The sequence below is a fragment of the Phodopus roborovskii genome, unplaced genomic scaffold (genome assembly GCF_943737965.1).
Source record: "Phodopus roborovskii unplaced genomic scaffold, PHOROB, whole genome shotgun sequence".
In the NCBI taxonomy this organism is placed as follows: Eukaryota; Metazoa; Chordata; class Mammalia; order Rodentia; family Cricetidae; genus Phodopus; species Phodopus roborovskii.
In genome coordinates, this window is record NW_026126480.1 from 52,767,771 (window position 1) to 52,911,949 (window position 144,179).

Below are 144,179 nucleotides of genomic sequence, written 5' to 3' on the forward strand. Positions count from 1 at the left end.
GACTGGACTTTGCCTATCTTTGGACCTTCAAGACACTTCACGAGTTACACACCCTCCTTATATTCCATGCCACAACTTACTTCATGACCTGTCACAGACAGGAGACCCCTCCCCAGTTCAGGGACCAGGCCCCTCTCTGTTCTTCAGCGCTGCCTACATGAACATGTAGACAGACCTCAGACTCTCAGATGCCTCTGAGAGCAAAAAGCACTGTCTAAGATGTAACCAGAACAACTACATTCCAACAGAGTAAAGCTCCCTTACAGATCCATCCAATGGGGTCTACACAAATGGCAAGGTCAGATGGGTCACCCTGGCCTCGGGTCCTCATGATTGGCACCAGGATGAGCCAGCAAGCCAGCACAGCTTGAAGCTCATGAACACAGCATGCAGGATCCACTACAAAACAGGAACTGCCTGAGATTTTGAGTGGAATGTGTTATGATCACTGTACCGGTCAGTTCACCACACCGGCTCCATCTATGTACTGGCCTCCTGGTCTGTCTCTCCCTTAGGGCCTTGACAGAGGGAAGCCCATGCACAGGAGGACCTACACAGCAGGCACACACAGCTATCTAGTGGGGGGGAATTCATTCCTTGGGAACCGGGCACTCAAATATTCACAGGGCACAAAAGAATGGCAGTTATGTTTTAAAAAATTAACTTTATAAATATTTTCTCCACTGTACAAAGTTTTCCCAGCCCTGCCCACCCCCATCACTGTTCACATTTCTCACTTTTTAAAAATCCCAATTATATTTATTTTTTAAATCATAAAATATATTTTTCCTTTGTTCATATTTAAAAATATTTACAGGGAGGCAGCGAGGCCGGGGTGGGCGGCCGAGGTCAGGATGAGTCCGTGCAAGGGGACGGAGGGGGCGGGAAGAGGTGGCAGTAGCTTCTTTCAGTGACAGGCGAGGGTGGGCAGCTGTCTTCTGCAGACAGGTACTGGCTGTGGGGTGTGGGTGGTGGTGGGTAGGGGTCTGAGTCCGAATTCAAGTCCAGGTAGTATTTGCTAGTCTTCCAGCGACTGGTGCTGTAGTCGCTGTCACACACATCTGTGCTGCAAGGTGTCGTTGGGGGCGCCATGCCTCGGATAATGTAGGGCCTAGAGGAAACAAAGAGAAGGTTGATAGGTGTGCCTTTTATTGCTTGTCCTCAGCAAGTTTTCAGGGGGAAAATGTGCTGGGTAGCATAACCTGGACCTCACTTTTACTCTCTCCCTCTGCCTCCACAGCCAGAGCTCAGTAAGAACTAGGTCCCTGATCCATTTCCAGACAACAGGTCAGCAGAACTTGTTGGCTGACTTTGGGAAGAGCTCACTTAACCTCCAAACTTCTGTTTCTCAAAAGGAAACACCCATGCTTTGGGTATGCTTGTGCATATTCATATGTAAGCGTGAGGGTGCATGTACACAGGTATATGGAGATCAGAGTCTCCCTCCATCTCTCATCACTTTATCCTTTGAGGCAGGGGCTCTCATTGAACCTGGAGCTCACCAAGTTAGCTAGATTAGCTGGCCAGCAAGTGGCCCAGGATCCTGTCTCTGCCTCCCTGGCTCTGGGATTTAGGAGTTCTCTGCCATGTGTGGCTTTTTACTCCATTCCTAATGCTTGCATGACAAATCATCTCCCCAGCCTTATTTCTTAAAAGGTTTGTAAGGATGAGGTAAGATTCTATGTGGGACATGCTAGAAGCATTAAGTGCCTATAGGAGAAAGTATTTAATAGCTACTGAACACAATGCTCTTTTCTCTAACTGTTGAGGATATGTGGTTCTGGAACAGTTGTGACTTAAGTTAAAGCACCTTGACCTTGGAGATATCTCCCAGCCTCCCTGTGGCTGCCTGCATCCATCAGTGGCCCAGAAACTCTGTGTCAGGCCCTTGTGTTCTAAATGCACCAAAGTAGATATCAGGGTATCTTTTCAGAGCTTGGACCCACCATGCTGGAGTCACCATGAACAGGAACAGGAGGCTGAAATATTGGTAACACACACCTATGAAACTCAGCTTCAGCAAGGTCAAGCTATGGGAAGGACAATGCCTTGGAATAGGACCAAGAGCAAAGGCAGATAGGATGGGAGACCCAAGGAACTGGCTTTGCAGACATGGATATTTCTAGTCTGGGGACAGTGGCAGACAGGGCTGCAGGGTTAGTGACAACCCCAGATTGGCAGTGTAGGCTGCATGTTATACTTTGTCACTAGGAAGCCATTGCAGGCCCTTGAGCAGCAATACAGAAGAAGGGGCTGCAAGCCTGGGACAAGTCCAGTGCAAGACTTCTCAGAAATGGCTGCTAGATGGCAGGCAGGGCCACCCCGGAAGGCCCAGTAGGCCAGGTACCCAGGCCCTCAAGGAAAGTAGCTCCCCTGGGGCTAAGGCCCAGAATACCAAGAGGATACTATTAGTTTACCCATCCTTGCATACTTGGCTCTGATTATTTACTGAAACCACAGCAGTGTCCCTGGAACCTAGTTCTCTTGTATATTCTGTGGCCACTCTGTAGAATGTGGATTCTCTGAGCAATATGGCCAGCTGTTTTCATCAGAGCAGGTGTGTCCCTTATGGGGACCTATCATCGGTGGTCCTGCTGACCACCGATATTTCCTCATAGGAAAGGGGCTGGGCTGGACAGGATCACTGGACCCTCACCCATGGTTCCCTCTGAACCTCCCAGCCATTTATTTGCAATTCTGCTCTAATTGTGTTTTGGCCTGGGGTCTCAGGAAGGTTTTCTGAAGGGAAATTCTATCTATGCCACTGTCATCCATGCCAGGTGAAGACTTTCCTGTGTGGCACCTTTTGGGGGGGCTCACAATATTTTTCTAAGAAAAACCAATAAATTCACTGGTTCGCTGGTGTGAATATTGTTGGAATTATTTAGTTTATCACTGGGACCTTCTGAAGAGGGGTAGGGTATTATTTACATCAAGCCAAAATTAAAAATGCTTGTAACAGCACACTCCCTCATGGGACTTGCTCTGAGACCCCCAATATAAGTAACTTGTGGGTCAGGGTCAGGCTGAGATAGACCACTGTTTTGAGAAAGGAGCAAGAACCATCACCATCCCTTGGGCTGGGAAGATGACTGAGTGGTTAAGAACATGAATTGCTCTTGCAGAGGACCCAAGTTTGATTCCCAGTACTCACATCAGGCAGCTCACAACGGCCTATAACTCCAGTTGCAAGGGATGCTCCTAACCCCCTCACACATACACACAATTACAAAAATCATGCTAACAGATGTTACCCTTGTCAGACTCTGACCAGGGTCCATAGCCGGACTGGAACTAGCAAGGACTAGAGCTGGAGACCTGGGGCCTAAGCACTGTTTTTCTCACAATGAGAGTGACTACTCTGCTGGATTCCTTCAAGGCCATGCTCCAGGTATCCGAGTGACAGCAAAACCCATTAAGAAGATGTATTCACTTGGTGTCTGAACAACACTCAGCCTGCACTGAGCTCACACAGAAGCAGCACCAAGGACCCAGAGAGTAGAACAAAATGGTAGATAGAACCCATGAGACACATCCTATGGACAATGAAGATGAGGCCCTCTTCCCTACATACGGAAGACAGGGATGGACTCCTACCTGTATGGTCTGGCGGTAGCAGGGATGTTTGAAGAGTAAAACATGTCCATGTTGTACAGGGAGGGATCCGTGGCTGGGGATGGTGGTGGGTTCAGGATCTAAGGAAAGCAAGCAGAGGTTACTCTAGGCCTCCTTGCTGAACCATTCCTCCTTCAGCTTGCCAGCCTGGGGTCTGGGGCTGTGTTCTTAGCCCATGGTCCCACATCCTTCTAGAGCTACCAAACTTAAGAGAGCAGAAGGCAAACGTCAGCCATCTTCCCTGAAGGTGATGGTGGTCAGAGGCACAGGGACAGAGAACTTTCAAGCCAGCTGTCCTTGTCCCCCTCAGGCATTACTTTGCTGGTCAATAGAGACCCCTTAGGACCATGGCCAGATGTTTGGCCATGAGCACTAAGGAGGGGATGTCAGTAAGAGCCCTGGTCGCCTGCACCAGCATCGCTGTTGGTATCTCTGCAGATCCAGTGTATCTACCTGCCCCTGTGTGCATCTCTCTGCTTCCTCAGGAACCTCATGCTGATCGCACATGACTTCCACTCCTGCATCTCCTGACATTGCCTGTGACCTAGCGCCTACTCAGGATGCCCCAAGTCCCTGCAGGAGCTCTTCCCGACACAGAGGTTGGATGATGAAGGAGTGGCTCCACCCCGTTCTCGAGGGGCTTTGCTTTCACCCCAGCTGTGATAAGAAGAAAACAAACTGGACTGTGAGAGTGATCCTTGCTGGGAACTGGTGGCAGGCATGTCTCAGGATGACCCTGAATAGATCCTGAGTGCTGTGGCCCAATCGATGGATCAATCCCTAGATGAAAAGTAACAGGGCTGGGTGATGGTGGCATATGGTCTTAATCCTAGCACTCAGGAGGCAGAAGCAGGCAGATCTCTGTGAGTTTGAGACCAGCCTGGTCTATAGAGTAAGATCTAGGACAGCCAGAGCTGCAAAGAAACCCTGACTCAAAAACCCAAGGGGGAAAAAAAAGGAAAAATAATATGAAAGCAAAAAGGTATAAAAGAGGGCTTACTTGGAAGAAGTTTGTCCCTGGGGGAAGCACCGCATCCCAGCCCCTTGTACCCCTTTCTCTCTCTTCCTATTCATGAAATACTCTGCTAACTTCTCTCACAACCATGATGGCTGGCCCAAGAGCACAGGGTCAAGGAATTCTAGGCTGAAGTCTATGAACCCCTGAACCCATGAGGCAAAATAAACCATTCCTCCCTTCAAGTTGTTTGTGTCAAATATTTCCTCAGGGAACTTCAATCCTGCATTTAGACTAGTGGAGTGTTGACAGCAAGTCTTGCAAGTGTGGCCCTCTGCTGGCAGGAAGGGGAATTGTCCTCTGTAGCAACAGAGGTCAAAATGAGAGACTAAGGCACCCAAACAGGGGGCCAGACTCAGTCATCGAGATTGGGACAGCTCCTAGGGACCCCACCTGTGACATAGAAGGAACAGTGCCAGGGAATCTCATCTGCACCCACTGAGGAATGTGCCAGGCTGTGGCTACCAGGCATACTCTTCCTAGGGATGCACACAGGATATACTGAGCACAAGCCACAGGGGGGGCTAGGTAAACACTGCTACCAGCAAAAGGCCAGGCTCAGCGGGAACTCTTCAGGAGATCTTATTTCACTTTACTTAATTCTATTTATTTATGTATTTGTTTTTGGTTTTTGGTTTTTTTTTTTTTTTTTTTTTGAGACAGTAGCCCCGTCTCACCACATACACCTGGCTTGGCCTGGAATTCTCACTTTGTAAACTTGGGCTAGCCTGGAACTCAATATGTGGGACCAGATTAGCTTCAAAGTCACAGATACCCATCTGTCTCTGCCTCTCAAGTACTGGCTGGATTAAAGGTGTATATAGGCTTGCTGAATTTTATTTTGAAGACAGGCTCTAACAATTTAGCCCAGGATAGCCTCATACAAATGGCAATACTCATACTCTGCCACTCACATGCGGGGATTATAGACATGAGCCATAATGAGCTGCTAAAACTGTCCTGGCAACTAACCTCAAAATACTATACTTTGTATGTGTGGTACTAGAGACTGAATCTAGAGCTTAAAGTGTCGATCTACCACTGAGCCACAGCCACAGCCTGCCAGTGAGGTTTCATAAGCCTTTTGGGTTTATAAAAACACAGATATAAATTGGTAAAAATCCATGTTCAAAGGATTGAGTCTGTGCCCTGATTATACTAGACTGCTGTTACAGAACTTCTTACCATGTGAGAAACTGGGGGTGGGAGGTATTATCCCCTAGAGTTGAATATAAATCTACAATGACCAAAAACTAGGGAGAAAAAACCCACTTCGTCTTGACAGAGAAAATTAAGTTCATACCTTAAAAACACATGAACTATCACTCAGAACACACACAAAAAGCCTCCTACAAAAGTTAGGAGTGGTGGTGCATGCTGGTAATCTCAGGCACTTGGGACACTACAGCAAATACAGTTCAAGACCGAAGTGGGCCACACAGCAAATACAGTAACAAGGCCAAGAGAACCCACAAGGTGTGCCTCAGGGAGCTCTGTTTGGCCTGGGGCTCCTTTGTGGCAACTTTCTCCTGTGGTCCTGATTACCGTGAGAGTGCCGTGATGCAGGCTGAGGTAGCTACTTCTGCAGAGCCGGCTGTGGCCTGTCCTGAGGAACCCACTGAGAAGAGCAGGGCTGCAAGAGACTGTAGCGCCCTGCTGTCTCTGCCCACCAAATGGCTATGTGAGGCTGCAGAGAGATGCTGACCTCTAAAAATAGGCTCTGGGGCTTTAAGAATACTCAGCTCCTGTCCTGTCACCCAGAGATAACACTGTCCTCAGCCCCATCTGACCAGGACGAGGGGAGGCATGCACGATAAGGAGAAGAAAACACACACACCACGAAAGGGAGGGGTGAGCCCTTGGCGATGCAGGCTCCCTAGGGAGACCCTGGAAGGAGCACAAGGGGCTGTCCTGGCCCTGTGGAAGTCGTCATAACTGGGTTGGGTGAAGCAAAGCACTTATGGAACACACAGTCAAGCACCATGGTGTCCAAGGACACTGCTACTACAGCTCCCTCACTGTGGCTTTGCCCTCTAGGATTTGATACCACAGCCAACCTAGGCCTGAAAATACTAATATCTGTCCATACTCTAATCCACCTGCCTGTGCCTCCCAAGTGCTGGAATTAAGGGTGTGAGCCCCCAGAAACTCATAAAAAAATTATTGTATCGATTTCTACATTGGGGGCAGGCACACGTGCCCTACCTAGCATGTGTGGAGGTCAGAGAACAACCTGAGAGAATTGGTTTTCTCTTTCTGTCATGTGCATTACAGAACTGACCTCACAACAGCAGGTTTGGTGGCAAGCACCTTCCCCCGTTGAACCATCCTGTCAGCCTGGTAATAACTGACTAGAGGATATTATTATGATTATTCAGGCTTATTAGTAAGCTACAGACATCTTCCTGTTTCTAATATATATTAGACTTGACCACAGGTCTATGAGCACAGGAAAAAGGCAGTGTGTGAATGTCTGACACTATCCACGGTTATGAGTGTCTGTGGAGTGGGGGGAGGTGGAGAATGTGATGCTGGCGTGTGCCCCACAGATAAGGGAGAAGTACTGCATACAAACTCACACAGTGCAGCAAGCCACCCCGAGCTGCACTCTTAGAAACAGGGTTCTTCCTCAGCTTGCCTTAGGGACAGGCATACCCTCATGGGAATGGGCTGGTCAGTCACTCTCTGCAATCCCTTCCCCACTACTCAGATGAAAGCTGCAGAGAATATTTTAGCCACAAAAACCATCCTGTCTAGCTGTCTGTCTTAAAGTGATAATAATCTGTTTTCAAGGAATTGAGGCCATACATAATGTGGACCACAGATATTCCTGGTAGGGACAGTGAGGGGGGGTTCGCTTGGACTACACGGGCCCAGCAAGGCTGGACCATGATGCAAGGTGAGAACACAACCTGGATGCCAGAAAGTCCTAGGGGTAACTGTGGAATGGGAGATGAGGGTTCTGCTTCTTTATTTCTTTTATACTTTAATTTTGAATTTTTGTTTGTTTAGACAATGTCTTCTTATATAGACAAGGCAGGCCTTGAACTCATAGAGATCATCCTGCTTCTGCTTTTCAAGTGCTGGGATTAAAAGTGCACACTGCCATACATTTTGGTGACTGAGACAGAAGATAAGCATCTCAGACTGTCTTCAAACTCCTTATATACACAAGGATGACCTTGGTTCCTCATTCTTCTGCCTCTACCTCTATACCCACCACGCCCAGTCTGCGCTGAACTAGGAACAGAGCCCAGAGCTTTGTACATGCACTCTACAACCTGAGCCACATCTCTTTTTGTATATGTATATACAGACCATCTAGATAGCCATTCTTTTATATACAGAAAACAGTGAAAATAAACAAAGGTGGGCGGGAAGGGGGGGGATCATATACCACTGTTCTCTGAGGCACTGGAAGAATTACTAGCTCTAGAAAGATCTTCCACCCAGGAAGTCTCCAGAGCTAGCACTGATGAGAGTCTCCCACTGTTACCCACCGCCTGATTTACTCACCGGTGGATATAGTGTGGCCTTTGTGCTGGACGAGCTGCTAGATGAGGCCCCAGTGACATGATTCCGATCATAGAGGGGCACGCTGCCCCGCCCCCCCACCAGGCTCATGGAACTCATCATGGATTTGCTGCATGGGATGCCTGTGGGGAAGCCAAAACAGGTCAGAATGGGCAAACTCCCACCTTGGGTTCTGATGCTATAAAACTCCTATTCAGGTCATTGTGCCCCAACTGACACTGTCTCTCCCTCATGCAGGTATTTGGCTACACCAGGGCAAGCTATTCAGGTCTCTATAAAACATGCAGACTCATAGTAACTCTTGGGAAGCCTGCAGAAGGGAACCCTTTAGGGGCTGAGTACAGAGCATACCACACAGACAGAGAGAGCCCAGCAATCTTGAGAATGCTGAGATGGTGATACAGTTGCAGCCCCTGGCAAGCCCTGCCCTCCACCCACAAGATGATCCAGGTCATATCAACCTCTGGATACCATAGTCCAAGGACTCTGGCTTAGTGAGGAAACAGAACAGGCCAGGAGAGAGGAAGCCAAGGCTCTGTAGGTTAGGGCAGTTTCCATGGTGGCCTGAGAGTGAACAGGCAATTTCAGCCATCATGAGGCCCAGAGATGGGCACACCACTCTACTGATAGGATCTGAGGCAGAAAGTGTTGCCCCTGGGCACCTGTGGACACAAACTGTACTTCTGTGGGTGGCTCTTCCCAGACAACTTAAACAGATCACATCCATCATAGAGAACGCTTCAGGCTCCTTACCTGGGAAGGGACCGTGCTGAGAACCGCCTGGGGCTATGAAGTTGAGAGGCACGTGAGGGGTTCCACTGACATACTCATGGGGAAAGGGCCCACTGGCCCCCGTGTAGCGCTGGCACATCACTCTCTGGCAGACAAAGTAGACCCCACCCATGACAAAGAGGGAGAGGATGATGCCAATGACAGGGCCGATGGCACTGCTGTGGGCTGGGATGTCATCTGAGGGTGGCTTGTTGATTTCTGTTGGACAGATCACTCACATTAACCCCAAAGTGATGGCTTCCCACAGGGAACATGCTGTGAACCCTAGAGGGGCTGCTTTGCCCAAACCCCAGGACCTGCAGGAAGGAGCAGGTGAGCTGGGGTCATGAGATATGGCTCACTTTGGGACCACGCCTGCTGCTCCTGGGCCTGCCAGAGGGCTCACCCCTTTTCCTGCCTCCTTTCCAATGGCCTAAACTGTGGCCCCCAATGCTTTGGCAGCAACATGCTTGGTGGAGGCTGGCAGCAAATATTCCTGACTTAGCCCATGTCATGTATAAGAGAGTTGGATGGGGTGATCTGGAGTTGGGTGTGAAAAGCTGGGTATCAGTCACAAGGGTATACTGGGGGCAGAGCAGCTCTTATATCATCCCAATTGCAAGGCTACCAAAGTATGAAAGATGTGTCCCTGTTTCAGCTAGCAAAAGTGTGTTTATCTTGGGACCCAACATTCCCAAGGACATCAACTCCATTCCTTCTTAACTGCCCACAACATGAAAGAGCTCGGGAAAATTTTTTGTTGTTGTTTTCCCCTGATGTCCTTGAACCAGCTCTTTAGACCAGGCTGGCCTTGAACTCACAGAGGTTCACCTGCATCTGCTTCCTAACTGCTGGGATTAAAGGTGTGTGCCACCATTACCCGACAGAAAAAGCTGTTGTCTCAGAAGATGGAACCTGAGTGTGAGTGTCAGCAAATACATCAGGCCTATGGTAGCCCATGAACAGACCTTATCAGATGGGGCACCTGCCCAGCAGAAGAAAGAGGGCATCAGCAACTCTGACTTTGCCACCTAAGCCAGGACACTCAAGAGTTAGCGACCAAAGCATCTAAGCTGTGAGGTTTTCTGAGTACACTAGGAAACTTCCTTCTCACAATATGCCCTCTTCTCCAGCAGCAAGGGTCTAAGCTCTGGGTCCCAATGTGGTAGAAGATGGAGTAGCCCCAGACAAAAAAGCATTACACCCTTTTTGGAATTCCAGTTCCTTCCTGTCTAATTGATAGTGTTTAGGAAGACTTCCCTGACTGCCCTGACCACGTACTATCTAGCACTAACACTTACATCCTAAGGTATTAGTCCATGTTACTGAAGGGTTATGTATGGTATATACATATATGTACATGTATGTATATGTAATTTATATAAAATGTGTACACTTTTCTTGGGCCACATGCAAGCTCAGGGTTCCTGGTTGTGGGGCAGATGGTACCAAGTAAAGTCAGAGGCGCAAAAAATATGGCTGCTCCTGAGGCACAACAAACAGCTCAGTGAGACAGACTGCCTAGTGGGTCTATCTCTGCCTCTGGCCTTGCCAGGACTCCATCCCCAGTTAGGACACTCCACAGCTCAGCTTCTGTTTCTATCTGTTGTCTCTCTCTGATGGTTAAGTGTTGTCAACTTGATACAATCTAGGATCACCTGGGAAAGTCTCAGAGAGGGACAGTATAGAACAAGTTGGCCTGTGGGTACATCTATAGGAAACTGCTTTGATTACATTAACTGATGTGAAAAGATCCAAAGTACTGGGGGACCGCCAGGAAGCACTCACCACACATGAGCTCGTCAGATCCATCAGCACAGTCAGGGAAGGAGTCACACTGCTGCTTGATGAGGACACACTGGCCACTGGCGCACCGGAACTGATTGGGCAGACAGACAGCTGTGGGGGGAGAAAGGGCTGGTACTCAGAGGGGCTGGAGGGCAGCAGCTGTGCCCAGTCCCAACCCCAAAGGTCTGATTCGAAATTTGGAGTCAGCATGAATGTTTTCTAGGACCCATCGAGGAAAGATCATGGAAAAATCTGTCTCACCCCAGCACAACCTCTGTTCCAAAATCTGTTCAATGCTGGAGTTAACAAGGATGTGAGCCTGACAGTAAGGAAGAGACCTTGATGCCAGTCTCCCCACAGAAGGCATGTAGCCTGAGTCAGAGACAGCAAAGAGCAAAACCAAACAGCCTCAGGTCCAATACCAAGCAGGTGGGGCTGGAAATGGAGTTGGCAGGGATGTCATTTCTTCAGGAGAGGTGGGCTGGGGGAGTAAAGCCCAGAAGTCCATGAAGCTAGAAGTCACACTTGTGGGAACAAAGGCTATCTCTTGTATTATGCGAGAGGAGGGTGGGCAGGGAAGCCTGATGAGTTACAGCACCTTGAGGAACACCTGGGTGCTTGGGCACTCTCTCCCACACCCTCATCTGGACCCTCTCCTGACATGCCCATGCCCCAGGTGCCTGACCTGGGAGAAGAGACAAGGGCACGTTGTCCTTCCTGGAAGTGGGGGCCAGCACCTACGATTAGTGATCTGTCTCACACCAGGAAGAGTGTGGTCAAGTGAGAGGGATAAGGGAAGGATAGATTCTAATCTGGTTGCATATGACAATCTGAACTAGAAGCAGGCACTATCCTGGCTCTGCAACCAACTGTGCTGTTCCCCTGTCTAGCACGAGAATGTCCACATGTACAGGAGTAACTGGGCCAGGCATGCCAATGGATCCTTATTTATAGACATAAGCAGCAAGCTGGGTTTGGCACAAGTCCTACCATCTGCCAACCCCTGGTTCATGGCCTCCACCAGACCCCTCAGAACACTGGTGAGACGCAAAGCCATCATCACAGCCACATAGAGAAACCCGCCAAGGTCACTCCAGGCCTCATGCCCTGAAGAACATCTGTTCACACTGAATGAGGGTGGAGGACAGTGGCAGATAGCTCATGAGTCATCAACAACATCATCCAACAGCTTCGGGCAGAGACAGTAAGAGTGACCGACAGGAACAGCGACAGATCTGTGCCTATGGTGCTGAAAACATGTGGCAGATGACCAAGGACAGTGCAGGTCATATATTAGAGGGACATGAATTGCAAGAGCAAAAGAGATATTTCATTGGAAAAAGCTAAAGGAGGCTCAGTGAGGGATGTCTGCAGTTAGGAGCACTGGCTGTTCCTCCAGAAGACCTGGGTTTAATTCCTAACAACAAAATAATTTTATGGTTGGGGGCCACCACAACATGAGGAACTGTATTAAAGGGTTGTAGCATTAGGAAGGTTAAAAACTACTGCCATACTAGATGAAGACGCTTAGAGCCAAGCATGATGACCTGATACCTGGGACCCACACGGTAGAAGGAGAAAACTGGCTTCTGTAAGATGCTGCCCTCACCTTCACAAATACAACGTGGTGCTCAAGCACATGAGCACACACAGACATGTCCTAAAGAAAAGGCTGAGAACATAGCTCAGTTGATACACTGCTACCATAATATGCAGAAAGTCCTGGGTTTGATCGTAAACAAAGCATAGAAGACTTGTGGTGCCTATAATCCTACCATTCAAGAGGTAGAGACAGAAAACTCAGGAGTTTAAGGCCAGCCAGCAGTAGTGGTGGTACACACCTTTAATCCCAGCACTTTGGAGGCAGAGGCAGGTGGATCTCTGAATTTGAGTCCAGCCAGGTCTACACAGCAAGTTTCAGGACAGCCAGGGCCACCCAATAAACCTGTCTCAAAAAACAAAACAACAAAAAGTTTAAAGCTACCTTTAGCTACATAACACACTTAAGGTTAGCCTGGCCGACACTAGAACCTGTCTCAGAAGAAGAAAAAAGATGTCTTTATGAAGCTCTTGCTGATCAAAGTGGCCCAGGTGGCCAGCATTGTCCCACAGATGGCACAAAGCTGCACAATACTGCCTTTGAAGATGAGACTGTAACAGGGTGAGAGCCATGGCAATACCTAGCTGACTACTGGATTTACCTTGAGTTTCTGTAGGAATCACTACCAAATGTGGAAATGTGAGTCTCAGCCTGTCTTTAAGTCAACTACCAGTAGGATGCAGCATTTCTTCAGGGTGTGCCTAAAACTCACTTCCTTTATTTCTATCAAGCAGACCTTCCTATTAGCTGTTTCTAGCACCCCTACTTGAGAAGGGCAAGATGGAGCCTCATGTTTGGTGTACAAGAGGGAAGGACAAATGGCTTTGGCAGGGCCTTACCATCACAGTTAGCTTCATCAGAGCGATCCTGGCAGTCGGCCTCGCCATCGCAGCGCAGACGCAGGTCCACACACTGGCCTCGGGCGCAGGGGAACTGGGAGGAAGAGCACACTGGGCAGCCTTCCTCATCGCTCTGGTCGGCACACTCGGGGAAGCCATCACAGCGCCAGGCTCCAGGGATGCAGTCAATCTCACCAGTGGCACATGCAAACTGATCAGGGGAGCAGGTAGGAGGCTCTGGAGGAGGGAAGGAGACCACAGTCATACATGCACAACCCAGAGAACCAACCACACAACTGCAGGAAGCTTTGGGACAGGCTTTCTTGTATTAGGTTGAACTTCTGATCCTCTTGCCTTTACCTCCTGAGTACTGGGGTTACAGGTATGCACCATGCACTATGCTACAGACTGAACCCAGGCCCTTGTGCATGTGCTCTACCAACTGAGCTATATCCTCAAGGCATTTTCTTTTTCTTTGTGTGTGTGTGGTGCATGCGCCTATGCAGACATGATAGCTTCCTTCTAAACCACTCTCCACCTTATTCCTTTGTGAGTCATCATATGGTTGCTGGGAATTAAACTCAGAACGTCCGGAAGAGCCTCCAATGCTCTTAACCACTGAACCATCTCTCTAGCCCTTCACTTTATTCCTTTGAAACAAGGTCTCTCACTGAACCTTGAGCTAGGCTGGCAAACAGAAACTCTAGTGATACTTCTCTCCTCATAGCACTAGGGTTACAGGTGCCACACATGTTTTGAAATGGCTGCTGGTGATGAACTCAGGGATTCTTGCTTGCAGAACAAGGGTTCTTACCCACTGAGCCCCCACATATCTTTTCTATGATAAAGTTCATCGACTAACTAGGAATTTTGATTTAGATAACTAAGGCATCCAACACAGTAAAACAGGGTGGGAGACCCTAGAAGTTTCTTCCTTCTAGAAGCCTCTATCTCCTCCTCTCTACACCCACGTGCCACATGCCAGGGCCATGGGGAAGAGAAGGCACATGGCTAGGGCAGCCCACACAGGGAGTAATGGGCTGTGCTACTGCTGAAACCATGAAGCATTTTAGGGCCCGCCCTGCCTGCCTGACTCTTGTGAGCCACAGGGCTCACATTTGAGAATCTCAGCAAACCCTGCATTCTGTGATCAGACAAGTGGCCACAGAAGATTGCAAAGTGCCTGTGTAGAAGACACACATCAGTCAAGCTGAGTGTAAAGGCATGTGCCTATAATCATAGCCCTTGGGAGATGGAAAAGGATCTGGAGTTCAAGGTTAACTTTGACTACATCGAAAGCTCAAAGACAATATGGACTGTGGGAGAGAGACACTGTCTCTAAAAAACAAACCAGAAGAAGGGATTTGAAGTCTTATAGTGGGTTAGTGACAGAGGGGCACATGCTCCCAAGTGGAGAGTCAGGCCTGGGTACATTGCCACTGCCCTAGGCAGGGAGGCTCAGGTATCCACGGGAGCCACACAGCAACATTTTCAGAACACAAGTCTGTGTAAGTCACCAGAAGAGAGTGGACAAACACAAAATGTCTCTCTGCTCTTGGCCAAACTCTAGGGTTTGGCTTGTCAGGCAGTGTAAGAGATGCCAGGCCGTTCCCTGAGCTCCTGGGGCCACAGTCAGTCTGCCAGGTGCAAGACGAGCCATTAAGAGTCTATGTGCTCAGCCAAAGCCCACAGTGTACAAGGTGAGATTGTGGCCAAGGATGAAGCCTGACCCCCACCCCCCAAAAGCTCACGGAGGACAATCACAGTTGAATGCAGCCCTGACCATCTGGGGTTCCCAGGTCATAGAAGAGAGGAAGGAAACCCCAGAGGCAGGATTCATCATGGTGACATTGAAGACTACCACTTTTTTATTATTCTCCACAAGTCATCTATTACTTAAAGCAATCAAGCCTGCCAGGAAGATGCTCTCAGTCTCACAGAAGGGGAAATAGAGGCTCCAGAAGGTAAGTGTCCATCTGAAGGTCATTCATCTTAGAAGTCAGAGTCCAAGATTTGAACCCAGGTTTTCCTTGACTTGATTCTTGATGACATGCCACCATCACAACCACATAGCCCCAGGGGAATAAAGAGAGGGGAAGGAGAAAGGCCAGAAGCACAGATCTGTTACTAGAGAGGCTTTAGGAACAGTTCAAGGCTCTAGCTGCTTTTGCAGAAGAACTGGTTCAGTTCCCGACACCCATCTGGAAGCTCACAACTGCTTGTAACTCCAGGACCGTGGGATATGATAACCTCTTCTGGCCCCCATGGACACTGTAGGTATTTGGTACATAGACATAAATGCAGGTGAACACTTATGTACAGAAAATATATTTAAAAATCAGTCATAAGAGCCAACAATCACTGGGCGGGGGTAGCACATGTCTTTGGTCTTAAACCCACTTACAACCCCCCAACCCCCGGGAGCGGGGACAGAGGTAGGCGAAACTCTGTGAATTTGAAGCCAGCCTGGTCTACACAGTGAGTTTCAGGACAGCTAGGGTTGTTATACAGAGAAACACTTTCTTGAAAAAAAAAAAAAAAAAAAAAAAAAAAAATCCTGTCAGTAACTGACAGTGAACTAGGGTGGTCAGAAAGGATGCAGATAACTGACTAGTACTATCAATCAACTGGAGCTAATATATCTTTCTAGAAGATTCCACCTGACAACAGCAGAATACCCATTCTCCTCAAGGGCACATAAAACACCAAGACAAAGCCCAGAAAATTTGATGGCCATAAAGGACACTTCAATACATTTAAAGAACAGAAACCCCACAAGGAAAGCTCTTGTACCCCAGTGCAATTAGAGTAGAAATTAAAGCAGAGATAGCTGAGACATTCCTAACTATCTAGAGACCAAACAAATCCTTCCGGCAAGAATACTTACCATTGAGCCAACACCTCACAACTTTTAAACAACACATGGCCAAAGAAGTTGCCTCTCAAGATTTTTAAAAAATATTTCAGCTACTGGAGTGGAGATCAATACACACCACACAAGCCTGAGACCTGAGTTCAATTCTAGCTAGCACCCAGCGTAAAAAAGCAGGTACAATGGCACAAGCCACCCAGTGCTGGAGATGCAGAAAGTGGAGGGCCTCTGGGGTGACTGGACAGGCAAGGTGGGAATAATAGCTCAGATCAACCCTTGGCTCCACAGTACATGTTCACACACAGAGATAAACACCCACACACCTGGACTATCTGAAAACTAAAATACAATGCATTAATATCTATGAGATGCAGGAAAAGCACACCTAAAAATGTTAAAAGGTGGGGGACTCTAAGTAAAGACATGACTGCTTTGGAGATTAGATGCCATAGGGAATGTCATCTTAAAGCATGCAGGGCAGTGAAGTGGTTCCCTATTTAAAGTCCCAACAGAAGGCATCAAGGTCTCACTCACCACCACAGGTCAGCAAGTTCTGCAGGAGCACGAGGTGGACTGGGCACGAGCAACGAGGTGTTCCATCACCCTTGGCGATGCAGATGTGAGAGCAGCCACCATTGTCTCGAGCACACGGATGGGCTGCTGTACAGACAAAGCAGAATGGAGTAAGGTCAGGTACTCCCTTCCTGCTCAGAGTTCATCATGTGCAGAAGGTGAAAGCTAGACTCCTACTGAAGACTATCTCACTGATGCCTTCAGGAGCCCAGCTGATCAATACTCACATGGAAACTGATATAAAAACCGAGTCTCAGGGCTGGAGAGATAGCTTAGTGGTTAAGAGCACTGCTGCTATTCCATAGGACACAGGGTTCAATTCCCAGCACCCACATGGTAGCTCACTACTGGCTATAACTCCAGTTCAAGGAGGCCCAACACCCTCACACAGATAGGCACACATGCAGGCAAAATGTCAATGCACAGAAAATAAAAACTACTTTTTTTCTTAAATAAATGGAGTCTGGCAGCAGTATTATACTATGAACACACAGCTGTCATGTTGCCAGCACTGAGATCAACCCAGTTGCAGACTTTGAACAACAGTATACCCAGACTGTCTACCTAGACCTACACCAGCTCCATTCCCACCATGGCTCTACACTGTCTGCTATTACAGTGGATGTGTCCATGTCCTGACCCCTATGACCCATAAGCATGAACTTAACTGAAAGCAGAGCCTTTGAAAAGATGTAACAGGTAAGAAATCTCAGGAGAAGGTCATTGTGGTGATAGAGTGCTTTAAACCCAACGACAGAAGAAGGGTTGGTGCAGAACTCTGGGATTGAATTCAGAACTTCGTGTATCCTGGGCACCCTTTACCAACTGAGCTATAGCCCCATCCCTAGCTCAGAGCTTAGGTTTTTGCTTTGTTTCATGTGTGTGGTGTGTGTGCATGTGTAGGGGGGATTTACATATCTGTACAAACACAGAAACACACATATACACAAACACACACACACACAGGCCAACAAAAGGATGCTGGCTGCCCCATCATTTTCTGCCTCATTTCCTTGAAGCACAGTCTCTCACTGAACCTGGAGCTAGGCTGACCCCTACAATACTCCATGACCCCCTCTCCCAGAGAGCTGAGGCTATAGATCATACTGAGATTTTTTATGTAGTGCTAAGGGGATTTGAACTCAGAACCTCATGCTTGCACAGCAAGTGCTCTTACATAGTAATTATCTCTCTAGTCTCCCCATTCCCCTTTCTCTTAAAAAGGTCTTACTATATATCCCAGGCTGGGCACTAATTCTAGCTTCTCCTGCCTCAGCATCCTGAGGACCAAGATTGCAGGCATGTGCCTCTAGATGCCAGGCCAGGACAGTGCAATTATAAAACTGAGACAGTCTCAGTTTACAGCAGAGGTCAGCAAGCCTACTTTATTAAATACCACAAAGCAAATAATTTTCACTTCCCCAGGCAGCCTGTTTCCTGTAGCTAGCTACTCCATTCTGTCAGTCTTCACTCTGTGGCTTTGCTCCAGGGCTCAGACATGATTTTGGCCATAGAATCTCATAAGAAATCATGTTGGGTGGTCCGCACCCATGAAGGAGAGCTCACCTGAAAATTCCTTGCCCTCCTTACCTGAGACACCCCATGCTAAGTCTCCACAAGGACATCCTCAGTCCTTACCCTGGCTCGCTAAAGGTACCTGGTTCTTCTGTCCCCTCAGCTATATGGAGCTATGGCCAGTACCTGGCTGTCACCATTCCAACTACACCATGGTCATTCTGAAGGCCCATGACATCTAGGAGCCTATGACTTTTCAAGAAGCAAGGAGAATGAAGGTATCCTGTTGGCTTTATTTATGGAGACAGGATCTCGCTATGTATCCCTGGCTAGCCTGGAGGAACTCAATATCTAAACTAGGTTGACCTCAAAATTGCTTCAATCCTCCTGCCTTAGCCTCCTGAGTGCTGGGCTTATAAGTATGCACCAGTGCGCCTGGCGAGACTACAGATGTTCTTCCATATATCTTCAGATACACAGACTGGGCAGCAGCAATTTACCCAGAGCTCACTTCTCCAGGACCCCAATGACCCAGAGGGCAGAAAATCTGCTGATAGCCAAGGCAGGTGGATAATTCCCTGCTTCAGAGCTCAATGAAGCTTTGAACAAATTGCTTAACTGCCCCACTCCCCAAAGCACCTGTATTCCATATTTTATTCTACACATTCTGGTTATGGACTCTCAACCTATAGGGTTGAGCAACAGAAACGACAGATGACCAAGTCAAGGGCTCTGGCCTCAACCCAAGCTGCATGAGAGGGGCAAATGAACATGGTCAATAGGCCACTCTCCTCCTCACACAGTAGAAATACTGTGAGCTAGCACATGAGATGTGCTGCCATGCCATGCCTGCATCGAGGGCTAACTATCAATGTCACCCAACACACACCAGAAACTTACTTAAATGTCTGTTTAAAAAAATTTTATTATGTGTACAATATTCTGTCTCCATGTATGCCTGCACTCTAGAAGAGGGCATCAGATCTCATTACATATGACTGTTGAGCCACCATGTAGTTGCTGGGAATTGAACTCATAACCTCTGGAAGAACAACCAGTGCTCTCAACCTCTGAGCCATCTCTCCGGCCCTTAAAAAAATCTTGATAGGCCAGAGAGATGGCCCCAAGGTGAAGGAACTAGCTGTTCAAGCTTGGTGACCTGAGTCCAACTCTTGGAACCCCCTGTGCTGGCTAGCTTTTTGTCAATTTGACAAAACCCAGAGTCATTTGAAGAGGGAAGGGACCTCAGTTAAGAACTGCTTCTAACAGATTAGCCTGTGGGCACGTCTCAGGGGGTACTTTCTTGATTACTGAATGATACAGGAAGGCCCATCCTGGGCAGTGGGTCCTAGATGGTATAAGAAAGCAGGCTAAGCAAGCCATGGGAACAAGCCACTAAGTAGTGCGCCTCCATGCATCTGCCTCAGTATCTGCCTTGAGTTCCTCCCTGATGTCCTTCAATGAGGGACTGGGACCTGTCAGGCAAACACACCCTTTTCTTCTCTAGGTGCTTTTAGTCATGGTGTTTATCACAGCAACAGGAAAAGAATCTAGGCTGCCCACATAAGGGAGGAAAGAGAGACTCAACTCCACAAAGTTGTTCTCTGACCAGCACATGCTCCATGGCAGGCATGTTTCCATTCCTACACAAACCATACATACATAGAATAAAACAAAATTTTATGGACAGGGATGACCAGGAGATTGGAAGGGCTCCAGGTACAGACCTGCTTAGCACCAAGGGCCTGAATCACATTGAGGAACAGCAACATGGAGGGGCAGCCCCAGGTCTGAACCCGAGAAAGCAAAGTGTGCTCCTGGGGGAAAATGGGAAATCAGGGATTTGAACAGCTGATAAGAGCTGCAATGTTTGGATAAGCACCTCACAAAGGCCTTGTGCCAGTCTGTGGAGCAGCCAGAAGGCTCCTTTCTCTTCTTGTCTTTAATTGGAACCCAGGGACTTGTGCTTCCTAAGAGAGGTAGACTCCTGCCATGGAGGCAAGTACTGAGAGGCAGCAAAACCTTTAAAGAGTGGGACCTAGCCAGAGATGTAGCTCAAGGGTAGAACACTTGAGCAGCATGCATGAGAGACCTGAATTTAATCCCAAGGACGAAAAACAACACAGCTGCAACCTAGTGGGGGATCTTTGGGTCACTGGGAGTATGTCTTCAAAGGAGACAGTGGGAAGTCATCTCTCCCTCCGTTTGCATTCCAAGCTTCATCACACAATTATTGCCATGATGCCCACTGCCTCACCACAGGCCCAAGAGCAACACAGCCAAATGCACGCATGCATATGCACACACAAACACAGCTCAGAGAATCCCAACACTTAGGAGGTTGTGGCTGGAGGACTGTCAAGAATTCCAGGCTAGCCTGGGGTACCTGTAGAGACTCTATCTTAAAAGTAAATAGATAGACGATAGATATAGACAGATGATGATAGATGGATAGGATGGGATTGCCAGGTAGGTAGATGTTAGATAGACAGACAGAAGAATTAAACAAACAAACAAAAAAAGAGCTTGGACTTCTGTACAGCAGTACAAAAATGACTGCTGAGAATACCTGGACACAGACTGGCCTTTAGTGCTGAACCCATAACCTCTTTGGGCACATGGTTCTTGCACCAGCAGCCCATCTGACTTCAGCAGGGATGATTCAATAGTCCCTAAGAAGTGTCACCCTCCCCTAAGGGACCCTACCACAAATGTTTTCCCCTCTCACATACAGAATTCCTCCAGGCTGACTTCCTCCACAGCGTGGATGCCTGTCAGGTGGGTGACACGGCCCTGAACCCGAGTCCGTTTGTCCCCAGTGGTCTTCTCCACACGTTCAATCATCTGCTGCTGGCGGTCGATCCAGTAGAGGTGCCTGCCCAGCACTGTCAGACCCACTGGCTGCACGATGTTGGCATCTTCCAGGGTCAGGCGGTTGGCCCCTATGGGTAGCACAAAGACTCCATGAGAGGCAGCTGAGTGAAGAGTCAGACCCACGGGGCTCAGGAGAATATTAAAGAGAGGGCCAGCAGGGAAACTGGGGGTTTTCTGTATTCTCCAGAGCTGGGAGCTGGGGCAGAGACCATGGAAGCAGACTGCTCCCACAAGGGCTGGCCTAGAGTTCAGACCATACCTCACGGTCACTGGCCTCTGTAAGCATGGTGCTTCCTGTCCCCATCAATGGTGTGTGTGTGTGTGGTATTTGTGTGGAGGAAGTATGTGTATACATGTCTAAATGCATGTGAGGTCAGAAGTCTCAATCATTTCTACATCTCATTTATTTCCTTATGGCATTAACTTGTTTGTTTGTTTATGTGTTTGCTGTGTATTGAGACAGGGCCTCTCTATATAGCCCTTGTTATCCTGAAGCTGTTCATGGAGAACCAGCTGGCCTCAAACTCACAGAGATCCACCTACTTCTGTCTCCCAAATGCTGGGATTAAAAGTTGTGCACCACCACACCCAGCTTTCTTTTTTTTTAAATAATTTATTTTATTTGTATGTGCATTAGTGTTTTGTCTGTATGTATGTCTGTGTAAGGTTAAATCTTGGAGTTACAGTTATGAATTGCACTGGGATGCTACAAATAGAATCCGGGTCACTCTAGAAGAACAGTAAGTACTCTAAACCACTGGGGCACCTCTCTAGCCCTACACCCAACTTTTTAAAAATATTTATTTTTATTTTATGCATATGGGTGCTTTCCTTGCATGTGTGTCTGTGTGCCAAAAGCCTACAGTGTCCAGAGGAAGCCAGAAGAGAGCATTGGATCTCCTAGAACTGGACTTACAGATAGTTGTGAGCTGTCATGTCAGTGTTGAGAACTAAACTCAGGTCCTCTGGAAGAGCCAGTGCTCTTAACCACTGAACCATCTCTTAAGCCCCTGATATTTTATTACATTTATGTGAGTATATGTATATGTGTCTGTGTGTGTGTGTGGGGGGTACATGCCACTGAAGACAACATGTTGAAGGAGTCAGCTCTCACCTTCACCATGTGGTTCCTGAGGATCAAACTCCTGTCACACTTGGTGGCAGGGGCCTTTGCCCTCTGAGTCATCTGGCTGGCTCTCTCCCTTATTTTTTGAGACAGGATCTCTTATTGAAACTAGAGCTTACTAATGTGGCTAGACTGGCTGGCCAGAAAGCTCAATGGATCCTCCTGTGTCTTCCTTCCCAACAATGGGATCCCAGGCATGTGCCACAGTCCCTGGCTTTTTACATAGGTGAGGGGATCAGAGTTTAGACCCTTATGTTCCATAGCAAGCTCTTTATCCTCTGAGCCACCACCCAGTCACACAGCTTTTATTAGATGAAAATTTACATGGATCCAGCCCCCTAAGTACTGAACCCTGTTTCTCCTCAGTCCAGGGCTCACATCCAGGCTTCCATGGTGTCAGGAATATGCACAAATATAGAGAGCTGTAGCACAATGCCAGGCTCACAGCGGGCGCAGGATAAGGTGGCAACTGTTACCCCTACTGGTAGCAAGGAAAATTGAGGGCTCATGGGAGGGTCACGCCTACAGGCTGCTGACAGAGGCTTCAATGACTAGAGGCATCTAGGATGCATACCTGAAAGATCACAGCTTTCAATACGCTTTAGATCTGCGTCCACCCAGAAGAGCTTTCCCAGCGCATTGTCCACTACAAGAGCTACAGGACGGATGAGGCCCGTGGTGAAGAGAACCTCACGCTCTGTGCCATCCAGGGAGGCCCGTTCAATCTTGGCTGCATGGTCTTGCATGTTGGTGAAGTACATGTACCTGTGGAAACAGTGCATGGAAGCAATGGATACAGAGCAAGTGGGGAAGCTCCCACTGCCTGCTCATCCCTAGCACCAGCCCAGCCTCTCACGGTTGGTCCTAGAGGCTGATGAGCCACACCTCATGTAGGGAATAATGTCCCTGAAATTCATGCCACCCTGGAAATCAGGATGTAATCATCTTTGCAAATATGAGGATTGAGATGAAATCCTGATGTGGGAGGGTGGGCTCCAAATCCAGTGAGAGGCTGCTGATGAGAAATAGAGATGGCCACAGAGCACAGAAAGGCAGCGTGGTCAGAGGGGAAGTGTGGAATGATGGGACAGGTCAAGGAACACCTGCAACCACCACAGCTGAGAGAGCGTCCCCCATTGCATCAAAGGAAGGGGGCCACGGAAATACAGGGACTGTGGACCTTTGGGCTCTGAGACAGTAAGTGGATAAATGCCATAGCCACCGGACATTTGTCTACGTCCCTGCACAACTGCCAAACAGCATCCCCATGCCCATCTCCTCAGAGGGTGCTCCATCAGCTCCTAAACAGCTGTCCTCCAACAACTAGGGCTCCACTTGTAGGCTGAAATACTTACACCATCTTCCTCACAGTCACAGAAAAGGAGATCAAGACTATGAGGAACTGCATCACCTGCCCACAGCCATGGGGCAGTTAAGTGCAGGAGTCAGGATTTGAACTCTGGCATCCTAGCCCTCATCAGGAACCTCACAGGTAACACTGGCTTTACATGTCAGTCCTGTAGGACTTAAAGGCCATCAAGTTCCTGCCTGAGACTTAACAAGCTCAGATTGTCCTTAGCTTCATGGGCTCCTATCCCAGTGCCCACTCCCAAACCAGCACCCCAAGGACCAACAGGTAGGATCCAGGGAGATTGTGCAGTCCCAAAGATTAACTTGGACAGATTACAGATGCAAGGCCATGCAGCAGGGCTCACATCCCCAGAGTTCTGCCACACCCACCCCCATCCAGACTTGACGCTCTGCTCATGCAGTACAATGCTGAAACACTGCCTAGCCCCAAGAGGCTAGCACCACAAGTCCACAGGGGCCAGTGAGTGACTGCATGCCTGCGCAGGATGCAGCCCTGACTCCAGTGCCTGCCCACACTGGGCCACCTACCCTCGCTCAGCATTGACGGCAATGGCCCTTGGCTTGTCACGGTCCCCTCGAAGCACCACTCCCATGGCATCCCCATCCAGTCGGTGGACATTGATGGTGTTGGTGGCCTCACAGGTCCAGAAGAGTGTCCGGCTGTAGATGTCAATACTGAGATCGTGTGGCTGCCTGTCTGGACTCAAACTTTGGCTGGGAGAGGTCAGCATGGAGGGCTGTGGGAGGGAAGGAAGCAGACCAAGAATGCACCACACTGTCATACACAGTGAACCCAGTGAACCCATGTCCTCCAGACATGGCTCTTTAAAAACATTTGTTTGACTTTGTTCGTGTACATGTATGCACACACATTTCACAGTATACACATGGAGTCCTAGGATTTAAACTCAGGTCATCCACCAAGCATTACTTCAAGCACCTTTATCCATTGAAACATCCCGGTGGCCCTCAACTTTGATCTTAATGGTGTGCCCACTTTAAAATTCACAGAACAGCTGGGCAATGGTGGCACACACCTCTAATCACATCACTCAGGGGGTAGACGCAGAATCTCTGTAAGATCAAGGCCAGCCTAGTCTACAAAGTGAGTTCCAGGACAGTCAAGGCTACAGAGAGAATCCAGGTCTAAAAATAAAAAAGGAAGGGAGGGATGGAGGGAGGGATGGAGGGAGGGAGGGAGGGAGGGAGGGAGGGAGGAAGGGTGGGAGGAAAGAACGCACAGGACAACCAAGAAGAGCTCCAGCAGGACTTGGGACTCCAAGCCCCTAGGGGGAAGCCACCAGAGGACCCTGGCAGGTTGTCAACTAGACAGACATGACGCAGGACCTGAAATCCAACCTCTTTCCCTTCATTCCCACTGTTTAGGACTCAGGTTCTTGGCTATGGATGCTCAAACCTTGTTCTTTTAATTCAGAAAAATAGGAGCCAGAGTAGTAGGAATGGAGACCAGAAGGCTACCTCTCTTTTCACTGCACTGCATCCTATGGAGAAGGGACCTAGGCTGTAGAGTCAGGCAAGGGGCAGAGGGTTAGGTGCCGGGGCTAGTTGGGTAGGCAGGGTGAACTATGGCAAGAGTATGTATGCAACAAGCGATGGGTAGGCAGAGGTGCAGGTAGAGTGGTACCTGGGGGCAGCCAAGGAAACAGGGTAGACAGACACAGGAAGGATGCAGGCCTGAAGGAAAGTGTCTAGGTAAGGCAAGAGGAGTGGGCAGGTGGTTCTGAGAGTCACAGGGGCTTTCAGGAGATTTGTACCATGGAGTTTTCTTGCAGGGCAGCTACAGGCATGAGTTAGTATACAAGATAACTGTCAAGGAGATAATAGCCTGGAGCCACTAGCCCAGCCTGGGGTTAATGTGCCAGCCACTCATTTTCACTACCAACAGAGATGGGGGCGGGGGCTGTAATTGGAACCCACATGGTAGAAGATAAGAACAGACTCCCAAATCGCCCTGTGACCAACCCCCATGTTTGTTGTAGCACATACTCCCTGCTTCAATTAAGAATTTAAAAAAATTTGGTAAAGGAAAGAAAAGAAAGTGTAGGATCCATTGCCTTCTGCTGCTGCTTTGTTGTTTTGAGACGATATCTCACAAAGCAGACAATATCTCACAAAGCAGCTCTGGCTGGTCTAGAACAACTCACAGAGGTCCAGCTGCCTCTTGTCCCCCAAGCTGCTAGGACCTGGGACACTGCTTCTCGACTTCGATACCATGTGACCACCCCCTACCACCACCTCGGCTTCAGCTTCCTTAGCTGGAGCTCTAACAGACTCTGCTTTGCACTGTGAAAGGAATCCTTTCTTCTGTAAGTTTTTTTTCATTTGGGTGTTTGATCACAGCAATAGAAAAGTAACTAAAACAGACTCCAGCTCAAAGGGATCCTACTATTTTCCAGTTACAGCCTGACACCAAAAACAAACAAAAAAAATGACATTTCCCAGAGTTTCCAGGGAAGATCTGTAAACCATCCACACAAGAGTAAGTTCTCCTTCTCGTAGCTGTAACAAGGCATCAACTTGTCACACTACATTGGTAAAGGGGCCACTGGGTTCTATAGATTTTACAAAAGGCATCTTAGAAAAGGATCCCTGAGGTTGTTCCTGGTACCTGTTTCCTTCCTGGACTGGTCACGAACAGTGGGATGGCTCAGCCCTGTTAGATTGGAAAACTAGGATGACTAGGTGGACACTCCTTTTATCCCAGCACTTGAGAGGCAGAGACAGGAGGGTATCTGTGAGTGTCAGGCCAGTCTGATAGACACAGCAAGTTCCAGGACATCTGGGGCAACAGAGAGATACACCGTCTCCAAGATGGAGGGGGGGGGTGTGCAAAAGGGAAGGAGAGAGAGAACACTAAACTGGAAAAATGGCTCAGTGGATAAACACAAGTGTTGCTAACCCAGAGTTCACATGTTGAAGAGAGAACTTCCACAAGTTCCTCCAGACTCCACCTAAACCACATGAACTACTCACACCCATACACATAAGTAGATAGATAAATAAACATAAGAAATCTTTAAAGAAAATTGAGGTTTAGGATTTGATAATATATAGTTTCATTTATGAGAAACACAAAAAGAATGAAGAAGCCAGGTGTAGTAGCACACAAATACAGTCCCACTACCCAGAAGACAGGAAATAGGAGGATGAGGAGCCAGCTTTGGCTACATACTGACTTTGAGGCCAACCTGGGGTACAGAAAAACCTGTCTTTAAATAACAACAAACAAACCAACAAACAAAAAACCAAGGGTAGGGGAGGTAGCTCGAGGGTTCAAGTGCTGACAGCACATTCATGAGGACTGGACTCCAGAGCCTCAGAAATTTATGTTAAGTGCAGGGTAGGCATGACAGGCCCAGAAAGCATAGACAGGGGATCTCCACAGCAAGTAGAACAGCAAGACTATCAGTTTGATTGACAGACCCTGCCTCAGTGAATAAGATGTATGATCGATGGAAGATGATTCCCAACATCAATGTCAGAACCCACACAAAAACACACACTAATGTGCACCCTACACAGACAAAACACAAACACACACACACACACACACAGAGAGAGAGAGAAAATGGGGGGAAAAGTAAATGTAGACACTTGTCCTGGCATGTGGCTCCAAAAAGACTGGATGACTCATATATCTCCATTCACATGCTATGAGCCACATCCAACCACACCTGCAGCCAGAACGTCCTGCCCTGCTTCCCATGATGTTCCATTTCATAAGGCCTACATACTGTAATCCCTGATGCTCCACACCCACAGGTGTAGGAGTGACTGGCCAGGAAAAGGGGCTCCAACTCTTGCCACAATCCCATCCTGTTTTCTATGTGTCACTGACAGAGTTCAGGGTGGCGGTTAAAATTACTATTGTTTATTTTCATGTGTATAGATGTTTTGCCTGCATGCATATCTGGGTACCATGTGCATGCATGGTGTCCAAGGTGGCCAGAGGGCATTGAATTCCCTAGGACTGGAGTTACAGACAGTTGTGAGCCATGTGGGTGCTGGGAATAAAACTCCATCTTCCAGAAGAGCAGTCAGTCAGTGAACTTAACCACTGAGACTTCTCTCCAGCCACACTAATAGTTTTCGAGTACTGGGCCCACCCCTCTTTGTCTCACAAGCCCAAGTATTTCTGTTGGGTAATTTGGTACAGACTTTGACTTTCAGGATGATGTTTGTTACATGGCAAAATTGACTGTCCAAGAGATAGGCTGGGAAAAACAGTTGCTATGCGAGCATGAAGGACAGCACCCACATAGGCAAGCTGGGCACAGTGGCATGCATTTGTCGTCCTGGCACTTGAGAGGTGGAGACAAGGCAAATCTTGGGGCTTGCCAACCAGCCTTGCCTAATCAATGAGCCACATGTCCCAGTGAAACCTTGTAGATGGCTCCTGTGGAACAACACCTGAAATTGCTATCTCACACACAGAGAGACTGATTGCATGAACCCTATAAAAAAAATTGAAGAATGTAGTGTGACTCCTGAGCAAAGAAAACCACCTTGAACAAAAGATCCTCAGAGGTTGACCCATCACCACCCAGGCCCCACCCTTATCAACAACTGGGAAATCCAGTTACTCTTAACTACAGTCCAGGGCTTCACATGCCCAGGATCACACCTACAATTACATAACCAGACTCCAAATCCTTGTTTGCCACAAGCCCTGCCCAGAGAGGAAGAACAGCCTGTAAGTCACACCCTGGATCCAGGACCACCTACCTGGGTACCATCATCCTTGGCCCTCTTGATGTTCTGGCGCCCATCCACCCAGTAGATGAATTTGTCCAGTGGATCATAGTTGATGGCTTTGACATTCCTCAGCCCATGCAGGGGCAGGACAAGGTCTGGGCTGAGCTGGTCATCGGGGATCATCCGGCTGATGGCAAATTTCTGGCTGAACAGCAAGAAGGTGGAGGGCGCTGGAGTGGGACAAACAGACCGAGCGCCGAGCATCAGCAAGCTGAGGGCGCTGGAGCGGGACAGACAGACTGAGCAGAAAGCATCAGCAAATACAAGCCAGGGGCTACACAAACAGACTGAGCAGCAAGCTAAGGTCCCTGGACAGACAAACCAAGCAACAAGCATCAGCAAGCTGAGGGAACTGTACAGAAAGACAGAGCTCCACGCATCAGCAAGTGTAAACTAAGAAGCTAGACAGGACAAGTGGCAAGCAGCAGCAAGCTAAGGTGCTGGACAGACCAAGTGAGAACACCAGTGAGTGGAAGACCTGGGCCCAGGGGAACAACAACCAGTGTGGTGACAGGCCAGCACCTGTTCTCACTGGACCCCTTAGAGAAGAGTGGACATAGGGCTGTCAGATGGCCCGAGTGATGGGTCTTCTTACTGTCTTTGTTTCTGTTACTGGCTGTTTCTGTTATCATCACAAAGCATGTATGGTTGTTCTGAATACATCGATACAATTTTTGTTTATTTTTGGAAGTAGAGTCTCATGTAGCATAGGGTGGCCTAAAGCAATCAGTGATGGTCTTGCACTCCTCATCCTCCTGACCTTACTTCTCAAATACTGGGTGTGCACTACCACACCCAGTTTATTCCATGCTAGGACTGAATCCAGGGCTCTGTGCACACTAGGCCTGCATGCGAGCTACATCCCCAACCCCAGGGATTATTTTAAAATTTGTTTTTATTATTTTTAAAATTTTGTGTGTGTGTGTGTGTGTGTGTGTGTGGGAGTGTGAAACTGAATGCAGGTGCTCATAGAGACCAGAAGAGGAAACTGCTTTTGGAGAGATCAGAAAGTAGGCTGGCTTCTCCTTCCCAGCAGGAAGCACAGACCCTGAAGCCCAAGACCAGCTGTCCAGACTCAGAAAATATGGCACCAGATTATGGAAGCCACCAGGCAGTCTCTGGCCTTCTGAGAATACAGGCACACCTCTTGGGACAGTCAGCATGGGACTGTACAGGCTCTTGTGAAGCCACCATTAAGGTCAGGAATGCAGACTCGGCAGACATTCTGGTGTGCAGCCTTGAGCAGGCTGCTGCACACCTCTGTGCCCTGGGTTCTAAGACTGTAAGTCTGAGGCTCAAATGAGGGAATCACTCAAGACAGCGATGGCAAAACACTGGGATGCCCCTCCCCCATCTCCTAAACAATTCTACATTCAAAAACCCTCCCCTAGTCTGACAGTACCAACAGGGTAGTACCATGAATCCTGTACAGTGGATGACCTGCCCACCATCCATGTACACAAGACACCCAGACTCAAGAAACTTTCTTCCATCACAGCCCACATTGCCAGCTGTTCTACAGGGCCAAGGCATGGGGCGTACAGTGGGGATCAAGGCACTTACGGCTGCAGTTGCGGCTGCTGGGGTCCAGCGTGTAATGTGAAGCACAGCCACAGCGGTGGCCACCAGGGATGGCAAGGCACAATTGCCCACACTGGCCATTGCTGTGCACACAGTCATTGAGGCCGTCCTGACGGGAAGAGTGGAACACCAAGATGTCCATGACAAAGTCCAGGTGGCCCTGGATGAGGGTGCGGTTCTGCCCGCTGGTCTTGTCGGCCCGTTCAATGCTATGCAGGTTCCAGTCAGTCCAGTAGATGTAATCACTGTACTGTGTCAGGCCAAAGGGGTACGGCAGATCATCGGCTATTACCATGCGCTCCTGACCTGCATGGGGATACGACATAGTAAGAGGTCTGTAACAGAGGTGTCAGGCCAAGAAGCTCAGAGAAGGGCTAGGAGAGCTAACCTCGATTTCCAGGAATTTCAGCCACGCATGAATCAGGCTGGCTGACCACCCGCGGTGGCAAGCCCACCCAGTGTCCTCAAGGAGAAACCCATACAACATCAGCCAAAGGACACTCAGCGTAGAGTAACTTGGTTTCTTTGTTTATTCTGACAGTGTTTCAATTCTGCAGCCTAGGCAGACATAGAACTCACTCTGTAGCCTAGGCTGGCCTCAAATTTACAACGTTCCCCTGCTTCAGCCTGCCAACTGCTGGGGTTCCAGGAATGAGTCAGCATGCCTGGCTCCACTTTATCTAATCAAACACATGGATCATTTATACCTGATCCCCACAGTCACATGGCTACAATGACCCATGGAGCCTAGGAGCAATGGAAAAGGACAGATGTGTGAGATCTTGTAGAGAAATCCCAGACCTTCCAAGAGCAGGATGACATAGAATGGACTGGGAAGATCTGTCTTCCTGTGCTACCTTTCAGCACACTGATACACCCAACACACAGCAGAAATGAGGCCACGTGTCAGGGAGAGACAGGGAACAGGCAGGCAGAGCAGAGAGGGATGGCACAAGGTTCTAGGCAAGGAAGAACACTAGAAGTTCTCAGAGCCCCTGGACCAGGCACAGGTCCAGCCCCGCACATCTACACTTTATAGCCTGTGTGCTGCAAGCCCTTGTCTCCTCATGTGTTCTAATCAAGGCACAAATAGTAACAGTGAAAATAAGCTTGTGATATGAGAACATGTTTGTCATGTCAGAGAAAGCAGAAAAATGTATGTATTATAACTTAAAGGAATTTCAAAAACAGCTCTCACCAGCCTGGCAGATGGTGGCACACACATTAATCCCACAGTACATGGAAGGAGAGATAGGCAGATCTCTGTGAGTTCAAGGCTAGTCTGGGCTACAGACTAGTTCAAGGTCAGCCAGGGCTTCAAAACAGAGAAACCCTGTCTTAAAACAAAAAAACAAACAAACAAAAAAAAAAAAAAAAAAAAAAAAACACAAACAAAAAACAGTTCTCCATCCATCCAACCATCCATCCATCATGCCTTATGTATCCCAGGCTAGCCTCAAATTCCCTATGTTACCAAGGATGACCTTAACCTTCTGATCTTCTTGCCTCCACCTCCTGAGTCCTGGGATTATAGGCTATACCACCATACCCAGTTTATGTGATACAGGGGATAGGGACAGAACCCAGAGGCTTCATGCATGCTCAGCAAGAACCTTACCGACTGAGCTACATCCTAGCCGAAAATTATTTCCAAAAAGCAAACTCATGCACAAATGCATTCAGATTCTAAAAATGAATATCGTGTACTTAAAACCTAGCTTTTAAATACAAAGATCAGGAAGGGATATGGCCACAGGGAGGGAGTTTATGCTACTGGGTGGTAGAAGCCGAATCTGGCCCTGAGGATATCTAAAGTAGCCTTGATGGGTGATCTTGGACACGTCTCATGACATATCCAGCCTTAGTTTCTCCACCAATGAAAAGGGCTGCCATGTGGTAGAGGGTGAAATACCAGTCCTGGCTCAGAGTGCCAGGGCTAGGTGGAGATATACCCCAAGAGAGAGGAGAATGCTATGGCTATGCTCATGTCTTTATGAGGCCAAGTGGCACAGTCCAGAGCAGACTAGCATGTGTGAGAAAAGTGAAACCAGAGCCTTGCCACTCGGTGCCCATGCCACAGCCCTGAGTTCACCAGCCCTCACCCAGCATGTTGGAGGACTCAATCATGTTGGTATCCAGGTCAGTCCAATACAGTCGCTGGTCGGCGTAATCAATGGTGAGGTCATTGGCCCGGCCCACCTTGTCTACCAACGTCATGCAATTGGTCCCATCCATGAAGGCCCGCACGATCCTGGGCTTGCCGCCCCACTCAGTCCAATAGATGTAGCTGGAAAGTATCAGGAGAGGGGAGAGGGGCAGGGCTCAGATGAGTTCTGGCTTAACACAGGGTTTGGGGCAGAGTAGCCACCATCTCAGACTCAGCCCTACTGCTCTGGGGGATCTCCGCAGAAAGTTAAGAAGGAGCCAGATCCAGCTGAGTTTCAATCATAGCCCTGGCCCTCCCAAGGGGCCATGAAGAAATCTCATGCAGCCAAATAAGACAAGCAGAAGTCATCAGACAATGCTGTCTAAGCAGGCAACATATGTTAACAAAGCGGGCTGAGTATTGGTGTGTCCTGTCAATCAAAAGAGATGTGGGCTAATTCAGATGTACAGGCCTTCTCTCACAGAGTAAAACACCTGGCCAGGGATAACACAGGACAGAGGGGGCCCCTCCTCCTCATCCCCTGCATATCCGAGAAAGGTACTCGCATTCTAAGGTTTGGAACATTTTCTCGGCCTTTGTTAGCATCTGAGCCTTTGTCTTCTTCCTGCCATCCCTCCTGTATTCCAGGCAGGGGCAGGTTCAATTGTTCCCCATGACAGCATGGATGCTCTATGGGGTAAGTATGTGCCCTGCACTAAAAGAGACACTTGGGACTAGAAAGAGACTGTGCTTAGCCCAGCAGGCCCCAGCTCCCAGGGTGGCCTAAGTGTCACTTAAGACAGCCCATGTGAAAGCAGCCAGAGTTCCATGGCTGACAGCAGCTTCTATTCTGGCCTCAGTTTCTCCTCTAATAATGGAAGACAGTCGTCCAGGGTCTCTCTGCCAGCACTGGCACTGGCCAGGGTACAACTGGCAGATAGTACAACTGTAAGCACAAAGTGCCGGTGAGCCAGGCACTGCAATGCAGAGGCACTTGTGAACAGACGGGTGGGCCTGGATCACGTGACAGACGAAAGCAGTGCCTACCCTTTAGTAGGATCCAGTGCCAGAGACCTGGGGTTGTCAAGGTCTTTCCACACAAGCACCTGCCGGAACTGCCCATCCAGCCGGGCCACCTCAATCCTATTGGTCCCTGTGTCAGCCCAGTAGAGGTTCTTGCCCATCCAGTCCACAGCCATTCCTTCAGGGTAGTCTAGGCCAAACTCGATCACGTGTTCCACTGAGCTCCCATTCATGAAGGCTCGGCTGATAGTCTGGGAGGGCGAGGATAGAAAGGGCCATGTTAGGATCCAACATCTTTTGTAGACATCAACCCAGGAGACAGCAGTCTCCAAACAGGTAACTGAAAGGTAGGAGGATGACCTCTGCAGAAAAAGCAACCTGGATATTTGTGCATGTCCATGCGTGTGATTTTTATACAGATCAATAGTCTTGAAAACACTCTACTTCAATCTGAGAAGGAATAAAAATATAAAAGACTGGAACTGAAGAGATGGTTCTGCGGATAGGAGCACTTGCTGCTCAATTGTGAGAACCAGAGTTCAGATGCAGCTCACAAACACTTGTGACAACTTCAGAGGAACTGACCCCCTCTTCTGGCCTCTGTGGGTACTGGACACACATATGATCATACAGTCAGACATACATGTACATAAGTAAAATAAAAGCCTATATACAAATGTATGTGCATGGATAAGAATTCTTCAAAGAAGAAACTGCTTTGGGAACTGTTAACAATTAGAAAAGAAAGCAGTGGAGCTAGAAAGTTAGCTCAAGGGTTAAGAGCACTTGTAAAATAAAAAACTGGTGGGCATGGTGTGGCATGACTTTAATGTCAACAAAGGCAGGCAATTTCTGAGTTTGAAGTCAGCCTAGTCTACAGAGCAGGAATACACAGGGAAACAAATCAGAGAGCGAGCGAGTGAGAGAGAGAGAGAGAGAGAATTAGGAAAGGACGGGAGAGATGGCTTAATAGTCACAAGTGAAGGCTACTCTAATAGAGGACCCAAATTTGGTTTCTAGCACCCACATTGGGCATCTCCTAATTGTCTGTAATCCCAGCTCTGGTATTCACAAACACATAAATAAAAATAAACATTAAAAATAAATTAGTAAATAACCACAAGCAAATAAATAGTAGCCCGTGACACAAGTGATGTTGTTTCTTCCTTCCTCCCCCCAGTCCTCCTTTGTTGAAACAGGACAGTCCAGGCTGGTCTCAAACTCATGGCAATCCCCTTGCCCCAGACCCCCAAGTACTAGAACTGCAGGGGCACACCACTACATCCACAAAGTGATGAAAGTCACATGGTAAAGCAGGGATCAGTTTCCACAGACAGCATTTTAGGATTCTCACACCTCGTAGACATATCACCATTCCTCAGTCTGGTGGCACAAAACAGCCATAGGCAATCTCTAAACACACAGAAGAACCATTTACAAAACCAGCATGTTCCACAGACCCCATTTAGAAGACAAGTCTCTTCCACTGTTGACCACCCGGGACAATGACACCTGCACTATGACTGGAAACAGATGTAAAGTAAATGGGCTGTGGGGAACTATAGGTCAATGCCAAGTTTCAGCAAGCATTTGCCACAGTACTCTGCAAAAGCCCTGGACATGTCACCCAGACCTACTGAGATAGCCATTCATATTTGCTTATTAAATTAGGGACATTACACTTAAGTGTCAGCACTCAGGAGACAGAGGCAGGTGGATCTCTCTGAGTTCAAGTCTGGCTGGTCTACCCAGCAAGTTCTAAGCCAGTTAGAGTTCCATAAAAAGATCCTGTCCAAAAAACAAAGAAACACACAAAAGACGGGACACTAATGTTTTATCAGCCTGCACTGAGTTATATTCAACACTACAATTCCTTTTTCTTCCTGTGTGTGTGTTTCCATGCATACACAAACCCATGAGTATGGGGAGGCCCATGGCTGACATTGGGAGTCTTTTTCAATCATTCTTCTACCTTACTCACTGGAACAAGGTCTCTTAACTGAACTGCCTATAAACAAGTCTAGCTGGCCAGCTTGCAACAAGGATCCCCTGCCTCTGCCTTCAGAGGTTGCTATGCCCACCAGGAAATTGCAACTATGGTTCTTACATACAGTTTGTGCAACAAGCTCTTTGACCACTAAAATATCTTCTTAGTCTCAATACTTTAATTTTCTTAAGATTGAAAAATGGTCTTAGGTTTACTTTTATGTTTGAGTGTTTTGTCTGAATTTATGTCTGTGCACTATATGCATGCATGCAGTACCTGCTGAGGCCAGAGTAGGGCACTGGATCTCTTGGAACTGGATTATTGTGAACCATCATGTGGGTGCTAGATCTTCTGGAAGAGCAAACAGCCAGTGCTCTTAACCACTGAGCCGTCTCTTTGATCCCTACGTTTTAAAAACATTTTATGTATACCTGTGTACAGTTAAGTGTTCCATGTGTATACAGTACTACCCACAAAACGAAGGCCAGAAGAGCACATCAGAACCCTTGGAGCAGGAGCTACAGAATACAGTGAGCCACCTGATGTGAATGCCGGGAAACACATTCAGATCCTCTGGAAGAGAAGGAGCATTCTCAACTGCTGAACCATCTCTCTCACATAGAGCACACAACGGCAGTTTCACAGATAAGGTCCCACAAAAAGCTCAGGCACGTGCAGCCTCACACTGGGTACCTTGAGGCTGACATCTGTCCAGTAGATGTGGTTGTTGGACACATCGAAGTCCAGTGCAGAGGCCTCTTTGACACCTGTGAGCGGGATGGCCACATCGTTGTTGTTCGTCTCCAGGGATATCCTGTGGATGGTGGCTCTGCTGGTGAACACCAGGAAGGCCTCAGGGATAATGCAGGTCTTCATGTCACTCAGCAGCTCCAGGCCGATGGGGCAGCCACACTTGGCGGCATGAGGAGTGAAGAAGCACAGATGGCTGCATCCGCCATTCCCATCCGCACATGGGTTGGTTCCTGTGGGGAAAATACATAGCTCTAGACTGGCCAAGGAGAGCTATACCTCATTCACAGTTGAGCGAGGCCGGGTTCCCGCCCCCCACCAAAGGGGACAGAGGAAGGAGAAGTGGGAGAAAGCCTGGATGGTGGCAGCTAAAACCTTCCTTAGTATAGTCAACTGGCAGTGACAAGTCAGCAGGGCACCTGTCCCAGGGTGTCACAAGTCTGCTGATAGTGGCAGCTGACTACAGCAAATCAGGGGTGGTGTGGCCTGGGCTACAACCAGCCCATCGAGGAGTGATGGATGGTACTACACCTCAATGTCAATGTCTGCTCAACTGTGGCTTCTCAACTCTGACTCTGATGATTAGATTGGCTCTTATCATTCTTCTAGAATGTTCTCTGATTCACTGACTCCCTTAGCAATCTATAAAACTTGGGTATCACATGTTTTTATTAAAGCAGACAGAAAATGTCACATACCTATTTTGGACCAACCTGTTACCTCACTCTGCTTCTGAATCGCTGCTAGGAGCAACTTAGTGTTAGGAATTTAAGCTTAAAAAAAAAAAAAAAAGGCTCTTCTTCCCTTGTCACAAGATGGGGAGGGGAGATGACACAAAGGGGAGAGTGCAGTCCAACTTCTTCAAAGCCCAGGGAGGCTAGCTTTATTCTTATCTCCTTCCCAACAGATACAGGTGGGCCTGGACTTCTGCATCCTGTGCATGACAAGTGTATTTTCACAGGTGGCTACTAAAATGGACCTTGTCGGTCCTATGAGTTGCTGTGTAGTCTATCACAGTGACAAAAGGCATAAGCCACATCCATGATCACCCATCCTGCCTCCCTGCTGGGATCATGCTGTCTCTTCTGCCAATCACACCCTGCCTGATCATTCAGATCCAAGCTCAATGACATCCCTCTTTGCTTTGTGTGTGTTTGCATGTGCACACACATGCATATATGATGTACATACAAATGCACATGCTATAGCACACATATGGAGGTTAAGAGGTCAACTTCTGGGTACTGGTTTCTCCCTCCCCAATGTGGGCTGAGTGTTGAACTCGGGGTATCAGCTTTGGCGGGAAACACCTTTACTCAGTGAACCATCTCATTAGCCCAAAGATTTGGGTTTGGTTTTGTTTTTTCTTGCCTTAGTGTGTATGTGTGTGTGTGGTATGTGAGATATGTGCAAATACTGGACGTCAGAAGATGGAGTTGGATGAGCCTCAAGCTAAAGTCCCAGGTGGTTGTACAGGGAACAGAACCCGGGTCCTCCAAAAGGCTGGAAGGCCCTCTGAACTCTGGCTCACCTCTCCAACGTCACACCTACCTGCTGATTACAAACAAGTGGCCCACAGCACTGGGGCCACTTCTTGCATTTCTCTATCAGGCAAAGTTTCCAGGACCTGAGACATGCAGGCGTGGCACCAGGCATGGGAGTGGCAGGGCAGACTGTGGAACAGTCCCTGGTCCCCACCGGGACATTTCTGTCTGAGTGGAACTTATGGACCTGCATTTGGAGTCCTCAAAAGCCACCCAACAAGTCAAGTAAAGTTCTCTTAAGTGAAATCTGACTGTGTTTGAGAGTCCCAGCCCAGCTCAGCCACAAGGGCAAGGCAGATACAGCGAGTTCTGGGTTCAACAGCCTGCTACTCCCGTGGCTTTCTCTCCCTGTCCCCAGTGTTCATGGGGTGGGAACTAGAATTAGCATATAGTTGGCCGTAGGCACTGAAGTTCTTACCAGGGCTGGCAAACACTGAGGAGTCACATGTCAGCCATAATTACTCCCAACCATGTAATCCTTGACCACTACCTACACTGTATCCCTGAGCAACGTGTCACCCCTACTCACTTCCAATCTTAGCCAGATAGAGTCACCATTTCCTGTCCTGACCTTCCTCAGAGTAGGACACCCTCCTGGACACCAACCCCAAGTCTGAACCTGTCACTTTTCCTGGCACCAATTAGCCAATTCAGAGCTTTCCTGGACTCACCGACAACCTTGGCCACATTCACTGCTTTGAGTCCCATCAGGTCAGGCAACTGATCGATGATGACATCCCGGCTGGCCTTGACCTTGTGTACCCTCTCAATACTGCGTCGCTGCCAGTCTGTCCAGTAGATGAAGTCCCCCAGCAGCGTGAACCCGAAAATGTGTGGGAGCTTGTCCTCTAACAGAGTCCGCCGCTTTGTCCCATCCATGTTGATTACCTGTGTGTTGGAGAGACATGCTGGATGGACAAGGACTGCACCAAGAACTCCCCCTGGACCCCTGAGACCTGTCTCAGGATTGCCCTGCCCCAGAGCCTCCACTGAATCAGCAACTAGCCAGGTGCCCAGAGATGTCAGGCGTTATGGTACAAATGGCATTGCCCACATCCTTGGCCGGCAGACGGAAAGCTCCCCAACCTGGGTGTGGACGCTGTGAATCGCTGTTCTCTCCCTGAGTTCTGATGAGGTGTGCACTGGGGCCTGGAGCCCCCAAGGAGAGGAGCTCAGGCCAGGACAAGTACTGGAGGAAGGTTCCTGAGATCCAATAGCAAGGCCTGCTACAGGGTCAGAGATGGGCACACAATTTCAAAGGGACAGGCACCTTTAGTTATAAACCTAACCCCACAGGCCTGTGGTACTTTCCTTCCCTTCCCTGTCCACCCTGGCACAGAAGACCAACTCTTCTTCTGGAAAAGGTTATGATGGCCAAAAAACAAACACTAAGACTGGGGTGTGCTCAGCAGTTGGAGGGCATTCCTGGCATACATGAAGCCCTGGGTTTGATTCCAAGCATCAATAAAGTAATTGGTAGGGCATACAGACAAGTGGAAAAAAGATAAAGAGTTCAAGACCATCCTCAGCTATGTAGTCATTTCAAAACCAGCCAACGACACAATGTGTTTGCTTGTGTCATTTGTTTTTGTTTTGGCTTTTTTTTAATTGTTTTTAAAAGCCACAGGAAAAATGGGACACAAAGACCAGTAGTGGCAATGGTAACATCCCAGGCTCAAAGCTCTCAGGACAGGGTGATGAAACACACCAGATAATTACAGGCAAGCCTCAGCTGGCCTTTTGCTCATCAGGAGAGCAGGCAGCCAAGGCTGGCTGAGGACTGACACTAAACCACTACACAACAGCAAGAGGTAAAAGTGCTGACTCAGCGGGGAAGACGTGCATTTCCATCGCCCACAGCCAGGGGGCCCTCCTCACTCTACCCCATGGTGCTTTGTGTCCTTGCACTCTTCCGGCCTCAGTTTCCACCTGCAGCAGGAGACCAGACTAATCAATCAATTGCTAACCCACCCTGGAAATATAATAAAACAAAGGACCAAAGCAGGGCTCCTATCTAAAGCCATACTGGGAGGCCATCAGAGATGATGTGAGAGCATCTGCCCGGGTATTGGCAAAGTAAGTTGTTTGTTTGCTGTGGATGGGGGTGGAGAAGGGGGGGTTCAGGTCTCAGCTGGAGGCTGCCACTAGGAGCTGAACTTTCTGGCTCAATGACGTAAAGTGAGCAGCAGAGGGCAGTAACAGCCAGCTTCGGTTCACACAGCCAGAGTTCATTCTTTTGTTTGTTTTGTTTTATTTGTCAAGGGGTTTTCTGTGTATCCCTGGCTGGCCTTAAACTCAAGACATCTAGCTACCTCTGCTTCCCAAGTGCTGGTGTAAAGGTGTGTGCCACCACAGCCAGAGCAGAGTTCATTCTTATATTCCCATGACAAGACAGACAGAGGTGGTACATAGGCCACCAGCTGTGGGTTAAACATCTGGGAGGAAAAATTGACACTCAGCACAAACCATTAGCACACGGAGCTCCCCAACCTGGGGAAAACAGAGAAGAGTGGGTGACAAAAGAGGGCAGGGACAGGCAGGGTCCCAGGTGACCAGGGAACCCTGTAATTCCTCAATACAGGCCCAAACAGGGACTGGGAAAGGACTGATGTTAGAAGATCCTCATCTGGACAAAGAAGACTCTAGTTTTCATCTACCAGAGGTCAACATTATCTCTCGTACCTTCTTTATTTCTCTCTGCGTCTCTGTTGTGTGTGCAAGCGTGTGTATGTGCCATGGTGTAAGTGTGGAAGGCAGGACAATTTTCAGGAATCACTTCTCACCTTCCACCATGTGGGTTCCAAGGCTTTGAGCATAGGTTATCACAGGCTTGGCGACAAGCACCTTTACCTGCTGAGCCATCTTTCCAGTCCCCTGCTCTGTTCATTCTTCCTTCCTTTACTATCTATTTTATTTTTTTTTATTATTTTATTATTTTATTTTATATACTATCTATTTTCTTGAGGTATGATCTCATATAGGCCAGGCTGGCCTCAGGTTCACCACTTCTGATTCTCCTGCCTCTGCCTCGCTAATGCTGGAATTACAGGTGTACACCACTATATTTAGTTCATATCATGCTTTGGAATGGAACCCTGGGCCTCACGCAAGCTAGACAAGCATTCTACCAACTGAGCCATATTCCTAACCCAATTTATAGGACTAAGCTTCCAATCATGTCACAGTGAACCACAGTAGAGAGTACATTCTTCCTGGGTCCGTTCTAGGCCAGTGAAAGAAGCCCACAAACACTGGGAGAAAGAGAGGAACACACCAGATGGCCCTGCCTTGTCTCCTGATGCAAAATTAGAGGTTGGAGCTTTCCTGGCCAGGCCAAGCCACACCCAGGATGAAGACAAGATTGGATCAGGGTTTCTTGCATAGTGGCAGAGCCTCCCTGTAACAGAGGAGCCACACCTCATGCTTTTCCCTTGTACAGATTTCAGGCCCACTCAGAAATGGAAGAAAATGAGATTGGCAATACACTGTTCTTACATGCTCTAATGTGTGGGAATAGAAATTACAGCAATGGAGCTAGAGAGGTGGGTCGGCGGTTAAGAGCACTGACCGCTCTTCCACAGGACCTGGGTTCAATTCCCAGCACCCACATGGCAGCTCCCAACTGTCTGTAACTCCTATACTAGGGAATCTGACACCCTCACACAGGCAGAGACAGACATTCAGGCAAAACACCAATGTACATTATGTACAACTAAATGAATTATTAAAAAAAAAAGAGAAGAAATTACAGAAATGTCCTATGGTGGTTGTGTGTGTGTGTGTGTGTGTGTGTGTGTGTGTGTGTGTGTGTCTTTCTCTGTAGCTCTGGTTATCCTGGAACTTAATATGTAGACTAGCCTGGCCTCAAACTCACAGAGACCTACTTGCCTCCACCTAAGATTACAGCCATGCACTGTACAAACGTTTTACTCCTGTACACCATGTGTGCAGTGCCTGTGGAGGCCAGCAGAGGGCATCGCATCCTTGGAACTGTAGTTACAAATGATTGTGAGTAAAACACACTTTAAATGCCATCTGACCTGCAATGCCACTCCCAGACGCACACTCAAGGGAAGGTAAAAATGGTATTCAAACAATAATGTATACACGAATATCCACAGCCCTCTTTCCTGACAGACGGACAAGAGGAAAGAAGGGCTGGTGAGGAGGGATGCAGTGTCCACCACGCACTAGCATGGAACCTGCTCCTAAAGAGGAAGAGGGGCAGCATGGAGACTGAGTACATTTGCTCCCAAGAAAGGCAGACATAGAATGCTATATCTAGAATAAAGGGGTCTAGTCACAGGAAATATACCCAAGAAAGCAAGTCACAGAGACAAAAGGTGAGGAGTGTCCCCAGGCGCTGAGGAATCAGAAACATGGGGGGTGACTATGACCTGGCATTCTGGAAGGAGACAGCAATGATATCATACAACCCTGAACACACTAAGGAGCAACAGCTGTGTGTGCCAGCACCTGTGGGTCCATGCATCCTTGTCCACTCCTATTGGCAGCTACCGTACCAAAGAAGAAGCCACCATAGCTGCCCTGGGGTGAGAGACAGGCTTTGGCTCATTAGCGCAACAAAACTGTTTCTTCTTTTTTTCTTCCTTCCTTCCTTCCTTCCTTCCTTCCTTCCTTCCTTCCTTCCTTCCTTCCTTTCAAGAGGGAGATGCTGCAGAGATTGCTCAATGGTTAAGAGTACTGCCTGTTCTTCTAGAGGTCCTGAGTTCAATTTCTAGCAACCACATGGCGGCTCACAACCATTTGTAATGTGATCTGATGTGCTCTTCCGGCATGTAGGCACACATGCAGACAAGAGCACTCATACCTTAAAAAATAAATAGGTAAATAAAAATTTAAAAAGAGAGAGATTACCAACTGGAAAATCCAATAGAAATGGTTAAAGGCAGCCCTCTCTGGGTTTCCAAGAGAAAGGCATCTCCCATCATGTTCCCCACAGCACTGGTTTTTTTTTTTTTTTTTTTTTTTTTTTTGGTTTGATTTTTCAAAACAGTGTTTTTCTGTATAGCTTTGGAGCCTATGCTGGAACTCACTCTGTAGCCCAGGCTGACCTTGAACTCTTAGAGATTTCCCCCCCTTCCCCGCCTCTGCCTCCTGAGTACTGGGATTAAAGGCGTGTGCTGCCAGCACCTGGCCAGAAATCATTTTCTAAGAGATTATACATTTAGTAACTTTCAAAACTTATGACACAGCTCACAAGTGGAGGGTAAAACACAACTTGCAGGAGTCAGTTCCCTTCTTCCACTGTGTGGGTTCCAAGAACTCCTGTTGTGAAAAGCCACTTTCCCCTACTGAACCATCAGCCAGCCCCATAAACTTTTTTTTTTTTTAAATTTGAGATGGGACTCACTATGCAGCCCTAGCTAGCCTGGAACTCATCTCAGAGAAGTCTGTCTGTCCATCTGCCTCCGGTTTCCATGTGCTGGAATTAAAGACATGTTCAACCACAGTCATTTTTGTTTGGTTTGGAATTGTTTTTTAGACAGGGTCTCTAATATCCCAGGTGCTCAAACTCACTATTCAGTCAAGGTTGACCCTGAACTCCTGATCCTCCTGCCTCCATCTCCTGAGTGCTCAGATTATAGCCATGTGCTACCTACCATACCTACCATGTGTGTGGTCCTGGGGATTGAACTCAGAACTCCTCAGATGAAGAACTCCTCTACCAACTGAGCCATATGCCCAAACCCATCATAAGTTATTTCTCTGAGGATTCCATTCTGCCATATAGCCGGGCACAGCCATCTACTGACATCTATGGCAAACACGGGATGAGCTGCAGGATGTCCAGAACGGGCCACTGGATAAAACTTTGGGCTCAGGGACAACAAAGAAGTGCTTGCTCACTCACATGACGTCCTATATGGAGTGGCTTCTTATACCTGGACACTCCCCCAGGCACAACCCTGCCCCATATGCTTCACTTACCTCGATTTTATCAGTCTTGGCATCCCCCCAGTACAGCTTGCCCTCCTGCAGGTCCAAAGCCAGTCCGTTGGGCCACCCAAGGGAGGTGTTCACCAGGACATGCCGATCTTGCCCATCCAGGTTGGCACATTCAATTTTAGGGTTCTCCCCCCAGTCTGTCCAGTACATGAGGCTAGGGGTAAAAACAAATGACTATGATGGTATCTGTTCTGCCCCTGCTGCACTCCAATTCTGAGGACCACATCTCCTCCAGCCTGCTGGCCAACAGCCTACAGCTTCATTGGAACATCAGGACACCCCCGGGCTCCCAAGCACTGCAGGTTTAGCTTCTTCCCCATAGGAGAGCTCTGGAATTGGCCCTGCACAGGGTTTGGGGCAGTCTTGTCCACAGCATCAGGGAGCAAGACAGTGGGGAGCCTTCTATAAACAGCAGCAAAATTCCCATGCACTCACGATGCATGGCCTGTGCTCAACCCAAGAATGAAGCTGAAGGGCAGCAGAAAGCAGAAGTTTTTGTTTGTTTGTTTGGTTGGTTGGTTGGTTTTGGATTTTGGTTTTTAAGACAGGATACTTTATGTAGCCTTGGCTATTTAGAACTAGCTCTATAGACCAGTTAGGCCATGACCTCACAGAGATCACCTGCCTTTGTCTCCTGAGTGCTGGCACTGAAGTCAAGTGCCAGCATTGCCTGGTGAGGACAGTTTTTGGTTTTTGTTTGATTGGTTTTTTATTAATTTATTTTTTATATTCTAATCCCAGTTCCCCCTCCCTCCTTTATTCCTCCTCCCATCTGCTCCTCAGAGAGGGTAAGGCCTCCCCTAGGAAGTCTACTAAGTCTGTCTCATCATCTCATTGAGGCAGGACCAAGGCACCTCTCCACCTCCACACCCCTGTGTGTAGGCTGGCCAAGGTAACTCTCCATATAGAATGGGCTCCACTAAGTTAGTTTGTGCATTAGAGTTAGAACTTAGACCCACTGCCAGTGGCCTCATATATTGTCCCAGTCACACCATTGTCAATCACCTATATTAAGGGAATCTAGTTTGATCTTATGCAGGTTCCCATTTATCAGAACGGAATCAGTGATCTCTCACTAGCTCAAATCAGCTGATTCTGTGGGTTTCCCCATCACAGTCTTGACTCCTTTGTTCATATTATCCTTTCTCCCTCACTTCAATTGTACTCCAGAAGCTTGGCCCATTATTTAGTTGTGGATTTCTGCATCTGCTTCCATCTGTTTCTGGAAGAGGGTTCAAGCTTCTCTGTGGTTGTGGATTGCAGGTTGGGTATCTTTTGCTTTACGTATGATAGCCACTTATGAGTGAGTACATACTGTATTTGTCTTTCTCGTTTTGAGTTACCTCACTGAGGATAGTTTTTTCTAGTTCTGCCCATTTGCCTGTGAGTTTATGATACAGGACAGAAGTTTAAATGCAAGAAAATCCAGGCCACTCTGGGTTCAGGACAGGGCCTTGTCTCCTGGTCCCCTCTGTCTGAAACACTCTTCCCTGGACTTGGGATCATATACACTTCACTGGCGGCAACATCCCTGGATCCACAGGCTCAGAAGTCACAGGCTGGTAAAGAACCTCATTCCACACCTGAGAACCCTGTGGCCCATGGGGCTGTGGTCTCACTGAGTTCATGGTGGTGTAGCTGGGAGTAGGTCATCTTCCTGACCCTTCACCTGAACTGACCACCGGAGCCCTGCTTCTGAGAACTTCAGTTACCCCAAAGCTCCTTGTATCCATCCTCTTTGGGAACAACACTGCTCTTTGGCCACTACCACAGAGCAAATTCTTCTGCCTACTATTGGGTCCAGGGTCACTGAAGGACTACTGCTGCCTTGAACCTCCCCACACACTCCATTATCAGCGCTGCCCCCAAGGCCCTGCTACTCACCCTCCATCTAGATCTCTACACATAACCCCTCCAACCTCTCTGGCTTACAAGGCCCTACAGGTAGGCAGGATACAGCCCTGGCACCAGCATCAGGAGGCATCTGCAGTACCTGCTAGGTATGCTCCTTCCATAAAAGCAGAAACACACTTGGTACTTACAGTGTTCAAAAGACTGCAGCTGTTACTCCCGACACGGGTTCACACCCTTCATTAAGCAGACTCTTCCTGGCCCCACCCCAGCATCACCCCTAGAGCTTCATGACACTTCTCCCTCAGGGTCTGCTCAGTTAAATTTCTAGCTCAGGAGCGCTCTTCACCACCAGGCACAGATGCTCCGAGGCTCCATGCCTGCCGTGTCCACTTGGCATTTATATGTGTTTCTGGGGACCAAAATGCTCATCTGTACATCAAGCACTTACCTGCTGAGCAATCTCCCAAGCTGTATCCCAGTTCTTTTTTGTTTGTTTTTTAATGTGGATTCTCAGGATCAACTTGGATCTCTACCCTTACAAGACAGGAACCTTACCAACCTTACCATCTCCCAGCCCTCCAGGCTCTCTCACCCACTACTTGATGACCTGGCCCAAACTCCTCAAAGTCAAGGACCAGCTGCCTCGGCAGCACTGGAAGCTTGTCCAAGAAATGTTCTTTACAAATCTGCCCTGCTCACTGACTCTCTGCACATTAACAAGCATAGTCAGGGGTTGGGGTGCTAGGGGATGCTCCAAAGCCCACCTGTAGTCCCAGCCTTACCCCATCACAGGGTGCAACACAATGGCCCGAGGTTCGTCCAGGTCCTCAGATACCAGGATCTTTCGAGAGGTGCCATTGAGGCGAGTCACCTCAATCCGGTCAGTGCCTGTGTCTGTCCAGTAGAGGTTCCGGGCAACCCAGTCCACGGCAATGCCATCAGGATCATTGATCTCAGTGTTCACAAGCGTCTGTGCACCTGACCCATCCAGGTACGCCCTGCGGATAGCCCGCACCTCATCATCTGTCCAGTACACGTAGCCCTCCAGTGGGTCATAGTCGATGGCAATGGCATGCCGGATGTCGCCCACCTGCAGCACTATGTCTGTGAAGTCAGGCGTGTCCAGAGAGATCCTTCTCAGGTCCGTCCTCCGGGCCAGCAGCAGCACTTCCTCAGCCCCTATGGAGACACAAGCAGTGAGGTCAGAGGTCAGTCACTGCGGCTGAGGCAGCATAAGAGCCTAGACTTACAGTGAGGCTATCCACACATGTCTCAGCCAGGCCCTCAGACTACAATAGTGGCTGAGGGGCTCTGTGAGGCTGACGCTGTGTTTTCCTGTTTTACAGAAGGTTAACGCTGAAGCACAGAGAGGCTGAAGAATCAACTAGAAGCCCTCTAGGCAGGCCATCTGGCTTCCACCAGTGTGAGAGCTATTTCTGCTAGTCCTCTTGTCCCTTTCCTGACCACAAGACAGTCTCCGTGAAAAATCCCCCTGGAAGCACAGTGCTCCAGACCCCAACTGCCAGTCCCATTCTCCCCCTCCATCCACTTACAAACAGCTTTAAGCAGGTGCCCCGTCTCATTCTGTCACCCAGTCAAGGACAGAGATCTGCGTCAAGTGACCTGCACCCAGTTCTGGCATACACAATGCTGGACGGAGGGAGCCTGGGTCCAAAGCTCAGACACCCCCTGGACACCTGCTATACAAGCACACAGCACTGACACAAAATGTAAGACTACTTGACACTCCAGGCAACGAGGAGATTAAAGGGCACCTCCAGAGTCTTCTCGCTTGGGCCAGACTCACAAGTTCACCCCTCTGCAGCCAGGATCCAGCATGGCCACTGTGGCCTCTGCAAAGCAGGGCCTTGAGAAAGGCTGCTTTCTAAACAGGGTCTATAGATGGGGTCCCACAGGAGACAGGCAAGGAATACACTTCCAATGTATCTCAGAGGCACTGCTGAATTGTCAAAAGTCAGCTTGACACTCAACACTGAGAACCTGTGGGCAGTAGAGAAGCTGTGACACCTTGGTACCTTAGACTCAGTGCAAAGAGCCTCAGGTACATTAGTAGGAGTGTCCTCCCATATCTCCTTCCAAACATGAGCGAATGTCAGGTTCTATGGCCCTAGAACCATCCCTAAGTGCTCTGGCTGCTTGGGTGAAGCTCAGATCTTCACAGCTTCCTAGACAATGGCTTCTTATGCAAGGCTGGGGAAACTGAGGCACCAGGTGAAGTAGCGAGGCTAACTAGCACTTATGGGAGCCCTAAGTGCCCAACAGCAACAAAGAACCTTGACCCAAATCCAGGCTACTTGAGAAAGGTACATGCTGGGAGGAAAGAGCAGAATTTGAAATTTCTACAGAAATTTCCTCCTCTGGGCTGCATTCCCAACATGTTCTGTTAACCGCTGACCTGCCCTTCAAGGCCCAGGTTACACAGCACCTTCTGAATTTTGGGCCTCTGAACAGGCTCACACTGTGCTCAACCCACAGTCTCACAGGGACTGGTATGGACCCTTTTGTACAATGCTGTGTCCAGAACCTAACATCAAACCAACATGGAGACACACCCCTGGGGCAGAACCCACCTGGTGTGAGCATCTGGCAGGGACCAGTCTCTGGGCTTTTTTCTTCACTGGCCTGGTGATATCTGAGTCACTTTCTGGCTCTACCGCTGAGCCAGATGTCAAGAGGCTTAGTCAACGTGATAGATAAGAGATGGCCAGGAAGGGCCAGAACTGTCAGTTCCTCTATAAGGGACAGACAGTGTGTGCCAACTGTCCCCTGGCTCCCATAGTACTCCCATGGAACACCACACGAAGCACTGATCCCCAGTGGGAACTGACTCTTGTTCCCAAGACCACATCTGAACCTGTTCTGCTAACCCTGTGCCGCCATCCTAATGCAGTCACTTATATGAGGACCATCTTCACATCAGGTATGACTATGCCATGAAGTACGTACGGGGGGGGGGGGGGCTAGTACACAGAGAGGACAAGCTCAAGGGCCACACAGCAACAAGAGATAAGATAAGATCCCTTGAGTCACCTGAGGAGTGAGTACAAGAAATCTGTCATAAGCAATCAGGCCAGTTTAGTCACATCACCAGCATCTATGAATAGATACTTTAGCCCCGGCCTAGACCAGCTATCACCTAGGAAGAGGTGGGAACAACAGATTCATGAGCCTCTTCACCCTTACAGGGTCATAGAGCAGAGACCATGAAGAACAAGACCAACAAAGAACCAGCTATCTCAAACTGCAGCCACAAATCACAACTAGGGAGTAGGGAAGGTGGGGGAAAGGGCTGTGGAGATTGGAGGGGCTGCCCTCCGGCTCAGGAGCCTCTGCCATCACATGGAAGAGTCCTGCAGAGTGTCCCAGAGGACTCCACTCAGGCCCTCACCCTCTGAGAGTTAAGTCAACACAAAGTCCTAAGCAAAAGGGACTCCTCACAGCCACCAGAGAAAGACTGTGAATTAAGTCTCGGCAACTACAGCAATTAGTCATTGCTAAGATAACCCTGGAGCTGTCCAGTGACTCCATCATGATGAGTAGGGGGTTCTCTGGAACCCTGGGGGTGCACAGTGTTTGAGGGATGCCTGGAACAGGGCCACATCTCAGCCACATACCCAAGATGTGAGAGCTGGGTTCAGAACACAAGCTTCCAGGGCTAGTAACAGAAGGCTCTAGCCAAGGTCAGGCCAGCAAAGGGCAGCTGCAGAGGAACCTCTCACTGATGTTTGCCAAGGCTGGTGCCCATGGCTGGCCTCTGAGAAGGTCTTTAAAAAGTGAGGTCATGACAAAAGCCGTAGGGGCGGGCAGGGCAGGCAGGACAGTGCTGGCCATGAAGAGGAGACACCTGCCTAATGCTTGGTTCCTGCAGGGCCAGTAAATGTCGGTTTAAACATCAAGGCGGCAATCAGTTTAGAAACTAAAAGTTTGATCAAGTGCTTGCGTTTTGAAATTACTTTTCTTTCTACTCAGGTGAGGAATGGTAGCAAGGTCCTTACCTGGGCACTGGCAGCCATTGGACCTAGCTATATGGCACCTGGCTTTTCTACTTCCTCTAGGAACACATAGGACACAGGAAGAGAACATTCCCACTGCAGGTCAGGTGTCAGGTACAGGCACAGCCTTCACACCCTAATGTGTGATTTTAACAAGATTATTCTTTCCCAGATCTAGGGGTTCAGAAGCCAAGAGTCTAGGTGCAGCAGGGCCAGCTCTCTCCCTGGGCTCCAAGGGAGGGCCCTTCCTGCCTCCTTCAGCCCTGGTGTTGCCGGAAATACTTGGCGTTCCTTGGTTCATTGCCAATCACTCTGATCCCTGCCTCCAGTTTTGCACATCCAATTGCCCTGTGGCTCTATGGCCTCCTCAGGAGGACACTGCCCTCCCCACCGAGTCTACCATGAGTCTACCATGCCTCAGCTTCATTTGAGTACCTCAAAACATGCACAGTGTTCAAACTCAGCCACACACTAGGTGCATGTAGGAAGCTCCAGGAGGAGGGTCAGGGCCATACTGGAAGGAGGGAAAGCCAAGCAGAAGGGACAGCTGGACAATGACACAGATTTCACTAGGAAGCAGGGGTGAGCAATACAGGCTGTTAAGTACAAGCTGAGTTCAGAGGCCAGAATGGTTTGCTATTGGGGGGGGGGGGCGGTGATGCCTTGGGCTACACTCCACTGAGGGCCTGCCACACACAGTGCACCAAGCAACTCCAAACCCAGCCTGTCCTTAAGGAAGCCACAAGCAAATAGCACACTGTGCATTCAGTAGGATTCCAACCACAGACACAGACAGCGGGAGACTGCCACCCTCAGATAAAAGCCTAGAGGGAAACAGGCTCGAAGGGCCACAGGGCTGTCTGGGGCTCTCTAATAAGGTTGGCAAGTATTTTCCATTAGGGGCCAGGGAGAGAGAGCCAGACATCAAGAGCCTAATCCTGGACAGCACTGAAATGAGAGCGCATGGCTGCACACAAACAAAATCTCACTTATGAACATTGACACCTGAGCTGTGTTGTCACCCCACATGTCACAGATCATAATCCTGATTACTATCCATGTAAAAAAGCAAGCATCATCAGGAGCTTGCAGGCTGTAGGGAAATCTGTGGCGGACCCTGTGGCCCCTGGTGGGGAGTGTTAATCCTTGAAAAGTATGAGTTGGGGCAAGCAAGATGGCACAGTGGGTAAAAAGCACTTGGAAAGCAAGCTGTGTAAATGTGGAAAGAGAGAACAAAGCTGTCCCATGACAGTAGAGGCTGGAGAGATGACTCAGTGGTTGCAAGCACTTGTCTGTGCTCAGTTCCCAGAATCCACATAGCAGATCACAATGATTGGTGACTCCAGTTCTGGGGGTCCTGACGCCATCTTCTGGCCTCCACCATCACTGTACACAAATGGTGCACATACATGCAGGCAAATACTCATACACATGAAATAAAATCTTTTAACAAGAACAAAGATGAGAGGGAGGGAGAGAGGGAGGGGAAGAGGGAGGAGGAAGGGGAAGAGACGGGAGGAGGGAAAGGAAAGGAAAAACAGTCAACAACCATGAAAACAAGTAGCTTTTCTAGTGACACGTTGACTGAGTGGTGGGAAACTATTTGAATTCTAGAGTGTTGCAGCTTTTCCAAGTGTAGGAGCCAGCTCAGGCTTCTTGGACAGCAGCTTCTGCCCCTCTGAGCTCAGCACAGAGCCCAGGAATGGAGGCTGCAGTGCACACAAGATCCACACACAGCCACCAAAGCTCCAGGAAAACAGTAAAAACCCAATACCAAAGAGAACCCGGCCAGGCAATGGTGGCACACACCTTTGATCCCAGTACTCAGGAGGCAGAGACATTTCTCTGTGAGTTAGAGGACAGCCTGGTATACAAAGTGACTTCCAAGACAGTCAGGACTACCCAGAGAAACCCTGTCTCAAAAAAACAAAGGGAGGGAGGGAGGGAGGGAAGGAGGGAGGGAGGGAGGGAGGGAGGGAGGGAGGGAGGGAGGGAGGGAGGGAGGGAGGGAAGTTCATTTTAAATCACAGAGGCCATTCATGGCTCTAGGTGTTAGCCAACACAGAACACCAAGCCCTGGAGAAGTTATTGAGACGTGAAAAAGGCAGAAACCATGGCAGCCAGATGGTTCAGTGGGCGAAATGCCATCAAGCCTAGTGACCTAGCACAATCTTCAGGATCCATGTGATGGAAGAAGAGAACCAACTCCTTTGTGTCGTTCTCTGATCTCCACATGCACACCATGGCACATATACACATACAAAAATAAATAATAAACAAATACCCAATAAAAACTTTTTAGAGAGAAAATGTAGGCCTGCTTCAAGGAGCTGCTTCAAGTAGCTTCATTTAGGCAGGAGGATTCTGGATCATTAAATGCTCCTGTTTACCAGGCTGGAGAGGGTACTCGGCAGTTAAGAGCACTGGCTGCTCTTACAGACCTGGATTTAGTTCCCAGCACGCATGTGGTGGCTCACAAACACCCACAGCTCTAGTTCCAGGGGATCAGACATACTCTTCTGGCCTCTGCAGGCAACAAGGATGTACATGGTACACATATATGCATGAAAAACACTCGTACGCATAAATAATACTTTTTAAATTGCCTTCTGGCTTAATTGGGGATGGGGACAGGTGGCTTAAATGGCTGGAGTCCAGGTGTGAAGGGAAAAACAAGGTAAAAGGTAAAAGGCAGGATGGGACCAAAAAATCACATCCACCACCTAGAGATGTGGCCTCATGGTCTTTAGTGGCCTTTGCTGAAGCCTGGGAGGTAGGTTCACAGGCAACCCACTGGGCATATGAGAACTGAAAAGATCATTTCTCCACAGGAAGAGTTGTTTTTTTTTTTTCCTCTATAACAAGCAAAATAATAATCCATCTTGGGGGTGCTAGGCCCAATTAATACAAAAGAGAAGGCTGGTCCTCCAGGCAGAACCCTGGCCACCTTATAGTCAACCCTCCCACACAGTCCACCACAATCCCAAGGTCACAGGCTGCCCCTGAAGGGCTCCAGCCCCTTAGTGAAGCTCCATCCAGCCTGGGAGGCATCCATGACCCCATGGCTCTGCCCTGCCAACTTCTTTCTCATCAAGAGAGAAAGCTTCGATCTGATGACAACTGAGATCCAGCCCTTCTTCCCATGACTCCTGTCCTGGTCTCCTCAGCTGCCCCCACAGCAGGCAGGGCCTGTTTCTTCCTTACCTCCTAGGCCTAGGACTGGGAGGGCAGCTAGCAGACCTAGCAGGCCTCCATTCACCCTGCCATCTGAAATGAACAGCCTGGCCCTGCAGCTTCCCATCTGGCAGGTAGCCAGATTCTTTTTGTTTAGCAATTGATTAGGTTTCTCCACTGGCCCCTGGGGGGGGGGGGGGTAAGTGGCTAGATAAATGCCAAGACTCCAGCCCAGTACCTTGGCCTGGGAAACCCCACCTAATGACCACAGGGTCACAGGCACAAAGGAAATGGCTAGGCCTGTTAGCTGCAGAAGAGAATACCCCACCATGCTCGGTCTTCATTGTCAGCTTCCCAGGATCTGGAATCACCTAGGAGACACACCTCTGGGTGTGCTGTGTTTACAGAGAGGTTTAACTGAGCAGACCCACCCTGAATGTGGGCAGCACCATTCCCACAGGCAGGGATCTCAGACAGTACACTAAGTCCCAGCACTCACTTTTCCCTGCTTCCTGACTGCAATGTGACAGTGGCCTCACAGCCCCACTGCCATGCTTCCCGCCATAATGGACTCGTGTGCTCCTGAGCGAAAATAAACCCTCCTTTAAGTTGCTTTTATCAGGTGTCTGTCACAGTGACTAAGAGTCTAAAAAAAGCCAGTCTTTCTGGGTCTAGGAACACAGAAGATGTTCTATACACAGCAGTGCCCCCCCTCCCCGTTTTTTTAAGCTTTAGGATGTGTGCATGCATGTGCCCATACAAGTCAGAACAGCATCAGATATCCTAGAGCTGGAGGTAAAGGCTGCTTAGGCATGGGCACTGGGAACTGAACTCAGGTCCTCTGAAAGAGCATGTGACACATGCTTAACCTCTAGCCCCAGCAGTAGTTATTTTTACTGTTGGTCACATGCTGTCCTGTAGCTCCTGGAGCTGGCTAGAGCTTAATGGACAGCTGTGCCCTCTGTATCAGGAGACTGCAGAAGGGAGTCCCAGGCAGGGGGGACAGAAACCACAGGACAGAATTCTTAGTCCCATCTGCAGCTCTGCAGCTCTGAGTGTGTGCTCACTTTTGTACACAGTCCCCCATCTGGGAAGCAAAGCTGATCCAAAGTTTCCCTAAGAAGCTCTGGTAGGAGTGAAGGAAGACAAGGCTGAGAGCTATACCATGGCAGCAGTTTCCACCCTGGGGATACACTATTGCTGTCATTACTTGGTGGCTGGCCAGAGTCCAAATAATTGAATACAGAGCTATATGAAAGTACCACTTTCCCCTCAGGTCTAAGTTGACTTTCAGCAGTTTACATGGTTCAAAGAACTACACACCTGCAATCCTAGCTCTTGAGAAGCAGAGGCAGAAAAATCATCACAAGGTTAAGATCACAATGATCTTATAAACTAAAATAAACAAAACACAGCTTACAGGTTCAGAGGTAGGATCTCAGGTGGCATTCCCAAGTGGATAAAAGCACAAAGAACCCATACTTCATAGGCACAGAGAAAGAATTGAGGCCAGAACCCATACACTCCAATACCCATCATGCTTCTGAGAGTGGTTCAGAGAGGACAAGAGAGACCCCACTTGGTACAGACCCCAGGGATAGCCAGACAACTTGTGCTGCACTTAACAACATATCCCAACTCCTGGGCCCTGACCCTGGTCCAGTAGGATGCTAGAAGTGAGGAAGCTGAATCCATCTGCCCTTCACAGCAGAGATGGGAGCAGAGCACATACAATCCCCCTTAGGGCCTTGGGTGGAGCCAAGAAGATCTAGCATCAAAGCAGGTCTCTGGAGCAATGGGTAGCCAGGCACAGGGAGAGGGTCCAGGCAACATGGCCAGAAGGAACTCACTATCCATTTCCAGGGGACAGGAGGTGCAAGAGGAAACAGGGATTGGAGGCCAGGAGGGGCTGGAACCTACATGCTTTTCTGAAGACAAGCAGGAGGCCCACGTGTCAGCTGAGTACTTTGTGGCTGGCAAGGTTCCTTCTAATTGCTGGAAATCAGAAGTTCAGGGAGTCTCAAGCCAGAGAAAGCAGGGGAACTGGTCCTTTCTCTGGGAGCCCAGGGGCTGTACAGGGCGAGTACCATCCCTACAAACCCAAAATTTTTCTACAAACACGAAGAGTTCACCAGAAGGCCCAGAGCCTGGCTGGAGTTGGGCTTGGGCTACAGAAGAGAGGGAAACAGGAGACAGATAAAGGCACAATGTCAGTCAGTATCATGTTGTTCGTCACAGCCAGGAAGCACCAAGTGGCAGCTGGCACTGTGCCAGCTGTGCCTGACCCCAGGGAAAGTTTTCCTTTCTAAGAAAGTGGTGTTGGCCCATGTCAGGACAGCAGGGAGCTACCTGACTCACAGTGAGATGAATGGGCTGGAGGTTAGCCCAATGGTTAAGAGCACTTGTTCTTACATGGGATCCAGGTTTGCTTCCCAACAACCACATGGAGGCTTACCACTTCCTTAGACATGAGGCATGCATGTGGTACACAGACATACATGCAGGCAAAGCACACAAACACACAAAATAAAAGAAATCATAGTGGGAAGAGAGATAGGAGCCTTGGGGCCTTCTCTGGGTGATGAAAACCCTCTCTAGCTGGATGGCAGTTACACAAATGCATCAACGTCAGAGCAAATCTCACCAGACACTGACAAAAGTGTGTGCTTCTGAAGTAGTTACACCTGGTTACACAGAAACACAACATGATAGCATGCAGGCTTGCCACAGTCTCCATGACTGTGTGATCCAATTTCCTTGCTATTAAAAATTCACAGTCTGTGGTTGAGAACAGCAGCTGCCTTCCGTTTGCAAAGTCAATGCCAATCAAGGCTACAGAGCAGACTCCCCCACAGGACCTCCTTTCTTTTCCCTTTGACCTACTTCCCTGATAAGTGACTAGTCAGCCAGACTCTGGGAACAAACATGCCCATTATTCTTGGCCCTGGCTGAGGGCTGCCTGCCCATCTGGCTAATCTGCCTGGGTAGGTGGGTGGGTAGATGTATGGACAGACAGACATGAGGATCTGTTGTCAAAATATCTGTTGCCCCATCTACCCATCAGACCCAACAGTGAGGCCTCTGGTCTTTCAGCAGCTTCCACCCACCTCCTTTTTGTCCCTGCTCCCAACAGTCAAACATATGTTAAAAGTATGTTGGGGGGGGGGCGCTAGCAAATCCGTGCCCATCCTGTTGCTTGCTAGGCCTTGTCCAGGGGACCCACAGCAGCAGTTCCTGCAGCCAGCTCTACTGCCTGGCCACAGAGTCCTCTGGCTTTGTGATTCGTGACCCTAAGCAGCAGGATGAGTGTGATTAAATAACTGCCCCAAAGTCAGATCAACAGGGTAAGGGGTCCACAAAGAGCAGGACACTGAGACACTGGCGAGAGGGAGCTGCAGGCTTCGGAGGACAGTCAGCAGTGGCGACTCCCAAATAAGGCCCCTGCTACTGCTGTTTTTAGCCCATTCCACATAATTGGAAAAACATGGGGGAAACCAAAGCCAGCTGTTTGTGGAGGCTGCTGGAGGGGGGCGGGGGGCAGGGAGGGAGGCTGGTCCAGGCCAAACACACAGAGCCTCCAGCTTCCCAGAGTTGAGAATCACCCTGATGGGGGAAATCCACAACACAGGCACCCTAGGCCACACGGAGTCCCAGCTGAGCCGGGATGGAGCAGGCTACTTGCTGTGACACCTCTGCTAGTCTCATGAAAGCCACCTCAGAAGAACTGGAGGACAGGAAGCAGAGAACCAGAGGCAAAGGTCATGTTAGACCCAAATGCTCCTGAGCTCAAAGGTCAGGTATGCAGGCTATGCTCACCCAAGCAATGTTTTGTTTTTTAATGTGATGGCACAGGCCTGTAATCCCTGTTCTTGAGAAACAGTGTCAGGAAGAATGAATTTGAGGCCAGCCTGGGCTATATACTGGGTTCCAGGCTAGCCTAGGTGACAGAGGAAGATCCTATCAAAATCCTTCATGGAGCTGGGGAGATGGCTCAATGGGTGCCTTGTTCTGCATGAGAACTGGAGTTTAGATCCCAGCACCCATGTTAAATGCCATGGTAGATGTGGTGGCCCCAAAACATAGGAGGCAGAGAAAGAGTCCCCAGACCAAGTGAGCTATCTAGAGTGGCTGAATCATTAAGCACTGGGTTCAGATGAGGAAGCCAGCCTCAATATATAAGGTAGAGAGAGAGTGAGAAAATCCCTCAATGTCAAATGCTGGCCTCCACGTGCCCACGCTTCTCATTCAATCTCCAGCCATGCTAAGGGGGATACTCCACTCCCTTCACCACTCAGAAGGGAAGAAAGCAGGTCAGGGTCATGAAGGATGCCACTCCACTAGGCAGCTACACAAGCATCTGTCCCTTCTGCACACCCCCCTCCCCAGTTTATGAGTACCTTCCACTCTCCCATTAACTGGGGTCCTGATAGGGTCCCCATTTCAGGCCCTACTTCAAGGGAAACTGGGCTGACTTTTCATTTGCTTAAACTTTCTCATCTCCAACTCCAGAAGTGAAGTCCAGCACTCATACCTGGGGCTCCGACAGCAAGCTGGTAGGAGCAAGGAGCTGTAGCAGCACCTCCCACCTACAGTGAGTGCACCTAAAAGGAGCAGATTCAGCTACACTCCATCACTCCATCCCATCCCATCTCCATCAGGCCAGTAGTTAGCTAGGAAACATATTGTGTCACAAGAGTCCAGTGACAGCCAGGCCCCTGTGCCCTCCCTACATCAACACTGGCCTTGAATCCATAGAATGGGAGTCATACATATTCAGAATGCTCAGGACAGACACCCAAGTTTGTACCAAGTCACCAGCCTGCCTGTCTACTCACAGAGCTCTCTCCAGCCCTGTCACCACCTAACCACGGCATCTACTTGATTCCAGACATTCTGATTGTTCTCTTGGTCTCAAATCAGAGTGTCTGCCTGGTTCCCAGTTCAGGCTCAAATTTGAGTCCAGTTCCTACTACCTGCCTTCAACAGCCAGGCCTCAACCACTCCACAGTGATGCCATCACTCTCTTTCTGCAGATGAAGAAGCCGAAGCACAGGAAAGCTGAATCTGCCTCAAAGAAAACAGCCAAGACATGGACTGAAGCCTAATATGAAGGCTAGAAGAGGCTGACATTTAGGTGCTCTAAGTTAGCCAATGAATTTCCTCACCACCAGTAATAATTTGTATTAGATTCCATCGACCCCGAGTCCCTGGGTGCTATATGCCAATTACTTCCAATGCTCCCTTTGGGAAGGCCAGGACGTCTCCCCAGCACAGCCTTTCTCCAGATCTCCATTCCTGTTGCCCTGTAGATCTGTCCTTTGGGCAGGGCTAGTTACTCATCCAGCTTTCCTATATGGCGCACTGCAGACCAGTTCTCCCCATATGGCCTCAAATGGAAAACACTTGAGATTTTACAGATGCCACAGCCACATGGACATCCCTAGGTACCTGGCCACTCCCAACTGAGTTCCCTTCTCCACCTGACACCTGTGATGATTCCCAAGGCACTAGTAGAAACCCAGAGGCACCACTGTGCCCCTAGCACCTCTGATGTCCCCACTGGTGAGACACCTGCAGGAAGCCTCTGACCACCATGACCTCAAGACCACACCACCAAACATGAGATGACAGGATTTAGTGGTCGCTTTGCTTTGCCTTCCCATAACCAATCAAATCTTCTGTTTTTGCAATCAGTACACAGGGCATCTCACCACACCCTGCAGCATGCAAAACTCTGCTCACAGCTTGCAAAGAACACAGATACAGTGCATGGATGACAGGACATGGCTTGCCATCCTTTACGGTCTAAGACCCCAACCCAACTAAAGCTTGCCTCTCAGGCTCAGAGCCATGGGGTTGTGTAGATAGGTCCTCCAAAGAGATCCTAGGCTCCTCAAGGATAGAACCCATTCTCCCTCACCTCCAGATCCCTCTAAAACATGACACATGAAGAAATACTTTAGAAGCACCTTAAATTTGTAGGCTACATCTTGGGAACAAGCCCTTAATTCTGCTGTTTGTTTTCCTTCTCTGGATGGGATCTTATACAGTCTAGGATAGCCTTCAATTTGCTATGTAGCCAAGGATGACCTTGAACCTTTGATCCCCCTGCCTCCACCTCCTGAGTGCTAATATTATGTGTCCCACCACCAACACACCTGATTTGTTTGGTGCCTTCATGCATGCTTGGCGAGCAGTCTGTCACTACATTCCCAGTCTAATTCTCCACTTTTGATTCTTTCCCCACCTCAGCAGTCTATGAACTTCCCAAGGGATCCAGGATGGAGAGGAAGTCCCCAAGGGAAAACAGTGGGTCCTCAGTCCTGCTCTCATTCAGAACTCTGGGCACACCCTCTATTCCTTAGTCAACCTGACACAAAAACTGGGGTTACCCTGGGAAAAGGGACCATCGACTGAGAAAAATGCTCAACATTGGAGCCCTCCTCCCTAACTGGAATGTCTTTCCCACGTGCCTCCTCTCAAAGCTCCGAGGGTCTATGCAGAAGAGGAGGCAGAAAGACTGCAAGGGTCAGACGTGGTAGAAATGCCAAATGTGGTAGAAATGCCATTTTCCAGACACAGCAGGTCAGACACACACATGAGCAAACAGAGACTGATAGCACACACAGGTTCAAGTCAGACAAAATCCCTGAGCAGAGAAGGAAGTCCCACCCCTAGTTTGGAAGTTATTTGCAACTGATAGCTTCTGGAAGATGGAAAATCTTCAATGGATACAACCAGACTCCAGGGTGGCCTCATGCAGGAGTAGTTGTCCAACACAAACTGGATTCCACGGTTTGTGTGTGCCCTTTTTTTTGGGGGGGGGTGTTTTTGTTTTTTAAGAAAGAGAAAGAATATGCAGTTGGATGGGTAGGGAGGTAGGGAAGACCTGGGAGGAATTAGGGGAAGAGAGAGTATACTATCAAAATATATTATATGAAACTCTCAAAACATAAAAGATTTTGGTTTGGTTTTTTGAGACAGGGTTTCTCTGTGTAGCCCTGGCTATCCTTGAACTCATTATGTAGATCAGGCTGGTCTTAAAATCAGAGATTCAGCTGCCTCTTCTTCCCAAGTGCTGGGACCAAATGCATGAACTATAACCACTCAGCATAAGATTTTAAAAGGAAAAGAAACATGCTTCCATCTGAGGCATTCTATGGGTTATTTTCTTGATTAATGATTGGTGTAGGTGGTTCCATCCCTGGGCAGGTGGTCCTCTGTTACATAAGAAAGCAGGCTGAGCAAGCATAAGAAGCAAGCAGGAAGCAGGGTTCCTCCAGAGCCTCTGCTTCAGTTGCCTTAAGCTCCCACCCTGGTTTCCTTCACTTAGGGATGGACTGTGACACATGACCTGTAGGGGAAATGAACTTTTCCTCCCTACGTTATTTTTGAACATGGTGTCCTAGTCGGTAGAAACCTGACTAGGATACACACCTTTTATCTCATCTGGAAATATCTCCCTCCCTCTGCCGCCCACTTCTCAAGATGGGGGTTCTCTGTGTAGCCCTGGCTGTCCTGTCTCCACCTGTCTCTGCCTCCACCCAGCATCATCTCCCTCCTTTTAATGGACCACCCGAGTAAGGGCATCTGCAACCACAGTGGAAAAATCTGGATTTAGCATACAAAAGTCCACACTGACTACAGGGATGCTCCCAGTCTGTCACACACTTTCACGTGAGTAGGGTGAGACACAAAATGCCTTTTTCCTTTGTGCTTGGCACTCTCCAATGGAGTCTTTCTAGGAGTGTCTTTCACATCTAGTGGAGACAGAATTCTTAGGAAAGTGGCAAATGTGACCTCTGGACATCTGAGTCACTGAGGAACTTGGCTCCCACAGGAAGGGCAGGGCCAGCTGCTCATCCTGATCTCCAACCCCAACAGTATCTACAATCTAAGTCCCACACAACAGTATCTACAATCTAAGTCCCACAGCAGGGACCAGGAAACCCTAAGAGTCACACCCCAAGTCTGAATAGCAGCTAGGGTTGAGCGAGGACATCTCTGCACCCACACACATCGACACCAGAAGACAGCTTTAGGGAGCTGCTTGGACCAGGTGTGGTGGCAGGCAGCCACCTCCCCTGCCTTTCCCTGTGGGAGTGGGACAATGGTGCAGGAAGTAGGCTCTGTCTGAGAAGGAAAAAAGGAGGACCAGCCTCAGGACAGCTGCTTTCCTCCCCTCCTCATGGGACAAACCCCAGCATCAACCCAGAGAATTACCCTCTGATCCCTAACTCATTCCCAAAGCCGGGCAGCATCCTCTGGGTACATGGGTATCAGAAGAGGCTACCAGAGGTACCACAGCAGGAAATGCATTTCCTTGAGATGAGAATGCTATTCACTGTAAGATAATGACAACAGGAACCCTGAAGCATCAAATGTTGAAAAGTGAGGCCTAAGCCAAAAGGTAGCAGGTGTGGGAATCAGAGGGAACTCAGCAGATATGGTGGCACAAGCCTTTAATCCCAACACTCAGGAAGCAGAAACAGGCAGATGTCCATGAATTTGAGGCCAGCCTGGTTTATATAACAAGTTCTAGTACAGCCAGTACTACATAATGAGACCATATCTTAAAAAAGGACAACAAACATAAACATGCCAAGGTGGACAGGGAAAAGTCCCTGAGGCCTCAACCTTACACAAAGAACCATAGGCAACTAAGACACACCAAGAGCAGAAGCCAGTCATCTTTCCCAGGGAAGACTGCACCATTGGGGTCCCACACAAAACAGTCAGTCTAAGTTTATATTTCATACTTTACTGTATAAAGCCACATTATACAGGCTAAGGAAGTTATATTTAAGAATATATGTATGGGGACTGTTCGCAGCTGTAGTCTCTTCTTCACCTCTAACTTCACTCTCCAACATGAAGGCACTGAGCCCAGTGCGCGGCTGCTAGAAGCGGTGTGCTGCCTGTCGGAACGCAGCCTAGCCATCGCGCGGGGCCGCGGCAAGAGCCCGGCTGCGGTGGAGCCGCTTAGCCTCCTGGATGACATGAACCACTGCTACTCGCGCCTGCGGGAACTGGTGCCGGGAGTCCCTCGAGGCACTCAACTTAGCCAGGTGGAAATCCTGCCGCGTGTCATAGACTACATCCTTGACCTGCAGGTGGTCCTGGCAGAGCCTGCGCCTGGACCCCCGGACGGTCCACATCTCCCAATCCAGACAACTGAGCTCACTCCAGAACTTGTGATCTCCAACAACAAGAGGAGCTTTTGCCACTGACCCGGCGGTCCTGGCATCTCCCGAACGCAGGTGCTGGCGCCCGTTCCGCTTGGGACCCTGGGACTCTGGGACCCTCTCCGGCCGGAAGCCCGAGGGCATGGATGAGCCTCGATCTCGCCCAGGCCTCTTCACTTCCCCTAAAATTCTGCCTCAAGGCTGGACCAGGAGCCTGAGGGCAAAGGACTGAACTTGGGTGGCCTGAAAAGCTAGCACTGGTCAGCAGCTGGGCAACGTCACCCTGTCCCCACCCTGACTCCCAAGTCTTAAAAGACTGGCTTTTCCGAGAATAGGGGTGTCGAGAAGGGGGGCGAGTGTGGCTGCCAAGGCAGCATGAGAGCTGGTTTTCTGATGATCTTGGAGAACAGCTCTGCTGCCCTGATTATGAACGCTATAATAGAGTATATAGCTTTTGTACCTTTTTTACAGGAAGGTGACTTTCTGTAATCATGTGATGTATATTAAACTTTTTATAAAAGTTAACATTTTGCATAATAAAAAGAATATATGTATGTACATGTATATGTATGTGTGTATACATGTGTATATACCTACACACACACACACACACACACACACACACACACACGAAAAAGAAAACATGAATTTGAAAGAGAGAAAGGAGTAGTATATGGAAGGGCTCAGAGGAAGGGGGAAATGATATAGTTAGTTATAATCTCAAAAAATATATATTTAAAAAAGAGGAAAACTGGCTCTAGTCAGAAAGAAAACATCCGATAAGGCTGATCTGGGGCCCACGTATGCACAGGGAGGGGCATTAATGGAGAGAAAAGATTCAGGGGAATGAGCCACAAGAAGAAAAATGAACAACGAAGATACAGGAAAGCCAAACCAAACTGCATGTCTGCACTTGTAAGGCCCATGAGTGTGCTCCCAATGGACAATGTGGTACTGGAGAGGAAAGGCAGTCGGGTGCCACACTGCAGGCTGGCGCCCAACAGCAGCCACTAATGCTGCCATCTTTTGATTTTTATAGTTAATAGCTTTTTGTTAAAAACAAGGGACAGCAAACTTTAAGCTGTGACCATACATTGACATGCTGAGCTCTTTGAGAGCACTACTAAGAAGTTAGGACATCGTTTTTTATTTGGTTGGTTTTTTGTTTGTTTGTTTTGTTTTGATGAGACCTCCAAGAATCTCAAGGAGCTAGCAAGTCCATGAATCAAACACAGCCCAGAGCTGACCATGAACCCCAACTCCAGAGGTAGCAATGCTCAGTCTTCAATAAAGCAAGCAGATCCCTATGAAGAGGTCACCATATTTGCTTTGGGGGACACCCAAGATAGCAGCAGCCAGCCCCATCAGGCCGGGACCCATCTGTCCCTGCCAGTACCAGTGTTCTACCTCACCTGCCTTACACGTCTTGCCATTGTCTTGCAACTGCACACCAGTAGGGCAGGCACACGAGTAGAAAGGCTCCCTTGGGGACAGCAGGCACAGGTGGGAGCAGCCACCATTGTCCTCCTCACATCCAGTGTGGACTGGTAGGAAGAAGACAGAATAAAAACAAAGTTGCAGTGTAAGATATGGGATTCCCACCATTTCCAAACGAGCTGGCAACCCAACACCATCCACCCTCTCATGATACCAGAACCCTTCCCCACAGGCTATGCTAGTCCTACCTCACCAATGACCACCCACATGTAGAGCCTTCATCCTTGCCAGCTGTTCTGTAGTGTCTCAGAAACAATCCCAGACCGCCCCTGGAGGGAACATTTTCCCTACTCTGAGCTCCTCCAACAAGAAGACAAACTTTCGCCCACTATGCTTCCAAAGAAACCCTCAGGACCTGCTTATGTGGCAATCCCTGGGGCCCCTGGGTCAGTGGACTCCTGAGCACATGATCCACCTTTTCTTTCTGATCTGCCTGGACTCTGCAGGCTCCATCCACGCTAGGGAACCACATTCAGGCCCTTTTATGGCCAATGCACAGCTGAATCTGACAAAAGGTTCTAGACCCTCCTTCTACCCAATGGAAGTGGGGCTCAGCACCGCTGGAACACTGTCAACTACAAATGGGTTTCCTGCAATTGACCTTTGCCCTCCCAACACTGAGCTGCCACACAGGTAGAAGGGTTCAAGAATCATGATATTCTTGCCCAGATTAGAGAGACCACTTTCCCCCTCATCCTATACTAACTGATGCTTTTCTGCCTTGAGTTCTAAGCCCTAAGTTCAAGCTTTTGTAAAGAACAGTCAGAAATACAAACCCCTGGTCCCCGTGCAACTGGGTAAGTCTAGAACAGGCCCTTTTCATCTCCCACCCAACCCCATAATCTGTCCCATGAGCTCAGCATCACCATCAGTGACTTCTGCTAAGACCCTACCATCTGGGACCCCGGGCTGACAACCAACAGCTCCAAGCTAGGACTCCACTGTGTCTTCACAATGACACTACCTGCTCTAAAAAGCCCAGGCAGCTCTAATGGGACCCTGTCCACCACACTAGCCTGCCTGGACAATCACAGGCAGAAACACCATACATGTATGCACGCATGCATGCAGGAACACACACACACACACACACACACACACACACACTCACTCACTCCTTATTCTAGGCCACCATGTGCATCTCTGAAGAGGTGGCCCCACCCGCACAGGTGCTCCTGCAGGATAGAGGTCTGGTCTTGTCAGGTGGAAATCTCTGCTTACCCATATTCCCCTGCTCCCTACTGCATTGCCTGGACCCACTCAGCCTCACAATGCTCCACTGTTTGACTCTATCCTGCCCCAATGACCTGGTTGAAGAGTTGGGCCCCTCCGTCTACATCTTGTCCTACCTTCACCAGTGATCTGTCTGATTTAGCCTCTCCGACCTCGAGACCTGCCCTGCTCTGCCCTGCCATACCTCCTGCCTGTCCCCTGCCCCACCCACCCCAACCCCCAATGCCTGCTCACACTTACAGGGAGGCTGCCGCTCCGGGCTCAGCACCTGAATGTCCATGGGTGAGTAAAGGGCACTGAGGATCTCTTTCCTCTTCTCCCCTGTCCACTTATTGCAGGCGTGGATAGAGCGGGTCTGCCAGTCCGTCCAGTACAGTGTGTCCCCCGAGAGTGTCAGGGCAAAGGGGTGAGTAAGGCTGCCCTCCACCACCTTCTGCCTGCAGCAGATATGAAAAGGGCAGAGTGGTCAGGAGAAGACCCTGTAGAGCAAGCAGCTCTGCCCCATCCTGGAGGCCCTTGAGCCACAACAGTCCTCACCATGTCTTGACAGAACAAAGGAAAACTGCTGTGAGCACACCCTATGTGGGCCACTCCAGCCAGACCTTCCAGGTGTGCATGGGCACTGCCCACACGGGGCATGCACCACACCTGGAGACAAACAGCTCGTAAAAAGCCTGGGTCCCCAGCCCTGATATGCAAACAGCTTCATGCTAATTCAACCAGATGTGCTCTGACCTGGAGCCACATCAACAGCAGGGAAACATTTTGGTCCCTTGTGCTCAGAATGCCCCTCCCACACAGTGGACATCGTGTTTAATGAGATTATAAACACTGGTGACAGGCGTGGAACTGAACACAGCCAGCAACTTTTGACTGCGTAACGACCATCCCCGATGCAGTAGGCTCTGGCCAGCTATGTGGCCTTGGGAACTCCCCGTCTATCATCATACAGAATGTGGTATAGGGTTACTGTGAATATTAAATGAACTGGTAAATGTCCCTTGGCATGACTGATACTATGGAAGTATTACCACTATCACCATTATATTTACTGGCACTCTCTTATCATAACTCCTTGACCAGGGCTCCTGGGTCAGCAGTGTTTCAGACTCCAGGCCAATCTTTGCAATGCTGAGATCACTTGCTCCCAAAGTCCAGTGTCCCCAGGCTGGCCTCATTTCCAAATCTCAGACCAGGCCCTGACCAGGCCAACCTATGAGTATCCCCACCCCTACTCCGAGGATGAGGGGATATGAGGTTTCACAGCATCCCAACATGGATGGCACACTGGCCTTCTCAGTCTTGCTCGAGCCCTGATGAACTCTTAGCACCAACTCCTATGCCCCTAGGCCAGGAGTTTCTTCCAAGCAAAAACCAAATTAACTCTCCCATGAGGAGCCCAAAACCTAACGTCAACTCAGCAAGTAATATTGGGTCATGAAGTAAACTTCCTCTCACCTGACACAAAGGTCACAGTTGAGTCTCAAGTGTAATGATGGCACAGGGCTACACAGAGCAGGCCAGAATTCCAATGGCCATCACCAAGCAGGAAAACTGGCCTTCTTATTCATCCACCTGCCCCCTCCATTTGTCAAGCACCTACTGTGTACACAGCTCTCTAGAGAGACTAGAGATACAGTGATAATCACACAGCCCCTGCTGCCCTGAAGATACCATGGCAGAGGATCAGTGAATGTCCCAGCACCTTCCAGGCCCAACCCTGACCTGCAACTCTAAAATCCAAAACGGTCTAAACACTGATTTTTTACTTGTTTTTAAGATTTTACTTTTATTTATTTGTTATGTGTTTCTGTGTGCAGGTATGCGCATCTCAGTACAGTTGCCCAAGGAGGCCAGAAGTGTGTGTTAAATAAGCCTCCCAATATGAGTGCTGGGAAGTGAACTCAGGTCCTTCCCACTGAGCCACTGCTCCAGCTGCTGAACGAGTTTCTCACTCATTTCATAGCACAACCTAAGCGCACACACGTGCGCGCACACACACACACACACACACACACACACATATATTTTCTTTTTAATTATGGGGTGTGTGGTGTGTATGGGCAGATAGATATATGACTGTCACAGCACCTGGAAGTCAGAGGACAACTTCCTCTACTCCATCATGTGGGTTCCTAGGATCAAACTCAGTATTCATGCTTGCACCATCAGTCATAGCTGGAGTACTACATATGTTCCTTTCTATCCAGTTTGGAAGGAATTTAACATGCTGATATAGAGACAGGCACATTAGCTGTGATATCAGGTGTGGTACCTGTGCTCTATTCCCAAAGTCATCAAGCAATCCTTGGTAAGAGTCTATGGTAAGAGCCTAAGGCCTGAAGGCCTGAGTTAAGGAGCCTCAATTCCCTGTGACAACACGGTATAATGGGGAGGGGCATCTCAGCCACCAGGCACTTACCGAAAGGAGCCATCCAGGTTGGCACGGTGGATGAAGCTGAGCTTGGCATCAGCCCAATACAGCTTTTGCTCCTCCAGGTCAATGGTTAGCCCGTTGGGCCAGTAAATGTCAGAGTCTACAATGATCTTCCGGGTACTGCCATCCATCCCTGCCCGCTCAATCCGGGGTGCTTCCCCCCAGTCAGTCCAGTACATGTACCTAATGAAAAGATAAAGGGAGAGACACAAACAGACCTGAGGATTGGTCCCAATATCTAACAAGCCTGAAAAGCTCACGCATCAGACCTATGAGAAATAACCAGAGGTTGGGGTTGAGAGACCAGAACTTTCAGATTTTAGGTTAAGGGATTTCATGCTTGAAATGCTTGAAACAGGAGCATACCACCACCACCACCACCACACCTCCTCCTCCATCACCTCCACACCACACCTCTTCATCATCTCCACACACCTGCTCCTCCATCACCTCCACACCTCCTCCTCCATCACCTCCACACTTCCTCCTCCATCACCTCCACACCTCCTCCTCCATCACCTCCACACCATACCTCCTCCTCTCTTCACACTTCTTCCTCCATCACCTCCACACCATACCTCCTCCTCCCTCCACACCTCCTCCTCCATCATCTCCACACCACACCTCCTCCTCCCTCCACACCTCCTCCTCCATCATCTCCACACCATACCTCCTCCTCTCTTCACACCTCCTCCTCCATCACCTCCTCCTCCATCACCTCCACACCACACCTCCTCCTCCCTCCACACTTCTTCCTCCATCATCTCCACACCATACCTCCTCCTCCCTCCACACCATACCTCCTCCTCCCTCCACACCTCCTCCTCCATCATCTCCACACCACACCTCCTCCCCCCTCCACACCTCCACCCATCACCTCCACACTTCCTCCTCCTCCCTCCACACCACACCTCCTCCTTCCATACCTCCTCCTCATCATCTCCACACCACACCACCATGTCCATCTTTTGTGTATACAGCTGCCCTCAAACTCCTGATCTCACTGCTTCCTCCACCTCCCAAAACCTAGGATTACAATTATGTGCCACCATGCCCAGATTATTTTTTATATATTTATTTTATTTTCAGGTGTGTGTGGGGGGGTGAGTGCAGGTACCTGCGGAGTCTAGAAGAAGGTGTGAGTTATAGCTGGCTGTAAATTGCTCAAAGTGGGTGCTAAAAAACAAACTAAAGTCTTCAAGAAAGGAAACACTGAGCCATGTCTCTAGCTCTGAGAAACGTGTTCTTAAGAATATAAAATGTGGGGGGCTGGAGAGGTGGCTCAGAGGTTAAGAACACTGGCTACTCTTCTAGAGGTCCTGAGTTCAATTCCCAGTAACCATCTGGTGGTTCACAACCATCTGTAATGAAATCTGGTACCCTCTTCTGGCTGAGAGCATACATGCAGACACAACACTGTATACATGGTAAATAAATAAATCTTTAAAAAAAAAATGTGTAATACACTCCTTTAATCTCAGAACTCAGGGGGCAGAGACAGGCAGATGTGTCTGAGCTCAACGAGTTCCAGGACAGCTGGGCTATGCAGGAGAAGCCTTGTCTCGAAATATCTGTGGTATGTGTACAAACACATACACGCATGTAGGAAGAGCTAGACGAATGGCTTAACAGCAGTTAAGAACTAGCTCATAAGGCATTTGCTGTACACACACACAAGTCTGGAGTACTAAGTAAATCCCCAGAGCAAACAAAACAGATGTGGGGCCACACATCTGTAGTCCTAGAATTCCAAAGTCAGGAGAATCACCTGGAAGCTCACAGGCTGGCTACCAGTAACACAACAGAAATAGCAAAGAGAAACCTACCTATCTCTACAAGTGGAAAGAGAAAACTGACTCATGAAAGTTGTCCTCTGACCTCCACATGTGCACAAAGACACATGAACAACCCCTCCCCAACACACATATATCATCATCCAAGGACAGAGGGCAGGGTTGTAGCTCAGTGATAAAACTCCTGCCTAGCATGCACAAAGCCTTGGGCTCCATGCCCAGACCTATAGAAAAAGAATATAGACTAAGATGACTATAATATCACAGAGTATATAATCTGTACTGGACAACAGGGGCCAAAGTGCCATTGTGTTGCCCATGGCTCTATACAATTCCAACTTGCTGTCACTTAAGCATATGCTATGAGGACATTCCCCTCCCTATTAGAAATATTTCTCATGAAGCACAGTGTAGCAGTGCACATCCTACTATCCCTAACACAAAAGAGAATAAAGCAGAGGATCACTGGTTCAAAGCCAGCCTGGATTACACAGTGAGTTTGGGTCCTGCACAAAAGGAACAGCATTGATTCCCAGGAGGGTCTGAGAAGAGAAGGCTTTTTCGAGACATGTTGAGAAGCTCCCAGAGAGGCCCATGTCATATATCCATAAGACATTCCACTCCATATAGTACCTTTACATGTGCTGTGCTCATACATCAGCATTCAAGATGGTAAGACCCAACTCAGGTCCTCTACAAGAACAACATGTGCTCTTAACCTCTGAGCCATCTCTCCAGTCCTACCTGGTGTCTCTAAACAACCATGAAGGACCACCTAAAGCATTTCCCAGTGTATTCAGATACCCCTCAATGACCGTGGTAAAGGACAAGGGGCTGGCTATGACACTTGCTACTCTTCTATAGAGGGCCCAGGTTCAATTCCCAACACTCACACAGCAGCTCAGAACCCTCTGCAATTCCAGTTCCTGGGAATCCAATGCCCTCTTGTGGCCTCTGTAGGCACACAATGTACATGGCACACAAACATACCCATACAAGAAAGAAAAGTAAAAAGGAGCTAAAACTGCATATATGCGGAATCTTTTATGTGGTGGAGGAAGGGCATGTATTACAGCAGCAGCGTTCACCCACTCAGGACTGTTCTTAGTGTTTTCATGTTGGAATAGTGAGGTCACATGACACCTCTGTATAGATGGGGACAGACACAGTTCCATGTCACCCTTGCCAGGTGCTCCTTCTTTCAGAATAGAACCCAACCCTAGTCACTTCATATCCCCAACCCACTTTGTGCCTGGTCCACGATGCTGCCCTCCACAGCCATCTATAACTGCTATGAGGGAGTCAGACCCAACCCAAAGCCAAGAGAGCCTCGTGAGCTTGAGTTACCCCCTTTCATGGCTCTAGTCTTCTCTATGCCAGAGCCTTTGCACTGGCCATACCCTCTTTTACAAATACCACATGGCTGTTGCCTTCACCCACATTGGGTCTCTACTTAAAAGCCACTCAGAAGCCAGGGCTGGTGACACAGGCCTATAATCCTAGCTGGTCAAGAAGCAAAGGCAGGAGGATTCCAATTCAAGGCCAGGGACTTCAGTTCCTATCAGTCTTCCAGGAGTCTCTGTGGCTGAGATGGATTGGTCTGTGTGAGAGTCTGACAGATCAGGCTCAGGCTCAGCCTAGCAACCTGTTCCTCAATAGGACCCCTGTGCTCTTGTCTCTCTCTCTCTCCATGCTCCTGGGACAGAATGCTCTAGCTCTATCTACCCTCTCACATTCACAAACACGGCCCATTCTCAAGCTGTGTGTCACTGGGGAGTAAGACAGGTTCCGGGAACAGGGCAGCGTTCAAGGCTTCTGGTTGTAGCTGTGGAGCTCAGGAGGGCCCCCTTGTGTCTTTTTTTCCATACTGGGGATAGAATCTAAGCCCTTACCTTGCACATGCCAGATATGTGCTCTCTACAACCAAGCTACATCTCCAACCCTTTTTCTGTATCTCATTTTTGAGGTAGGTGTGCTGGTTAGTTTTATTTCAACTTAATACAGCTGCAGTCATTTTGGAAAGGAGAACCTCAGTTGAGAAAAATGCCCCCAATTGGCCTGTCAGCTGTTAAGACATATTTTTGACTGCTAATTGATGTGGGAGGGTCAACTCACTGTGGGCAGTGCCACTCCTAGGTTGATGGGCCCGGGTCCTATAAGAAAGCAAGCCAGTGAGCAGAGCTCTCCTCTCTGCTTTAGTTCTGACTCAGGGTCCCTGCCCTAACTTTACTCAGTGATGGGGTGTGACCAGAGAGGTGTAAATCAAGTATACTGTTCCATCCCAATGTTACTTTTGGCCATTCGTGTTTTACCACAGCAATAGAAATCCAAACTAACACTGGGCAGTGGCACAAGCCTTTAATGCCAGCACTCGGGAGGCAGAGGCAGGTGTATCTGAGTCCAATTGTACAGCCTGGTCTATGGAGCTAGTTCCAGGACAGCTGGGGCTACACAAAGAAAGAAATCCTGTCTTAAAAAATCAAAAGAGGCCCATGACAGCGCTCCTTACCAGCAGGAAGTAGTTTGGAAAGAACGATGCCCAGATTCCCAAATATTGTCTATAAATGTTTGTTTTCATTTAAATGGACTTGGTTATAAAAAATAAATAAAAAAAATAAAAAGAAGGGAAGGAGGAGGGAGGGAGGGAGGGAGGGAGGGAGGGAGGGAGGGAGGGAGGGAGGAAGGAATTCTAAGACACCTTATCTCTCACTGGGATCTGGAACTTGACAATTAGACTATGCAGGTAGCCAGCAAGGCTCAAGAAGTCATATGTCTCTGACTCTATGGTGCTGAGAGTCTAGACATATGCCACCACACCTAACTTTTTCTAGGGATTTAAGTTGGGTCCTCATGGTTACAAGGAAAGTACTTTACTAAGGGGGCCATCTCCCCAGTTCCTGTGTGTTTTTTATGAGTCTTTACAGACCAGGTTAGCCTGGAATTGAGGCAACTTTCTTACCTCAGCAGCCTCCAGAACGCTATGATTACAGTGTGAGCTACCATAGCTGGCTAAATAAACATATCATGTTTTAGAGTTCACAATCTGGAAGGGAGCTGATTCCTAGCAAGGGGTTGCTCCTTGGGGCACAGAAGAAACGCCATCCCCACAGCCACCCATAGGACCTGGAGAACAGAGGTTTACCCATGTGCAGGATCCAGGGCAATGGCTCTTGGCTGGTCCAGGTCCTGCCAGAAAAGAACCTTGCGGGACGTTCCATTGAGGTTGGCCACTTCAATGCGGTTGGTCTCTGAGTCTGTCCAGTATAGCTTCTTGCCGACCCAGTCACAGGCTAGGCCATCAGGTGACACAAGGCCAGAGATGACGATGCTCTGTGCAGCAGCTCCAGTCTGGTTCAGGTAGGTCTGTTTGATGGCCTCCTCACTCACATCTGTCCAGTACACAGCGCCCTTGGAGAACTGGAAGTCAACAGCAGCTGCATCCTCCAGGCCACTGGCCACAATGGTGGACTCCAGCTTCACTCCACCTGCATCCACTAACCGTACATCCCGGCGATTGGCAAACAACAGTAGCGGGGAGGCTGTGGGCAAAGTAGAGTATCAGGATGGCTAGCTGTGCAGGAGAGGGACCAGATACATGGCCACCTCTGACCCTTCCACTAGTCCCCCAAATCCAAGACCCCTTCTTTCCAATGGTTCAGAGACTCTCTTGGGGATAGGACTGTGCAGGGAGAGAGGCAGGAAGACTCCCCCAAATCCCAAAACTCTGGGTCCACTGCTCTCCCCAAACTGGAAAGAACACTTCCCCATCTCAACAAGCTCTTCAGAGGCTTGGGGTGGGGGCATTTTGTAACCTCCTAGGATTTTTTTCTCCAACACTCACTGGGAGCCAGAAGCCAGGGCTCCCCACTCTGAACCACTAAGGAAACCACACACTTAATTCCTAAGCTTTAAGAGAAACCCACAACACACTCCTGGGAAGCTAGTTTTCCCTGGAGGAGACCTGGCAGCAGCCCCAGGGGCCCACAGTGAGTCAGGCCACAATGTGGCTAGCTCCTCACCCTCACCTGGGGACAGGCGGCTTCTGCCCTCCCTCACCTGGAGAACCCTGGGTGATGTGAGCTCTGTATCACCCCATGGCTCCAACTCCCTCTCCTCTGTTCAGGCAGAGGCAGCAAAGGAAAGCTCAGAGGAGGGGGAAGAGAAAGTTCTAGAGAGATATAGGCGTAAAAGAGAAAGCCACAGGGGCAGGCAGAACCAGGCACTTTCCTAGGAAGGCAGAGCATCAGGGACTTCTCATGCCAGGGGCCTCTGGTGTCAGCAGGGAAACAACTGTAACCAAGATCTTGCAGTGATGTCAGGTCAATGCAGTGAATGGGCAAACTGAGTCAGGGGACAAGATGAGAGTAGAGAACAGTGCAGGAGAAGACTGAGTACTATGTAAGGTAGTCAGAGGAGGGAGATTAAAACCCATGCAAAGTTCCTGGGGTGGAAACACACGGTGGTAGCATGCATGAGGAGAGAATGTAGTGGATGCTGGTCCTGTGGGTCCTTCTCTACCAGGTGACTTGCCCCTTGTGCCCAACACCTCTAAATGTACCCCAACAGAGTAGGGGTCCTAGCTGTACATAATCCTGGCCCATAGCTGCAGCCATCATAAAGAAGCATAGGCTCATCCCAAGTCACACCAGGTGTAATGATTCTGTGTCAGCCTCTGGCTTGAGCACTGAAAGGTGGTAAAATGGACTCCCCAAGAAAGTTTGAAATTGAAGGGGACAGTGGGCAGCAAAGCAAGGATGCGCAGCTGGGAACACACACTCACACGCGCACACACACACACACTTTCACCAGACGCTGCACTTCAGAGTCTCTGGCCTCAGGAAGGTTGCATGCTAGGAGCCAAGCCCTGTGGCCCAGCTTACACCATATCTGGAAAAGCTCATGGAGCATCCTCTAATAGACAAAGATGATAGTGGGATAAGCTATTTGGATAATACCATAGCACCTGTTGCATTAAAGACCACAAAACAGATGGCTTAGCAGTTAGAAGCACATGCAACTCCTGCAGAGGACGCAGGTTCAGTTCCTAGCATTTACATAGTGGCTTCCAATGGTCTATAGCTCTAGTTCCAGGGGACCCAACACCTCTGATGCCTGTAGGCATCTTCATTCATATGCACACACCCACACATAAAAAGACACATGTACACATAACTTAATAATTCTTAAAAACGGAGCAAAATGGATGACTTGAGGAATGATGTCCAATCACTGAGCACTGGTCTCCACATGTACATACCACTGCACATATGTGTGCACTCCCTCCCCATCCCCCAGCTTCCTCCCTCACCACATCACTGTGAATCCATGTGCCCTGGCGCTGAGGGCACAAGAGAGTGTTAACTGGTGACAAAGGCTAATAAAGGCTTGGTCAAGCAAAGGAGTCTGTGCCTCAAGATTGGTAAATATGTATTTTCAAACGTTAACTCTGACTTTCACATTTGTTGCTAGGAGGCTATTTATGCAAGTATATTGGATATACTTATAGGGGTTAAAAAAGGGATTGTTGGTACTGGGGTTTTCAGTCTCAATTCTGCTGTGGCAGGGATGATAAACTGACCACAGGGCCTGGTGCCCAAGGCAGGAGGGCAAGAAGCCAGACCTCTAGGGAGGGGTACCAGTAGGCCTGAGGTATGCTCTACACAGGGACACAGGGTCAGCAGTATGCTCCCTGTGAACCAAGTGGGGTTCAGGAGGCTCGCCTGGAAACTACTTGGGGTAAGGACTCCCTAGGCCAGGGTCAGCTCCACTAGACTTGAGATCCTGAGCTTAATACTAGCCTGGATCCCAGCTGGGAGATTGGAGAAAGACTTTTTTTAAACCACCTTGCTAAGCTTCAGTGTACACACACACACACACACCACCACCACCACCAACACCACCAACACCAGCAGCAGCAGCACCACCCACCCACCAAACAAACAAAACACTAACATTTTGACATGGCACAGTGGCACAAGCCCAGGACATAAGCAGAAGGCTCTGAAGTTTGAGGTCATCCTTAGATATGTACTAAGTTAAAGGCTAGCCTGTCTCAAAACAATGACAAGGGGTTAATGTTTTGAAAAGACACAGTTGACAACTGAACAGGACAAATTCCCTATGACATACGACAGGCTCCCTTGGTCTACTCTGGTGACCTCATCAGTTTAATCTTGTATATATCCCTTCAAAGCAAAAACATGGACATCCCATATCCCCAGAGATTGTTCAGCACCCAGAAGGGGGGTGGGCATAGCTCATAATGATTCTTTGACAGGTACTTATCTGTTGCTCTCAGGAACCCAGCAAATCAGAGAAAAACATCAGCTCAGGCCACCTCCTGCCTTGGGCACCAGGCCCTGTGGTCAGTTTATCATCCCTGCCACAGCAGAATTGAGACTGAAAACCCCAGTACCAACAATCCCTTTTTTAACCCCTATAAGTATATCCAATATTTATATGTAGAATCCATAACAGATGGTTTCCCTTCTACTCCAATAGCCCCTGTTTTACACTATTTACATGGTTACTTCAAACAAGGTCCAATTCCAGGTAATCTAACCCTTTGCTACAACTCCAAAATAAGGTGCAATCTTGGTCCATGCCTTATTTATAATCACAAACTGTTACATTGGGCCCCCAATGGCTCAAGGAGTGCATGGGAGCCTATGCACACAGGAAAGAAGACTCACTAGCCAACTCATCTAGATAACTCAATAAGCTCCAAGATTGGAGAGAGACCATGTCTCAAAAAAACACTGACAAGGCTGGCCAGTGGTGGCACATGCCTTTAATCCCAGCACTCCGGAGGCAGAGGCAGGCGGATCTCTGTGAGTTCGAGGCCAGTCTGGTCTTCAGAGCAAGTTGCAGGACAGGCTCCAATGAAATACAGAGAAACCCTGTATCAAAACAACAACAACAACAAAACTGACAGACAGATGAGTAGGTAAATAAATAAATGACAGGGAGCAAAAAGAAAGCAAGAGAAGCAATGAGGCCTGGCCCCTCCTCTCCAATTGACAGGAATAAAGATAAGCCACCTTGAGACACAGAAAATACTGCTGTACCACTGACAACATTCTTTTTTTAGTAATTCTTTGGTGTTTTGCTGACATGTATGTCTATGAGAGGGTGTCAGGTCCCCAGAACTAGAAAAACAGACAGTTGTGAGCTGTCATGTGATTGCTGGGTATTGAACCCGGGTCCTCTGAAAAAATAGCCAGTTATCTTAACCACTGATCCATCTCTCCAGCCCTGAGAACATTCTTAGTCAAGGTAAAAGAAAGTGCCAACATGCCTTTAATCCCAGCACTCGGGAGGCAGAGGCAGGCAGATCTCTGGGAGTTCAAGGCCAGCCTAGTCTATAGTGAGTTCTGGGATAGCCAGGGATATGTACAACCCTGTCTTGATAATGATGATGATAATCTGATTAAGATGAAAGGAAGTGCCAACACTCACTGACCCACAGTTCCCCCAAACCTTGGACCTACCCCATCTGCATGTCCCACATGGGACCCAGCATACAAGCATACAGCAGGAGCTGGACTACTACATCTGCTTCCTGGCCATGGTCACTCACACCCAAGCAACTATGACAGCCATGACCTCAGCCCTAGAATCTCACAGCTTCCCAGGGGCTTTTCCCCAGCTAAAGCTGCTCTCAGTGACATAATCAATGGAAATGAGCAGGTTGATGCTTACAAAGAATAAAACCTTAGGTCTCTTGTAACCCCTCCTACCCTACCACAGATCTACCTTTAATGGAAACCTCAGCAAACAAGGAGAATGGCTCTCCCCACCTACTCCTGACCTGAACTACCTATAGCCCTCCCTATCCACCCATCCATCTATCTACCCATTCATCTGTCTGTCCATGTGTTCATCTCTCCATCCATGCATCAGTTTACAGGCCTGTGTACCCACTGAACCAGGAAACCTCCTCTCTAGCCTCAGTCCCCACTCCATACCCACCAGAACAGCCCAATTCCCAACATACTCTACCAGGCCACCTCTGTGCCATTAGCCATTGCCACCTATAGATTTTGACACCTGGTTGATGGACACCTGGCTCCATGCTACCTAGTATCCAAGGCCTGAGGGAAACTCTGTCTTCCCAGACCCTGGACCATACTCACATCTTTGGGGGTATGCAGCTAATAAACCCAGCAGGGCCCAAATCACAGCTGGGCAAGGCCATCATTTGTGTCAAGACCAAAACAGCCATGGCCAGGCCTGCACATCCAGAAATGTGACCAAACACATTCAGAAAAATGATGTGCCTCTCCCACAACAGAGGCTGACAGGACTCTGAAAAGCTTTTGTTTTGACAGAGTTGGGGAACGCTCAGGAGCAGAAAACACAAGAGCAGAACCTGCTGTGCTAGCAAGGCAGTGGGAAGAAGCTTCCAGAATACCACAAAAACAAACTCTACCTTGGACTGGCCAGAATGGTGAGCTGGCCACACTTACATAATTACATCACAAGGTCTGTGCAGGCCTCCGGCTACAGAACAAGGGCACCTCTTCACACCACGTCCTCACACCCCCAATTCCAGCAAACACTGGTTCCCCACAACTGCCTCTGCATGCAAACACCCCCACTGCAGGTTGGAGCTTGCCCTCTGCTTCTCCCCATAGGCACACCCATTTCTGCTGCCCGTGGGCACCTCATCCAGTCTCTCCAACCCCCACACATTCTGACGCTCACACATGAAGCTCACCTTCATCCTCAAATACATACATCCAAAAGCATGCCAGTACACACACACAGACAAGAGCACACATTCACTGCACCAGAGGAAGCTTCCATTAACTCTGAAATTTAGGCAAACTTCCCGGGCAGGAACCACATTTCAAAGGTCAGGGAAGCAGGCGAACAGGAAACATGGGGGGGGGGGTGGAAATGGGAGGGAGCATAGAACAGGAAATAAGAAATCACTTGCAAAAAATAAAAAGAGTAAGACAGGCTAACGAGATAGCTCAGTGGGCAAAGGTGCCTGGCGCAGGTGAAAGAGGAAAGCTGACTCTACAAAGTAGTCCTCTTACCTCCACACATGTTCCATCACATACACGCCTGCGCATACATATGCACAATAGGAACAAACATATGTCTAGGGAGATGGCCCAGCAGTTAAGAGCACTGGCTCATGTTACCTAGTGTCTTACAGCCATCTGTGATTCTAGTCTCAGGGATCTGACCCCGTCCTTCTGGCCTCCATGGGCACCAGACATGCAGTTGGTACACAGACATACATGCAGACAAAACATAATACATAAAGAAAAAAAACTGGAGAGAAAGAACAAGGCTGGTGGGCCAGACACTCTGGAGGATGGGGCCTCTCAGGCTTCACTAAAGAGTGGCATGAGCTAAAGGGTCCCCACTGTGCCACAGCAGAGCCAGAGACTGTGCCTGACATGGGGCCACTAAGGCTCTGGCAGGCAGCAGGGTATGTGGCTGTGGCTGAAGACTGGAGGTAACTGTCCTTTACACCCACTGCTTGTGGCAAAGCATAGGTTCTGTCACACAAAGGAGTTGGCCAAGGACAATGCTCAGCCACCCCTCAATGTCCTATGTCTCAGGACCAGAAACAGGCTCACTGTGAGCATGCCAGCATAGCTGCCAGAAGGCTTGCTGGTCTCGAACCATGGGAAGCCCCAACTCTAAGGAGTCAAGGCCCCAGTGGCCTAGGCCCCTTCCAGAACTACATGGTCCTCATTCCCACACACCATGTCATTCCTACCAAGGACATTTCCAGGGTTAACCACCAGGTAACCATGAGTGGAAGTCCCAGCTTCAACAGAAGCCAGCCATGAAATACCAGGTTCCTGAACTAACACCCACAGTAGAACCAGCACCGGCTATGGGGTGGTCACCACCTTAGCCCCGCCCAGCCACATGAGGGAAGATCCAGGCTCCCTTCCACAGGTGAGCAACCATGGTGTATTCCCTAGCAGCTCACCAAGGTCATGCTGTGTTCACAGAGGAGGCAGGCCCAGCCACCAATCCTAGGATGCATTTCCCACTGTGCCTGGTTTACGCAACCCTGGGGATCAATCCCAGGGCTTCATGCACATTAGGCAAATGCTCAACTGACATTCTTTGCCCTGTTTTTTTGGTTTTAAACCAGGAAACACATTTTGAAAAGCACTGGCTTAGAGTCAGAAATAAAATAGAGTGAGAAGAGCCAGAAGAGGCTGGGCAGAGGCACATGGAATCCAGAATGGGGGAGATGCCCAGCCTGGTTTGTTCCCCTGCCAGAGGCCAGCCTACCTCCTGTTCCTTTCACAGACCAAAGGCCTGATGTATACCAGCAACAACCTCACCTATGCCCCAACCACAGCACTTTCCTCACACCCTACAGGCTCCTAGGCCACCATAGGCCTGCTGGCAAATAACTTCCCTATAGCACAGATGACCAATGGCCACAGGATGCTCTGTGACATTACTCCAGACCCCAGCCCAGTGTTGAACCAGCATAACCCCAGCAGAGTAGACTCCACCTAACCCCAGGACATCATGGAGCCCATCAGAGCTGGCTCATGTGTGTGGTCTATGTCTTCAAATGGCCAAGACCTCAACTAGAAAAGGAACCATCTAACAGGTGGCATCAGGCCAATGGTCTTTACAGAGTTCTAGGTCCAGCTATTGATACCCCCACAGTAGAGGTTTCCAGAAAAGATGCCTTTTTACCATGTAGGTCATTTCCCTTGCTAATCAGTTTAACTGGGTGACATGTGCACTCAAGAACTATGACAGTTTACATGTGGAGGTCCTGGGAAGCCCCAAGGGAAGGGTAGCAGCTACCAGAGCTTCTCTGGGGAACTCTGGCTCTCCTGAACCCTTACACTCCAACACGAATGTGCGCACGTGCACGCACACACAAGTATGCACATGCTCCCAAAGCCCCAATTTAGCAACCACATAATGTTACCAGCTCAGGGATACCCAGGACAAATCGTGACATTGATTTATGTCTGCAAATGTGCGTTTTCACTAATTAGAAGGTTTAGGTCAGAGTAGAGAAAAATATGTATTTCAGAGTCCCAGTTTGACTTGCCAGAAACCAGCCCATTACTAACATTCTTATTTTCGACAAAATATAGCATTCTGATTACACACCATCTTGGTCCCATGGCTCCCAGCCTGCCAGGCTCCCGGAAGTGGCCCACGACCACGGCAAAGACCAGGACAACAATCCCAGGATGGAGATGCACTCAGAGCCCCTAGGGAACAAATGCTTGGACACTCTGATAAAGACAAGTCCTTCCATAGGACAGTGGCAGCTTTCACCCAACGCTTCATGGCTTGTTCTACCAGGTATAGGACAGCTACTCAGGTTCAATGAATATGGAAGACCAGCCCAACAGACACCTCCCCCAAGAGGACAACTGTGACAATGCAGCTCCTCTCCAGCTCTGTTTCCCACCAACAAGAAGCAGATCCGGGACAAGAAGGAGCACCTTTGGCAATTTAGTGTTGAATTTGGGGTGTGTGTGTGTGTGTGTGTGTGTGTGTGTGTGTGTGTGTGTGTGTATGTGTGTACATACAGGTGTTTAGGCTGCATGTATGCCAATGTACATTTGTATACCTGCTGCCCACAGAGGCTGGAAGAGAGTGTTGGATCCACAGGACCTAGAGTTAAAGACAATTGTGAGCTGCTATGTAGGTGCTGGGAATCAAACCTGATCATCCTGTCAGCCTGTTGTTGGTTTTTTCAGACTGTTATCTTGTATGTAGCCTAGAATGGCAATTAACTCCACCTTCCAAGTGCTGAGATTACAGGAATAAGTCACCACACTCAAATCCTTAAAGCAATTTCAAAGATCCAAGTGATGGTAGCACAATTTAATCCCTGCACTGGAGAAGAAGCAGGCAGATGTCTGTGAGTTTGAGGACAGCCTGGGTTACACAGAGAAACCCTGTCTCAAACAAACAAACAAACAAAATCAAAGAAACCACTTACAATTCAAACAAGCTTCTACTCTTTCTTTGGGCCTCAGTTTCCCCATCTCTAATCCAGGGACTGTGATGATTCCATCCATGAAGCAGTGGCAGCAATAAACGTCAATTGCTTTTATCTGTTGTTTTCTGGGTGTTCCAAAGGAGAGTGCATTTATTTACAAAGGAAATCTTCCCAGCATATGAACCACACACACCTAGGGATTGTGCTGTTCAGACCAGTATGAAGGTATCAAAACCAGCTCCCCAGCACAAAGACTGGCTGAGCAGCTCCTAATGTGCCATGCTTACCCCTGTATTTGGCTCCTGACCCTCATCTAAATAGAACAAGGTGAGCCGCCAGGGCTGCAACTCAGACATCTGGCTTTTGGTGATGCCGGATTTTCCTGGCTGCCACCTGCCCTGCATCTGCAGTGACCTGAGCCTGGACTCCTTTTTGAATAAAAATTAGCTCTAGACACAACAGCTCAGAGCTAGAATGATTGCCCAATATGTTTGAAACCCTGGGTTCTGCCCCCAGCACTTGGACAAACAGACATATGGATGGCCAAGGAAAAGCCACTGAGATTCAAGGTAACAAAGACATCAGAGTCCTAGTGTCACCAAAAGCACTGCAGATCAAGAATTAGGCGTGGATGAACTCAGAGACACAGGACTGGAGCTGCAAGCCAGCTGTGGTGCCTGAGCCACACCCTGAGAACCACCGCAACAGTCAGTCAGACCCACCAGCTAGCCCACTTGGCACTGACGCATTTCCACAGAGGTGGGAGAAGGTGGGATGGCCCAGGCCCTCCTCTGCGGGCCAGAGAGGGAAGTGGTTCGCGTGTGGTCACAAAGATCTCATTGTTCTGTCCTCGGAGAGGAAACTGGAGAACCGATTTCAGAAACAAGCCTACCTTTGTACCAGCTCCCGTTTCCTTTAAGTGCTGCAGAAACGAGTCATAAAAACCGCCAATTTATCATCGCTCTCCAAAATCTGTTTACTGAGCCAAAGTTGCAGACTTCTGCTTTCAAACAAGCCACGGCTCCTGGAAAAAATGGGAACCCAGGTGCCAAGGCCCAGGGGCCACCGCCCAAAGTGGTAACGAGTGCCAACTCAGGCTCCCGTAACACTTCTTTATCCCTTGCGGCCAAATGGACAGATGAAAACGATAGAGAAAGGTACAAGCCACCTCTGGGGTTGTAGAGATGGCCTTCTGGTCTCAGCCAAGTTGATCATGGCACTGACATGCTTGGAGGAGTGGGAGTTTGAGCTCTGGCTATCTTGGAGCCTCGAGGGGTGACAGGTCTGGAGGTTGGTGAGCCCTGGAGCCCTTCCCAAAGTGCCTGCTATGGGCACTAGAACACATGGACTCTGCAAGAGAGACTCAAGGATGACCCAAATTCCCTATCAAATAAATCCAGAGAAAGGCTCTACTTTGGCTGTTCTGGGATAGGTCCTGGTGTGATAACCCCATAGATCTCATACCTGCCCTGCCCACCTGCCTAACCTGCTGCCATCCGTGCTACAGAGACCTTATGAAGGCAAGAAACCTTGCAAAGTGCCATCTGGGGCAACTCCACCAAGGGGACTCAGATGCCCAGTGGGGACAGGGATTGATTTTCCACAATACTTAAGTTAATCCATTAAAGAGCTAGGTGTGAGAGTACAAATTCAAGAACAATCTAGGTAGGCAACATAGTAAGATCCTGTCCCCCGCCCAAAAAAAAAAAAAGGCATCAGAGGAAGGGTACTGGATAGATGGCTCAGAGGTTAGGAGAACCAGCTGCTTTTTCAAAGGACCTGGGTTCAGTCCCTAGCATCCACATGACAGCTTCTCAACCATCTGTACCATCTGTGACTCTATGACCATGTCTTCTGATATCAGAGGACACACAGTACACATGAACAGCCATACATGCAAGCAAAACAACATTACATATAAAATAAACTTTTTTTAAAAAAATGCTGCATTTTGCTCAATGCCCAGACTCTTCTGCAAAACCATCAGGTGTGGGAAAACATCCAGCTATTAGGCAGATAGTCCATACGAATGCCCACATGGCCCTTATCTTCCCCACTACACAGGAGAACCAGCAGACAGGCTTCCCCGCCTGTTCTCACAGGGCCCACCTGCCAGACAGAACAGGGCCAGCCAGCAGAGCATGGCCAGCCAGCAAAGGCAAGCAACCCTGAGGGTTTGGATCAGGACTCCAGCCTATGCAGCTCCCTGACACAGCTCTAGGCAGGGCCATGTTCTCAGCCTCAGTACTTGCATCTTCTGGACAGAACTGTGAATACAGCAACAGTGGAGCCCATACAGCAATGTAGGAATAAGGCCCTGAGTGCCCTAGTTTTATGTCAACTTGACACAAGCTAGAATTACCAGGGAAAAAAGGGGGGCTCAATTGAGAAAATGCTTCCATAAGATCTGGCTATAGGGAGGCTGGAGAGAGGGATCAGCAGTTAAGGAGCACTGGCTACTCTTCCAGAGTTTCTGAGTTCAATTCCTAGCACCCATATGGTGGCTCACAACCATCTATAATGGGTTCTGATGCCTGATTCTGTCTGGTGCTCTCTTCTGTCAGGCAGGCACATGTGCAATAGAGCATTCATATACATAAATAAATCTTTTTTAAAACATCTGGCTGTAAGGCACTTTCTTTCTTTTTTTCCTTGGTTTTTTGAGACAGGGTTTCTCTGTATTGCTTTGGAGCCTATCCTGGACCTAGCTTGGTAGAGCAGGCTGGCCTTGAACTCAAGAGATTCATCTGCCTCTGCTTCACGAGTACTGGGGTTAAAGGTGTATGCCACCAACACCCGTTGTGCATTTTCTTAATTAGTGATTTATTGGGGAGGACCCAGCTCATTGTGCATGGGACCAACCCTGGGCTAGTGGTCCTAAGCCATGGGGAACAAGCCAGTGAGCAGCACCCTCCATGGCTTCTGCATCAGCTCCAGAGTCCTACCCTGTTTGAGTTCTTGCCCTGACTTCCTTCAATAATTGACTACAACATTGAAATGCAAGCTAAACAAACCCTTTCCTCCCCAACTTGATTTTGGTCATGGTGTTTTATGGAAGGAACAGACTCTAACCAGGACAGGCTCCATGTGCCACTTCTTCACAGTGACCACCTGGGTTTAGTGGGTCCCTGAGGGTTTGCAGATAGGAGACCAACCTAAAACTCCTGGAACTGGGAGCTCGGGGTAGATGGGGGAACACTCCAGAGGCTTCCACTCCTGCAGGTTCAGCTCCGCTCAGACACCAGGCACTACTCAGTGAACATGAACCCTCAGGAAGGAAAGATTTTCCCTAACAGACCATATTTCTATAAACTGGATGCCACCTCCCGTCAGTTCTTACTGAATGAATGTGATGTGGTTCTTTCTGACAGAACAAGGACAACTGGAAAGATCCAAGTCCCCACCCGCTGTTTCGCCAGCAATGGGCCATATAGCGGAGTCCTAGGGCCATGGCAGAGACCACACAAGTCAGCTAAGCCTTGTTTCCAGCCCCAACATCAGCTTTGTGTTTTCTTTTAAGGCAAGGTCCCATGTAGCCCAGGCCTCAAATGTACTATGTACCACAGTGCATTAATGCCACCCTAGAGCCTTCTGGACTGACCATCAGGATACCAGGTCTGTGTTTCCTCAGAGCCCCAGCAGAGACAGAATGGTAAAACTCAGGCACACAGACTCTAGCATGAACAACCAAAAAGAGCAGCATGGACAACATGCTTCTTATTAAAGTTCCAACATCCTAAGGTAAGGGGATGGAGTAATGGCTCAGCACTTAAGAGCACTGGCTGTTCTTGCAGAGGACTTAGATTCAGTTCCCAGCACCCACATTGCACTCGCAACACTTCTAACTTCAGCTCCAGGTAATCAACTCCCTCTGCAAGCATCTGCCCACACAGCACACATTCCCACAAACACATAAAGAAAACTAAAAACTTATTCTATTATTTAATTTTTCTGAGATGAAAGGGGTCACGGAAAGTTTTTTGAGCATAATAAAAATGAGCTGGGCTTGATAGCACAGACCTATAATTCCATGACTCAGGAAGTAAAGGTAGGAAGACATTAGTTCAAGACCAGCCCGAGCTACACACAAGTCTGGGTCTAACCTGAGACACTGTCACCAAAACAAAACAAGAAAAAAAAAAAAAAAAAAAAAAAGTATCCTGTGAAGCTTGCAAGTACCAGGCACCATCATGACATCATACAGTCCAGGCTACACAATGTCAGCCAGGATCATACAAACAGGTTTCACCGTCTGGTGTGTTCGAGGGGCATGGGCTGGCTGCTCAATGAAAACAGCTCTGCCCATGGCAGGTCTCAAGTCCATGTTCTGAAGACATCAATTACTGCCAAAAGGTGGATCTCAGAAGAGGAAGGCAGGTACCCCATAAACTGATAAATAACAGGGGCCCACAGAAGATTCTGGACTCTAAGAAAGGCCTGTCAGTCAAATATTCCCACTTTGGATACTATAGAACTGGAGAAGTTTACTGAGAAGGTTAAGCACACAATGAAAATCTAGTTTAAAGAAAATGGAAGAGCCAGGAATGGTGGTACACACCTTTAATCCCAGTACTTGGGAGGCAGAGACTGGCGATTATCTGAGTTTGTAGCCACCCTGGTCTAGAGAATTCCAGATCAGCCAGGTTTACACAGAGAAACCCTGTCTCAAAAAAACCTAAAGAAAACAGGGAGTGTAGGGATGGCTCTGCTGCTCTTTCAGAGGGACCCAAGCTTGGTTCCCAGCACCCATCTGTAGCCATCTGTAGCGGTTCACAAACTCCTGTAACTCCAGCTCCAGGGGATCTAATGCCCTCTTCTGGACTCCTCGGGTGCTACACTCACATGCACAGGCAAAACACACATATACCTTATTGGAAGCCAAATCTTTAAAAGGATGTGGCTCAGTCAAAAGAGTGCCTAGCATTCATGAAGCCCTAGTTTCAAACCCTGGCATTGAATAAAACTGGGAGTACTAGTGCATGTCTGTAACTGAAACAGGAAAACCAAAAAATAATAGGAAGCACAGCCTGAGGTAAATAAAACCCTATTTTACACACTTAAACACACACACACACACACACACGCACACACACGCACACACACGCACACACACGCATGCAAAACAAATTATTCTGTCTAGAACATAAGATGAATAGACAAGAAGGTTCCATGGGTTAAAGAGATGACTCAGTGGTTAAAAGCACTGACTGCTCTTCCAGAGGACCAGTTATTCAATTCCCAGCACCCACATGACAGTTCACAACTGTCTGTAACTCCAGTTTCAGAGGATCTAATGCCCTCACACCAATATACATAAAATAAATTTAAAAACAAACAGGTTTGTTGACCTTTTACCAAATGAGCATTGTGGGGGTAAGGGGTGAAGCCTCAGATCCCTGATGGTCTAAGTAAGGGAAAGGGACAGAAATGGCATCCACCCTGAGCTTCCAACTTGAGCAGAGAAGGCTAGGACAGTGTGGCTGCACCCTGACTCACACCACCCAATCTCATTAAGAAGTAAGTTGAGTTGGGAACAGCATGGAGATGTAGCCTGGCCTCTAGAAGCAAATGGAAAACACATCTTGCCCACAGCCACCTGGTATGCATTATGTTCATCTCCAGGCCTAGACCCCACCTGCCCCTGTGGATGCAAGGATGTAAGCTGACAGGGGACAAAGGCTGGAGGGCACCCAGGCTGAATTCTGGCTAGGCCACACTGGGCAGCTATTAATGGCCCCATTGAGCAATTTCCTGAGAGTTCTGCCAGGCAGAAGCAGCCTTCCCATCAGAGCTAGCAAAAGGGACAACCCAGGGAGGCACTCACCTTTTGTTCTGTAATGATTTGGGGAGGAGAGCAATCTGCTTGGTAATTAATTATCTATGCCTTTGGATTGAAGCTGAAAGTAGTCTGCCCTGGAGTGGGCTCCCCAAGTGAACATGGTGGCAGGGGTGTCACCAGATAGTCCTGCCATCAGCCCATTGAAAGCAAAACACAGTGTCTGATGAAAATCCCAGATGATGAGATGGGTCCTATCACAGGTGGCAGATGAGTTGACTTCCACAGCCAGGGGCTAGAAAACACATCACATCCAGCCCCTGACAACTGCTGGATGTCACCTTTTACTATTCCCAGACCAAGAGATCAAAGGAAGAGGTCAAGAAGCTGACTCTGCAAGAGTAAAAACCCAAAGATAGTCAACAAGCTTCCAAACAGAACAGAGGGGAGGGGTTTGCACAGTTATCTCAAAAAGTACAAAGATCAGGGCAGAAAGGCATGATAGGCCACCTGGTGGGAGAGTCCAGGATCAGGAGCCAGGATCAGGGTCCCAGGACAGGACACCACACAGGGAAGAAAGGCAATCTGGTTGAACAGAGATATGTTGTAGGATGTTTGTACACTCTGTGAAGATGTATTGCTGTGAGTAGTGTAATAAAAAGCTGAACAGCTAACAGCTAGGCATAGGCAGTACTTCCAGGCAGAGAGAGAACTCTGGGGAGAAGAAAGGCAGTCACTAGACAGTGATAGTCACAGAGAGGAAACAGGAGGTGCAAGATGGAGGAGAGATAACACCACATGGAGAACATAGATTAAAATAAATTGGTTAATTTACATTATAAGAGCTAGTTGAGAAACACCTAAAGGAAGGCCACGCTTCCATAATTAATAACAAGTCTCACGGTCATTATTTGCAGGCTAGTGGTCCAAAAATAGTCCAACAAGAAAGCTCACTATACACAGCACCCAACATGGAATCACATATAAGGCCTGAGAAAGCTAAAAAAAAAAAAAAAAGTTCCAAACAATCAGCTCCTTGGTGACCACAGCCTCTCAGGTAGGCTCAGAGTAGAGAGGCATGGCTCTTTTAAGAGGCCCTGCTGTGTAGCTGAGCACTTGAACAGCCAGCACTGGGTAGAAACAATTGCCATAGGCAGACACAACAAATTCCCAGAGCTTGGGAAGATAAACGTAGCTATGGACAGGTACCCACCTACATGAGGCTAGGTTCTCACAGAACCAAGGGGGCTGGAGCCAGCTGCCAGTGAGCCATGTGCTTAGTGGAACAGCTCAGCAGCCTAGCAGTTTAAGACTTGTCCTCCCACAGTCGGAGAATGCTGCATGCACACAGTAAAACCAGGTCCAGATAGAGAAAATCTCTAAATAGATAGAGTATGCTTGAAAATGTGCTCAGATGCTGAAGAAAATGGGTATAAGCAGTCATAGAAAAATTAATAGGTTAAAAGTAATAGTCTTTAAAAAGAAAATAATATGTATACACACATACACACACACACATATCAGACTGGAGAGATGGCTTAGTGGTTAATACTAACTGCTCTTCCAGAAGACCTGTGTTCAATTCCCAGCATTCACATGTCAGCTCATAACTGTAACTCCAGTTCCAGGGAATCTGACACCTTCAAACCAATGCACATAAAATAAAGTTAAATTAAAAAGAAAAAGAAAAAGCCATGTTAAGATGGGAAAAACACAATGTGTCTGGATCCTGTATAGCACTTGTTGACTTCAAAACTTTTAAATGCTAATCAACAAAAACAACAGCCACTGAGAGGCACTGGATTATGGAAACTGCCAAATTAAACCAACCTATGTATTTTAAGAATGTCAACTTCAGAATAAAAATTAGAAAATGTGTTGTGTTGGGGAGAGGTTACGCTTTTGTTTCCACAGCAAACAAAAAGCTATGGATTCCTTCAAAGTTAGTTGAGATCAAATGTTAAAGGAAACCTCCTGAGAATCTTGGCTACAGACGAGAAAAAAAAAAATATATAAATAAATATGCTGATTCCTCGGAATGGGAACAGCTCTGAGACTGGAAAAGACATTATAAATCTTGTTGGCTACAGAGTCCTCATGACTTACTACGTTACAGTTTAGTAAACCAGTCCAAACAGACTTATAAAGTTGACAGATGTCTTTTACCTATTCAAACAGAATAAAAATCATCTTTAGCTGACCTGTGTACACTGCACATTTCATACTTGTGTTAATACAGATGTATATGTGACCTTTAAAAGTTTTCAGAAAAAAAGGACCAGACACCAATGAAGACAGGTAGCCCAGATGACCTAGGCTCTCAGGTGCCTCTGATACAGTTTCCTCCAAATTCTGTATCCAGAACAACTTCAAAGCTGCTAGCTGAGATGGTCTAGCCTCATGCACTACTCCAGACAAGACTTCTGATAAGCTCTACACTTTCCCATCACACAGAGACTAAACAAAAAAAATAATACAATTAGCTCTCCCAGGATTTGAATATTATCCCAATTTTGCCAGGGTCTCCTAAAGAGGCTGTCACCCTCAGACAACAGGAAGCAGTCTAGAGAACATGATGTCTTCATCCCCAAGAGATGGGGTGGGTGGTTTTTAGTATTTCAGTGGGTTATGAATGATTGTCATTGTCTAGGGCAGTTGGCTACACATTGTTACTGCCCATGGTCAGGAAGGAAACTCAACAAAGGTTAGACTCAGGGATATTTTTCTAAAGGGGCGGGGGGGGGGGGGATACAGAAATAATAGGATAAATTATTAAGTCTACTTTTAAATTAAAAAACCATTAATCTCAAATATTTTACATCAGTATGGATTTTGTATATTGATACAAATTTAAAGTTATTTGTGTTATACTGTATATATGTTTCTACTCTTGTTTTAGGTATTGTACCTATTCAGCTCATTTAAAAATATAAAGTTTAGTCTTTAAAAGCTATTTAGAATAATAAGGAAATACGGGTTAGCAATTAGTTATCTATAACAATCAAACATATAGTCATATTATTTATGTTTTCAATTGGAGATATATTTTAAATAGATAGTCTTCAAACGTTACAAATACCTATAGAATATGGAATTTAAAATGTTTTAATAACATAAGGTTTTTCAAGCCAGGCAGTGGTAGCACAAACCTTTAATCCCAGCAGTTGGGAGGCAGAGACAAGTAGATCTCTGTGAGTTCAAAAGCCAGCCTGGTCTACAAAGCAAGTTCAAGGATACGTTCCAAAACTACAGAGAAACCCTGTCTCTGAAAAAACAAACAAACAAACAAAAAAACAAAAACAAATAAGGCTTCTCATAACAACATATCTGCTCCTGGCAGCACCAATTTACTTCAGAAAAGAATAATGGGTATCAAAGAACTTCCATATGGAGTTTGCTTTCAGTGTATCAAAAGCTCGTCATTTGGGCAGGAAATTGCCCTTGCCTTAATTGTTGAAAATATACTGTACAAATTGGACAAACAGGACACAAAAGAAAGCAAATGCCAAACTTGGCCAAGAAGGGATAGGACAGTCCTTCAAAATTCCTGCTTCACAGAAAAGTCTGTCAGATATTCTAGGTCTGTAGGCTGAAGATGGATGCCCCAACACTACAGAGAAACCTTCAGTGACTGTCCAGACAGACAGCTGTTCCTGTCATTTCTATAGTTGTGGAAGCTGCTGCTCTGTAATTCCTGCTTACTCAGGTATTATATCCTTCTCTGGTCTTTGATGAGGTTAAAGACTAAATTAGTTATAGTCTTTCCTTGTTACCAAATTTAAAAAAAAAAAATTTACAGAAGAGAAAGTTTATAAGGTTGAGAGACATAAAAGCTTAAGTTGCTTATCTTAAAAAAAAATGTTTAGGATGGTAATACAAGTTATAATAAAAAGTGGTTAAAACTTCAGACTCATCAAGACAGAATAAATAATAAAACAACCTCTCCAAATTTGGCAAATACAAAAGGACTGGATTTGTAAATGTAATTCTTACTTGATAATTGTTCTCATTGTGTATAGTTTTACAGTATTAGAGTTAAAAACCTTTCCTTTTTATTTAGACAAAAAGAGAGAGATATTGTGAGATATTTATACACTGTGTGAAGATGTATTGCTGTGAGTGGTATAGTAAAGTTTATCAGCTAACAGCTAGGCAGGAGGTATAAGCAGTACTTCTAGGCAGAGAGAACTCTGGGGAGAAAAAAGGTAGAGCAACCAGACACAGAGTGGAAACAGGAGGTGCAAGATGGAAGAGAGGTAACACCACATGGAGAACATAGATTAAAATAAATTGGTTAATTTAAGTTATAAGATCTAGTTGAGAAAAGCCTAAGCTAAAGCCCAACTTTCATAATTCATAATAAGTCTCCAGGTCATTGTTTACAGGCTATCAGTCCAAAGATAGTCCAACAAGAAAGCTTGCTACAGAGACAGGCTGGTCATTACATCGAAGTGTTGGGGCAGCTCCCTATTCAATGGCCAGATCCCCATACCTCATACCATATTCTTAAAAAATAGAAATGGGCTAGAGAGCCAGTTCGGTAGCTAAGAACACTTACTGCTCTTGCAGAAGACCCAAGTTCATTTCCCAGAACCCATGACAAGTGGCTCACAACCACCTGTAACTCCAGCCCTAGGGAGCATGACACTACTTTCTGTTTTCCATGGACACGAAGGTGAACATACACACACACAAGTACACATAATTAAAAGTAAAAATCTTTTGGGCTGGAGAGATAGATCACCAGTTAAGAACACTGGTTGTTCATCAAAAGGACCAGGGTTCAATTCCCAGCACCCACATAGAGGCTCATAATCTTCTATAGCTCCAGTCCTAGGGGATCTGGCGTCTTCTGACCTCCATGGTAATGCAAGTACATGGCGCACAGACATACAAGCAGGCAAAATACCTATGCACATAAAATATATATATAGGCTTAAATTTTTTAAAAAATCTCTTTAAAATTAAGGCCAGGTATAGTAGCTCATGCCTTTAATCCTCTGAAGACAGGGGCAAGAGGCAACTCTGGAAGTTGGAGGCTAGCCTGGTCTACATACAGTACCCAGCCAGGAAGGCCTACAGAGAGGCCCTGTCTCAAAACGAACAAACAGGAAGCCGGGCAGTGGTGGCGCACACCTTTAATCCCAACACTTGGGAGGCAGAGGCGGTAGATCTCTGTGAGTTCTAGTCCAGCCTGATCTACAAAGCCAGCACCAGGATAGGCATCAAAGCCACAGAGAAACCCTGTCTCAAAAAACAAAAACAAACCAACAACAACAAAAATAAACAAACATATAAACAGGAAGATAATCTGAATGTAGAACACAAGACAATAAAACATGAATTGACCTGGATAAAAAATAATGTATTTATAATCTAGAGATAGAATAAAAAGACATGGAGCCATAAGAAATAAGACTGACAGTTTTAATTATATAACACATTTTGGGTTTTGTTTTTGTTTTGTGTTTTTTGAGACAGAGTCTCACTGTATTGCCCAGGTTAATCTCAAACTCACAGCAATCCTCCTGCCTCAGACTCCTGAGTACTGGGGTTACAGGTATATGCTACCACCCTCAATTATTTTGTTTGAGACTCTATAGCCCAGGCTAGCCTCAAACTAATGTCAATCAAACCTCCTGCCTCAATCTCCTGAATGCTGAGATTACAGTCATAAACCACCACACCTGGTAGAGACTAATGTTTTTACAGTGTTGCCAAGAATATATATTAAAGACTAACCACAGACCTAAAGGAAATCGTGGAACAATTAATACCCACACCATATAACAAGCTTGCCACACACACTACAACTTGACTTTTACATAGAACAAAGAGCCAACCCAAAGGCACAGAAAGGCCTCTGACAGGTCAGCAGGTTTGAGATGATGTCAAAAGGGTCAAATTTACATTAAAGATGAATACACGCTAAAAATTACATTAAGCTAAAATATGGGTCAAAAAGCTGTCCATGGGGAGAAATAAAATAGGCTATTAAAAAAAAAAAAAAAAAAGCATCAGCCAGGCAGTGGTGGCACACTCAGGGAGGGCAGAGAGACAGATCTTTGTGAGTTTGAAGCTAGCCTGCTCTACACAGTGAATTCCTGAACACCCAGTGCTACAAGGTGACACACTGTCAAACAAAACAAAACAAAACAAAGCCAGGCATGGCAACACTTGCTTGTTTCCAACAACTCAGGAGGGTGAGAAAGGAGAAAGCACTGGCAAAAATCAGACATACAAGTGACATTTGCTGCAAGAAGTCCACTTCTGGATATATAACCAAAAGAAGCAAAGGGTCAGCAGATCCTCCTTACACACCAGTGTTCTATCTACTACGGCCAAACACAGAAACAATCCAAGGTCCAGGGCATACAAAATGGGGTGTATCTGTCCCAAGGACTAGGATTGAGCTGTAAAAAGAAGACAATTCTGATGCACACAAATCTCAAAAGGATTATGATGTTTGTCCTAAAGCCGTGTAAATAAGCCAGACAAATATGACCCCACAAATGTGAGGTCCCTGAAAGAGTCAGGCTTACGGAATATGGAGCAGGAAAAGGCTATTTACCGAGGCTGAGTGGGGTTGACAAGTGACCACGTCATAGGTAAAATGTTTCTGTTTAGGTGAGGAAAGTAGCTGCTAATCCACAACACTGACAATATAATGATGTCAAAGATCTCTGCACACTTAAAAACAGTCAAGGGCCAGAATGACAGTGAAGGTGGGGTGAAGGTACTTGCTACCACCCCCTGACAACCTGAGCTGGATCCCTAGGGACCCACATACTGACTCCCACGAATTGTTCTCTGACCCCCATATTTGCCACAGCATGTATGTGTGCCATCCCCCACCCAATAAGTACTGTAATAAAAACTAAAAATAACGGGCTGGAGAGATGGCTCCATGGCTTAGAAAACTAGCTGCTCTTCCAGAGGATCTGGGTTTTGATCCCAGCACCCACATGGAAATTCAGAGGTTCTGAAGCCCTGTTTTAGCCTCTGTGGTACATTGACATATATTCAGACAAAATGCCTATACACACATAAATAAATAAATAAATAAATAAATAAATAAATAAATAAATAACTTTTTAAAGTAGAAGAAACAGTCAAACTGGCAAGTTTTATTCGATACTGTTTACTGCAATTTAAAAAAAAAAAAAAAAAAGCAGCTGTCCCATAGTACTCAGGAGGGATAGGCAGGAAGATCTGTGTAAATTCAAGGCCAGCCTGGCCTACAGAACAAGCTCCAGGACAGCCAGAGCTACACAGAGACACAGAGAAACCTTGACTCAAAAAGAAAAAACAAAACAGAAAGGGCTGTTCAAATGGCTGGAGAGATGGCTTATCAGTTAAGAGCATTAAGAGCATTGGCTGCTCTTGCAGATGACAAGATGACAGGTTAAACCTGGGAGTTCTCAGGCTTCAGTAACTCAAGTTTCAGGGGATCTGCCCTCTGTGGACACTGCATGCACATGACACACAGACATACATGAAAGCAAACACTCAAACACATACAATAAAGTTAATAAACTTTCTTTTAAAAAAAAAATGTTTTCCTAAATTAAAAACATAGGGGTTAGATACACTCAACAATAGAATGTGCTGAGCACAGGCCTTGGGTTCCAAACCCAACAACACACGTACATAATACACACACACACACACACACACACACCATAGTACACATGGATCCCAGGAACCATTTTTCTAGCCAGCCTGAAACCTCTATCAGTGACCCCACTGTTAGGACACATATGGGAAAGGTCACCTATCCCTCATGAGTGTCCTGTAAGCAGAGCTCTACTAGGCATGTGCAAGAGAAACATAAGGACAGCTCAAGGCACACATTATGATGGACCCAGGTGTCTTCTACATTCCCAGATGCCTACAGATGAAGCATCACCTGAGCCCCAATACCACTCCTAGCTGTGCAAGTGATGGCCAAAGAAAAGGCCAACTTGCACAAATTCAGTCACCAGCTTGGAACACACCCTGATGCTCATGCAGACTCACCTAGTGGGCTCGACTGCCATCAGACTGTTACCAAGAGAAGGTGGTTATGACCTGTTGCAGTCAAAGAGCAGGACCCACAACAGCCAGTCCAGCCACATAGCCACATAGCCTCTCAGTCAAGCTGGGCCATCTTTAAAAAGATATTCTCTGACTGCAAAGACACAGATGTTGGTGCTGTCCAAGCCTTCTAGCACAGTCCAGTGTGGTTCAGGCACATGCCGAGGGAGTCCCTGGGAGGAGGTAAGGCTCAGATGCAGGACTCTGGCTGGCCCCTTACTGACTTCTCTCCACAGTGGGTAACTGCAGGTAGCTATAGCACAGGCATACGTGCAATGAAGGACAGAGCTCTTCTGTTGATGTGATAAGACACTCAGACAAATAAATACAACTTAAAGGGAGTACAGGTTTATTTGGTTAACAGTTCCAGGTTAGGGCCTGTCACTACAGGGAAGTCAAGGCAGGAACATGAAGCAGCTGGTCACATCTCCTGTCAAGAGCAGAGAAAGATGAATTCAGGAATACTCACTGCTCAGCTTTCTCCACTCCTACACAGCCCAGGGCCCAGACCCTCAATCAAGGAAACCATGACAACCACCCACACACGCGCTCACAAACCAACCTGGCCTAGACAATCTCATTGAGACTTCCTTCTCAGGCAATGAGATTGTGTCACATTGACAACTGAAACTAACCACACAGACAGGCTCTACCAGAGACAGTGGGTCCCAGGAGCTTTAACCATAGAGACTGGGCCCATAGGCTGTCCAGGTAACAGGACAGACCTGAAAGGGATCCTAGAAAGGTTGATAGAACCAAGTGGCCCTTGAGTGAAGCTTCATTAACCTTTTCCAAGCCAGTGTGTTGCCAACTACACCCACAAGGTGACAGGGACAAATTGGAAGTAACAGTGCCTTGGGGTGGTGGGGGTGGACACAAGTAAAGACTCTGTCCAGCTTGGAAGACCTCAAAGAATAAGTCAGCTGATTTTGTTTCACCATTAAGGAAACTGAGGCACACAAGCAGGACACTCCACACGGAGGCAGCCCTAGACACCTGCACTGACACCCACAGCCATGCTGAGAGCCCCTCAGAACACATTAGGTTCCACTGGAATTCAAAGCTTATCATAGTAAACCATGGCCCAGCAGATCAAGCAGGACTCACTGGAAGTCAGTGAGGCGTCACCATTCCCACAGGGTGGCAGGCAAGGGATAATCTAGAAGCCAATGGCCATAGCTATATAATGATTCCTTGGGTCTCAGAGTACAAGGACCAAGGTTCACTCACCATGTTGGCAAAAGTTCCATATCCTGGCCACACATATCTCTACACTGCTTGGGGAACACTTGCGCTCATGGCACAGAAAGCAGCCCTCTCTCAGTGAGGTGGGGCTTTTGGCTTATGGCCACCCCATCTCCAGCATTTTAACCCAACTCCTTGCCCCACAATGGACAAGAAATTGGGTGCTGTAGCCTGCACTCAGCCTCCTTTTAAAGGACCTGGGTACCCAAGATGGGCTCCAAGTATCTCCCTCACTATGGTGGTGAGGGAAAGAACACTGTGTACTCCCAAACTTCACAGATCCCACAGGTGCTGGCAAGGCTGACTGATCAGCTCAATTTTGTAGATGTGGAAACTGAGGCTCAGAGCCAGCAAGCCACTCTCCAGAGGCTGGAGGGAAGGAAAGCAGGGTAGACCGGCCAGCTAGGCCTGGGGCCACCTCCCTGTGGGCCCCACAGCTGCCTCCACCCGTCACACTTGGACTGCTCTGCCCCAGGCGGCTGGCTCAGAGCCCACATGAGGCTTTCCAAGCAAATGTGAGCAGAGTCACGAAGCCCAGAAGCTGGGCGCAGCCCTTAGCTCCCACCACGCCTGCCCCCACAGCCTCCTGTTTCCAGAGGCTATTAAGTGATCCACCTCAGTGCCTCTTGACCACAGTGTCCAGCTCCCTCCAGGTCTATGGGGCCAAACAGAATACTTAATCCACACTCTCAGGACCCAGGCTCCATGCAGATGGGAGTGAAGGGAAATACGGGCTGGCTGGAGAACAGTACAGACTGTGTAGCTTCTGAACCTCCTGACACAGTCACCCCAGCTCATTTGCTAAAAACCATAGGCAACCAGGACCAACTCAACCAGTGAGTAAACAGATAAACTTTGGTCTATCCACATGTAGAATAGCACTCAGCCATAAAAAGGGCTGACGAACTGCCACATGCTACTAAAGAAGTCAAAGTCTAGCTACTCAGAAGACTCAGGCAGGGGGATTGCTTAAACCCAAGAATTTAAGGCCAACACAGAAAGACACTATCAGCCCCCAAGAATTACTAGAACAGGCAGATCCCAGAAACAGAACAAAAATTTCAGTAGGAAGATGGGAAGCCACGGCTCAATAAAAAATGGAATTTGGTTTGGAACAATGAAAATATTTTATTAATTGACGATTGCAATCCACATGAGTATGGCCAATGGCAGGGTCACACATGCTTTAAAGAGGTCTGACTCCTAGTATGCAATATTTTTTAAGTTTTTTTATTGTATGTGTATAAGTAGTTTGCCTATATATGTGCACCACATGCATGCAGTGCCCCCAGAGGCCAGAAGAGGGCATCAGATCCCCTGGAACTGGAGTTACATGAGCTGTCATGTAGGTGCTGGGAATGGAACCCTGGTCCTTGTAAGAGCAGTAAGTGTTCTTAGCCACTAAGCCATCTCTCCAGCTCCTTCAATCTCGGTTTTTTTATTTTTATTTCTTGGAGGGGGGCTGGGTATTGCTTTAAGAGGCTGGTTTTGCACTCAGGACCCTTCTGCCTCCATCTCCTGAGTGCTGGAATGCCAGCATGCCTAGCTAGTTCCAGAGCTGCTGCATGAGTGACTTTTGCTCTTGCAGAGGACAAGTGTAGTCCCCAGCACCACACTGGATAGCTGTATGGACTTCTAGTTCCAGGGGATCTGATGCCCTCTTCTGAGTGGTAAACTGCACTCCTCCTCTCTCTCTCTCTCTCTCTCTCTCTCTCTCTCTCTCTCTCTCACACACACACACACTTTAAAATAAAATCATTTTTAAAATCAGTTCTAGAGGCCAAGCGTGTGCACACCTATAATCCCAGCACTCAGAAGGCACAGGCAGAAGGTCTCTGTGAGTGCAAGGTCAACCTGGTTTACACACCCAGTTTCAGGCCAACCACAGCTAATAGCCTCAGTTCCATACCGTTCACCTAAGACAGCCTTGGCTGACTCCAGCCTGCTGTTCAATCTTCCTTGCCTCTGGGACACACACACACACCTCTCAGCAGAGACTATCTGGCCCAGGAGGACTGGGGTCTGGAACCTCTGGTCCATGTGCCCAGGGTAGGACTCTTTTCTTCCATAGCTTTATACTAGTCCACGTATCCCAGGAGACCCTCGCCATGGACACCCAGACACCAAAACAGTCTATGTCTGCCACCCTGTCCCATTCTACCCATCAAACTTAACCTGGCACCAGTCACCAGAAAAAAACGGGTACAGGACTGAGAATCACAGTTGCACCCACTGAGAGGTTACTACAGGTACAGGAGTGAGAGTCATGGGTATTCCCACTAAGAAGTTACTCAGCTGTGGCAGGAAGGATTTTTATGGCCATGTTCCTGGAGAGAAAAGCAAGGGTGGAGTTTACCTCCCCCTGATAAGTGCCAAGGCTGGGACCAGACTCTGGGCCCCTAAGCCCTGTCTACATTGCTTTACTCCCCACACTCATCTGTAACCACAGTGTTAAATTCATCAGTTACTGGACACACAAGATTGACCAAGGCCTGGGAAGATGGCTCAGCTGGTAAAGTGCGTGGTAGACAAGTGTGAGACATACCCAGTGCCCAAGTGAAGAGCCAAGCATGGGTAACATACTTATAACCAGTGAGACCCAGTTCCCATTGAGAGACCTTGCCTCAAAGAACAAAGTGGATAGCTCCTGAGGAAAACAATGAAGGCTGACCTCCAGCCTCCATATGCTCCTGATGGCACCTGAAGGCTGACCTCTGGCCATTACATGCACAGGCATGCACACACATCAACACAAAAAGAAGAGAAAGAAATTCAGACCAGGTAGCAACAGCCTCCAGAATTGCCAGGTCAGAAAGATCAAAGGCCATGTAACACAACTGTCCCTGAAGCTCTGCCACCACTCCCCCAGACCTGGGCTAAGGCTGGTGCTGAGAGTATAAGCGTATTGCATGCCCCTAAGACCCCCACCACATTGACAAAAAGGGTGCCAGAGCTTTATACCAAACACAGAGAGGCCATGTAAGCCTCCCAAAGACAAACAGCAACTGGGCATAAAACCCTGGTTGGTCTGAATATCCTACTCTCCAGTCCAAAGCAGGAGATAGCCTCCTCACCTGGCTGCTCCCCACCCCCACACCACTGTATGAATTCTGCTAGGTACCTGAGCAATGATGACACTCTACAGTCACAATATAAAAGGTTCTAATATGCTGAGCACCACAAGGTGCCTCTCCCCAGAGAGGCTCAGCACAAATGTTGGATCAAACAGGTTGCCTGGGTAATTTGTTACACAGAGGGATCAAGAAATAGGATCCTCACTTGGACTCAGCATTTAGTTAACCCAATAGAACTCAACATGTGCTGCCTGAGCCCTCCCAGGGGCAGGCAACCCACATCTGCAGGAACCTCCTCCAGGGGGCCAGACAGGCTAAGCTGGTCCTGGGACAAGCGCTTTAGGCAAGCACGCAGGAGGCAGGAGGAAAGCCGAGGGCTTCCAGGCTGGGGAATGCCCTTCTTCACACGGGGACCACTAGAACAAAGGCTTTTCTGTGGGCCCACAGCTTCAATTTGCAACAGGAAGCAATCAGGAAAAATAATTAGCTACCCACTTACTGCCTTCTCTCCAGACTCAAAGCGTGAATCTCACACAGACATGGGGGGGGGGGGGCAATGCCACCAAGAACAGTCAAAAATAAGAGCCTCAGGGATATTCCTCCCTTTGCTTCCATTTTAGGCCTGGATTACCCCATCAGCTGGTACTCCTGGGGCCTGGTTTCCTAATGTTAAAATAATCGACTCTATTTTTGCCTCATACACCACTAAACTACAAAGATGTTAAATCTGGGATACCAGACGACAGGCAGAGGATTCCAGAAATGTCAACCCCACCTCAGGCAGGAAAGTCGGCTTACAAACTCCACCTTTAAAACAAACAGCCCCAGCTCCCCCCAACCCCTTCTGCAGCCACGACCCAGGCATTTCCGGAAAGAGCAGCGCTGGCCTGGACTTCCCACGGCCTGTCATGGTTTTGTCTTCGCCTTGTTTTGCTAGCACCAGACATGGCCGGAAAATGTAAACACGATCCCGAGGGAGACAAGTTTAGGGAGAGACTCCCCCAGAGTCCCCAGGCTGAAGCTGAAAGCTCCACAGCTAGAGAAAGCCGGCCCCCCAAAAGAACCTGGGTGTAAGGGACTGCAACCCACGGAATGTGAGCAGAGAGCCAGGCCCAGCCACCTCCCTCAAGTGTCTACCCTGGGAATACACAGGGGGACAGCTGTTCGCCTTAAAAAGGCCCAGACAAAGGGACCTGAAGTTGTCCCCCAACCCCACCCCAAACTGCCATCAACACCATTCAGGAGTTCAAGACTATCTGCTAGACCCTTGGACAGCCACACTCCAGAAAAACAACACACCCGAAAACAATGATTTAGGTGGCAAGAGGCTTGCTTTAAAAACCACATGGCAATCTCCGAATTAAAAGAACATGTGTAGCATTTCCAACTCCTGCGTTTCTCGACAGTCCGCCTGACCTCAACTCCAAACCCTCAAGACACACCGAAAGTTAGAAAAAGTTTCCCAGCCGGCCACCTCCCCAAAGGTGGGTTCAAATGAGGCAGGATCATACCTCCCCACACCAAGGCACCCAAGCAACCGATTCCAGGGCTGGACACTGGTCAGCGGTGGCCAGGAGCCACCGTTTGGGGGCCCCAGCGGTCAGATGGGTCACTGGGGTCACGGGGGCACCTAGCAGGTGTCGGTCGGTTTGGAAGGCTGACAGTCACGCAGGTCAAAGAGACGGCAGCTAGGGCCAGGCCGCCCCGCTCGGGGCTCTCTGAACTTCCTAGCTTGCAACTTCAGGCACTTCCCAGGGCTCGGTAGGCCGGCCGCCGTAGGCAGGCTCGCGAAAAGTTTTCCCAGTAGTTCGCGACAGGCCAGGCCTGCCCGGGGCCATCGCGATGCCCGTCGGTGCACTGCAGAGTGCGCCCCACGCCCCGAGCCTCGGGCAGGTGAGGACCCGCCCGCGCCGCACCTGGCGGGCTCGGTCCCCGGGGAGGGGCCCCGGCGGGAGAGACAAAGGGCCCGCGCGCGGTCCCCCGGCGCGCTCTCCAACTCGCCCGCAACTTGCAAAGTGGCTGCTGCGGCCCCGGCCATTGTCCCCCGCGCCCACCTTACCCGCAGCGGGGGCCAGGCTGCAGCACAGCGCCAGCAGCAGCAACTGCAGCGGCGACAGCGGCGGCGGAGGGGCCCGGGTCGGCGCCGTTTCCATGTCGTCCGGCGGCCGGGAGCGCCGCGCGCTCACTCGGGCTCCATGGCGCGCGCGGCGGCGGTGGATCCTCGCGGCTCCCGGCGCCTGCTGCTCCCGCCTCGGGCGCCGCGGCCCAGGACGACGCGGGAGGAGGGAGCGGAAGCCGAGCAGGTCTCCGCCCCCCGCGCCGCCCGCGCCGCCCGCGCCCCCCGCCAAGCCGCGCCCTCCCGCGGGCGCCCGGGAGCCCTGTAGGCGCGTCCCTCCGGCCGGCAACAGAGAGGCTTCTATAGCAGGTGGGTCACCTGCGGAGCCCTTACACTGACCAGTGGGGAAACCGAGGCAAGGGGAGGAGTGACCCACGCAGCCAGGAAGCCTCAGAACTGGAAGTCGGGGGGTGGGGGTGGTCCCCTGAGCCTAGTCTGGGCGTTTCACCACAACTGCTGTCACCCAGCCCAGAGACACCTGGCTTCACTTGAGGAGCGCGCCTGGAACAGTCGCACTAGTGAGTGGTTCTGGGGGAACTGGGAGCTTTTACTTTTAGCTTTATTTCTTTTTTATATGTATGAGTGTTTGCCTGAATATATGTGTACCACTTGTGGGAAGGAGTATGAGGAGACCAGAATAGGGTGTGTATCCCCTGGACCTGGAGTTACAGGTGAATGTGAGCCACCGTGTGGATGCAGGAAACAGTAAGTGCTTCTAACTGATGATCTCTGCAGCACGGCTTTCTAGAATCTCACACCTTGGCCAAGTCTAGGTGTCATCTCTTCATGACCTTATAAAATAAAAATGACAGTTTCCACCTTGCAGTTAGAGAGAGAGGGGAAGGGCACGCCTGGGCACCCAACACATGAGGACCAAATGAAGCCAGTAGTCAGGAAGGTGCCTCTGCTTTTCTGTGGTTTATACTAGGAAGAGATAAACAAAAATAAGAGCCCACACAAGTAAATAGAGACAGGAGGGATGATGCTCATGCCTGTAACCCCAGCTTTGGGAGATTGAGGCAGGAGGAAGGCTAGCCTGGGCTATAGTGGGACCCTGTTTTAAAAGGGTTCATAGAGTCCTTGACTGCCTACTATGCACACAAAGACCTGGGTTCATCACTACCCCCAGCACTGCGTGAACCAGACATGGTAGCACAGGCAAGATGACCAAAATGAAGTTTAAGGTCAGCCAGAAAGGTGGCTCCTGCTGACCTAAGTTCCATCCTTGGATCCCACAGTGGGAGAAGACTGATGCCCAAAACCTGCCTTCTGATAGGAAAACTCAAGACCAAGGAGCAGCTAGTAGGGGGAGGGGACTGTCAAGAAGAGAAAAGCCAGGGCCAGGATCCCAAGGGTCAAGGCAGAGATTTTAATGAGGAAGCAGGCAGGGGCGCAGGAAGAGCGGTCTCCTGGGGTGGCTGTATCTAACCTCAGACAGGAAGAGGAGTCAGGAGGTCTCTAGAGGCCTTGGAGAGCCTTTACAGGGCCTGGAGCAGCCAGCGTCCTTGGGTTCCTGCTCACCCCAGCCCAACACCCCCACCTTCAACTCAGAGCCAAGAACACACACGCGGTCCCTAGCCCCACTCTCACCCAGCCCCTGCCCAAGGCCTTCTACTCCCAGCCTTGGTTTCCCTTGGCCTCATCTCACTGCAGCCAGTGAGCATGTTAAATAAGCCAGATCTCACCATTCTCCCCCTCACAGCTGGCGAAGCTCTATCCAAGTCAGAGAAGCAGGAGCCTTGAGCTCTCACACCTCCTTTACCTCTCAATTTTATCTCACCAGCTGCTGGCCCCTACCAGGGAAACCCGGAAGGCACCCTCACTCCTGCCTGGGGGAGGGCCTCTCTGCTTCGACTCTCTTTACACTTTGTTCTTAAACTGTATTGCCTCTCTGACCCCCATAGCCCACCCTGGCCAACACAGTCTGTTTCTCCTTTGTGCCAGTTACCACTTAACAGGGTATGTGTTTACTTCTTTATCTTCTTCCCATCATAGCAGAAATGCCAAGATTTGTCTGTTTAGTTTCCTGTGCATAGGCCAGGGCCTGGCACATAGTAGGTGTTCAATAAATAATAAACATTTGTTAAATGAGCAATGGAAGCAAGAGTTCTGATTTTCCTTTCATTAAAGGGGCACACTGAGTGCTGAACAGGGTTGGGACAAACTGTGAAGAGGAAATGAATGCAGGCCCAGATGGGAGGTGGTGGTCCAATAAACAAGGGCTACCAAACAGGATGAGAAATGGCACCTCCGCCTTGCCCGAGGCTGGACTGCTGTAACCTTGGGTCAGAATCTATCCAGCCTACAAGCCCAAGTACCATATTAATATGCAGATTTCTTCCCTCCATCTTGCTCTCCACAGTCAGGACAGCTAAATCCCATCTCTGTCCTACAGAGTTCACAGCCTCTGTCCCACCAAGAATGCCAGGCACCTGTGCCTTCAGGGTCCTAAGGACCAGCCTGTCCGCTCTCTGCTTACTTAGCACTAGCCTCTGGTGTTCTGCACTGAAGCCCCTTTAAGTCCAAGACTGTTCACCCACACACTTGGGTCCCACAGACCCCAAGTCTCTAGAGAAGGGAGAGCTCCTGCCTATCTTTGCAGCTGGTTTGATTCCAGAGTGTTAGTTAGCACCTAGCTTTAATCTGCCTTTTGTCTCTGATACCTTCCCTTTGAAATATGTAAATCTTGTCTGAGAGTTTCCTAAAGGTGCAAAGCCTATGCAAAACTTGGCTGGGGGAGAATCTGGCAAACCAGGTCCCCTTAATTGAGAATTTGCATTTGGCATTGTGTCTTTGGGGAGCTTAGATAAGAGGTATTGGGATGCGGAAATTGACCTGCTAAAGGTGTGAATTGGATAACAATAAAAAAAAAAAAAAAAAAAAAAAAGCCCTTTGCTAAGCTACAAAGAGTACATCTGCCAGAGACTGATCCCCTGCAGCTGGAAAAGCTAGAAATCATCCTTAGAGTCTCCTTCCATGGACCCAAGTGAGCCCACATCTGATGTACAACACTCTAGGAACAGTCCAAACCAGCAGAGGCATCCCAGATGTAGTTGGGATGCAGGTGGAGATCTGGAGATGGTGAGGGTCTGTAGTGGATTCTTAAAGAAGAGCTCTGGGCCTTGCTGAGGGCACTAGCTATAGAGAGAGCAGAGGGGGACTACTGCAGTACCAGGATTATTCAGAGTTCAAAGTCAAGTCCCAAATTTGGAAATGGCATACCAGTGAGATGGCTCAGCTGGTGAGGCCACTTGCTACCCGGCCTGATTACTTGTGTTCAATCCCTGTGACTTACGTAGTAGTAGGAGAAAACAGAACAGGTTGTTCTCTGATTGCCATATTTTATGTATGTCATAGCATAGGCACATGTTATAGTAGAACAAAATTTTTCCTGGAGAGATACAAAACATGTCTACTTAGCCCAGATAGAAAGCCCACAACAGACCAGAGTACATTTACCACCAAATGCAACTTGGTAAACCATAAGTTTTATTGGGGTTACTTATAGGGGTATGGGTGAGGGGTTACCCATAGGAACAGAAATGACTCAAAGACAGCTTCATCACCAAAGCCCACCCCAGCATAGGTAACAGCTCACAAAGCTGCAAGCTCACTGCACAACCTGCAGGCAGCTCAGCAGGTTGGAGAGTGTCCTTTCTAGGTGCCTCGGTTATCTTAAACCTCTTCAAAGCAATTCTGGCTTCTGCTTCCAGACAGAGACTTCTTTGCAGCTTGGCCCTATTCCCCTGAGACAGATTCTCAGCTTTTATTGCATTACATATTATGGCAGAGACTGTCTTAGTTAGGGTTTCTATTACTGTGAAGAGACACCAAGCCCACAGCAGCTCATAAAGGAAAAACACCTAATTGGCAGGGCTTACATTTTCATAGGTTTAGTCCATTAACATCATGGTGTGACAATATGCTGGAGAAGGAGCTGAGAGTCCTACATCTTGACCTGCAGGCAAAAGGAAGTGATCTGGGACACTGGGCATGGCCCTAAGCATGTGAGACCTCAAAGCCCACCCCTACAGAGACACAGTTTCTCCATCAAGGCCATGCCTACTGCAACAAAGCCACACCTAATAAGGCCACTCTTTATATACCTATGGGGGCCAAACTACCACAGTGGCCTAATAAATCTGTTAAGTTTCAAGGACTTCCTGAGTTTCTTACCTTCATACTTAAAAATCATCCCTGGCCGGATGTTGGTGGTACATGCCTTTAGTCCCAGCACTTGGGATGCAGAGGCAGGCAGATCTCTATGAGTTCAAGTCCAGCCTGGTCTACAGCGCTAGTTCCAGGATAGGCTCCAAAGCAATACAGAGAAACAAATTTGAATGTGATGTACACATCTTTATTCCCAGCCCTTAGGGGGCAGATGCAGGTGAATCTCTGTAAGTTCAAGGCTAGCCAGGACTGTAGAGTATTGGGCACTGAGCATCCTTAGGTTAGCATATGACTACCTGTCCATGGGTTTCTGTGGGGCAAGGCACCCATGGAAACGGGATCTTACTTACTTGGCAAGGACCAGTAGAACAGCATAGTAATTTGCAAAATTCTCACAGCTTGCAGGCCCTTTTATCTCATATACTGGTGATTCTTCGGGTGGTTTTCAGTTTTACTTTGTCAGTTACACATGTAACAGCTGTGATTTAACCTGGAAATTCTGTTCTTCCTCCAATATTTTCCCCACAGATTCAGCAAGGGCAAATGCTTCTCAAATTTCTTATCTGGAATTACTAACTATAACTCCTAATCCTGGGAACTTTTCTGACTCAATAGAAACAGGTACATATGAGAAAACAACAGTAGGAACATTAACCATGTCTCACAGTTCTGGAAAAGAAGGTAAGGCATGCATCCACTGAACAAGGAAAAAGCCTCAGGAATACATACATATAGTGCCAACTGTTGAGAGTAAGTTCCCTGGACACCAACCATATAGAATCAATGATAGGATCTAGTATGATCCAATGGGAAAGCTGCAATGTAAAATATGGGATGGATATATGCATCTCTTTTCCATACACAGGAGCTTATATTGGTAAAAGAAGTATGGTATAATATAGTGGGATGGGAAAGGAGTGCCTTATCAAAGTCTGCCTGTACAGAGAGATTGAGACATGAAACCTTCCTGTAGAAAAGGGGGCTGCATAAAAACATATCTTGCAGACATGAAGAAATTGTTTGGGTTTGAATATTGTTGTCCTTAAAGAATTGTACCCAGGTCTATTTCTTTTTAACTTTGTAACTGCAATTATCTGCCAGCTTACATAAGTTCTGCAAGAGCAGGATGTATCTAGCTTGATACTTAGCTAAGCAAGCCTGCAAAAATGCTGAATTCTGTCTATGTAGAGGATGGAAAAGTGTATTTGGGGAAACATAAAGGGGAACGATGGGGGCTTTATAATGATTATGATGAATTTCTTAAAATATGATACATTTCTTAAAATTCAAAAATAGGAGCCAAAAATAAAGGTGTTCATGTTAGCCTGGTAGGAAAACTGTTTAAATTAAAAAAAAAAAAAAAAAAAAAAAAAAAAAGCTCAAGCTACTCAGGACACTTGAGTGCAATCCATCTGGAAGTCAGATTTCCTTCCTTTTTTTTTTTAAGATTTTATTTATTATGTATACAACATCCTGACTCCCTATATATCTGCATAACAGAAGAGAACACCAGATCTCATTACAGATGGCTGTGAGCCACCATGTGGTTGCTGGGAATTGAACTCAAGAACTCAAGACCTCTGGAAGAGCAGACAGTGCTTTTAACCTCTAAGCCATCTCTCCAGCCCCAGATTTCTTTCTTAAGCTGACAACCTTTCCCAGTCTCAGGACCTGAACCTGAGCCAAGTTTAGACCCCAGCAATATAGTGAGACCCTATCTCAAAAACTGAAATAAAGGGGATAGAGAGATGGTTCAGCAGTTAAGAGCACTTGCTGCTTTTCCAGAAGACCCGGATTCTACTACTAGTATCCACATAGCAGCTCACAACCATTTGTAACTCCAGTTCCACGGAATCCAATGCCCTCTTCTGGCCTCCACCATATCAGGCATACATGTGGTACACAGACATACATACAAACAAAACACCAATGCATATAAAATAAAAATAAAATTAAAAAAAAGCTAAAAGTTAAGCAATAATTAGAAGTAAAATACACACACACACAAATTTTAGACATCTGAAATAACCACTGAGTTGCTAAGTAAAAGGACCAGGCTTCTGGCTCCCAAGTCATATCAGGGCAATTTCAGGTGGCCACACTCCAATTTGAACCTTCAGAAAAGTCCAAAGAACACACCAGAACTCATCACTATTTCATCGTGCAGACTTGTGACATCACAGGGTCAGTCATTTTTAGACCCTTTAGTAACACAGTATGCAATCAGAGAATGTGCTAAGCTCCAACTTCCCTGGAAGGTGGCCTGCCACAGCTCCTGACGGTGACGCACTCTCTTAGGTCTGGTGTTTGGTAGTTCTCACCCTTAGCCTGGTCTTCAGATGCAAGTTCCAACCCAGGGAAGTAATGAGGGCCAGCACCTGTCCTATCTAATCGTTTCCGGGGACAGGGCTCAACCCGGGTCCTCATAGGGCCCATCAGGGAATTGCATCTCCGTGTCTCTGGTTCCCCTCCCAGGCACAAACTGCTGACTCAAAAAGCCATTCCAGGCACCAGAGCCTGGCTGGCAGGGTGACACCAGCAGTATCTGGGGCTCTATAAGCCACAGCATCCTCCTTCAAGGAGCTGAGGAGAACCCATTCCATATGAATGCCCATTGAGCACAGTCTTAGGTAGTGTTCCTATTGCTGTGAATAGACCATGGCATCTCTTATAAAGGAAAATATTTAACTGAGGTGGCAGCCTACAGTTCAGAGGTTTATTCCATTATCATCATGGCAGGGAGCATGTCAGCATTCAGGCAGACATGGTCCTGAAGTAGCTGAGAGTCCTACATCTTGCAGGCGACAGGAAGTTGTCTGAGGCACTGGGCAGTATCCTAAGCATAGGAAACTTGAAGCCCACCCTGACAGTGACACAGTTCCTCTAACAAAGCCATAGTCACTCCAACAAAGCCATGCCTCCTAGTAGTGCCACTCTCTTTGGGAGCCATTTTCTTTCAAACCACCACAGGCACCCATTCCTCAGAGTTGGCATCAGATACCGCTGCCTGGCAACCTGCACCCAGAACAGGCAAAGGGAAGTTTCAGTGGGCACTGGAAGGCTTAAGTGGGTCAGCATGGTCTTTGAACTGGCTGGGGTGAAAGGCTTGGACTGATTTTCTCCCGTGAGCCTTAGTTTCTTCATTCACACAGTGGAACTGGAACAGTGACGTTTGGTAGACTTATCCCAGTGCTGACTCAAACCTCAAGACTATGAAGTCTGTAACAAGTTCTCTTGTGGCTCAGTCTGGTCTTGAACTGGGGATAACCTTGAATCTCTGGTCCTCTGCCTCCACTTCCTGAGTGCTGAGATTACAAGCATATGTCTCCATGCCACATTTATGAAGTGCCAGAGAAGCTGGGCAGAATTATAGGTTTAAACCTATAAACCCAGCACTCAGGAGGCCAAGGCAGGTGAATCTCTGAATTTGAGGCCAACCTAGTCTACAGGGTGATTTCTAGGATGGTCAGGGCTATACAGAGAAGCCCCGTTTCAAAAAAAGAAAAAAGTGCTAGGAGTAGAACCCACCGCCTAATGAATGCTGGGTAAGCACACTGCCTACTGAGCTCCCCCAGCCCCAGAGCACACATCTCCCTGCAGAAGTGATGGATCTGTCCTTCCTGACTGTAGCTGTTGTTTTAGTGGTGGTTGGTCTTGCCTCATTGAAAAGCACATGAGTATTTCATCTCCCTTACAAGCTAAGGAGGAGATGTACTTGACTGGGTTTCTTTTGTAAATACCTGTGGGTGACATGGAGTAGACTAAATGTGGCCTCCAGAAGACAGACTCACTGGAATCCCCAAGCCTGTAATTATTAATGTGCAGTAGAATTAAGAGAAGACCCCTGAAATAGATTGTCCTGAACTATCTAGGTAGACCTTGAATCCAATGAGATGGCCTTAGAAAAGACAGCTAAGTGTGGTGCCACACTCCTGCATCCTGTACCCAGGGAGCTGAGGCAAGAGAAGCTCTGGTACAAGCACCCTGAGCCAAATGAGTTCAGTGCCAGCCTGGGCAACTTAGTGAAACCTCGTCTTAAAATAAAAATTTTAAAAAGGATTTAGGGGCTGGAGAGAGAGCTCTGTGGATAAAGTGTTTGCTATGCAAGCCTGATGATAACCTGAGTTCAAATCCCAATACCCCACATAAAAAGCCAGATGCACAAAAGTATGGAATAGCAGTACACCCAGGGAATGGGGTCAGACACAGGAGAATCAAAGGAAGCTTGAATACAGTCATCCTGGCATGCAAAGCAGTGAGCAAAACAGACACTGAGACAAGGTGGAAGGAGGGTCAGCACCCAGCATTGTCTGTTGATCTACAGAGGTGGGTCATGTTAGATGTGTAGATCACATCTACACACACACACAAACACACATACACACACATACATGCATACATACATACATACATGCATGCACACACATACACACACATGCACACACACTTACACACTTACACATACATAAATGCGCATATACATACATGCACACACACTTACACATACATACATGCACACATACATACCTGCACACACACATACATACATAGACACACATACATACACACATACACAGGCATACACACACATACATATACACACATACACATACATACAATATATGCACACACATACACATATACACACATACAAACACACACACATATATACACACATGCACACACACTTACACATACATACACATACATACATATATACACACATATACATACACACATACATACATATATACATACATACATGCACACACATACATACATAGACATACATATATGTACACATACATACACATACACACATGCATACACACGTACATAAACACATATACATACACACACACATATATTCATACACACACACTTTTTTAAAAATGTTTTTAAAGGGCTTGGTGTGCAACTCGGTGATAGAACATTTGTCTAGTATGCCTAAGACCTAGCATTGAGAGAAAAAAGTCCCAGCACTCAGAAGGCTGAGTCAGGAGGATGGTAAATTCAATGCCAGTGTGTGCAATAAGATGGGAAGAAGAGGAGGGGCAGCTTGATCAGACAGCTGGTTCAGCAAGTAAACACATTTGTCACCAGACAATGCAAGCCTGATGACCCGATTCAGTCCCTGGAACCCTTGCAACAGTGGAAGGCGAGAACAAACTCCACAGGGTAGTCCTCTGACTTCTGCACATGCCATGCCATGTGCCTCCCCTCACAATAACAAATTAAATTAACACTTTTAAGGGGGTGCTGGGAAGAGAGGAATAAGGAGAAATTACAGTTGGGATGTAATATATGAGAGAAGAATAAATTACAATTTTTTTTTTTTTTTTTTTTTTTTTTTTTGGTTTTTGGAGACAGGGTTTCTCTGTGTAGCTTCGGAGCGTGTCCTGGAACTATCTCTGTAGACCAGGTTGGCCTCAAACTCACCTGCCTCTTCCTGTTGAGATTAAAGCCACCACCACCCGGCAAAAAAGAAAAAAGTTAAAGGGAAGTCAGGCATGGTGGAACACACCTCTAGTCCCAGCATTTGGGAGGCAGAGGCAGAGGCAGAAACAGGCAGATCTATGTTAGTTCGAGGTCAGCCTGGCCTACTAAGCAAGTTCCAGGAGAGTCAGGGCCATACAGACAAACCCTGTCTTGAAAAAAAAAAAAAAATTAAAGAAAAAAAACAGGGCTAAGGATGTGGCTCAGTTGGTAGAGTGCTTGCCTAGCACATACAAAGCCTGGATTTACTGCAGCCCCCACATAAACTGGGAGTAGACAGGAGGATCAAAAGTTCGAGATTATCTTCAGCTACATAGCAAATCCCTGGGGTATGGGAGACCCTGTCTCTAAGTAGGTGGTTGGCTGAGGATATGACTGTATAATGTCTGAATGGTAGAATGTTTGCACGGCATGTGAAAGAGCCTTGACTTAAGTATCAGCACTATTTTAAAAAGAAAGAAAGAAAGGGAGGAAGGAGGGAAGAAAGAAAGAAAGAAAGAAAGAAAGAAAGAAAGAAAGAAAGAAAGGAAGGAAGGAAGGAAGGAAGGAAGGAAGGAAGGTAAAAGCTGGGGAGGTGACTCAGTGGTCAAGCACTTGCCCAGCATAGCAGAGGACCCGAGCTCAACTCCCAGAATGCCCCTGCCTTGGTTTCTATTGCTGTGACAAAACACTATGACCAAAAGTAACTGGGCATTTATTTCATCTTACAGCTACAGTCCATCATGAAAGAAAGTCAGGGAAGGAATTCAAAGCAGGAACTGAGGCAGAAGCCATGCAAGAACCCTGCTTACTGGCTCGTTCCCCATAGCCTGTCCAACCTGCTCTCTTACACCACTCAGAACCACCTGCCCTCCCATGACCATCACTCAAGAAAACACCCACAGACCAATCAAATGCAGGCAGGCATTTTCTCAGTTAAGGGTCCTTTTCCCGGATAACTCTATCCACCCATCCACCCCCAAAGTAAGCTGGATGTTTGCCTGTAGTGCCAGGTACTTGGGAGTGGGAGTGAGACAGGAGGTTTCCAGCCTGGGCAATAGCAAAACCCATTTCAAAAATAACAACGGGCTGAAGAGAGATGGCCCAGCTGTTAAAGGCCAGGCTCACAAGCAAACTGTCAAAAATAACAACAGTCATCACAATAAAGACAGAGTAATTAGATGCAGGCAGAAGATGGATGCTCCATAGGGAGGAGGCAGAAGACTGCTAGAGATCCTGGGCCTGGGGCTTGCAAAGGCAGAAGGACCTTTCTGGAGGAACATGCTCTGCCACGTCGTCTTGATGCCTAATTTAATGGGAATCTGCCCCAGGAAATTGGCACAGCTCCTAATGTTCACTAGGATGGCAAAAGTGCACCCCTACAAAGTCTGACATTTGTTGAAGGGTTTGTCCATGAGTGCCAGAGGACCAGAGGGCAACAACTGAAATGTAGCATGATGCACGGGCTGGGATCCTGGACTGGACAAAGAGGAGAAAACAAGTTGAGCAGAAGACCAATATTCATATCTGTTTCCTGACTGTGGACACAACGTAACCAGCCATCTGACACTCCCACCTACCATCAGGCCTTCCCTGCCGTGATGGCCTGCACCTTGTCAAACCATGAGCCAAAATAAAACTGTCCCTTCTGAAAGCTGTTTCCTGTCAGCTTTCAAGTCAGTGACCAGAACAGGGACTAATGCAGAGGGTGATTACAGCTGCTCTGACTGCATAGCCATGTCAGGCCTGAGGAAAGTATGCAAACAGCAAGGCCACATGCGGTCAAGCTGATGGAGCAGTGACAGCCACATCCTTGACCTTTAACTTATTAAGCAGTTCCAAGGGACATATGTCCCTGTAACTCTCCTGCCAGGCTTTACAGGAAAGCCACACCACTGCCCCCCCATCCCACCCCTCTTCACTTAGACTCTTTTTGTTGCTTGAGAGATAAATCACACCTGAACACCTGAGAAAAAGTGAGATTTTTGTAGAGAAAAAGAAACAACAGAAATGTCCTGTAAGACTGGCAAAATGGCTTAGTGAGTAAAGGGGCTTACCACCAACCCTGATGACCTGAGTTGAATTCCCAGGATCCATATGGTAGAAAGAATCAGGTCTCAAAAAATGTTCTCTGACCTCCACATACATGTTGTAGCATGCATATATGTGTGAACACACACACACAACATGCACACACACGCACACTAAATGTAGGGTCTTGAGAAATGGCTCAAAAGTTAAGAGCACTTGCTGCTCTTTCACAGGCCCCAAGTTTGGTTCCCTGCACCCACATCCAGATGGCTCACAGCTGTCGATAGCACCAGCTCCAGGGGATCCACTGCCTGTGGCCTTCCTTAAGCACCTACACTCGTTTATATAACCCTTCTCATAAACACATCATTTAAAATGAGATAAAATTTTTAAAATTCGTATTAGCTACTTTTCTGTTGCTGTGATAAAAGCACCATGGCCAAGGCAACTTATAAAAGGAAGGGTTTATTTGGGCTTATGATTCCAGAGAGTAAGAGTTCATAATGGTGGAGTCAAGGCATGGCAACAGGAACAGGAAGCTGAGGGCTCACATCTTGAACTTCAAACAGGAAACAGAGAGAGTCAATTGGGAATGGTACAAGGCTCTGAGACCTCAAAGCCCACCCCCAGGGATATATTTCCTCCAGAAATGCCACATCTCATAGACCTCCCCATATAATGCCATCAACTGGGGATCAAGTATCCAAATGCCTAAAACTATAAGGAACACTTAACATTCAAACCACATTTTTTTTTTAAATTAAGAGAAAGAAATATCCTGGAGCTGGGAGATGGTGGTGAATGCCTTTAATCCTAGCACTCAGAAGGCAGAGGCAGGCAGATCTCTGTGAGTTTGAAGCCAGCCTGGTCTACACAGCTAGTTCCAGGACAGGCTCCAAAGCAATACAGAGAAACCCAGTCTTCAAAAAACAAACAAAAACCAGAGAGAGAGAGAGAGGAAAGAGATATCCTGGGACTGGAGAGATGCCTCATCAGTTAAGAGAACTGGCTTGGCTAGGCTGTAGTGGTGCATGCCTTTAATCCCAGCACTCAGGAGATGGATCTCTGAGAGTTCAAGGCCACCCTGGTCTACAGAGTGAGTTCCAGGGTTGTTACACAAAGAAACCCTGTCTCAGAAAAAAAAAAAAAAAAAAAAAAAAAAAGAACAAAACAAAGAAAGGAAGAAAGAAAGGAAGGAAGGAAGGCAGTTATTGGGGCTTCCTGGGTCCAACAGTCTAACTCAGTGAACGGTGAGCCCTAAGACTATTCTATGGGACATGAAGTCTTCGAAGACAGGAATACTATGCAAGCTCTCCACTAATTCTCCCAGGTTTGGGGGACACAGCTGGGAAGTTGAGAGCCCTCATCTTGGGGCTAGCTGGCATTGGGGACTTGTCTCCTGCCAAAACACTATCCATGTAGGCCAGGGTCATCTGCCTCTCTCTGCTTGTCATACAGCGGCTCTAGCCAAAGAGCACCACGGGTTGAGGCTGTGGAAGTAGCAAGTGAACACTGACAGCCAGCCACATTGTCAACATACTACAGAGAACTTTGCACTGAGACTGTTCAGAAAGGAAGGGGCAGGTGGTCTTAGGTCCCCTGGCTGCCCTGCACAAGCACTGGGACAGGCTCCTTCTTTAAGAGAACTGTGGAGCTGGCCTTGCTGGTGAGGTGCTAATCACAGCCCCTCGGGAAAATCTTAATTCATGACCATTTCACAGAGGGGGAAGTGAGAATAGAGGTGAACACACCTTTGCTCGGTTAAAGAGGCTGCTTTTCCAGAGGACACAGCTTTGATTTCCAACACCTGTGTGGCTGCTCACAACCTTAAGTTTCAGGGGATTTCATGCTCTCTTCTGGTTTTCCTAGGCACCAGGCATGTACATAACGACATACATGCAGGCAAAACACCCATACATATTAAATAAATAAATAGGAATGTACCTGGCACAGCCTGGCTCACTTGGCCTCATGCCTGCAGTCTGCCATGTGGCCAGGAGGGGGCAGCAGCATCCCGCTTAGATTTTTCCAGTTAAGGAACCCAACCTCTGCCATCAAGATTTGGATGGTGGCAGAGTGAGGTCAAAGCACCAGTATACACCATGTGCTGTCAAGACCAGGGAAACACTAAGAGCTCCCAGATTGATCACAGAAGCAACCCAAATACCCATTTTACTGCCTACTACTGCCTGTTGGGTTAAAAGTACAACCTGGTTGGGGAAGAAGGAAGAACTGGGGTTGGTATGTAAAATGAAGAGAAAAAAAATTTAATTAAAAAAAAAAAAAGTGTAGAACCTGGCTAGGTTGTGATGAGGTAAGGTAACCAGTTTGGTTCAGTGGCCCATAGTAACTGTAGTTTCAGCTTCTTGCTTTTGCTGAGACCTCATTACCTTCCAATAAGCCCTACCTATATCCACACCCACACAACCCTGTCCAGGGCTACAGCATAGGAAGCTATTCCCTTTCCCTCCTGCAGCTGGACCCTCACCAGGCCAGTGTCCCTTCATGCCTCTGCCATCTTGCAGTGCTGCTCCCTGTGTTACAATGCTTTGCCTTGCTTTTCTGTCCAGCTGAGAGCCTCAGCGGAGTGCTGCCTACCATGTCCTTCTGGTGTCCTCCTCTGCTGGAGTAGTGTCAGCAAGGTGACACTTCTGCTTGCTTCCAGGGTGAGCTTCTCAGAACATGAATCCTCCAAGTTCTCCTGGTCTGCCTATGACTCACACAGGCAAGACTTGTTCTGGCAGGAGTACTCAGGTCTTCAGATCCACAACATGTGCCCATTGTTGAATCTCTGTGACCTGGAGCCACAGCCTGGGCTACTGCAGAGCCAAAGATCTCTGATTTGCACCTAGGATTCTGTGCAAGGCCAAGGACAGTCCCCAAATGTAAGGCTGGAGTTGCTGAGGAAGCTGTGGGAGCTGCCCTACTCTCCAGTGGGCACGCTGGGTCTCTGGCAGACCTTCACTATCAGCCTGGGCTGGAAGCCCACAGGGGCTCAGGATTTTCATCATGGGCTGCAGCTCAGAGCTTAGGGAGGAAGCAGTATGGGTTCTCCTCCTCCATCTGGGAGCCAGAGGGAGGCTGGAAGATGTGGAAGGCAGTCCTGATGTGTAACTCATTACAGCAGGCCTGGGAATCAAAGACAGTCTTTCCTGTCAGTTTTCTACTGAGGTATTACTTTATCTCAAGTATCAAGCTCTGTCTAATTCAGGGAAATAAGGTCTTTGCTCCATACTGAGATAATGAGTTTTGTGTACACTTAAATGAACTGAAAACCACCTAAGGGTCAGTGTATTAGTTCATTTCTATTCCTGTGATACAACACCATGTCCAGGGGAACTTATAAAAGAGAGTGTTGATTTGGAGCTTAGTGTATCACAGGATTAGAGTTCATGATGGCAGAGGAGGCAGCAGTGTCTCCAGCAGCAACTGAGGACTCCCATCTTTAACCACAAACCAGAGGCTATCACACCAATAATAAAAACCCAGGACAATAGCCAGATGATGGTGGCACACACCTTTAATCCCAACACTTGGGAGGCAGAGGCAGGTAGATCTCTGTGAGTATGAGACCAGCCTGGTCTACAGAGAGAGAGATCCAGGAAAGGTTCCAAAGCTACAAAAGAAACTTTGTCTCGAAAAAAAAAAAAAAACAAAAACCAAAAACCAAACAAACAAAACCCTAAAGACAGATACTGGGGTTCAAACTGAAGATCAGAAAAGCAAAGCATCCAAGCCATTAAAGAGTTCTTATCTCTACCAAGGCTAAGTCCAAAAGGGGACGATCCTGTTCTCAGAGTGACTGTAGACTGCGATGCTCTCCACCAAGCCTCAGGCTGCCCTGAGACTGCACTGAGCTCCTGCCTTATATTCCTCTCTAGTTCTGGGATTAAAGGTGTAAGATGATTCACTCTCATGTAGCCAAGGCTGGCCTTGAACTCACAGAGATCCATCTGCCTCTGTTTCTGAGTGCTGGGATATAAGGTGGGTCCACCACTGCCTGTCCCCTATGGCTAACTGGTGTCTCAGGTGTGTGACTAATTAGTGGTTTAGCTCTGCATTCTGATCTTCAGGCAAGCTTTATTTGTTAGATTACAAACAATATATCACTACAGGAGGCAGGGAGCAAATGGAATGGCAAGAGTCTTTTGAAATCTCAAAGCCTGCCCCAGTGACACATCTCCTCCAAGAGCACACCTGCCAAACTTTCTGTCTTAGTTACGATTCTATCGCTGAGGAGAGACAGCACGACCAAAGTAATATTATCGAGAGCATACAGTTTCAGAGGGTTAGCCCATGGCCATCATAGTAGGGAATGTAGTGGCAGGCAGGCAGGCATGGTGCTGGAGCAACTAAAAGCTTACATCCTGATCCACAGGTGGGAGGCAGACAGAGCTCCAGACTGAGCCTCCAGTGCACTTTTGAAACCTCACAGCCCACCCCCAGTGACACACACCCTGCATCAAGATCACACTTCCTAATTGTTCCCAAACAGTTCCACCAACTGGGGACTAATTATTCAAATGTAAGAGCCTACAGGGGTCATTCTCATTCAAACTACCACAGTATGGGTATCCATTATAGTCTCCAGAGACCATCAGGTCATGAGGACTGATTAGGATTCCCGACCTGATGGCGTCTCTGCCATAATATTCCCTGAAGTATGAGATGGAAGAAGGAAGGAAGTGGGCTGCTGGAGGGGTATTCTTGGAGCTACAGCTTAACCTGCCCCTTCCCTTCTTCTGTGCCATCTGTGCTGTTGTACGCACGGGAGTCAGTCTCTCCTTCCACCATATGGGTCCTGGGATTGAACCCAAGTGCTTTGACCTACTGAACTATCTTGCCAGTTGTGAAAACTGACTTTTTTTTTTTTTTTTGGATACAGGGCATCACTACATAGCCCTAGCTGGCCTTGAACTTGATATATAGACCAGGCAGGTCTTGAACTCACAAAGATCCACTGGCTCCCACCTCCCATATATCAGAACAGAGTCTGGTGCCACTATGCCCAGCAAAATGGCCATTATTCCCTGTGCTTTTTTTTTTTTTAAACTCTATTTTAAGATAAATTTGACTTACAGAAGTTTTGTGAAAATAGTATCCAGTTCCTGCTTCCCTTTATGTTAACCAGTTTCTCCCATAAGTAAGCATCTTATGTAACGACAGAACCATTGTCAACAGTAGGAGATTAACCTTAGCACAATGCTAGGAACTTGATACAGACTTGGGATCGGGCTAGTTTCCCCATGGGCCAACCTCCTCCAGGGTGTAACTCTGAACCCACGCAGTTAATGCCTACTTCCCTTTAGGCTCCTCCAGTCTCTGAGAGTTCACAGTCTGTTTTCCCTTCATCCCTTCCTTTTTTTTTTTTTTAACTTTTAATGATGAAAACAAAAATATACCTACAAGTGTACAAGTGAAGCTTCTGGAAAAACTATTTGTTCTTCCCTGTCTTGTATTGTTCCTCAGACTTGACCTTGGCTTCCCTCCTCACCTTGTGTTTCAGACCTGGCTCTCTAAAGACATCCTTGTTGACAACAGTTTCGTCCAAGGTAATGTCCACAGAGTACTTTGTGGGCATGAGGTGACTGTAGTTATAGACTTTCACAAAACACTTGATCTTTGATCACTTGGAGATTTTCTTCTTGCCAATGGCAGCTGTCACTTTTTGGGGATAGATGTCAATTCCAGCCATGGCTGTAAGGGTGGTCTGAGGTGCCATTGTCAATGTTGTTCACGATGACGGCTTTTCGTCCGGAAAAGCATCCAGCCAGGACCAGCACCACTTTCCTGGGTTTCATGAACTTGCTCATTTCAACTGTAAGTAGCCGGTTGCCAGCAGAAGGGAAAGAAGGACACTTCTGCTAACCTTCCCCTTTCTTTTTTAATGAGCTTATCTGTGTGTAAGAGCTAACACATACAGGTGCCCATAGAGGTCAGGGGAGGGCATCAGATACCCTGTAATTGTTACAGAAAGTTGTGGGCAGCAGTGTGGGTGATGGGAATTGAACTCTGGTCTTAGGTCCTGATGCCTCTGTAAGTGCAATAAATGCTCCTAATCGATGAGTCTTCTCTCTTGCTAACTTCCATGTTAGTAATACTGGAGCCCAGTAACACATGTTAGATAAACACTTACTCACTGAGCTATTTCCCCTGCCCTTGTTTTACCTTTTACATTTTGTTACAGGTTCTTGTTAGGTTGCCAAGACTAGCTTTGAACTACCTTTGTAGTCCAGGTATATTGCTGTTAAATAAGGATCAGTATAAACAAATAGGCCGAATAGATGTTTATTCAGGGAAAAATAACTTACAACCTAGACAGATGAACACCAGCAAGTTCCACCGGATGCTCTCCTGTCTGAGTCTCACCAGCAAGAGAGCTTTTCTGGGCTCTTCCTCAGACCTCCTTCCACAGGTCACTTCCACCCATGGCTCCACCCCCAATGGGCGTGGTCAGTGCCACAGAAGGACTATCTCACTACACAGGTATGCCTTGAACTTGCAATCCTCTAGCTCCAGCCTTTCAAGCAGATAAGATGACATACCTGCACCTCAAGCCTGGCCATAGCCTTTAATTCTTCACCTTATCCTTGAACGGTTTGGGTTCTGGAACCCTGACTAGGGGCAGTGAGGTATGAAGGAATGACAGATACATGTACAAGAAAAGCTGGGATTGGGTGAGCTGGGATCTCTGATGTAGAAGGCACAGCACCCAGGAAGTTCAGGGTGTTTATTATAGAGTTGAACAGGGAAGTGGGTTATTATGTACAGCTGAACATGGAGGTAGGTTTAATTAATCTAAGTAGCAATAGTCTCTATAGGGGTGCAGTCTTCAGACTGGGTGGAACTACCGTGGCCATTTTTTTTTTTTTTTTTTTTTTTTTTTACATTGTCAGCACTCACATTCAAACCAGAGGAAGGCTTTGTCACTCACATGGACCTCAGGCACTAGGGTCTTTAACATGACCACACCCATGTCAGCAAGACATTCAACCAGGACTTCATTTTCTCCCTGTACTTCTCCATACTTCTGTTTTGAGATAATCTCACTGTGTAGCCCTGGCTGTCCTGAAACTCACTCTGTACACCAGGCTGGCCTCATTCGCCTACCTCTCTGCCTCCCGAGCACTGGGATCAAATGTGTGTGCATTTGTTTCCCTGAAGAGAGAAATGAGAACAGACACAAACTTGGCATTCCAGGAAAGGTGTGCACAGAACTACACAACACTGATGGTTCAGGAGTGCATTCACTGAGCATTGCCATTGTATTTCTCCTTGTGGAAGAACTACAGAGATTAAAACAAACACAAGGCTCTCCCTCGGGTGTTTCAGCATACCCACACTTTCCAGGCAAATTCCACGCAGCGGGAAACAGAGGTTGAACTGCAGGTGTGCTAGGGGCATGACAGTGATGCTTATAGTTTTCCCAGAGCTCAGAGCAGGGGCCATTGGTTCCTACATACCCTCAGGTTTGGTTTCTGGGCCCAGAACCCCAGACAGGTTATAAAACTGAAAACAAGCCAGGCATGGTGACACATACTTTTAATTCTATCAGGGAAGCAGAGGCAGGAGGATCTCTGTGAGTTCAAGTCCAGCATGTTCTATATAGCAAGCCTCAAGCCAGCCAGGGCTACAAGGTGAGACCTTGTCTCCAAATAAAACAAACTTGTCAATGATGATCAATCACCCTTTATAGACATGCTTTGATTTAGATTGGGGTGAGGAAACTCAGAAGGGTCTTACACAAATTGCCATTCAGTAACAGAACTTGCTTACTGGCTTGCAAAGCCTATTTCACATTAAATTCCTTTTTTTTTAATTATGTATGCTGGATTCAGTGGCCCATAATTTTAATCCCATTAGACAGGTAGGAGGAAGTTGGATCTCTGTGAGTTCGATGACAACCAATCTAGGCAGATTTCCAATATAGCCAGGGATACAAAGTGAGACCCTGACTTTAAACAAAACAAAAAACATATGTGGGAGTTTTTGCTTATAGGCATGTGTATGCACTGGGGTCCAAGGGCATGTAATCCCCTGAAATTCTTGTTTTGGATGGTTGTGAGCCACCGTGTGGCTGCTGGTAAATGAACGAAGTCATCTTTAAGAGCAGCAGTGCTCTTAACCACTGATCCATCTCTCTAGCCCCTATCTATTTCAAATTAAAAGTAAGTCCCACAGGCTTTCCATTTCGTCCCACTATCATGCCACGTGTAAAGTTCCAAAGCCCTTTGTAGGACTGGAAAATAGAAGCCAGGGTCTTCTTGCAGAATTAAATCAGTGTAATGTCATTCAGGTGAAGTGCTTAGCCAGAAATTGGCCGTGCAGTGAGCGCAAAGCAAACCGTAGTATTCATGCCTGTGAGCAGGGTCAGGAAGAGTGGCCATAAGAGGTTGAATAGCAGAGAGGCAGGGAAGTGCAGGAATCGGGCCGACCAAAGTCCTTCACGAGGCCTTCAAGAGCCGTCCGTCCAGCCGCCCATCCAGAGAGGCCACCGTCTGAGGGCATCTGCGGTGGCCTGGCCCGGGCACCTCTCCCGGGCTTCTGGAAAAAGCCGTGCACACAGTATCAGCCTAGAAGTCCCAAGAGCATTCATTACCACTAGACTAGCTCCAAAGAACTCTTTCCTGCTAAGCAGGACTAGGTTTTAGGCCAGCACCCGAGGCAGGCGTGGCCTGTACAAACCACGCCCCTCGCACTCGGCCGCGTGGACACAGCGATAGCCTATTGGTCCCGCCTTCGTGACGTCTTTCCGGGGCGGTCGGGGTGGGGCCCAGCGCTCACCCGCGAGCTGAGCTAACTGGGTGTCGCGGCGGTCCACGTCCCCGCGCGGGGCTGAATCGCTCAAGAGACTGCGCTGTGGTGCGAGGGCCACAGGCCTGCCGCGCCCGGGTAAGTGACCCGCGCTCCCGTCCAGGGGACTGTCGTGAAGGCCTCATAAACCAGTTGGGGATGGACAGCGAGGTGCGGGGCGGAGAAAGGATGAATGGGAACAGGGTGTACTAGACGGTGAGGAGAGGAATGGAAGCGAGCAGAAGGGAGGAACGGGCCGAGCCCTTGGAGGAGCATGGATGCGCAGGAGGAGGAGGTGGTGGGCTGACGGCGATCGTCGGCCTGCAGTAGCTCAGGCTGGGCAGTTTATGAACACTTTGGACACTCGAGAGTAGGCGAGTCCTGGGTCAGGCAATGTTGGTGTCAGAAATAGTTGACCCTTTGGGTGACTCAGGCCTGCTCCCCAAATTTTCTACCTGGGACTGAGGAAAATCCATCCTGTTTCCCTTCTTGCTCATTTGTCTATTTGCCTGCCTTTCCATGTGGCCGCTAGCTTGTGCACTTAACGGTTTGGCTGGTGCTTAGGAGGCCAACTAGAAGAATCTGCATTATACCCCCACCCTTAGGAAGCACCTCTGAATTTTCAATAAAATCAACCAGCAAAATGTTTAAAATAGAAGTTTTCCATTTATAAATTAGACCTGCCTAACGGACAGCGAAATAGCAAAAATGCTGGCATGGCAAGCTTTAACACAACAGAACTTTGGCATTTTAGTGGTGAGACCTGAACTTCCAGAAACCTGGAGCTAAGCAGGATAATTAAGATAATATCTAATGTTCCAAGATCATGGGATCACATCTGTCACATGAACACATCCTTTAGATCACAGGGCAATGTCCAACCAGGTGATGTGTCAGGATTAGGTGACTGTAGTTTGCCTTGTACTAGCTTTCTCAGTCTCTATTGCTGTGTATGTGTAACTTCCCCAGCTTGGAGTAGAGATGGGGCCTGCTGATAAAGATTACTAATGGCCATTGCCAAGTCTGGACTTATTGTATTGACTCTGTATATATTAGAAAAAGAAGTTCACCAATTTTGAGGTCTAGTTTTTTTTTGTTTGTTTTAATTTTTTTTTTACTTTTATTACATATACAGTGTTCTGTCTGCATATCTGACTACATGCCAGAAGAGGGCACCAGATCTCACGACAGATGGTTGTGAGCCACCATGTGGTTGCTGGGAATTGAACTCAGGACCTCTGGAAGAACAGTCAGTGTTCTTAACCTCTGAGCCATCTCTCTAGACCCTTGAGTTCTATTTTTATGTGACTTGTATACAGCGATCCATACATCCCAGATCATAAAGGAGTTAAAGTCAAGGCAAGATTGAGAATGCAAGATTATCAAACCCTAGAGGAATTGGGAGGCATCTCAAGGGCACAGTCTAAAAAAGGAATGAAGTAGACAGTTGGGGATTCAGACACTTTACCTGATTGAACTTTGGTAGGAGTAGTCCAGGAAATACAGACTTAAAGTCTAGTGTATATAGACATTGCCCTGTGGTTCAAAGGATATGCCCATGTGGCAGATGGGAATTTGGAACGTTAGATACTGGCCTTCTTGTGTGAACTGGCAAAACATGCTCTGCTGCATATTTCTCACAGGTTCTATGGGGAATTAATTCCCAAACAGGAGGAACTCTCAGCACAGTCTGTCTATCTTATGACTTAAAACTTAGCTTTTTCCTTTATTTTATGTGTATGGGTGTTTTATCTGCATACATGTCTGTGTACCACATTTGTGTAGTGCCCTTGTAGGCCAGAAGAGGCTGGGGATCCTCTAGGACTAGCCTTAACAGATTGTCATTATGTCATTAGACAGTGCAGCACTGGGAAGAGAGAGAATCCTGGGGGCCCTCTGGTTAGTCAGGCTAGCCAACTTGTCAAGTTCCAGTAGGTTCATCAACAGACCCTGTCTCAAAATATGTAATATAATATATAATATATGGTATGTACCTGGAGAGGTGGCTCAAAGGTTAGGAGCACTTTTAGAAAATATTTAAAAATATTTTTGCCAGGCAGTGGTGGTGCTCATCTTTAATCCTAACGCTTGGGAGGCAGAGGCAGGTAAATCTCTGTGAGTTTGAGGCCATCCTGATCTATAAGAGCTAGTTCTATGACATCCGAGGCTACACAGAGAAACCCGTCACAAATGTGTGTGTGTGTATGTATGTATGTATACACACACACACACACACACACACACTCTCTCTCTCTCTCTCACAGGTGTTTTGCCTCTATGTCTGTGTACCATGTGCATGCAATTCCTATAGTGGCCAGAAGAGGGCATTGGATTCCCCAGGACTGGAGTTAACAAATAGTTGTGAACCACCATGTGGGTACTTTGCATCTAACCCTGGTCTTGTGACTTGTGGAAGAATAACCATTGCTCTGAACTGCTGAGCCATCTGAGCTAGGTCTCAGATTATTTATGGTGGCATAAGCCTTTAATCTCAACACTTGGGAGACTAAGGCAGGCAGATTTTTGTGAGTTCAAGGCCAGCCTGGTCCATATAGCTTGTTCTAAGCCACCAGGGCTATATATACAGTGAGACCCTCCCTTCCCAGTCTCAAAATAAAAATAATAATAATAATTTGAGTTCTCATTTTGAAACTCTGGCTTGGAACTTGTTATATAAATCAGGATGAACTACAAGTTTTGGCTATCCTTTCTTTGTTTCTGGAAGACTGGGATTCCAGGTATACACTGTCATTATACAGATAATGAGAATACTGAAGTCCACACTCTGACTTAAGGCTCCCTAAAGTCTTCCAATCAAAACTTCTGATCACGCGGATGTTGTCTTTTACTAGTCAGTTTATTAGCGTAGCTCCCCTTCTGTGATGTTTTGTTGTCCTGAGATCTTACTCTGTAGCCAGAGTAGCCTCAAACTTGCCTCTTGCCTCTGCCTCCCCAGAGCTGGAATTATAGGCATTTCATCATGCCTAGCTCTACATGTGATCTTGACATTGAGACTATTCTTTTGAAAAGTGGAAGCAGGACCACGCCAGAGAGATGAAGTCACAGTACAACAAAGGCCTTCTTAGATGACTCTTCACAGTGGCTAGTTCCTATGTCTGTGGTAGTGACTTCTAGACCCACCCATTGGCTAGGAGTGGCACACAACAAAAGTTTTCTAAGAAACTTGTGGAGTGTTTTAGGTATATCTTGGTGTGTGTGTGCCTGCGTGTGCATGTGTGCGTGTACACTCATGTGTGCATGTATGACTTGCCACACATGTAGCTGCTTCCTTGCATGCATATTGCTGGCTGTATGCAATGACAGGTCTATGCAAGTGGACTTGTGTATACAGATGTGTGCATTTTTGCACATCTGTTTTGGATAGCAGGTTTGTGGTGATGCCGGAGTTTGCTACTTGCTAATGCCTGTCTTCTGGAAAGTGAGAAGATGATTCTCTAGTCTCCAGGCATCACCATCCTCTGGAAGGTGAGATGCTGTGTGTATGTTATATGTTCATCAGGGAAAGCTGGGCCTAATAACTCACACTTGCAATCCCAGCATTTGGGAGGTGAGGCAGGAGTAAGGTTTTTCCCTCGCTGGCCTGGTCCCACTGCTGCGCCAGCCCCAAATAATACATAGAGACTCTGTATTAGATGTAAAGCTGTTGATCAGTTACTAGTTTCTTATCAGCTGACTCTGTCTTAAATATTAACCCATTTCTATTAATCTAAGTACTTGCACATGGTCTTATCTTATTGGAGAGAGGGGCTGGTGTTCTACTCTCTCCGTCCTCCATCTTGAATCTCCTCCCTCCTACTTCCGGAATCCTCCTTGTCTCCTAGTCCCACCTATCTTGCTTTCCTATTGGCCAACAGTGCTTTATTCATTAACCAATAAGAGAAACATATTTACAGAATGACATCTCCCATCACAGGAGGATTGCTACAAATTTGAGGCCAGCTTGGGCTACATAGTGAGTTCCAAGCCAGGCTAGGTTATAGTGTGAGACGTGTCTCAACAACATGGCACAGAACACAAGAGCCTGTACTTCTCTCATCAAGGACCTGAGTTTGTGTCCTAGCACTTATGTATGTCTGGTGGCTCACAACTGCTTATAACTCCAGCTCCAGGGTAATCTGATGCCTCTGGCCTCAGGGGGCACCTGCTCTCACACGTACATACACTCAGATATGCATGAATATACATAGCTAAAAAAAACGTAAGCCTAATCCTTAGCTACAACAGCTCCTCAGTGAGAGGATAGTCTGCTTAGTTTCCTCCCATGACAGCACAGTTCTGGGTTCTGGTAAGTTCCAGTCCCTTCCTAGAAAGTGGGTTTCCTAACAGATAAATCAGGTAGTTTTTCAAAAACCTTCCAAGTGAGGGCCAGCAAGGTAACTCAAGAGGTAAAGGTAATGCCCCCACATTTGCCCTCCAATTTCCGCCCCTGCAGCCCCTGCGGGGAAGAGGAGAACAGTCCCTGCAGGTTGTTCTCGCCCTCCACACATGCTCTGTAATCACTTGCACCCAGGCACACACATATAATTTCTTGTTTTGTTTTAATTAAAATGAAAAAATTCCTGTCAGGCGGTGGCACATACTTTTTAATTCCAGCACTGGGGAGGCAGAGGCAGGTGGATCTCTGTGAGTTCTATATGAACGTGGTCTACAGAGCTAGAGTTCCAGAACAGCCAGGACTACACAGAGCAACCCTGCCTTGAAACACCACTCCCACACCCCGCAAAAAAAAAAAAAAAAAAAAAAAACAAATAACCCAAAACTTCTCTATGTGGGGGACTGGAAAGATTCAGTCCCAGATACTGGTGTCAGGCACTCATGAGTGCCTGTAACCCCAGCTCCAGGTGTCCAGTGTCCTCTTTTAGCCCCTGTAGACACATACGCATGCAAACACACACTCATAATCACACACATAAACAAAAAAGTAAATGTCTAAAAAAAAAAAAAAAAAAAACACCATGTGAACTTGTCAACAATTGCTCTAAGCCACATGCCCTGCCAGCTGAAAGTAAAGGAAGTCAGCTGTTTCTTCCGTTGGTACCTTTCATATAAATGTTTCCCTCAGGGATCCATGCTGTAAAACTAAAAAGGAGAGATAATCCAAATCCAGTTTTCAAGATAGTCATTGTTGACATTCACTTAATAACGTATACCATGACCATAAAAATACACATCTGTATCTTCAATTCTAACAGCTCTGGAGTAGTGACGCAATGGCAGAACCGTTCCAGAGTTGTGCTACTGTAAAAAGTACCTGTCGATCTCCATCATGTGTGTGGGGAGGTGTGATGTGTGTGGGAGTGGATGTCGTCGTGGGTGAGGAGGTAGGGGCATGTGGTATGGTATGGTATGCATGTATTGTTGTGCTCACCCATGAGGTATGTGTGGAGGCCAGAAGTTGACACTGAGATGTCTTCCCGGTCACCTCTCCACTGGTTTTATGTAGACATAAACTCCAAGTTTGCTGTTTCAACCAACCTGACTCAAAACCCTGGGACCCATCTGCTTCTGCTGTCTAAAAACCCGGAGTTCCAGGTGCATGCCGCTGTGTGCAGCTTTGACATTAGTGTTAGGGACATGACCTCAGGTCCTTGTGCCTGTCTTATGTAGTAAGCCATCTCCCAGCCTCATACATCAGAGGCTGACCTGGAAGCCACCATACAGTCAAGGCTGGCCATGAGCTCTTGCTCTTCCTCACACACTCACAGCTCCAGGGTCACAGGCATGTGCCACCCAGACTTCCATCTTCAGACTTTTGGTCCAGTTCCTCCTTTAGAAAAAGTTCTTGAGCTGGGTGGTGGTGGCACATGCCTTTAACCCCAGCACTTGGAAGGCAGAAGCAGAGGCAGGTGGATCTCTGAGTTCAAGGCCAGCCTGATCTATACAGCAAGTTCCAGGACATCCAGGGTTACACAGAGAAACTCTGACTCAAAAAAAAAAAGCAAAAGTTCTTCTGCTAGAATTGCTTCATCAGAACTTGTGACACTGACAGCTCTGACACATGCTCCTTCCCAGCACCCAGCTGTTGAGTGCTGCTCCTTCTGGGGCCTCCTCACTGCATATTTGTCCCCTCTCCTTCCTAATCAGTGTTGGCTCTTTCAATTCTAGGTGTGTCTGACACTGCAGAGGAGCATCTGCCTCTGTCCTACATGTGCCTCAGCGAATGTCATGGCCTGGGAGTGCCCTGCCCAGCCGTTCTCACCTGCAAAGCCAGACTTAATATGGCAAGTACAGGATGCCAAGCCCACAGCTACCCCAGGAGGACATCAGCCTGGCCCCCCTGTCTGCACTGAGCAGCTGCCTCTGGTGAGTGTCCCAGGCCCTGCCTGTTTGGGGACAGACAGGACTCCTAGAAAGGACCCCGGGTGATGGGTTTGTAGAGTCATCAGCATTTCCTTGGCTTAGCTAAATCAGCTACCCTGAGGTGAGTGGAAGCTCTGGAATCACAGTTGGCAAACTACAGCTTGTGGGCTGTGTTGCCTGGAATGCCTGCTGTGTGGATAAAGCTGTAGTGGGACACAGCCACTGCTGTCATTGCTGTTTCTTTACTACACTGTCAGGACTAAGTAGCTCAGATATGGCCTGCATGATCCCCTGTCTAAAAAATTGCTGCCTGGCCCACGTTTTTTAGTGAGTGGGCAGCAGGGGATGCTAAAACCTGGAGTGTGTTTAGGGAGATGAGCTCCTCCCTAGCAACTGGAATTGCCTATCACATCTTTCCCCCTTGAACTCACCAGCAGACTTCCCAACCAGGGCTGCAGCACAGGGAACCCCTGTACCCGCTCACATTTTTAGGGTATCAGTAGATGAAAGTGATCCAAGAACCATCTAAATGGCTTCATCGCCATGATCCAGCTGCCTTGCCTGAGCTCATAGCTGAGCCTGGAGTCTGTGCAAAACCTTCATTTCAGCTCTGCCTCACCGGACGTTAGTCTTCTCACCGCCCCACCTTTCCCTCAGAACACACAAATGAGACTCGCTCAGTACCAGGGAGAAGTGTTCATCCTGTTGGTGAGGCTTGGCTTCCTCTTGCTCTGACTCTAGCTTCTAGGGAAGAAAGTGGGACTCATCACAAGTTAAGACTCAAGGAAACTGGGTCAAGGTCTTTAGGCAGTGGGAGGCACGACACAGGCAGGACTGCATATCTCTCACGGCTACTGAGTCGTTGTTCCCAGTCCCGGTCTAAGCACTGGGCTCACTTTACATCATGGACCCTGCAGAGCCTGCACAACAGATAGAGTGCTAAGCCCTGGGCCTCTGGGGAGGCTGTGTGCTGCTGAGCAAATGCCTCTGACAGCTTGCCTTCTTCACCCCAGATCCCTGAGCCAAGCAGAAGGGAACTGTTGACAGCCTGAAGGGCTGACCGACTGAGAGGCTCAGAGACCACCAGCTCTGCTTCCAGCTCACCAGCAAGATGTGGACAGCCCTGGTGCTGGTTTGGATTTCCTCCATGCCCTTATCTAGAAGCCATACGGTGTCTGAGGAGCCACGTAAGTTGAGAAAGTTGTATGAGCACCAGGAAGGCCCACAGGAACTTGAGCCTAGAAGAGAGGCAGCTACAAATCCCTACTTCCCAGCTGCAGGTCTGGGCTGTCAGTCAGGGCTGGGGTAGAGGGACCACACGTGGGAGCCCCAGTGGGAACAAGCAGCAAGACCTGCAGCTTGCCCTGTCTTCTCACATTCATTTCTTGGCACATCAGTGTTAACTGTACTCTTGCCTTGCTGGGCTCTTTTTATCCCTGAGAATTCCTTCAGACAAGCCTATCCTTGAGGCAAGGCTAATTAGAATTTAATGTCTGTGCAGTCATTCCTGTGTGTACAGGGGCTGAGGTTTGTTTTGTTTTCATTGGCTAATCATATAATATGAGCTTTCTGACCTGATGCTCTAGGGATTGGATCCAGGTGCACAGTTCTGAAGCCTCCACAGTCTGGAGCCTCAGAATGGGCAAAGGAGTCCTTAATTGGTGCTGTCATGGGCTCTGGGCAGCTGTTGTCAGCTGTGGAGGGGAGAAGAGGAGGTATTGGATTCACATGTCACTTCCATCAACATCCAGGGCTCTGATTAGAGAATACGGTGCCATCCAGCCAGCACAGGGGCCAGGACTAAGGTGACAGCATGGGACCCCTACATGTGGTTGAAAGTATTCTGTCTCTTTGTCCCCTTCTGGCTTTAGTCACGACCAAGATGTGGCCTACAGCAGCAAAGCAAAGTGAGCCTAGGAACACAAGTCCAACAGCTGACAATAAACCAACCGGGAGAACAGCCACAGTGTTGCCTACTCCTGTCACATCGACCACAGGGACCTGGACAACCAGCCTGAACTCTACCAAAGTGACAGCAGAGGTGACAACACATCAGACAAACATGAGCATTCCAACAACCAGAGAGGCCACTACAGACAGCGTGACCTCCCCCACTCTCGCGTCACCTACATTGTCAAGCCCCTCACCTATGGGGAAGACTCTACCCATCACCACTGCTGGGCGTTCCTCTCTCAGCACACCACGTGCAGAAGTGCCAAGTACAAATGCCAGCACATCACCAAGAATAGCCACAGTGGCCCCACATACCACAACTATTGCTGTAGGCACCATGAACACAAGCGGTCCCACAAGTACGCTGAGTTCTGCCAGAAGCACACCTACTGACTCATCCGCCATGAACACCGTACCCACCTCAGGTTCCCAGACACAAGGTACCACCATCCAGGTGACAACAGAACAGCCAGTGCAAAGCACAGCAGGTAGATCAACACCTCGTCCTTCCAGTGCCACCCTGGAGCCCACCACCACCCGCCCTGCTGTAGTGACCACCACCCAGATACAAACCAAGGAGCCAACTGCCAGCACGGTGCCAGTGTCTTCTACCAACCCAACCCCTGAAGTGGGAGCCACATCCCCCACTACACAGCCAAGCCCCACGTTGTCTACGCAGGGGCCAGGTGGGCCAGGCACACCCCTGACAACAGAGCGGGCAGAGACCAAAGCCACAGCTGGTACTGCCTCTGCTGGGCCAACACCCAGGAGCTCCGGGGGCCCTAAGGTGCCAACCACAGACTCGTGTCAGCTCAGCACCCAAGGCCAGTACCTGGTGGTCACCACGGAACCCCTTACCCCATCCTTGGTGAACAAAATGTTGCTTTTGGTGGTGCTCGTTCTTGGGGTGACCCTCTTCATCGCCATCCTGGTGATGTTTGCCCTGCAAGCCTATGAGAGCTACAAGAAGAAGGACTACACGCAGGTAGACTACCTGATCAATGGCATGTACGCTGACTCAGACATGTGAGGGCCCCTGGAGGCCGGCCTTCACCATGGCCTTCTATTTTGCCTCAGACCAAACCAAGTGCTTCCAGATCCTTTTGGTGCAATCTCAGAACTGTGCCAGATGCTTAGACACACTTAATTGCTATCAGATCAACTCCATGATCACAAGAGAGCTGCCTTTTCATATTTATTTTTCTAAACGATCACATATGCAGGAGTGGCCAAGGTCGAGGGGGCCTGGCCTGCTTAGCTCTCGATGTGTGAAATCTTGACCAGAATTAAAAGCAGTAACAAATCTCCATCTGGCTTTTGTGGGTCTGTGTGTCCTGCCCTCACTCAGTCACTCTTAGTACAGCCTTTGTGATGCTGGGGGGGCGAGGGGCAGCTTGCTTTTGTATGGAGTGTGACATGAGTCCCTGGAGGGCCACTGTGTGCAGGCTACTGCTTTGGAGTCCTTCTGATGTCCAAGTGCTCAACAGAGGCTGCAGCCAAGTCCCGAGCTGTTCCTTGGTGCTGACAATTGGCTACTTGGCCTCTCAGGAGCTGAGCCCCTTGGAACCCAACCTGGGTATGAATGAGCCAAATCCAACCCAATACATAGAAGAGCCAGCTTGGCCTCTGCACACCCTACCAGAGCATTAACTACCCTGCTCAGTCACAGAGGTGGGGATAGTCAGTCCAAGGACAGTGATGCTGAATCTCTTGCTGCCAGTCAGAAGCTCAGAGCCTTCTCAACAGGGTATTTCTGGATTCCAGGCCCTTGTCATGAGCAGCAGTCAGAGGCAGTATTGCCCAGTTTGTCACAGTCCAGCCACCATCCTCATGTGGTTGAGCACTTACCCCAACAGATGAGCATTCCAAGTCTCATGTTAGTGACCATGGAGGCTCAGTAGCATCTCATTCATCAAGGGTCAGAGTTAGGATAAAGCCTACTTATGTTCTGGTTTAGATATGTGTTGTGGGAGGGGGTGAGAAGATGCAGCACCAACAACCCAGGCACCCAGAGTCAGTGAGTGGCAGAACGTGCTGCTGACTTGTTTATTCAGGAAGTTGGGCCTGCCTTTATATCCCTCCCAAGGTCCTATTGGCTCAGGCGGCTGACTCTGCTGTATGTCCTTTCCTCATTGGTGTCTCTGTGCGTCCCTGGGCTTTGAGGCAGGCTTGACAGCTTGGCTTGGGGAGGAGGTGCCTGGTGCACCTGTGCATGTGGGCTGGCCTGGGCACTGGGGACAGGGCCACTGTGGCTTGGGTAGGCTGGGATGGAACCCAGGCCTTTTTGTATGTTAGGTAGACATTCCTCCGAGCCGTATCCCAGCCCTGACCCCTAGTCCTAGAGTCCCAGTTCTTTCTTCAGCTACCTCTCTCTATCCACATGCCCAGTATAGCAAGAGCATACGAGCCTCGTGGTCTATGGCTACTATCCCAATCTAGGGTCAGCTATAGAATGAATGTTCTGGAGCTTGACTTCATCTAGGCGACAACGTCTGTTCATACTGGCAGCATGGTGACTGACATGGAGAGAAGAGGTGGCTGGTACAGAAGGGATGACAGGCATCCTGTAATAAAGGATAAAGTAAACCTTTGGGCCATTTGCAGAATTGTACAGGGTGAGGGAGGGGATTAGAATTATCACATAGCTCTTGTGGCTTCCAGCCTTCCTTATCTGGTGTTAAAGTTGGGCCTGTCCTGCTCCCCCACCCACTTCCCTGAGTCATACAGTCTGTACTGATAGCTGGCCCTTTTCCCGCCCTGGCTGACACACCTGACCTGAGTGCATGTTTAATCATAGGTGTTGGCTCCAGCCATAACTGCAAAGGTGGCTGGTTCCAGCCTCTGGTTTGGCTGCCTCGCCGACCTGAGCTCCAAGCCAGTTTACAACATCACATGTCTGAGAAACTACCTACTGTTAGGAACACAGCCCTGGGTGGGGCCTGTCAGGGTCTTTGAGCATGATTTTGGCTCAGCTTCTGTAGGATGAGGGGTGGTCTCCTGTAGCATGAATAATAAATGACTAAGAGACTGATATTGGGGTTTAAACTTCAATTTAAAGGTCAGAAAAGCAAAGTAGCAGGCCACTAGCTCTTACCACTACCTCAGGCTGAATGGGCTGATCCTGCTGACTCTTCTCAGCGTGGCTGGAGAATCCCAAGACCGAATGTCTTTCTATCCTGTGTGGCTGGAGAATCAACCCTGATACTGACTGCTGATGACCCTGCTCCTATCTTTTATAACCCTCTAGTGCTGGGATTAAAGGCGTGAGATCCCAGGTGCTGAGATCATCTTTGTGTGAGCTGTTTCTCTTTAGGACTGGATCAATCTTGTGTAGATTTGGGTGGCCTTGGACTCAGATATCCATCTATCTCTTAACCCTGAGTCCTAGGATTAAAGGCCTATACTGCCACTGCCTAGTTTCTGGCTGGGATTAATGGTGAGCCTGGCTTCTATGGCTTGTGGCTGACATTGCTTTCTGAATCCTCAGGCAAGCTTTAATAAATCATAAATAATGAACCACAAGCTCCCCCTCATCCCCCTCGTGGTTAATGGATTTTTTTTTTTTTTTTTTTTTTTTTTGTGGTTTTCCAGATAGGGTTTCTTTGCATATAGCCTTGGTTGTCCTGGAACTCACTCTGTAGACCATACTGACCTGGAACTCTGCTGGGATTAAAAGCAGGTGCCACCACTTTGGACCCTCGTGGGCCACGGCGCGTTCTCAAAAACTGGGAGCCCTAATGTTTCGGGGTGTGGGGAGGCATGTGGATCGAAGTGAGAGTCAGTTTACCGTACAGAAAGGAAACAAGAAACATACGTTGCCTATTCAAGGTCACCCACCAGGCATGTGGCAGGCCGAGATTCAAAAACCACCTGCAGAACAACGTTGTGCATTGAGGTGGCCGGGGAGAGAAGGTTTCATTTTCAGGGCGACGCGAACCCAGGCCTGAGGGCATTAAGAGTCACCTGGGTCCAGTCGGACCTGGGACGGCCAGACCTGGAATGGCCCTGGTTGCGATGGCAGAGGTCCCCTGGTGCCCCCTGGCGGCCGAGGTTTTTACCGCCTCCGCCCACGGCTGTGTCCACCCGCCTCGCCAATTTAGACCCACAAAGTCACTGCAGTTGACCCTGACTCTGGCCCTAAGAGGCGCCCCTGGATGCCCACACTGGAATACTCATTCTCGAGAGTGCTTTTAGGCCTAGAGGGTCCCGTCCCCACTTGGGACCAGCATGTGCTTCAGGGGATGACGTCATGTGTGCCTGAAACTCCTCCTTCTAGGGATCCTTGAGTTCTGGGAGCCCGGAACACTTCAACAGGTTGACCCTGCTCTTCTGCCCCATAAGCAGCCAGCTTTGGGGGTCATGTGGAGCAAGACACGCGAAGCATCCTTGTATCGCTACTCTGCTAACAGCTCATGCCTGTGAACGCTTACTTTGTGGCGGGCTAGGATAGCCCTCTGCTGCTGTCTTATTCCTTATCTCAGAGGACTGTCTTCCTGCTTCCCTCTCTCCACCCCACCCCATCCTACAACCCCCCCCCCCCCCCGCTCATCCTCCACTTAGAAGCCAGGGGGATATTTTTAAAACAGAACTCAGATCTTAATGCTCAGTATCCTAGGCTGGCCTCCCACTGGGACTAGAGGATGGAGGTGGGGGGAGGTAAGCACTTGGATTAGAAATAAACACGGCCAGAGGGGAGTGTTAAGACAAGACAAGCCAGGGAAATGGGGACCTGCCCGTGTTGAACCTTCAAAAATGACACAAGGCTGGTGAGTGTGGGGAGAAGAGGCAGTCAGGACCGGGACTAGTAACTACAGCAAGGTGAGAAACATGTCCTCGGAGATTTAAGCATAGAAGTAATGTGGTTAGGGTTAGATTTTAAACAGATACTTAATTGCACTTTTGTGTTTACAGTGACACTGAAGTTACTTTAAACAGCCTAAGGGTGACAAGACAAGATGGCTCAGTGTGTAAGGCTGCTTGTACTCAAGCCAGAACAACTGAGTTTGATCCCCACAACCCTGATTGTCCTCTGACTGCCATATAAGCACTGTGCACATGTACACACATCACACAAAATAAATAAATGAATGAATGAAATACAATTTTAAAAAAGATTAAAGAGAAATGAGAAAGAGGTGAAGGAGAGACACAACCTGATACACTGTCCCCTCCAAGACCAAAGACAGGGGAAGGGCCAGTTTCTAGTCCCGTGTGTGTGTGTGTGTGTGTGTGTGTGTGTGTGTGTGAATTTCTATGATGAAAAGTTAGAAGAAAAAGGGAAGGAGGGGAAGGAAGGGTGGAGTCCTAACTTCAAGCTCTAAGTATAAGATCCTTCTGGTTGCCACAGGGAGGAGCTATAGGAAGCTGTTGGGTCATCCCAGGAGCCAGGACTTGGACCAGTTCAGTCCCCAGAGAGAAGCCAGGGAACTCGGAGACTTTGGAGGCTGAGCCCATACACATCCACTAGTTCTACTTTGTATTCCTCCTCTTTCTTCTCCCCTCCCTCCCTCCGTCAACCCAGGCCTGGCACATGGTAGGTAAGGACTGTACTACTGACCTATACTTCACTGACTCCTGCTATTTTAGTTTTGTTGGATTTTTATTTTTTTACACTTATTTTTAATTTTGTGAATGTTTTGCCTGCATATATGTATGTGTACTTCATGCATGCCTGATGCCAGTGCAGGCCAAAAGATGGGGCTGGATGCCCTGGAACTGGGATTACAAACAGTTGTGAGCTACTGCTTCCTCTACAAGAGCAGAAAGTTCTCTTAACCACTGAGCCATCTCTCTAGCCCTGTTTTATATGAGTGCTGTTTTTATGAAACCTGGGTAGCCTTGAAATTTTTTTCTTTTTTATTTTCTTTTCTTTTTTTTTGTTTTGTTTTGTTTTGTTTTGTTTGTTTTTGAGAGGATCTCATTATGTCACTCTGACTGACCTGGAACTTGCTATATATTGCTATATTGACCAGGATGGACTTGAACTCACAAAGATCTCCCTGCCTCTGCCTCAAAGTGCTGGAATTAAAGGCCTGTGCCATTATGCCCAGCTGGCCTTGAAGTTTTGATCCTCCTTCCTCAGCCTCCTGAATGCCAGGAGTGATTACAGGACTATGCTAGTATGTCCAACTTCTAGCTTCTCGGGGGGAAGGACATAAGCCTAGGTGGCATTGATGCCAAGCCATAGGCCAAGCTTCTGTCACCTCTAGGGGAGGAGCTGGTCGTGAAGCCCAGGTGGGCTGATGCCAGTCTCCGAGCTAGGCTCTAAGACACAAAGTTGCCCAGTGGAATCTGGGGATTGTAGGGGATTGGGATAGGGACGGGAGTGTTGCCTTTGTTTCTGTTGCCCTTGTTAACAATGCAAAGAAGTGTTACAATTGTTTGAGTAAATAAAATTAACCTGGGGTCAGGTGGTTGAGTCAACAACTAGCTGACAGGAAGTAGTGGGGAAGAAGCATGTGTAGCTAAGGTTCTTTACTGGGGGTTGAGCAGGCGATGCCAGCAGACAGAGATTAGCTACTTGCTATTCAGCCTCTCTGAGCAAGGATTTCACCTCAACCTTTGAATCCTGAGTGCTATAAGACAGAGATATGTTTTGTTTTGCAGCCTGATAGAGTCAGGGCCTGAGGGAACAGAATTCCCACCTAATTGCAGCCTATGCAGCTGAACCACTGCTGATAGCTGCAGAGTTGCAATTGCTGATTGGGATAACAGTTTCTTAATGTGCAGCCTGTATTGTATGCAAAACAACAAAAAATGGATTCTTCCTGGGCCTGCCTGTGAGCTAAATCAGCACAGGCACTTTGAAGGCAGTGGCAGTAAATGAACAGCATAGCATATCACGTACATTAATTCCTGTTTGTAATGGCAAAGCCCTGCCAAAAGTCGGAATGGCTCCATGCAATGATTTAATAAAAGCACCAAGCACTGGGGGATAGAGAGAGGGCTCTGCAGTTAAGAGCACTGGCTGTTCTTTCAGAGGACTTGGGTTCTATTCCCAACACCCATATGACAGCTCACAACCAGCTGTAACACAGTTTCAGGGATGTGGTGTCCTCTTCTGGCCTCCACAGGCACTGCACACGTATGATGCACAGATGTAAAACATTCATACATCTGGGTGTAGCAGTGCACAGCTGCAAGTAGATCTCTGTGAGTTCGAGGACAGTCTGCTCTTTGTAGCAAGGTCCAGACTAGCCATAACTACAGAGAGTGACCCTTGTCTCTGTCTTTCTGTCTTTATATGTCTGTCTCTCTCTTCCTCTCTCTCTCTCTCTCTTACACACACACACACACACACACACACACACACACCCCAAAACCAAATCAAAACCAAAACGTAGAACAATTACACATAAAAAATAAATAAATAAGGCTTGGAGTTGTAGGATAGAACCAATATTGCCCCAAGATATGTTCTTTATTCTTAAAATGTAGTTTGTTTACCTTTAATTGGGTATATGTACACATGGAGACCAGAGGCACTAGACCACCTGGCTCTGAAGCTTCAAGGGTTTTTGTTTTTGTTTTCTTCCTTTTTTGTTTTGTTTTGTTTTGTTTTTTGAGACAGTGTTTCTCTGTGTAACATTCCTGGCTGTCCTGGATCTTGCTCTGTAGACCAGGGTGGCTCCAACTCACAGAGATCCATCTACCTCTGCCTCCCAAGTGCTGGAATTAAAGGCATGGGCCACCACTGCCTCGCCAACCCCCCTTTCTTAACTCAGAAGCCTTCACATTTGGAGCTCTATCCCAGCACACGGTCTGCACTGCCCCAGGACTGTGCCCCAGATGATCACTCTGATTCCAAGGGCACAGGCCTCCAGCTTTAAGAGCACAGGAGTCTGGCCTCTGAGCTGCTCTCAGGGCCAATCTGTCCCCACTCTCAGCACAGCTTTCGGGCAGAGTCCAGCACAGAGCCCTTTGCACCCTGACCCACCAGGCTGGAGAACAGGAAAAGCCTGGGCACTTCATGTCTGAATGCACATAACGTCACCTGTTGTTATTATGCAGAGATACAGAGGGGTTTTTTTTGTATTTTTTCTAATTAAACATTTTAATTTTATGTGTATTTTCCAGCACATATGTCTGTATACCATGTCCATGCAGTGAGATTCCCTAGAACTGGAGCTACAGAAGGTTGTTAGTGATCTGTGGATGCTGGGAACTGAATCTGGGTTCCATGGAAGAAGAGACTGTGCTCATAATCTCTGAACCATCTCTCCAGCTCCCACAATAGTTTTTTTAAAAGTTATTTTTACTGGGACTGGAGAGATGGCTCAGCAGTTAAGAGCACTGGCTGCTCTTCCAGAGGACCCAGGTACAATTCCCAGCACCCACATGGCAGCTCGCAACTCTCTATAACTCTAGTTCCAAGCGATCTGGCACCCTCACACACATATATACAGGCAAAACACCAATGCATACAAAAAATAAATAAATAAGTTCTTAAAAAAGACAAAAAATATTTTATTAGACTTACTTATTTGTGTAGATGCAAGTGCTGGTTTGAGAAAAAAATGGCTCCAAAAGGAAGTGACAATATTAGGGGGTATGGCCTTGTTGGAGGAAGTATGTCATTGTGTTGGAGGTGGGCTTTGAGGTCTCCTATATGCTCAAGCCACTGCCAGTGATTCAGTCCACTTCCTGTTGCCTTTTGATCAGATGTAGCCAGCAGCATGACTACCACCATATCCTGCCATGACAATAATGGACTAAACTTCTGAAAATATAAGCCACCACATTTAAATGGTTTTGTTTTTGTTTTCTTATAAGAGTTGCTGTGGTCTTGGTGGCTCCTCATAGCAATAGAAACCCTAACTAAGACAGAAGTTAGTATCAGGAACGGGATGGAGTATGGCTGTGACAGGTCTAACTATGCTTTTGTTTGGAGGAATTTGGACTTTGGTGGTTTTGGGGTTAGAAAAGCAGCAGAAGGCTTTAAGTGCCTCACCAGCAGGATCATGGAAGACAGTGGTGCTGAGAGTGATTTGAACTGTGGGGGCCTGGCTCAAGAGAAGAGAAGAGAAGAACATTAATGTGTGGCCTAGAGATCATTCTTGTGATCTTTTGGTGAAGAAAGTGGCTTCTTTTTGCTCTTGGCTGAAGAATCTGCCTAAGGCTAAAGTAAAGAGATTTGGATTAATTCCTTTGGCAGAGGAAACTCAAAATAGCCTAGTATAGACTCTGTCATGTGGTATTAGTGGTTACTCTAATGAAGACTGATAATGAAAAGGAGCAAGCTGAGCAATGAAAAATATTTGAGGAGGAAAACAACATCAGAACGTGGAATGGAGCCAAGTCCTGTGTTCAAGGACATACACAGATTAAGAAATGGAATAAAGGGAGCGCTGACCTCAGGGCAAGAGCCCGTCCAGCTAAGTTTCTGACCTGTGAAAAGGAATTGAAGAAAAGCGTAACACAAAAAAATATTAAAACTTCAAGCTGAAGATCAGAAAAGCAAAGCAGATGGTCACTAGCTCTTACTCTACCTCAGACTGAAAGGGCTGATCCTGCTGCCTCTCCTCAGTGTGGCTGGAGAATGAATGCCTCCTACTGAATACTGAAGACCCTCCTTCTAACTTTTACACCCTTCTAGTTCTGGGATTAAAGGCATGTGATCTATTACGCTTTTAGACTGATTCAATCTCATGTATCCCTGGGTGGCCTTGAACTCAAAGAGATCTGTCTACCTCTTAATCCTGAGTTCTAGAATTAAAGATTTGTATCACCACCTCCTAGTTTCTGCCTGCTGGGATTAAAGGTGTGTGCCTGGCTTCTATGGCTTGTGGCTGACTTTGCTTTTTGAATTCTTCAGGCAAGCTTTAATCAATCATAAGTAATGTATCACAAAAAAAAAAAAAAAAAAAAAAGTTTAGAGCCAGGTGTGATGGAGCACACCTTTAACAGTAGCACTTGAGAGGCAGAGGCTAGTGGATCTCTGAGTTTGAAGCCAGCCTGTTCTATAGATCCAGTTTCAGGACAGCCAAGCTTAGGCAGTGAAGGTAACCATTGAAAACTGAAAGCTGGTGAGATGTAATTGAACAAGGGAGCCAGGTTTCAGCCCCACAAAGCAGCAGAACTTGGCAGCTTCTGCCACATGGTTCTGGCTTTAGAATTAAGGACAGAAGAAAGGAGTTATGGAATAAACCTCTGTGACTAAGGAAAGCTACAGAGGCAAGCAAGGCACATGTCAGTTGTGTCCCTGAAAGGAGGCCCAGAGAAGCGATTGAGTGAAGCTGTGAAGTTGAAGCCTGGATTGCCCTGGAGATCCCAAGATGTTGAAGATGCCAGAGCCATGGGACACCTGCTGAGGAGAGCTGCTAACAGGGAGTGGGACAAGCCCATGAGAAAGAAGTGTGTTGCAGTCAACAAAACAGAAAAGCTCTGGAGATCTGAAGAGCGTTTTGACATCAGACATGGAGATGCAGAGTTTGGAGTTTGCCCAGATGGTTTTCAGTCTTCTTTTGGTTTAGTGTTCCCTCAATATATTCCCTTCCCTATGTTTTAGAATAGAAATGTGTATCCTATGCCATAATATGTAGGAAGAATGTTACCTTTAAAAAAAAAAAAAGACGTATTTAAAAGGGATTGCAGTTAAAAGATTGCATGAATCTCAGAAGAGACTTTGAACTTTGGACTTTTAAACATTGTTGAAACTGTGATAGACTATGAGGACTTTTGAAGTTGGCCTGAATGCATTTTTGTATTATGATATGACTACAAGCCACTGGGGGCCAAGGAGTGGCCATAGCTCAGGCTTATTACTAGCTAACTCTTACATTTTAAATTAACCCATATGTCTTATCTGTGTCATGCCATGTGGCTCAGTACCTTTTCTCAGTAGGGCAAGTTCATCTCCTTCTCTCTGTGTCTCCTTGAGATTGCCAAGACTCCACCCTTTCTCCTTTGCAGGCTCTTTTTGTCTGCTAGTTCCATCTAACCTCTACTGTCCAGCCATTGGCCAGTGACATTCACACAATGTAAAGGAATATCCCACATGCCCCCAAAGGGAACGGCAATATTAGGGGGTGTGGCCTTGTTGAAGGATGTATGTCACTGTGTAGGTGTGCTTTGAGGTCTCATATGCTCAAGCCATGCCCAGTGTCTCAGTTCACTTTCTGTTGCCTTCTGATCAAGATTGGGAGCAATATGACTGCCTGCATGCTGCCATGTCCTCCCATAAACATAATGAACTAGCGGGGCAGTGGTGGTACATGCCTTTAATCCGAGCATTCAGGAGGCAGAGGCAGGCAGATCTCTGTGAGTTCGAGGACAGCCTGTTCTACAAAGTTACAGAACAGGCTCCAAAGCTACACAGAGAAACCCTGTCTGGAAGGGAAAAAAAAAAAAGAGAGTTGCTGTGCTCATGGTGTCTCTTCACAGCAATCGAAACCCTAGCTGAGACAGTACACATGTAAACACAGCATGCAGGGACATATGCCACCATGTGCAAGTGGAATCAAAGGAGAAGGACAACTGCAGGAGTCACTTCTCTCCTACCCCATGCTCAGGGCATCAGACTTGGTGCAAATGTCTTCATCCCCTGAGCATCTCATTAGCTACAACAATAAATTTTCTTGGTTTTTTTTTTTTTTTTTAGATCTAGAATTCACTAAGTAGACCACACTGGCCTCAAGCTCACAGAGATCTGCCTACCTCTGCCTTCTAGTTATGAGTTCCAGGACAGCCCCAGGGCTACACAGCACAACCATGTCTTAGCGATGTATATTTTGTAGACCAGGCTGGCCTCAAACTCAAAGATCCACCTGCCTCCGTCTCCTGAGTACTTATATTAAAAATATATTGGTCATTTATCTTGTAAACTTATCAAGGAATGCTTATTTTTCACTCTTTTTTTTAAAAAAAAAATTATGTTAGGCTGGGCAGTGGTGGTGCACATGCCTTTAATCCCAGCACTTGAGAGGCAGAGGCAGGTGGTTTGTGAGTTCAAAGGCCCTGGTCTACAAAGTGAGTTCTAGGATAGCCAGGGCTGTTACACAGAGAAACCCTGTCTTGAAATACAACAACAAAAAATTATTTTAAACTTACAGATGGTATTGGCACCCATCTTTAATCATAGCCCTTGGGAGGCAGAGACAGATGAATTTCTGTGAGTTTGAGGCCAGCCTGGTCTACAGAGTAAGTTCCAGAACAGCCAGGGCTACACAGAGAAACCCTACCTTGAAAAATAAAACAAACAAATTTATTTTATTTATTTTATGTATATATTTGCATGCCTGAGTTTCTGTATGTACACCACATGTGTGCAGGAGCCCATGGAGGCATCATATCTTCTGGACTATTACTGACAGTTGTGAGCCACCATATGGGCACTGAGAACCAAGCTTTTGTCCTCTGCAAGAGCAGTAAAGGCTTTTATCTGAGGAGCTGCCTCTCTAGCCCCCCAAAAGATTTCCTTATTCAGAGCTGTCTGTAGCAAAGACATTGTTGCCATCTCTAAATAAAAGCCTCTTGGCTTCCTTTCAGTCTGGATGCCTTTCATTTATTTCTCTTGCCTAATTACTCGTTAGAACCTCTGGTCCCATGTGGATGGACAATGTTAGCTGTAGGCTGTTTATAGATTCCTGAAAGAATTCAGCAAGCCTTCTTCTGTTCCTGGTTTACTGACATTGTGATAAAAGAAACAAGTTGGGGGGGGGTGAGATTCTGATTCTCAGTTCACAATGGACTTGAGGGTCTGCGAACATGTCATAGTAGTTAAAGCTCTCACTATGCAAGCATGAAGCTCTGAATCCAGATCCCTGGAGAACAAGCTGGCTAGTGGACAAGCCATATTCGCAAGCCCTACCTTAGGGAGAGAATTCCATTAAGTGTCTTGAACGATCTCCATCCTACTTTTCTTTAACAGAGTCTCACATTGAACTTGTTAGTTTGGCCAGACTGTCTGACTAGCCAGCCCCAGGGATTTTACATCTCTTCTTACACAACATTAGGATCATAGGCTCATGTCACTGTGCCTGCGTTAAAAAAAAATTCTTACTTGATTAATTTATCTCATGTGTGTTAATGTTTTCTCTGCATATGTTTATGTGTATTACATGTTTGCCTGATGCCCTCAGAGGTGGGAAGAGGAGGATAGGTCCCTTGAAACTGCAGTTACGGACAGTTTTGAGCTGCCATAGGGATGCTGGGAACTGAACCTGGATCTTCTGGAAGAGTAGGCAGTGCTCTTAACTACTAAGCCATCTTTCTGGCACCATCTGCCTTTATTTATTTGTTTGGTTTGGTTTTTTGAGATAGAGTTTCTCTGTGTAGCCATGGTTGTGCTGTGTAGACCAGGCTGGCCTGGAACACAGAGATCTGCCTGCCTCTGCTGGGATTAAAGGCGTGTGCTCCCACTGCCTGGAGAGAATGAATCTTTTTAAATTTGTTGCTATCTCATTTGGTAACTGAATATTCACATATGTAACATTTTCTAGAGAAGTTGATTCTACCGTGCTATTTGACAGTGGTAGCCACATTTTTATCCATACTGGGCTCTGACAGCTGGTTTATCTGTTAATGAGAAGAGGAGCATTAAATCTTCTGCTAAAAACATGGTTATTCACTTCTTCTAGTTTTTTCTTTCTTTTTCTAAAATTTATTTTATATGCATTGGTTTGAAGGTGTCAGATCTGCTGGAACTGGAATTACAGTTGTGAGCTGCCATGTGGGTGCTGGGAATTGAACCCAGGTGCTGTGGAGGAGCAGCCAGTGCTCCTAACTGCTGAGCCATCTCTCCAGCCCCTCTTTCCTTTTTATTTTATTTCATTTTTTAGTTTTTTTTAAGATTGGGTTTCTGTGTTGTTTTGGAGCCTATCCTGGAACTTGTTTTTTGTTTTTGGTTTTTGTGTATGTGTGTGTTTGGTTTCTTGTTTTTTTGTTTTCTGAGACAGGGTTTCTTTGTATAGCCTAGCTGTCCGGGAACTCCCTCTGTAGCCTAGGCTGGCCTCAACCTCACAGAGATCTGTTAGGGGTAGGTTTTTACCTGTCTGGTCTCACTGCCACGCCAGCCCCAAATAATACACAGAGATGCTGTATTAGATATAGTTCTGTTGGCCAGTTACTTGTTTCTTATCGGCTAGCTCGGTCTTCAGTATTAACCCATTTCTATTAATCTAAGTATGTCCACGTGGTCTCATCTTACCAGAGAGTATGCCCGGACCTCTGTTCTCTCCAGTCTTTACATGCTGACTCCTCCCTACTACTTCCTCAAATCCTCCTTGTCTCCTAGTCCCACCTATCTTGTTTTCCTATTGGCCAATAGTGCTTTATTCATTAACCAGTATGAGAAACCTATTTACAGAATGACATCTCCCTGTCTCTGCCTCCTGGGTGGTGGGATTGAAAGTGTAAGCCTCCACTGCTGTCTGACCTCCTAGTTCTTTCTACACTTGTATTCTTTTTATCTTTGCTATTTTATTTATTTATTTAGTTATTTATTTCGAGACAGGGTTTCTCTATATTGTTTGGAGCCTGTCCTGAAACTAGCTCTGTAGACCAGGCTGGCTTCAAACTCATAGAGATCCACCTGTCTCTGCCTCCCGAGTGCTGGGATTAAAGGCATGTACAATCAACGCCTGTCTTATTTTTGCTATTTCTAACCATGTGTATGCATGTGTATCTATGGGAAGGTGTAAGCATGCGAGTCTGTGGAGGCCAGATGTGTTGGATTCCCTGAAGTTGTGGTTACAGGCCACGTGATGTGGGTGCTGGAAACTAAACTTAGGTT

At 47.9% G+C, this 144,179-nt stretch overlaps 2 protein-coding genes and 1 pseudogene across 2 annotated transcripts; 2 read left to right on the forward strand and 1 right to left on the reverse strand.

Annotated features, from left to right (window-relative positions):
* Positions 1–644: 644 nt before the first annotated feature.
* Lrp5 (LDL receptor related protein 5) lies at positions 645–100,869 on the reverse strand. The gene is made up of 23 exons (XM_051193516.1): positions 100,649–100,869; positions 71,599–71,995; positions 66,649–66,846; positions 64,467–64,663; positions 62,909–63,040; positions 45,907–46,303; positions 43,253–43,424; positions 37,972–38,188; positions 35,700–35,989; positions 33,044–33,270; positions 31,953–32,137; positions 29,833–30,156; positions 28,240–28,439; positions 24,022–24,230; positions 22,697–22,887; positions 20,855–21,064; positions 16,569–16,694; positions 13,163–13,399; positions 10,724–10,834; positions 8,918–9,154; positions 8,147–8,286; positions 3,598–3,695; positions 645–1,111 (listed from the first exon to the last, which is right to left on the reverse strand). The coding sequence occupies exons 1-23, from the start codon at positions 100,740–100,742 to the stop codon at positions 850–852; spliced, it is 4,851 nt and encodes a 1,616-aa protein (XP_051049473.1). The 5' UTR covers positions 100,743–100,869; the 3' UTR covers positions 645–849.
* On the forward strand, positions 61,168–62,021 carry LOC127228609 (DNA-binding protein inhibitor ID-3-like; annotated as a pseudogene).
* A 26,356-nt stretch (positions 100,870–127,225) lies between the features above and the next one.
* CUNH11orf24 (chromosome unknown C11orf24 homolog) lies at positions 127,226–130,757 on the forward strand. Its single transcript, XM_051193517.1, has 3 exons — positions 127,226–127,498; positions 128,509–128,682; positions 129,367–130,757. The coding sequence occupies exons 2-3, from the start codon at positions 128,607–128,609 to the stop codon at positions 130,476–130,478; spliced, it is 1,188 nt and encodes a 395-aa protein (XP_051049474.1). The 5' UTR covers positions 127,226–127,498; positions 128,509–128,606; the 3' UTR covers positions 130,479–130,757.
* Positions 130,758–144,179: the final 13,422 nt, after the last annotated feature.

Excerpts from the sequence above, each read along its gene's own strand:
- CUNH11orf24 (XM_051193517.1), top strand. The coding sequence starts at position 128,607 with ATGTGGACAGCCCTGGTGCTGGTTTGGATTTCCTCCATGCCCTTATCT. Across the intron at positions 128,683-129,366 it reads TACGGTGTCTGAGGAGCCAC|TCACGACCAAGATGTGGCCT; the intron begins GTAAGTTGAGAA and ends TTCTGGCTTTAG.
- Lrp5 (XM_051193516.1), bottom strand. The coding sequence starts at position 100,742 with ATGGAAACGGCGCCGACCCGGGCCCCTCCGCCGCCGCTGTCGCCGCTG. Across the intron at positions 32,138-33,043 it reads GCACTGGATCCTACTAAAGG|CTACATCTATTGGACTGAGT; the intron begins GTAGGCACTGCT and ends GATACTTTCCAG. Across the intron at positions 10,835-13,162 it reads TGATGAAGCTAACTGTGATG|CTGTCTGTCTGCCCAATCAG; the intron begins GTAAGGCCCTGC and ends CTCCCCCCACAG.